Source organism: Adelges cooleyi, unplaced genomic scaffold, assembly GCF_023614345.1.
Source record: "Adelges cooleyi isolate 19-005CV unplaced genomic scaffold, UGA_ACOO_1.1 ACOO_flye_CR_arks_rails_tigmint_CR_PRNA_24, whole genome shotgun sequence".
NCBI classification, from domain to species: domain Eukaryota; kingdom Metazoa; phylum Arthropoda; class Insecta; order Hemiptera; family Adelgidae; genus Adelges; species Adelges cooleyi.
Genome location: NW_026095904.1, coordinates 290220 through 434398, shown reverse-complemented (window position 1 = coordinate 434398; position 144179 = coordinate 290220). Strand labels below are relative to the sequence as shown.

The following is a 144179-nucleotide window of genomic DNA, read 5'->3' as shown; positions in this document are numbered from 1 at the left end:
ATTTTAATTAAACATTACAATACTTACACGTCTTATTTCAACGATCAAAGTGAATAATATGCATATCTTAAAAAGACTAGCCCAGTTTGTTTAAGAGATATTTTCGTCGGTTCGGTAACAAATAACTTTTTCGTTGTAAAGAAAAATTCGAAAACATGGATCTTAATTTATCAATTTGTTGTCTAAAAAACTATATCCCCGCATGTTTATATGTGGGTGTTCGTTATTGAGATTGCATGTGGTCTGTTTTTAAGAAGTTTTGTATAGGCAATATTTAAGCAAAAAAATATATTTTAACCAATTTAGACCATATCAATTAATTTACCGGTTTATTATTCGCAAATAAATTATTCTAAAAATCATAAGAATATTACCTAAAAAGTACTGTATTATTTTTCTGCAGTGAATAACCAAAAAAATTGATTCGTGCGATTCTATTCATACACGTTTTAACAGATGGCGAACAATACAAAGTAGTAGTACCTATAGTGTAAAAACACTTAACACCGATAAAAAAAAAACTATGTTTTTGTACATTTTTTAGGACTAATCTAAACAACATTTTACTGATTGTAAGGAGAAACAAATGCAAAACAATATATTTGTCGATTATGATGACACATTTAATAATGCATAGTGGCATACCAGGGTGAAATACCTTTTTAAATTAAGATTTTTTTCCTCAATGCACTACGAAAAACAAATCACGTTTATTATAAAATTACAACTGAGAAAATTGGCAGAGTAAAAATGTATTATTTCATTATTTACCATACATTTTAGCAAATAATTCTAAGTTTTTTCTAGACAGAGTATCATAAAATATCACAAAACATAATCAGAGGCTTCATTGCGAATCTGACTGTCTTAAATGAAAAAAAAAAAATATGAAATAAATAAATTTTTTATTTTTTTTGAAGGAGTAAATAATGTTGCAAAAATATTAGGCTAAGTAGACACTTTAGATAATTACTTCGCCGTTTATTTTTATTGTTTTGATTTATGAAGGGCTTTCCGTGTCCCTTAAACACTATAGAAAGATTTGTACTTTGTTTATTCATTATACCAGCAGCGCGCGACAAATAATGCATAAAAACGACCGACCATAATATTCGAGTTCCAAAGACGCTATAAAATTTGATGATGGTTAGTTCGTTTCCAGAGAGATACTTTTTAGTTGGTCGGATGTCAGCATATTTTATGGATTTTAATAATACATTGTTACAATAAGTATAATTTGTTTGAATCCTAAAATTAATGATATTTAGTTTTAATTTTGTGATCCAAAAACAAAAAAACAACAGCTACGAAGCTAATCCGTCACTGACCTATACATTTTTTTTACTATAAAATAAGTGAAAGATGTGGTAGCTATCGAGGCAATCATACACTCTTTGACTAATAGACTCAGATTATTTACTTTTTTAGTACTTAGCAAAAATTAGTTTGGTTTCGTTCTTTTGTAACTGAAAAATATGTTTTTAAATAATTACTTTGTTGCTTTAAATACCTTAATTTAAATACTTTCGATACGACCAAAGTCAAGAAAAATAGAGCTATCAAAATATACGAAATGACACTGGACCAGTTTTATGTAGCAAATCTACATATTTGAAATGTCGCAGACAAAAGTTACTATAATTTTATCGTTCTTTTGAAAAAATCCAATTCACACTTCATAATTAATAAAATATATATCCTAAAATAATCATATTTCTACTACAAAATACGGACAACGTAGTTTTCTAAATAATATTCTCCAAAATTTCAAATAGTTTGTCCAAGATGTTGCTTAGATAATAAAGTTATACAACTATTAAAAATTATTGTTTTTTTTTTGTAATTATAATTTCTTGTTGTTATGTTTTTTCTCAAAACATATATTTTGATACCCTATTACATTTTCGATATTAAAGCGGATTATTTGTTTAGTTTGTTTTTTACATGTAATAATGTTGTGTTTGATATTTTAAGAAAATTATTATTTTTATTTCTCCGCTATTTTAGACATGCTAATTGCTTAAAAGTATGTCGTCGGGGGTTAACCGGGATATTATTTGCCTAGTAATAATATATCAGCCAATCTGGACAAACGCAGAGACAAAAGCCGTACAAATAAAATATAAGAACTCAACACTAACCAACCGGAAATAAATATATACCACTAAAACGCTGATGACATTCGCGTAATAACAAAAACATTTAAAATTCAAACAACCGATCCGGACGAATGAAATAAAGGTTAGCTACTCCTCTCTCTTAAACTACCCATTTGACCAACATTCGAAATTCAAAGATATGTGTTATTTAGTGTGATACAAATGTTGGTCTCCTGACCAACGGCAAAATAAATCAATAAAATATTGAACTTTGCGGTTAAAATGCGGAACTAGGCGGCAATATCGGCAACGATAGATCTGCGGCAATTTAAACATGCGGCGATCTATGGCAATCGGCAAATAAAAACAGATAAAATCAAATTCAAATCGATTATCGTAAAAGCGGCAACGTGCGGCCGAATATGAAACAAACGGCAAATAACGGCTAAAACGCTGATGTAAATAAAATTTGCAAATATTGTAATAGTATGGTAAACAAATATACGGCACTCCAGTATAATGAGGGGTTAATGTAAATAAAAAAAAAACTTGACCTAGTTTCTTATTGTATTCTAGGTAGCAATATGTGCGTTGTTGTCAGAATTAGGTCACGCTTGCAGAAAACAAATCGTTTCAAATCAAGGATAAATATAATTTTTTCGGCGTTGGCGATTCTGACGTTGATTTTCCGGCATATCAATTCCTCAAATATCACGGTTGCTCCAAAGACAGGTGTAATTCGGTCCCGACTCATTCCTATTGCCGGGACTGTCAACCACTTAAAATTATTTACTAACAGGTACTCCGCTAACTGGCGCACTGCCTTTCTATAACTGTTTTGCATTTGGCTTTCCGTTAAAACTTTCTTTTGTTAACATAGTGACGACCAGAACAGTGCCCTTGAAGAATAGATCTACACTGCCCATCGCTGCAATATTGATAAGACCTAAGATATAAACCTAAGATTACCCCTACTTTAAGTTACTTAAATTAGTTTTAACATATGAATTATAATTGTTGTAGTAGGGTTTAACTACTATAGTGGGGCTACATTTTTAAGGTGTTTTATAATGGGCTGTCTGCATAATTAACTACCCGCCTATTCAATCGCTGCTCTCTAAACCCCTCCCTTTAAGCAAAATTCCAAACATTTTCGTCGGATGTATTGTGTTGTACAATGTATTACAATATAAGCTATTATTGCCCCCAGAAAGTAGAACGCGTACTTTTGCTCCGTAATGGTGGTATGAAAATTATCAAAATTCTCTGTTGCATCTATTTGTGGTATTAAGTCGTCTAGCGATTTTGAGGTCTTGGTTAAGTCATTTAGATTGTCCGCGATAGGAATTAGAGATACCGGTTTTCTTACTGTGTTGTTTTTTATACGGTTCAGCTTCTCTGAAACTTCTAATGTATTATTTAGCGCGTTTAGGGTAGGAAGAAAATCGGTGAGTATATATCTCTCCCCGTGAATCATAGTGGCCCTTAAAATGTCATGCGGTGTATGTACTTCACAGTTGTCCTTTATTTTCAATAATCCGGACCCTATTAGTTCTGTGGTATATGTGTACGGGTTACATATGATCGTGACTTCAATTGGGTTAGGGGCTAAGTACAGCCAAGCGTCCCTACTCTGTAGGTACTCTGTAGTTTAAATAAGTTATTTAGAGATTATTATGCAAATTTGTAATTATATTTTTATTATTACTGTCACGGGTATGGGCATCGAAAGACCACGTCGTGTGCACGCTCCACGGCCGTCAAATTATGAACATAATATTCATTATGATTCCTACACACGATTGCCATCGGTAGCAGCTTAGTTGTTATACTTGGACACGGGTAAAAGAGATGGCAGCCGGCAGTCTGGGCAAACTGTTAAGCTAAGACCCACGTGTACGATACACATAATTAATCATATTTGCTATTTGTGTGTGCTACGGCCGGTACCAGTTCTGGTCCAATGGTGCGTGATCGATTATTTTATATTGGCTATTCAAAGCAAAGCCCAGTAGGTGTGTGTATGTGTAACCACTTGTTGGATATATACAATTTTTTTATGTCAGTAAGTATTACTTCGGCACATACTTTAGAAGTTCCCAAGTGGCCAGTGTCATCGAATAACATATCCTGATTATAATTTAGTACCTATATCTTTTATTTCCACCTATTATTGAAATTGATACCAGCAAATGTTAACTCTACCACTTTCCCTGGGTTATGATTTTACAATAATGGTGATTTGTTTTTCAGTATGTGTTATTGAAGAAAAAATTTCAATTTTAAAATATTTCAAATGTTAAATCCTGATGGAACCATTACCCCCTATCGGTAAAAACTTCATCAAAATCGAAAAATATGTTGTTTTTCAATCGTTTCATCATATACACAGTAAAATTATATTTAAATTATTCCTAACAATTTCACAACAACATATTTTTTTTAACGATGCTAAGTGTTACAGAAGAGGTACTACTATTTTTTTTTTGCCATCTGTTAAAATATTCATAAAACAATTCGTACTATTCGATGACCATTAGTTGTTCACTGTAGAAAAAGAACACGGTACTTTTAAGGTAATATTTTTAAAATGGAGTAGCATCTGGTGATTCATGCTACTTTTTTTATCATATTCTTGGCAAATAAATTACTGTAAGAGATTGTACGTTTCTTCAATTTTTATCATAGTGCGTAGGAGTATTGTAATGCTAAAAATATCCTTATTGGTTTCTGTGGGTTCTAAATCTACAAAAAAAGCAGTTATGGTAGTTTTGTTATTTTATGGACGAAATTGGTGATTTAGGGTTTACTTAAAACCGATTTCTTCAATTGCTGTCCCAATTTCGGTTGTTGTTGGTTGATGACTATAATTATATCTTATTTCATTTGGTAGATGTGGTATTACGCTTTATTTTTTATGAGATAACGAATAGTAACCCTGAGGAGTCAAGATACTTGTTCGTATTTTTAGATTATTTGTGGGGGATTCAAAGATGAAGTTTTCCGAGTAGATGAGTTTTACTAAGTTAGAATGCCGCAGGGACGATTACACACAATAACTTCATGTATTAACTATTAAGTACAACTAAGACAAATATTCATAAAGCCAAAAGCCAGTACGATGAGCTCGGGACTTGTTTTAAGTTTACGAGTGTTGCTAAAATGTTGTTTTATATCCAGGTTATTACCAGTATACCTAGTAGGATTTATACTATTCGCGTCAAAGCATGTTTGTGTAATAATATTGTCAATCTTTGATTTATTAAGAAATTTCAATTTTAATACTAGTGTATCAATTTGTATTAACAAGTGCTTACACAAGCGTGAAAATAAGTACAATTCGATGGTATCTATTTTATACTTTAAATGTATAGAATCATTGTCATCGCATTTTATTTTGCACACTAATTTTTTTTAAAAAATTGAACTGGTTATAAATATAACATATGACATTCAATACAATGTTAACATAAAAATCAATCCTTTATTCCAAAATCAGGAAACCCCAAAACAAAATTTGATAATTATTCAATATTAACTTTAAGTCCTGTAACATTGATGAAAACCCCTTTCCCACAATGACTTCACATCTAAATTTCACCAAACCTCTAAATATACCATGTTAACGTGAATTTTTAACAGTTATTAAAAACGAAACGTTTAGAGAAATCAACAAAACCGGCGTTTAACCAACTCCAATAAATTCACACGTGCATATTAATATATTAATAAAATAATAATAATAAACCAATTGAGGCGTCTGGTTTTAATCCCAGCTAAAATATTTTTGGAATATTTTTTTTATAAGTAGCCACACTGTCTTACATAGTACGTAAAACTATTATTGAATATCAAATAAAAGTTATAACTAACTCGAACTCTGTTGGAAAAATCATGGGTGGTTTTAAAATCGACTATCCGGAGTAATTATTTGTTTTTTTGAAAAAATTAAACAATGCTTTTTCTATATTTTTAAGATTTTAAAAGAATTTCGTATAATCATATTTGTGGTAGCTATAAATTTAAAAGTACTTATCAAATTTAGCTATTTTTTACGCCTAAAGTTATACTAAAAAAAATAATGGGGGTTGCTTTTTAAAAAACTAAAGTTGATATGGTTTTAACGCATAAGAAATGGTGTTAAAATTTTTCAAAAATACGTCAAATTAGTCCCAACTAATAACTATGAAAGTATATAAAAAAGTTGAAAAAGTTTACTTCTTCACAGTTAAAATTTGAAAAAAAAAACCATACAAGTTTTTAAGTTAGAACTTTTACTGGCTATAATTTTAAGAAAAGGAGTCGGAACTAGTTGAAATGTATGTAAAAATAACTTTTGGTATGCCGTACACGCCATTTGTATCAAATTTAAATTGTACCCATTTCCCATCTTACTAGGGGTGCAAGTTTTTTGTTTTTGAATTTTCAGCCGTAATTTTAAAACCTTTATGTTGAAAATTTGTAAGCAGTTAGAACTCATATGTATCCATAACATATTAAACGGGAAAAAAATTCGGCATTGCAGTTTTTCTTTGATTGCCTGTTTTTCGCAGATTTCGTATATTCTAACAAAAACACCTAAAATCTTTAAAAAAATGTATCATATCAATACAACAATTTTATGTAGATCTATGCAGAATGATACTATTAAGTTTTGATACTCAAGTACCACTTTAAGGTTTTAATTTATATTTTTTGGGCTGAGTAAAATTGAAAATTGATATTAAATTCGCAATCACCGACCCCAAAAACTTTTGAAGTCTTTTAACATAAAAATTCAAAAAAAATGTTTTAGCTTCGATGCAAAGCAGAGATTGTTTTATAACATGATATCGCAGAAGACTAAATCTTGTACCTATCGTCGTTTATCGTGGGAAAACAGCCGACCCGTCTACTTATAATAAGACACTTTATCGTTTTGACTTGGAAAAACCACCGCCGTCCTTTTTCGTTATCTCGATGTTATCTCCACTTTAACCACTTAGGAAAAATGCGGCATCATCTATACTCGAAAAAGTTAAAAACAAAACGGACCTCCTACCATTCATAATGATGTTTTTCTCCACCCAGATAAAAGGTTTAAATCAAGGCACCCAATATGGAGTGACGCTATAGGTTAAGAAACCCCACAGGAGCTATGGAAAAAACAATGGAAAGAGTCCGGGGTTAAAAGTAGCTCCCTGGTTTTGAGCTGCTTCGACCGATTTGGACAACATTAAACAGGATTCGATCTGACCAGAGAAAATGAAATTACCTCTTATACAAATGGGGTTTTTCAGAAACACCTGCTTGCACATGTGGGGCGGAACAAACAGTAAAGCACATAGTACAGGAATGCCCTCAAACAGAATTTGAAGGAGGAATTGAAAACATTCATAGATGCAATGCCGAAGCAATAGACTGGATACGCGAGCTGAATGTACGTCTATAGTACCCTTTTCCATCTACAACGTCTCACTGCCTACCCCCTTTTTCCATCTCAAGATAATGTTTATTGAACATTTGTAGTTTTATATTTTGTTGTTGTCTGATTTCTATTTAAATTTATATTTATTGTTATTTAAATTGTATTTCTTAAAATTTACGCCAAAGTCATATGCAAAAAACTAAAAGTTCAATCAAATTCTATTTTACCAAAAAAAAAAAAAAATTAGCTTAGCATTAATATACAGGCTGCTATTAGAGATTCCAAAATCACCCTTCCCCAATTTCTCTTACTGAAGGTAGAAAAAATTAAAATGACCTTAAAATATCATTGTACGATAAAACCTAAAAATGATCAACACAAGTCAGGTGGGCCGTGAAAACCCCTATAATTGTCGACAATAGGAGCACATTATTATAACTCAAGCTCAATAAGGGTATCTAAATAATGGTTGCAGTCTTTAAAACGTGTCAAAAAATTGTATAGAAACGATTACTATATTATTATTTTAATTTTTGTAGATAGTGGATATGGAAACGCACATCGAAATATCACACAAGTGTTTTTCTAAAGTAAAGAAATTGTGTTTTCGAGTTTAACGCGAAAAAAAAAAAATTAAAATTCGATGAACAATACTTTAATATACAATTATATTTAAATTTTTGTTTACTTTTGTACTCGGTGTTAATGTTTGAATAGTGTTTGAAATTTGAATCATACGTCGATGAGCGGAATTTTACAAAAACCTCACTTTCTAATAATTAAAATAATTTATACGTGATCTTATGACTAATGAATAAATACAAGCCTGATGACCAGTGTAATTGTTGGTTCGAATTGATCTATAAAATGAGACCTATTTTTTTTGTTGGTCCAAATGTTTTTATCAAAGTTCTAAAATAGGATAAGTACCTACATTTTTTTTTTCAATATTTTCCGATCTTCTTCATCATTCCGAAGATTTTTTCTAGAATGGGGCTATAACGACGTATAATATTTTATTAGAAATCTGTAATAAACTTTTTTTTTTTGGGTAACAAGAACAAAAAAATTATTGCAGAAAAAAAATCGGTCCTAATCGTAGCCACCCAGAGGGTAGACCACAAGTAAATAATTTTTACACCATTTTGTACATTTCAGATATTCCAAATTTCTTAAAATTTCTACACTGTAGAAATTATTAGTAATCGTTCGCGCAAGGGTTTTGTTTATTATATATATATATATAATTTAGCTTACGTGGTATAACATTTTCTTAGTAATCAGTAGTGAACTTTTAGAAAATTACACTTTAACGGTTGTAAGCTTGCAACGAGTGAGAGCGTATCAACAGTCAACGGGTATCTGAAATATATTCGCATTATATTATTTACAACATATGGGTAACAATGGCAAACAAATAATTGCAGAAAAAATGTCAGCCCTAATCGTAGCCACCCAGTAGCTACCCAGTGGGTAGACCGCTAATAATAACTTGTACACCAGATTTTAGATTTCCAAGATTTTCAAAGATATCTTAAGATTTCTAAAGATTTCTAGAGATTTGTACAATCATTCCCAAAAGTGGATTACCCAGTAAAAATACCATATTAAGTGCATTAATCATTTTTGTCATTACAAGACTAATATCGATGGTCGTATTTCTACGAAAAAAATATTTTATCATATTCAGTCCGCTTGGTCTAACTCAAGTCCCAACCCCTTTCTAATGGTATAATGCTTTATGAATATCCATCGATAGCTATACATAGTACACGTAGATATTGTCAGTTATCGCACAACGGGTTTTTTTTTATTTTTATTAAAACTTTCTTTTTGTTTTACGGATTCGTCAAGGCAGTAGTCGTTAAATATAAAAAGCCACACGATCGTTGAAAAAAATGTTGTGTACATAATATGGTCTCTTTGTATAGCCCGTGAAATATTATTTAAACTAGTGCTAAATTACATAAAAGAGCAGTACACCGTAAGTAAACTCTACCACGTCGAAAAACAAATATTAATTTGCGTTGGGTTTTGCCAGAGAAATAAAATACAAAACACAACTCAGTACTACAAAAACCACGACTGCCTAGTGATATCCCTGTACCTAACTAGTTTTGTCATATTATACCGGAAATACAAAATTATATTTCAAGTTTAAACAAAGTCATGTCTTTTTCTTGGCCATTAGTGTTGCTGATTGTTGTAACAGCGGGATTTTGGCAATACGGCGATTCGTGTAAACGTCAAAAATATGCCGAGACTAACACAGACGGGCACTATAGAAAATTACTCAAAGTAGAAACGGGATACTATCACGAACTCTTAGTACAAGGATATACAGAACTGAAGGAAACGTCAACACAGGCGGCGATTGATGAGATTTATAAACATCTCCTGTGCAGCTATTTGTACAATTGTAGACATTACATGAATTTGATCAGACCTCTATTGACCGACCACGGTGTGAATATATTAAGAAGTCTTATTGACAGCGATGAAAAATCCGTGTGGAATTTCGAACACCATGTGGTCAACATGATAAACGTCCTGTATAATTTCGGTAAAATCGATTCAGTTGATCATTTATGGCTCGTATACATGTACACGAGCAATTTGAAGTCATTGGACAAAAACCGTCTACTAAACGATGAGGAAAAACGATTCCGTTTGTTGCGCGACCATGATACCGTTTACGGCAGACTTGGAACATTCATTCAGGGACATTGCATTATTCCAAATAATGATAACGTGTATGACGATCGTTACGTTGATTCTTGTTATCGTAGATCTCCGGAAATCAAAGACTCCGTGGCCAAACTCAATGGCATAATCCACGACAGAATATCTAAAATAACTGAAACTATGACCATCGACAATTGTAAATTGTACTTTACGTTTTATCATTTGCTTTTGAGACCGCTATATTACGATCACAATATCTTGAATCAATTACTAAAAGACTTTGCAGAAATCGCCATCGAATCGGAACGACAATATACATTCCATCTAATAAGTCATACCTGCTCCAGAACTTTTTACGTCGAATCTGTTGAATCACTGACCAATGACATTGCTAAATGTCACGATATTTTCACGAACGTTATAAAATACGTTATGTTCTATATCTCGTGGAAATACGTACGTGAAGTTGGTTATTACTTACCGGAATCTGTAAGCCAATTGAATGTGGAAGGCGAAAAATGGGACAAGCCAGAAACTGCCATCCGTTGGATAAAGAGGAACAACTCCAAGATATTAGGCTATTTCAATGAAATTATAGGGTTTTTTAATTTGAAACAAGACCAGGAGCTAGAATTTATTGCTATACTCTTTGATACATCATCAGAACCCTTGTTAGCCGATGTAGAAAAGAACAAAGAGCTTGAAAATACCGTTCTGGAACATCTAAACGAAATAAATTCGAGTAATTTTAAATTCGACCAAAATAACTTTTCTGCTGGTAAATTCAACAACACGTATTTTTCAAAGAGGTTTTCTATGTTAGAACATAAAATTTCTTTTTGGGAAAAAGATTATTTTAGATTAAAACAGTCTCAGGAGCTTGAGAGTCAACTTAGTTTTTCTGTATTTATAAAACAAGTAAAACAGTCATTTAAAGATTTTGATTTTAAAGTAATTGCTTCATTTAAACGGTTTTCTCAACATAAATGTCTTATTTAAAGATAATGTTATTATTAAATTTAAATTTCTCATAATTATATGAAAATTTTAAATTATGTTTCAAATAGTGTAAGCGATTCCTTTGGTATATAATGCTTTGTAAGTTTCGGTTCACATTTTTCAAAACAGTTTTCTTTTATTATTGTGATGTAATTATTTTAATTTGTGACCTTGTATATTTTATAGTCCCTTCTTTATTTTTGTGAAAAATGATCGTAGTTTACCCAATAACTTAACAATATTGTCATAATGTTATCAAAACAATGAATGATGTCAAATAAATAAAGTGCTACAATTTTAACTGGTTATCGTTTCTAATAACTATTTATTCATCATATCATTTTTACTAAATCAGCTATTAATATTATTATGAAATTATCCTCGATCAAATAAAAAAATGTAAGAAAAACACAAATCGCAACAAAACATGTGATTATGATTTTGGATACTTTATGATATTTTGTCAAAAAAAGAACTTGCGGTTTGAAATTGCGCGTAGATTTAAATAATACTACACTCCACTTCCCGTCCCATCCTAACTTGTAAACTCTTATAACATCAAAAATAGTTTTCCGAAACTTGTTATCGACCGGTCAAAATTTGTAATACGTTATGATCTATTTAAAAAGGTAATAAAATATATACATTACCATAAAATATATACATAAAAAAAAAAAAAAGTGTGAATAATTTTAAAAAGTCACCCCTTCCCCATCAAAGTCGAGAAAAACACCAAAAAAATTTACAAATTTTTCAACTTAAAATTATGATGCTCTATAACTTTTTTAAAAATAATCGAAAAATTTTCAAATTTATATGAATTGGTCTTCAAACATAGTACTATCGATAAACATTAACAAACCAAATAAATACAATAAACCCTGTCTCCTAGAAGGGACAGAATTTTTTTATTTTTTTCACTTTTCAAAGCAAAGTTTTAAGGATTTAGATCTGATAACTAGACCGAAGGTAGAACTAAAATAGAACTATAACATATACAATTTTCTCTAAAACCTGTAGTCAGTGTTTTTTTATTAAGGAAAACCCCCAAAAATAAGGTAAATTTATATTTTAAAATATTTTCATTGCATTGTTTATTACGATATATAGGTAACTATAACAGTACATTTTTATAGACAGACGATCAACCCTTATCGTATCCACACTGCACAAGACTAAATATTGAATTTGATGTACATTATTCATGATGGTCCCACGATATCTTCTAAACCGCTATAACTGGTTTGAACATACTATCCACTGATTCGCATTGAAGCGTTTATTTAAAAGTGATTTTATCACTTTCAGTTATAATAAAAGCTGTAGACCAGTGACTTCTCCGCCCCCACTCCACTGTACTGGCTTTTTATTATTATATTTGTCATTGTTACATGGTAAAATGTAGTACTCTACATTTGTAAATATTTTAATATTTTTTTATTATAATGACAACTGTATAGCTTTCTTCCTCAAATATTTCTCAAAATGCCAGTAACTCTAAGAATATTTGCTTAAAATTTGTTATCGATGAGTCTATTTTTGTTAACCGGATATTCGTGATATAATAAATGTATAAAAACATATAATACTACATATATTTTTTGTACCTAGAACAATTTGAATGTGTAAAACGATTATTTCCTAACGTGTACTGTCTCTTTAACCAGTGGCCCAAATTTGGGATTCCAAATGATAATGTATTAGGTTTTATTTTGCACACTGAATTTTCGTTGTACGGAAAGCGTTGAAATGCGCTTAAAGTATGTAAACAACGCACAGTTGGCAATTTTTTTTTTTTTGTGTCTTATTTACCCTAATTTCGTATCGATATGAAATAACATAACATGAGCTATAATAATACAAAAAAAAATACCAAAAAACGGTCTATGTACTATTAAATGCGAAGCATGTATAAAAACTCAATTGTTGTCCATCGTTTTTAGTGTCTTATTTGTTTAGTGTCGTGTCGATTTGAATAAAATATAGCCTACAGAAAACACTTCTCTAAATCAATATAAAATCGCATAAACAATTTTAAACATTTGAACTTAGTTGCTGAGTATGCTCAATTAACTAATTCAAAATAGTTTAGTATTCATTTTTGTACATTGATAATTGTTTTTATATAAATTGTATTTAAACAACTCCAATAACAGTGTGGTTGACCAGCCAGGATATTTATTACTACGACTCTCGCTATATATATTCTATACTCTTTTATTTAGTCACTCAACATTAAAACTGCATTTAGGTTATGTTACCTCTAACACTAAATCTCTACATAATAATTATTAAGATGAATTAAGATTTATATATATATGTATACATATATATTTGAAATATTAACCATGAACCTGTCTTTCACATATACATAGACATTTAATAAGTGTGTACAAATAAGGAGGCAAATCATAAGTAGAAATATATAGTTGGATTCGACTAGAAAATAATACTACTTTACTTATTCAGTAATTAGTTATTTTATTTTTACACGTTACTAGACATTTAATATTACGTATGTTTTAACTTCCTACCTAGTTTATTTTATCTTTACTAACTGTAGGCGATTGGACCGAAAAATAATTATAAACACCCTTTGGGTAAACTATGATGATTATTCACAATAATAATTAAAAAAGACAATTTTGTAAGGTCACGAAATAAAAAAAATATATGATAACAAAAAACTAAATAGAAAAATGTACACCAAAATTTACATAACCTAAAAACCTTTTATATCGCTTACATTACGTGTAACACAATTTAACATTTTGATAAATTTAATAGAAATTAAAAAAAAACACTATGTAAATTAATAGAAACCATTTCTCTTATAAAAACGATTAAATGAACCTACTACTTGAAAAACCAATATTTTTGAATGACCGTTTGACAAAATTCCTAAATGCAAAAAAACTTAATTGACTTTCTAATATATCACTATTAACTGCATCCCATAGGAAGCAATATCTTCTAACATACTAAACCTATCATTAAAATACGTGGCTGTGAACTTTTTAGCAGAAAAGTTATTTTTGTCAAGTTGAAAATAATTCGAATTTTTTTTTTTAGTTGATGTTCTTCTTCTTGCCGATCAGTTTCAGATGTTGGCAATCATCATTGTCACACGAGTCCTGTCAGTGGACTTTGAAATAATTCTACCGAGCTTTTGTTCTGAAGTTAGCTAGCCTCGTTGCTCTTCTTCTTCTTCCAAGAGATCTACAATATTTGTATTTTTTTTAGACTACTTACTAATGGCATTAGTATGGTTAGAGTGATAACTATAATGCATAAGCCATTAATGATCATTAGCAAAAACCGTAACGTATAAGTGCAGTTTACGGGGCACAGTTTTTTTATTTTTTTGCCGTTATACCTTTGTCTGATAACGATTATATAAAATCAAAAAATAAAGTGTAGATATGCACCGGCGTGGCGGGCGCCCGCGTGTGCGATATCTTCGATGTTTTTAATATCTATTATAGGTTCTTTCGGCAAAAATTTCTTACAAATTCGTAATTAGCATTAAAAGTACTATCGGTTAACGGTCGACAGATATACTTTTTTTAAAAAAAAAACCTTACCACGCAGTTTTACAAAAAGAAACGGAATAAAAAAGAACAAAACGGATTTCTGTAATTTATTACTGCACGAAGAGAAAATAACTTCATTATTCTTTTAAAAAAGGCAGAACTGCCAATGAAAATCGGTTTTTCCTCGTCGCTATTTGTTTTAACGTATAGCCGTTAAAAAAAATAAAAACTTAAAACTTACTAAAATCACTCTAAATTGTTGTTCATATAAATATAAGTTAGTTGTGGTAGGTACCACTTGCGCTATAGTCTTTTAATAGAGGTTTTGTAGCATACTAAGTAACGCTAGGTTCCTAGTTAAAATATTATGTAGGTTGGATATAGAATTATGGTTATTAGTGTACATCCGGGGGACCCCCAAATAAGCCCCCCGTTTTCGCTTTATCGACAATTTAGTGAAAAAATAATGACTAAAAAAAAAAAATTATTCCCTGTTATTCACTGCAAAAAGCTCACCTAAAAAGAGCGGTCACATCATTTTCGGTCCCTTTCGGCCCCTAACTAAAAAAATGATAAGAGAAAAATGATTAGAGACAAGAAATAAGAAGTAAATGATAAATGATAAAAGATAAATGCTAAGAGATAAACGATGAGAAATGGATGATAAATGATAAGAGACTAGAGGTAAGAAATAAATGATAAGAGAAGAGTTAGGGACTGAAAATGATGTGACCCCTCTTTTGAGGTAAGCTTTTGCACTGAAAAACAGGGAATAATTTTTTTCATTTTCAAGTCATTATTTGTTTACTTAATTGTCGAAACCTTTAATTTTTTAGTTATCGAAAAAATGAAAAAGGGGGGCTCATTTGGGCATCTCCCAGATGTCGAATCACCTATTACTTACCTTTCATGCTGGAACACCTTGTATAGCTTAGTAACGCATTTAGGTACTGTTTTAATGTGAAAATCGTTATGCAAGATTTTGTTGGTTATATAGAAAGAAACGTTACTCTGATGTAATTTAAATTTGAGACTATCTGACCTTTTTTCCACAAAAATATCCATAAAAGTTGAAGCTTTAAAGTCGTATGGTTTTTTTTTGGTTTTTAAAATCTTGTTATTTTATATTTGACTATATAATAAATAAAAATGAATGCGCAAATGTTTCTTCAGTTCCTTCTAGACAAAGTACCATAGAGTATCTTAAATCACCATTACATACTCGTTGCGAATTGGAATGTCTTGTATTTTCAGATTCGATCTAGGATAGTAGGATGAATAAATAGTTATTAGAAATGACAACTAGTTAAAATTTTAGCTGAAATAACATTTTATAATCGACACCATTTATTGTTTTGATAATATTAAGATAACACTATTTGATTAATAAGTAAATAGATGATTTCTTAAAATGATTAAAAATGGGGTATGTTGTAAGGTCAAAACAAAAAAAATTACATGGTTATGGAAACAAAAATCTATATAGAAAATATAGACCAGAAATTATATAGCTTAATAAACCTTATATATCGCTTACATTATTTGTAACACAATTCAATATTTTCATAAAATTAACAGAAATTTATATTTAAAAAAAACACTGTAATTAAACCATTTATTGTAAACAATTATTTTTAGAAAAACTGTTAAATGAACTAATTACATTAAAATCAATACTATTAAATGACCCTTTGACAAAATTCTTAAATGCATAAAAACTTAACTGACTTTCTAATATATCACTATCAACTGCATCCCAGAAGGGAGCTATCTTTTCTAACATACTAAATCTTTCTTTGAAATACGTGGCGTCGAACTTTTTAGTAGAAAAGTTATTTTCGTCAAGTTGAAAATAATTCGAATTTATTTTTTTTAGTTGTTCAAAAACGATATTTTCAAGCTTTTTACATTCTAATTTATCGACTAACTTGGATGTAGATGATTCGCCAAAGAGTTGAGTTATAATTTCTAATTTACTATCGGCTTCCATATCTAAAATTGTTAAAGTTTCATTAAAACAGTTCGATATCTTCTGGCCAATTATCTTTATCTCACTGATAGCATCCACAGACGCCAACCAATATTTTGATTTAAAGCGATCAGCAATTTGAAGTACATTTTTCCAAGAGTTGATTAACAAAACATATTTTATAACGTTTATGAAAATACCTTGACATTGAGCAATGTCATTGGTCAGTGTCCCAAAAGATTTGATGTTAAGACTTCTGGAGCAGTTATCAATTATTAGCCGGTATGTACGTTCTTGATCTGACAAATTGGTGATTTCAGCAAAATCTTTCAATAATTTTTCCAAAACGTTCTCATTCATTGAAGGTATTAACCGCAAATGTTGCAATCTGAAGTACGATCTACAATCATCCATGGTCATATCTTGAGTTATTTTAGAAATTCTAAAGTTAATTGTTTTCTTGAGAGTGGCTACAGAGTCTTTAATTACTCTGGGCGATACAATTGGATTATTGCGGATTTCTTCCGGAGATTTATAAAATTCAGATTTATCGTATTGATCGTTATACACGTTATCTGTAATATTGCAATGTCGCCTAGTGAATTTAGCAAGTCGGGCGTAAATGTCGTCATGATCGATCAACAAATTGGTTCGCGTATCTTCTTTTTTTATTGTTAGGTTGTTGACTTGCCACTTCAGACTGTACGAATACATATAAACGAGCCAAAAGTAATCCACGAAAGAGATCATACCGAAATTGTATAGAACGTTTAGAATATCGATCAGTTCGTCTTCGAATTCAAACACGGTAAAGTTTTCATTCATTAGTACATTTAACGCATCACTACCTTCTATGGTTAAAAGAGGTCTGATCAAATTCAAGTAATGACTACAATTAAACAAATAACTACACATGAGATCTCCGTAAATCTCATCAATCGCATATTCTGTCGAAGTTTTCTTTAGCTCATCATACCTTTTTAATAATTGTTCCTGAGGGTATCCCGTATCGATGTTGCGTAATTTGTTATAGTGACCATTTGTATAGTTTTTTGCATATTTTTGACGGACACACGAATGGCCGTATTGCCAAAAACCCGCTGTAAATGGAATCAACAATACTAATGACCAAGAAAATGACATTACCTCGTTTTTACTTTAAATAATTTGTATTGCCGGTGTTATACTATAAAACTAGTAAACTAGGAGTCACACAGGAGTTGTAGTTTTGGCATCACTAAAAGTATTATATTATATTTTTCTAGTTTTTCGGTAAAAACAAATGTACAATAACATATTTTTTTCGATTTTTTTATTGGTTTTTGGTGAGCATACTTACTGAACACTGCTTTTTGATGTATTTTAGGACTGGCCTAAATAATATCTTACGGGTTATGCAAAGATAGTAATGTACAATAACATATTTTTCAATAATCGTGTGGCTTTTTATTTTACGTCGATCTAACGACAAAATATTATAGCGAGATCATTTTATCGTGAACCACTCAATATCTCTTTGGGCTTAATTAAAAATAAAATTTTAGCTTCGATGCAGAGCAGAGATGCTATTGGTTTTACCATAATGTATGTTTTTTTTTGTCTGAATACACTGTAACTTTTTTAATTAATTTCGAGGGAAATAGTAGGATTAGAGTTGAAATTTATAAGAAATATTTATTTAGTATGCCCGCACACGTCATAAACATGAGTTACGAAATCATATGTATCCATAACATATGAAATGTAAAAAAATTTGGCCCTACAGTTTTTAAATAAGCGTCAAAGCGTTGATTTAAAAGTGATTTTTCCGAGAGAATTAATAAAGTAAAGTATAGGCATAATGGAATCAAAGCATAAAGGCGGCGGAGAGGTCATAGGTCTATAGGAATTGTTATCAATAAAAGTGAATAAAACCATTTTCTAATAACACCTTTGATGCTTGATTGTAAATACAGCACCTAAATTTAATACTTTCTAACTTTGCTGGTTTATACTGTGCTTGGTTTGGACTGTACTGGCCTAAATATACTAACTACTGATTTGCATCGAAGCGTTGATTCGAAAGTGATTTTATTATTTTCAGATTTAAAAATTCCTGTAAACCTGTGACCTCTCCGTCACCACTACGCCCCGAAACACTATGACCCAACCTTATTCTACTAATTTTTTTTTTTTTGCAAAACATTGTGGACCAAATAACACATAATATCTTGTTAAATTTGTTGGAATGGTCGACGATTTATGTTTCAATCGTTTGTGCTCCATAGTTTAAATTATTATCGCATATTTTTATTAAAATTAATATTTATGTAATGTATACTTCCATTAGAGCAATCTCACACTAACTAGTTATACTTCATAGATTATATTCTTTTAAAGCTCTATTCTACTTCTATTTTATTAGATTGACAATGCACAAAACAAAATGCAACTAAAAAACTCTTTTCTTCCAAACACTAAATTTTACTTAAACATATTACTTATTAGTTAAATATTACTAACATTTATAGCCACTAGCTGTGGCCTGTTACATTTACATATTAAACAATAACTTTTTACGGAGATTATAAAAATTTTGTTTTTTTTTTATAGTATTATAGGAGCATTACCAATAGCCCGACCCCAATGCGCTATCTTTTTTTTCTTACTCCCAAAATTTAAAATTTAATTCCTTATGTTTTTCCAGAAATGCACAGAAAATAATTCACTAATCAATTTCACATTAGTTAGACTACTCCACTAAAAGATGGGTACACCTCGGACAAATAAAGTGTCTAGTAAAAGGGAAATTCCCGATTTATTTTGGCTAGTCGCAAAAGTATGCCCCGGTCCCACTGTACTGGTTTTTTTTTTTAAATATCTTATTTAGTATAATGTGTGTTTTTAATTTTCTATACTTTGGTTTAGTTTTTAGCCCCTTTACAACTTGGTTTTTTTCATAGCAACTTTTGATTTTCAAATAGCAATAAATATTTTTTCTGTTAAAATTATAAAAAGTTTTAATTTAATAAAAAATACACACTTGAATTTTTAATTTTTAATGTGTAGTTACCTAATAGAGAATCGGTGACCACGTTTCAACGTTCCGGCGCGTTATAGAAATTTAGCCCATAATACCATTACAGCTCTTAAATAACAAAATTGGAATTACGAAAAAAATAATAATAACGGAATCACAGCCACCCTAAGAGGGATGGAATAAAAATCAGTTGTCAATAAACGAACTATTAATTTTATAGTTCCATATTCTTGGAATTCAGTTAATGTAGACATTTCACAATGTCTACACCTAATCTTAAGTCATTTAGGGTAGGTCGCGCTCTCTCGGGAAAATCACGTCCACTTAAAGGCGTTTTCCCCAATAAAGGACTAGCTCTAAAATTCATTAGTGATTTTAACAGCAATTTGCGTTCTAATGAGTCTGGTAATACCCGAAGTCCAATTCAAATATCTTGTGACCGCACTTTCATCGACCATCAAGAAATTCGCCGTGTCTACGCTGAACTCGACAACCGAAGAAAATAAGGTGAACATAACATCTCTATCCGGTATAAGAATGGGACTCCTCGCATTATTCAAGACAGTCACAATACTGTGGTAACAACTAATCCTCGCTCGTCCGCTGCACCGGCAAAAAACTAAATTGTCACGAATGCTCTTTCATTTCTCTTAAATACCAAAATAAATTTATTTCAACAGATTCTTCATGCTTTTTTTGTATTCGTTCCTCCACATCTATTAGTTGCTTTTTTTATTTCATTAATGTCCATACTTCAACCTCTTATAAGTGTTCTTCTCTTTTTAAACCAACGAAGGGCGGTCCCAAACTAAAAATACTATCAAAATGTACATGGCCTAAGGACTAATTATTGAATTTGAGATGTTCTGTGCCCATGTTCCTTTCTTATGACATCATTATTCTCACTGAAACCTGGTTAACTCATGACATTACTGACGCTGAACTTGGCCTTGACACCTATAAAATACTTAGACTTGACAGAAACCCTGCTAATAGTCCTCATTCCCGGGGCGGTGGGTGAATCAAATATTCGTTGAATACACGATCTGTAATTCTAAATGTTTCTGATGTTGTGCAAGTTTTCGGTATTCTGTCCCTTAACTCTACTACACTCATAATTGACTATATATACCTGCTTCTTCTAGCTCTCTTTCCGTTTTCGAATCTCACATTTCTACAATAGATTATCTCTTTACAACGAATGAACCAAATTCAGTTATTATTTAGGGTGATTTTAACTTATGATATGTATCATGGTCTTTTGATGAATTAGGTCTCTCCGCCACTGGTAACTTATCCCCGCCCTCCTTAGTCATTATTGATTATTTTTCTTTTCTTAATTTCTTCCAGCTTAATCATATTTGCAATAGTTCAGGAAACATCCTAGATTTAATAATTGCTAACTCGAACATTAAATGTATCTTCAAGGCACCTACACCTTTAATTCATCCTGATTCTTATCATCCTCTATTGCTTGTAAAATTTCATGATCCTAATGAAATAAAGGTTGATATTAAACGGTGTTATTATGATTTTAAAATGGGGACTACAATTTCATCTCGAATTTCCTTAATTACTATAACTGGGAGGCCACCTTCTCTAATTACTCCATGAACGACGCTACCGTAGTATTAAATGATGCCTTTCTAAATTCAATTGAAAATTTTGTCCCAAAAATAATTTTCAAAACCCCCAAATACCCTCGCTGGGTGTCTCTTTCCCTAAAAATTTGAATAAAAAGAAAAAATATGATCATAAAGTTTATAAAGTTTGTTTATAGGGCCTCTAATTACAACTTTTTTTTAAACCTTCGAGCTAAATGTAAGCGTTTATTCATCACAGACTATCGTACATACATAAGTGACACTGAAAACTACCTTTCTTCTAACCCATCTTGCTTTTGAAAATACACCTGAGATCTCAGACAACACTATTTAATCCCTTGCTCTGTACACCTTTCTGATGAAGTAGCAGATAACCCATTAAGCACCGTTAATCTTTTTTCTATATTATTTTCCTCAGTTTTTAAGTCTCCTTTGTCCTCTCATACTAATATCAATCCTGACAAAAATTACTTCTATGATCTTTCCCGTTCTTTTTCTGCTCTTGAATCCCTTAAAAATAACCTTTCCGATGACCCTGATAATATTTCTGCCCACTTACCCTATAACTGCCGTAATTTCCTGGCCTATCCAGTGTACCTTCCCATTTAAACGCTCTCTTAGTAAAGGAATATTTCCTGCTGTGTGGAAATCTTGCTCGATCACCCCTATCCTGAAATGCGGTAGCCCTTCAGATGTCTCTAATCATAGACCTATTTCCATTCTTCCTCATCTAGCAAAACTATTCCCTCATATCATCTGCTCTTGGAATTTCACCTCTAGCCAACCGTCGCACCGATGTTGACCTACACTTCATAAACTCTTACACTTCATAACTCTTTTCTCGATGGCTCTCTGGATTGTCCCGATTTACTCTCTTCTATCTCCTTCCGTGTTTCGTCTTATTTTTCAAGACATCACTCCCTTTTTCAAGGTTCCGCTCCATCGCACATCCTATGGTTATAATCACTCACTTTGCAGAATGCTATGTCTCCTCAATTCTAATTGGACTGTGTAACTTTTTCAAGAATTAATTATGTCTTACCGCTGTTATTTTATATTTCTAGTTTTAAGCACTTTTTACTGTTTTATATTTAGTTTTAAGCAAATCTATATTATATCTAAATTAATGCTTGAAGGCGTAAATTGATAAAATAAATAAATAAATACATATTTCGCAATGTCACTCAACAAACGAGTTGGTATAAATTTTGTGTACTCGTATAAGAAAAATGTTTTTTTTAACGTATTACGTTTGGTTGTTTGTGTCTTTATGTGCTTGAACTGTTTCCTTGTACAGTAATATTTTATACTTACATATTGAGCTATAGCGAATATCTATTTTGTACATTCATATTTTACATTGGTTGAAGGGTTTGGATTTTTTTTTTTTTTTGTAATTTCATCCTTAAGGATATATATATATTTATATACGTTTAACGCATAATTATATTACCATGGGTAAGACTAGAATTTTTAATTCTAGTTAAAATCCCTTTTATTGCACAGAATTCAACGATAATAGGTGTTATTTTCTTACACTGTATACATTATTATGTAGTACTTTTTTCACAATGACTGATCGGATGTCGCATTGCTAACCAAAAATATGAAAAACGCCTGTTGGTTACACGCGACCTTAAAAGTTATGACGTTATAAGAACAGTCGTATTTTACAAATACAATATTTTATAGTTTTACCTAGGTTATATTATTTTCATGATTTAAATCGCTGTAGCACAATACACAAATAATACAATACGATATACAGAAATGTTAAACAATTTGAAGCCATTAACGACCGCATTTGCTATTTACACATTAAGGGTAGGTTATTCGATGTAATAATATTAAACTGTAATGCACCTACCGAAGACGATGATAATGACATTAAAGCACTTTTTACGATAGGGTAGAAGAAGTTTATGATAAATTGCCTTCCTATACAATTAAAATCATTTTAGGTGACTTCAATGCCAAGGTTGGGAAGGAGGTGGTTTACAGACCGATTATCGGAAAAGAAAGTCTACATGAGGTGAGTAATGACAACGGGCTCCGGATTATAAATTTTGCCAATGCTAAGAACCTAATCATACCAAGTACATATTTTCAACGGAAAAATATACATAAACAAACCTGGATATCGCCAGATGGAAATACAAAAAATCAAATTGATCACATATTAATAGGAAAAAACACAATATCAAAATCATAAGCGTAGTCATGATCAAACTCAGAATTAGACTATTGACAAAATGGAAAAAGATAAATAAAATTACGGTACAACACAGAAACCTTGGCTGAGGAGGGAAAAAGAAATCAATATCAAGATTTAGTCTATCGAGCATTAGAATTCAAACTTACAGAAAACGAAGTACCGGGCGAGACAATAAACGTAGAAGAGAGATGGAAGAAAATAAAAACGCAATACAAGAAGCAGGAGATATGACAATGGGGCCGATAAAAAATACAATAAGGAAGGCATGGTTTGACAGTGAATGCAAGAATGCGATAGAAAGTCAAAATAAAGCCAGACTCACGATTATACAAGACCCGTCAATAGAAAATATAGAAAATTACACGACTGCTAAAAAGCAAGTTAGCAAAATACTACGCCGACGTAAATGATTGCACGAAAAAGAAAAAGTTAAAGAAATAGAAGCAAATAAGCACACACAAAGCAGTTTTTCAGGAATTACAATCAAATTGAACAAGGATTTAAGCCTCAAACAAAGTTATAAGGAAGAAAGACGGTACTATGGCAATCTAAGATAAAGAAATTGCAAAGGAATTCTCCAATTATTTTGAAAGATTGTTAAATAAATCTCATTAAACTCCAGGTAGTGATCCTGAGACGGTCTTGACGACTGTCACTGGAAGAAGTACAAAGCACTAATATAGCACTACAGGATGTATTTTATAAAACCCTCGCTAACGTTATACATAGCAGGCTAGAAGGCTACATCGAAAATTTACTAGGAGATCACCAATGTTGGTTCCGTAAAGCGAAATCAACAATAGACAAATTTTCATTCTTAGACAAATCCTGAATAAACACTATGAATATAACAATGAAATTCATATAGTTTTCGTAGATTTTAAAAAATCTTACGACAGTGTTATCAGGGAAGAACTATGGAATTCCCTAAGAAGGTTTAAAAAATATATTAATTTATTAAGAATGTGTAGCAATAATATGGTTTGCAAAGTGTGAATTGCGAAGGAGGTAACACAACTTAAGTTACGACAAGGTGATACATTGTCACCTGGATTATTGAACTTAGTGTCAGAACGTGTAACGGAAATAATGAAAGAAACTAGAACCATGGGATTAAATAGAAGACCTATCTCGCTTTCACAAATGATATAGCGATCCATGGAGATACTCCAAAAGAAGTGATTGAGACTTCTACGAAATTAATACAAGCTCGGGAGAAGATGGGATTAATCGTCAGTGAGAAAAAAACTAAATACATGAGAGTCTCTAGAGAGGAAAACAGTCTAGGTGGTATTGTAAATAATAATAATATTAAAATTGGTCAATATACATTTGAACGAGTAGATAGCTTCAAATATCTTGGACACTAATTAACAGCAAAAATAATATGCACCAAGATATACAACAAAGAATCAATAACGCCAATCGGGCAACATCAATAGTAATTTAGTCTATTTAAATGAAAACTACTCTCTAGTGAATGAAAAGTAAGATTGTACATAGCATATTTAAGATCCACCTTAACTTATGGGTGCGAGGCATGGGTTACGATCAAAAGGGACGACAACAAACTTATAACGTTCGAAAGAAAAATATTAGAAGAATATATAGCCCATACTACACACTTCTACACAACACTACGAAATTAGACATAACGAAGATTTAAGGAATCTATTCAGATATCCCAAATGTTGTTGCCTTTGTCAAAAGTAAGCAGATACAGTGGCTTGGACATGTCTGGAAGCAGAGCGTAGTGACTTGAAGGAAGTAGTATATAAAAAATAAAATAGAAAAAGAGTACGAGGAAGGCCAAGGCAAAGATGGCTGAATACAGTACTGAAGGATCTACGAACCATAGATGACACGAAACGAGTGGAAGTTGAAAGAGATAGGGAACGATGGAGAGGTGTGTTAAAGTTTCAAGTTTAGAGCAGGAGGAAAGGTGCAGTGTAGTATTATTTTTATCTGCGCGCATTTCCCAACCACACTTCTTCTCCCGTCCTAACTTTTAAACTCTTAAAACTTTAAAAATAATTATTCAAAAATGGTTATCAACCAGTCAACATTATTAGTGAAATATCCTTAATTTAAAAAGTGTAAAAATATATACGTTACCATTTAAGTTTCAAAAGTTGCTGTCAAAAAAACTAGTTTGGGAGGGGGGAAGAAACGTAATAAATTGTGGAAAATATCTCAATTTTCCATATTATATAAAAACACTATGAAAATAAATAATTCAATAATTATAAAAACTCAAGTGAAATATTGACTGGCTCATGTTAAAAAAAACACCCTGTATAAGGTCTCTTTGCATAGCCCGTGAAATGTTATTTAAACTAGCGCTTAAGTACATAAAAAATAGAACGTCGTAAGTAAACTCTACCACGGAAAACGAAAATATCGAGAAAAATATGTTATTGTGCGTTGGTTTTTCCGTAAAGAAATAAAATACAGAACATAACTCAGTACTACAAAAACCATAACTGCCTAGTGATATCCCTGTAACTAGTTTTGCGATATTATACCGGTAATACAAAATTATATTTCAAGTTTAAACGAGGTCATGTCTTTTTCTCGGCCATTAGTATTGCTAATTGTAGTAACAGCGGGATTTTGGCAATACGGCGATTCGTGTAAAGGTCAAAAATATGCCGAGACATACACGGACGGGCACTATAGAAAATTACTCAAAGTAGAAACGGGATACTATCACGAACTCTTAGTACAAGGATATGAAGAACTGAAGAAAACGTCAACACAGGCGGCGATTGATGAGATTTATAAACATCTCCTGTGCAGCTATGTGCACAATTGTAGGCATTACATGAATTTGATCAGACCTCTATGGACCGACATCGGTGTAAATGCATTGAGAGGTGTTTTGATCAACTATGATGAATCCGTGTGGATTTTCGAAGACCATGTGGTCGACATGTTAAACGTCCTGTACAATTTCGGTAAAATCGATTTAGTTGATCATTTATGGCTCGTATACATGTACGCGAGCAATTTGAAGTCACTGTACAAATCCAGTATACTAAACAATGAAGAAAAACGATACCGTTTGTTGCGCGACCATGATACCGTTTACGGCAGACTTGGAACATTCATTCAGGGACATTGCATTATTCCAAATAATGATAACGTGTATGACGATCGTTACGTTGAATCTTGTTATCGTAGATCTCCGGACATCAAAGACTCCGTGGCCAAACTCAATGGCATAATCCACGACAGAATCTCTAAGATAACTGAAACTATGACCATCGACGATTGTAAATTGCACTTTGCGTTTTATCGTTTGTTTTTGAAACCGGCAATTTACGATCTTCGTAAATTGAATCAATTATTGAAAGACTTTGCAGAAATCACTGACGACTCGGAACGACAAAGTACAACCCGTCTAATAGATGATACCTGCTCCAGAACTTTTTACGTCGAATCTGTTGAATCACTGACCAATGACATTGCTAAATGTCACGATATTTTCACGAACGTTATAAAATACGTTATGTTCTATATCTCGTGGAAATACGTACGTGAAGTTGGTTATTACTTACCGGAATCTGTAAGTCAATTGAATGTGGAAGGCAAAAAATGGGACAATCCAGAAACTGCCATCCGTTGGATAAAGAGGAACAACTCCAAGATATTAGGCTATTTCAATGAAATTATAGGGTTTTTTAATTTGAAACAAGACCAGGAGCTAGAATTTATTGCTAGACTCTTTGATACATCATCAGAACCCATGTTAGCCGATGTAGGAAAAAACAAAGAGCTTGAAAATACCGTTTTGGAACATCTAAACAAAATAAATTCGAGTAATTTTAAATTTGACCAAAATAATTTGTCTACTGGTAAGTTCAACAACACTTATTTTTCAAAGAGGTTTTCTGTGTTAGAACATAAAATTTCCTTTTGGGAAAAAGATTATTTTAGATTAAAACAGTCTCAGGAGCTTGAGAGTCAACTTAGTTTTGCTGTATTTATAAAAATGGTAAAACAGTCATTTAACGATTTTGATTTTCAAGTCATAGCTTCATTTAAACGTTTTTCTCAAGACCAACGTTTTATTTCAAGATAAAGTTATTAAATTTAAATTTATCTTAATTATATCAAAATTTTAAATTGTTTTTCAAATAGTGTAAGCGTTTTATACGGTTTATAATGCTATGTAATTTTGGTTTACATTTTTCAAAACAGTTTTCTTTTATCATAATGATGTAATTATTTTAATTTGTGACCTTGCATGTTTTATAGTCCCTTCTTTATTTTTGTGAAAAATGATCATAGTTTACCTAATAACTTAACAATATTATAATAATCTTATCAAAACAATAAATGATGTCAAATAAATAAAGTGCTACAATTTCAACTGGTTATCGTTTCTAATACCTATTTATTCATCCTACCATTTTTACTAGTCACCTCTTAATATTATCAAGAAATTGTCCTCGATCAAATAAAAAAAATAAAAACACAAATCGCAACAAAGCATGTGATTGTGATTTTGGATACTTTATGATACTTTGTATAAAAAAAACTTTGTGGTAATGTATAGTAAAAAATAAACTAACAGTATAATTTATTTTTAATAAAAAAACCTTAACCACAAAAAAAAATTGGTTTAACAACTACTTTTTACCAACAATTTTTATTTACTCCGTTTCTTTCTCTCGGTTGTAATTTTACAATATAGGTAACTTGTTTTTCGTTGAGACATTGAGGAAATAAAATCTCAATTTTAAAAGATACTTTAAATATTAAATCCTGGTAAGACGTACTTTATCGATAAAAGTGTCATCACAATCAAAAAATATTTTGGTTCGCATTCGTTTCTCCGTAAAATTAGTAGAAGTTTATTTAAATTGTTCCTAACGAATTTAGAACAATATATTGTTTTTAGCTCCAATGCGGAGGTGAGAAGATACTGTATTCGTTGTAATCCATATGACGTAGTTAACAACACAAAGACAATATTTTTATTACCTGTTGAGACTGGAATCACATGTTAAATTGAAATAAAAAAGTACCTTAAAACTCAACGCGATATAAAACTTACAGATTTTCTTATTACTTTTGGCTCTTTTTAAAACAATCTCAAAACTGACAAGTACCACATTTATATATAATTATAATAATATAATTTAATATTTAATTACGTTTATATACATTTGACATGATTGTTTTTTACCTAAATTCAAATTTTTTGGATTAAAATATATAAAATACAAGTACCTAATTATGAGGGCGTCGCGTCGCACAGGTGATTTTCAGTGGTAAAAACATGTGTACGCCAACTGAAAATAACTCGCTTAATTTTGATTATAGAGAAAAGCGCCCATTATAAAATTAAAAGAAAACAATAATTCAGAGGGCAAGACGGTGCGTTTTTTTCATTATTCTAAGTATAACGCTCAATATGTAGTCTTGAAATAACGACTATTTTAACATTTTTAAATGACTGTAACATTTCAAAAATGATTTTTTTTAAAAAACTCGCCGTATCCCCGGAATATTGCTTTCTTTTAATTTTATAACGGGTGCTTTTACTCTAAAATCAAAATTTCACAAAAGCTCAAAAATTCTAATTTCACAGTTATATTAGCACATTCAGTAAAACATTGGATGATGAATAAATAGGTGTTAGAAATGACAACTAGTTAAAATTGTAGGTAAATGCATATTATTTATTTGACATGATTTATTGTTTTGATAATATTATAATAAGAATGTTAGGCGTTTGGGAAAACTATAATGATTTTTCACAATTATTAAAAAAGTAGGTATTAACATGTTAGATCACAAAATAAAAATAATGGTATCGTTATGATAAAAAAATTTGGATTGAAAAATGTGAAACAGAATTTACTTAGCATGGTAACCCGTATTTATCGATTACATTATAATACAATTTAACATTTTAATATAATAAACGGAAATTAAATATTTAGACCTTGGTTTTTAGAATAACGATGGAATGAATCTATTACTTGAAAATCAATATCCTTAAAAAACCGTCTTACAAATCTCCTGAATGTAAAAAAACTTAATTGACTTTCAAATATCTCAACTGACATAACTAAACTAATATTATCTGTATCCCAATAGGTACCCTTATATTTTAACATACCAAACCTTTCTTTAAAATACTTTTCGGTGAACTTGCTAATAGAAAAGTTATCATTGCCGAGTTTTAAATAATTCGAATTTATTTTTAACAATTGTTCCAAAATGGTATTTTCAAAAACTTTGTTTTTTTCTACATCGGCTAATTTGCGTGCTGACGATGAACTAAACAGTTCAGAAATCACTTTTAATTCATCATCTTTCTTCAAATTTAAAAACCATATAGTTTCAATAAAATAGCTATATATTATCCTATTGTACATCTTTATCCAAAAGATGGCGGAACCTTGCGTCGACCATTTTTGGTAGTTTTTAGCTTTCAGTATCGGCGGTTTATCTGTACTTGCAGATGGTAAGTAAATAGCAATTTGAAGTACGTGTTTCCATGAGTTGTATAACAAAACATATTTGATAACGTTTATGACAATATCGTAACATTTAGTAATGTCATTGGTCAGTGTCAAAAAAGATTCGACGTTATGACTTTTGGAGCAGGTATCTTTTATTAGACGGATTATACGTTTTTGTTCCAATTTGCTGGTGATTTCCGCAAAGTCTGTCAATAATGCATTCAATGCCGAGTCACGCATTGCAGATTTCAAATACAGGTGATCAAATGAGAAATACGATATACAATCGTCGATTTTCATGCTATAAGTTAGTCGAGAGATTCTATTTTTAATTGTGGTCTTGAGTTTGCCCACAAAGTCTTTGATTACATTGTGGGATAATATTGGAATAGCACGAATTACTTCCATAGACTGAAAAAAATCAGAATCAATACATCGGTCGTTATACTTGTTATTATTACGACTGCAATTTAGTTCAGTGAATTGTACAAGTCTGGTGGAAACTGTTTCGTGATCGCGCAACAAACGTTTTCGTGTATCTTCGTTGTTTAATATACTACGCTCTATGTCTAATGATTTCAAATTGCTTGAATACATGTACACAAGCCACAATTGATCCACGGAATCGATCTTCCCGAAATTGTATAAAACGTTTAACATATCTACCACTTTATCTTCGAATGAAAACACGGAATCATTGTTGTCGTTAATAAGTTCGGTTAATGCATGCTTACCTTCTTCTGTCAACAGTGGTTCGATCAAATTCATATAATGAATACAATTGAACACATAACTGCACAGGAGATTCTTATAAACATCATCAATCGCTACCGCCACTGACCATGTTGAACTTTTCTTCATTATATGATAGCTGTTTCTCAATTGTTCGTGAGAGTATCCCGTGTCTATCAGGAGCAACTTTTTATAGTGACCATCCGTTTTTTTCTTTGCATACTTTTGACGTACACACGAATCGCCGTGTTTCAAAAAACCCACGATCAATACAAACAGCAACACCAAAAGCCAATACAACGACATGGCCTCGTTTAATCTGCGAAAAATTCAGTATTACCGGTATAATGTGTCAAAACTAATTAAGTGGAAGACACACAGCATTAGTGGTTTTTGCAGTATTAAATTCTATACGTTCGGCAAAAATTTTATTTTATTTTTTTAGCTCTACGAAAAAAACATACTCACAAAAATATACTGTTTTTCAATATTTGTTTGTTGTTGTTGAGTTTTCTTACAGTATAATGCTTTAATGTGGTTCAGATAAAATATTTTATAGGCTGTGCAAAGAAACTAATGTACAACAGTCAACAACATGTTTTTCCGATGATCGTTTCGCTTTTAGCAACACAGGATTTAATAATACCTTCTTTAATTTGAATTGAGAACATTTTAGCCTACAATATCATGCACAAAATATATTTTACTAAACATATGTCTTATGGTGTTCATTTTTTACAATAGGAACAATAATTGAACCCAGTATTATTTATATTGAAAGATAAGAGCAGATCAGCAGAACGATCTATAAAAAAAGTTTTCCAGCCGAGTCTGCAACCACGAAAGAGCATTTTCATGTCTCGTTGAAGTACCAAATAAATTTAGAGTAGTGGTGGAATTATAGATGATGATATAGTATATTATATTAAGAAACAGTAACGAGCTAGTATATTAAAACAGCTGCACTTTTCTTAGACACTTGCTTATACATTCAACACTATTAAACACAAAAAAATCTATAGTAGGTCTTTCTTCATAGTTGGTAATTTATTAGTTAACCGTTTTAGAAAAATACAATCAATAAGTTAATCGTATTTAATAGATTACGAATACTATAACAATTATGGATAAACTGTGCAGGTTATTTTAAACCTTATTTACACGTAAAATCACGTATTAGGTTTCAACTTTAAAATCAATAACAACTTTTATTATTAACAATCACAACCATTTAATGAGCTACAATTAGAGAAAATGTTAAAAAAAAAACGATCACAGTATGTAAGCATGGATATACTCGACGACTTCTTCTTCCATGGCTTAATAAATACAATTTAGGCCCTTTGACGCAACTACGGCGCCTCACTAAGCTTCTCTGTCGTTAGCTAGTTCTTCGCCGTTTATTATTCCTATAATTTGCAGGTTCTTTATTACTATATCCACCCTTCTTTGTCTTGGACGTCCTAGTGGCCTCTTTCTATTCAGGATCCATTTTATTTTAGCTCTCCAAATAATATGCCCTACCATGCTAATACGCTTAAGTTTCCAAAAGCTCCAGATTGGTTCGTCGTTCTGAAGAGCAAGTTGATGGTTTCTTTTTGGTTGGCCAAATATCTTTCGAAAAACATTCCTCACAAATATAGCTATTATTTTGTAATCTGCTTTTGTGGTTTCACTATATATGTTTTGTTTTTAGCGATATTAATATTGAATAGAAATCAGGTTTTAGGGCGAAGTAATATCGGTTGGCTGTATTATTTTTATTGAATTTATATAAAACTCTATAGAACTTTCTTTACTCGCTTTCTAAACCTCTTAACAGCCTTAACACTTTCAAGTTAAATATTAAATCTTATAATAATATCCGATGTTGTCATCAGACTTAACGAAACAGAACTAAACGAAACTATAAAATGTTTTTTTTTTATATTTTTTGTTTTGATTTTCGGGAAAAACAATGTGATATCAGCTTTAACAACACAACGTATAGGTCAGTTTCCAAATAATAATGGAAAATTGTTTTTTTTTCATATATAGCGCCGGTTTACAACAATTCATAAGAACACCATACCGAAATGTATACTCTCAAGGGTATTCTTAAAAAGTGTTCAAAATAGTCCACCATTGGGACCAGACTGTAATTAATTTATAAATGGTCAAAGGATTAAAAATCCAACCGTTTTTGTATAAATTGTTTTTCCATACCTAATTTCAGTTGGACGACCCACCACCGCCATCATCGAATACCAAAAAAGCTAAATAACGACACTGCTACATCTTTCGAAATGGCTTTATCACAAAAAAAAATTCGGCTTATCGTTTCACAAGAACGAGAAAAAAGACGAACAAAAGGATAAAAAAATAGACAAGCAAGAAGATAACCAGGCAGACGCCTAAGATGACCAACCAAGATGATCCGAAAATACCACAGGTACTAACAAAATAATTACAGACTACTGTCTAGACACACGTATTTTATTTAAAAATATAATGAAACATGCACGTATTTAGAAATATATCTAGGAAAAAACTCGAGTCCTAATATATGTATATATTTATCACGGACGACTACGCCAAGAGTATATATATTTTTTTTCAAACGGTATTAAATCGTACTGATAAAAATCTCTCAAAAACGTAACGAAAATGTGTTATATTATGCTATAGGGGGGGTTCGTAAGTCTCATATAACAATATGATCAATTTGTATAAATATAAATTTGTTATTATCCAGTTTGTGTATATAAAGAAATGTCATATATTTGATGGTATCAGAGATCTTCTCTGCTAGCATAAATTTTAAGTGACAGAATGCTAATTATAGTTGATAAACTTAAATCATAATGTTACCGACAATATAAATTAACTATACAGTTTTTTTTATAAAATATGTAAAATTATGATAAATTAACTAGAATGTATATATTTTTTTGATATTATGTTTATTATTGGCACAAATGGTCATTAGCAAAAACCGTAATCGTAGAGACCGGTTAAGGACTAAATAAAAAAAATTACTTCTTGATTTTATAGTTTAGTTTTGTTATGAAAAAAAAAATAGAATACAAAGAATATATTATAATCAAATATTGTGAGAAAAAATCTTAAATATATAATTATCATAAAAAAAATTACATTATACATATTTACTAACATAATTAAGGTTTTAGGGGTCAGCATCAATGGAGGGGGCGAGTGGTTTAGATTGAGAGTTTGGTTAGGTATTTTTAAAACTATTAGGTATTTTGGTTACAAATACAATTTAAATGTTTTGCCTTGTAAGAATATGATTTTTTCCGCTGGACCCGTTTTTCCCGTGTATTTATTTTGGTTTTCGTGGCTGATTCTTTGCCAATAATAACTTTATCTTAGTTGGCTTAATCCTATTATTGCCATTAGTATAAAATGGTTCAAAAATCGGTTATAACACGCCATTTTTCAGTTAAAATAAATAAATAACTTTATAATTTCTTACTAAGTGAAAGATATGGAAGCCATCGAGGTAATCATACACTCTTTGACTAATAGACTCAAATTATTTACTTTTTAAATACTTAGCGAAAATTAGTTTGGTTTCGTTCTTTTGTTACTGAAATATATGTTTTATGTTGAATACATGTCGAAAATTATTACTTTTTTGCTTTAAATACCGTAATTTAAAAACTTTCGATACGACCAAAGTCAAGAATTATCGAGTTCTCAAAATATACGAAATGACACTGGACCAGTTTTATGTAGCAAGTCTACATATTTGAAATGACGCGGACAAAAGTTATTGTAGTATTGTTGTTCTTTTGAAAAAATTCACACCACCCTTACACTTTATAATGTTAAAAAAATGTATCCTAAAATAATCATGTCTCTACTACAAAAAACCGGACAACGTAGTTTTCCAAATAATAGTCTCAACAATTTCAAATAGTTTGTCTAAGATGTTGTTAGGTAATATACTTATACAACAATTATTGTTTTTTTGTAATTATAATTTCTTGTTGCTATGTTTTTGCTCAATACATATAGTTTGTTACCTAAGTACATATTCGTTATAAAAGCGAATTGTTTATTTAGTTTGCTTCCTTACTTATATTAATGTTGTGTTTGATATTTTAGGAAAATTGTTATTTTTATTTCTCCGTTATTTTAGACATGCTATTTGCTTAAAAACGCGATCAATGTTATGCACTGGACTCTTGAAATAAACTAATTGAAACGGGATGTATTTGTTGAGCTAGCAATCTACCTCTACGAAGTGCAGATACAACCTGGGTTAAAACGATTGTGAGGTCAGATTTTTGATTTACTTTATATTGGGTTGTAGTTTAATGAAATCCTGATAGAGTGAATATAAAATAAATGGCCGTATTATATCGTTATTAAATGACTTTAATGTACAAGTCCCCATTGGTAACATCCAGTTACTAAATACTAACGAACATAGTTTACACGCATATGTAACTCAACAGCATAACTCTAAAAACAATACCCAAAAATCACGTGATGACCAACACAGACACTAATGACCTCACTAAACAAATCTCCTTATTCCTAACAGATCTTAAATCCGTAATCAATCCTTTAATATCACTATTAACAACTGTAATAACAAAAATAAAACACACACTGATGTGCAATTTGTGAAAAGGGGTCGCAACAAGTCATGGTGACACCATCGGTCAGGCCAATTGGGGAGTCACTCACTCACTGTGTCCAAATTTCTTGCATTTCTTGCAAGAATATTGACTTTCCTGAAAATTAACAAACATTTTTTTCTTATCAACTTTCCAAGGTGTAATCAACTCTTGAAACTTAGGTGGTAACTTAAAAATATTTTATAAACTTTTGCTCAAAAGCTTGTTTGTTAAATACTTATTAAATTATAAATACAAAATAAAACAGCAAATAAAAGCTGGCAGTACTAGGTCAGGCACGTTTAAAAGACATACCATCCGATGCGCGCTTATTAATTTACTTGAATTATGTTTTCACCTAAAAAAACAAGCGTTGTACACATCGGGTCGTTGCATGTGGCAAAACATGCGACCGTTGTACGCAAAAAAGCTAAAAATTCAACGTTAAGCACAATTGACTTTGACTCCTATTTCATATAGAAGTCAATGTGGATTTGAAGCTTCGCCACCCGATGCTATACTTACAACTATGGTCTACGGTCGTAAGTACCAGAAAAGCGTCAAGTTAGTCAATAGACATTGTATTATTATTATTAGATTGTTACAATTAGATAAATATAAAATACAAATATAGTGTTTTTTCAAACAACAGCTAAAAATTGTTTGAACAAGTACGTTATTGTCTAATTTACTTTAAAAGTTGAATTCATATTACTTTAAATAAACGAAAATAATAATTTAACTTTTAACAATTATTTTTTTGCTGTACTTATTTTCGATTACTTCAAACTTATCTCTAAACATTAAGATTATTCATATTGTATGCACGTCATTTATACATTTCCTTTTAAATATGTTTTTGATAGCACAGACAACTGGAACGTTTGGTTGAACATTTATTTTAAATTTAGTGTCAAACCCAATTGGAGTATTTAAGTTAATAGGTTAGTAGTAATAGGTTTTTACAATGCTCTTAAAAAGTTAAGTTTCATAGGTGGACTGCGTTTCCACAGTTGGTTCTATATCTGAATTTTCACATTTGTTCATTATATAATTATCTATAACTTGAGACGCAAATGAACCATACATAGATATGATCCTCTCTTGTTTTCTGCATCCCATTTATAACCTTGTAGATTTTTTTTGGCACAATATGAATACCTACAAATTATTTTAGATTAATGTTGAAATATCAATAAATAATTTATATTTATTATATTTTTCTTAAACTGTAAGTATACATTAATATTGTTTAGATAAACTTGTTTTCTTAATAAGCAAAATATTATGGCGTAATTATGAATTTACCCAATCAGTTGTTTTTTAAATAATGCGCGTGTTAATTGACGTCAATAACAATATTACAATGTATATAGTTTTTGTTTTAGAATATTCTTTTGGTCTTACATAAAAGAGATATCGGAGGATATCTTACTCACTCACTTTTTCACATAATGTTCGTGTAAGCTAACTGTGTTTAACAAGTCTTTATTTATTACTGTACTGTATAGTCGTAGTGTAATACTACTTTATTATTATTACTATGGAACTTGTGTTAATTCTTATTTTGTCTAAATCCACTCAACACTCCAACAATTAATAAATAAAAAATATTAAAACAAATAACTTAAGCATAATAAAAAAGTAAATAATATTATAATGTAACATCCTTTGAGATATCTATTTTGCTTACCTGAAGGCAATACGATCGTACTAGATGGTATTGAAGTGAAATATAGTCCAAATATAACTACAAAGAATACTACAAAGAGTAAAATGATACATTGTGAATTCCTTGTATAACTATTTCCTTGAGGCCTTTGATGAGTTGTCTGAAAATTGTTCAGATCTAGGTTTCGCTAGATAGAAGATAAGCACACTGGAGTTCTCTGGAATAAAAAAAGTATTTGTGGTTAAATTTCAATTTTGTCTATTTAAAATTTTTTTATCTTTTTAAATACATAGTACATACCATATTGATCATATGGTATCCTAGAATGATTGTGCCTTCAATCGCGATCATATTGTTACATATCGTTAACGTTATTGTTTCAACAGAATGTAAAATTCAAAACTGAAACTATTAGAAGTTCGTTAAATACATTATCCAAGGTTATATTAGACGACATTGCAATAATTTTAATAACATTATACTCAATACTCTCCTCAGACATAGTTACAATTAAAGTAAAGATCTTAGGTAGAGAAGGTGAAAGATTTGGGAACCGAATAGTAAAAATACGAAAAACCTAACGTATTATAATATTTTGTCAATTTATTAATAAATTTAAAATGCATTATAAAACCGCAAAAAAGCTGGTAGAACTTGGACAGGTATGTTGAAAGACATACCGTCCGTTGTGCGCTTACTAATTTGCTTGATTTATGTTTTCAACTATAAAAAACAAGCGTTGTACACATCCGGTCGTTTATGTTGAAAAACATACAACCGTTGTAAAAACGCAACAAAAGCTACCAAATCGACATTAAGTAAAATTTTAAGAAAAAAGGTCGGATCAAGTTGAAATTTGTAAGAAATAATTTGTTGGTGTATTCTTATATGGCAATAGTCTCAATTTTAAACTATAGGTACCTATCCTATAATATGCTGGCAGTAAAAATATTTTGACAATAGCGTCTCCTATAGTTATAATGTTAATTGCTACTGTTATTATTTTTTGTCTCGCCACGTCTTTCGCGAGTTTCATCTATTGGTTTCTCGAGTTTCTCTCGATCTGTACGACCGATTCTAGAAAGTGAATTGTGATGTTCGGCTGTTTAAGTTTTTGGTTAAGATTTTCCATGTGGTTTTAAAGTTGACAAATTTTCTCTTCCACTCTCTGATTTTTACTTTATAGTTCTTTAAGGCGGTTTTTCATATCAACCGCCTGTAAATTTCCCATGACTAAATACAAAATCAAAGACACTTCATTTAAAATATGTATTCGATTATTATTATTATTATATCGATAATTATTGATTCCGTATAGTGCCAAAAACGTTTTGGATTTTTAATGGGTGCGGACGATATAAGAACTATAACACAATCTACATAAAATACATCGAATTAGTAATATTGGGAAAAATACTGCATAATAATATTATAACGTGTAAGAAAATAACAACTATACGCCGTTGTCTTCTGTACATCAAGTGGATTTTAACAAAAATTAAAAATACAAGTGGTGCCTATACTTATAAATATGCGAAAAACGCAAATTGCATGTAATTATGTCATCTTCTTAGGGGTGAAATTACAAAAATAAAAAATCATTCTAAACACTCCAACGATAGTAAAATACGAATTTAAAAAATAGGTATTTGTTGTAACTCAATATGTAAAATCTACAGAACTACTATGCAAGAAAAATAGGTCGAACATATAAAGACACAAACAACCAAACGAAATACGTTAAACAAAATCTGTTTTTCTTTACTAGTACAAAAAGTGTACACCTACTCGTTTGTAAAGTGACGGTGCGCCGAAAAATACAAAAAAAAATTTTTTATATATGATTCGTAGATTATTTTAAAAACATGCCACTGTAGCGGTCACGATGACGCGTGAGCGCTAACGCGAATAAATGAGCTCAATTAATATAAAAAGAGTAGATAATAACAAAAAGATTTATTTTGATTAACAAAAAAATGTAGTAAGCAGAAAAGCGCAGAAAGTTCTCGGACGTCTATACTCGGTGGCGTCGTTGAGAGAAGAGGTCGATGGCCGGAGGACGGTCCCGTTGCACGCTGTCGATGGTAGTGGGCGCTTGAGCGGTGTGACCAACCGTCTTCACGGGGCCTGCCGCCACCGGGGAGAAATTATGTGGTGGTGCGCCGCCACATTACTCCCCCCCGGCAAAGAAGAAAAAACAGACCCGTTTGTTTTTGATGTCGGAAGGTGATTGATCGATCGCATCGCATAAGAGTGGTCGGTGAGTGGATCGTCGCGTAAGATGAAAGCCGGCTTAAGTCAGTCCACGGAGATCCAGGACGTCCGGTGGCCGAGCTGCAGCTTGAAATCCTTGGGACGACGTTCGAGCACGGCGTACGGCCCTTCGTAACGGGGTTGAAGTGGCGCGCGGTGTGCGTCGACCCGGACAAAAACGTGGCTGACGTTGTCGAGCTGAGTGGGCACGAAGATGCGCTTGCCCGAGTCATGATCTGTCCCCTGTATAAGTCGAAGTCGGGCCATTGAATCTCTTAGCGCGGCGACGAGGTCATGCGCCGTCGGTTCGGGCGGCGCCGAGTGAAACAGTTCACCGGGCAGCCGGAGGGATGTCCCGTAAACCAATTCCGCCGGAGCCGCGCCGATGTCCTGCTTGACGGTGTTCCGCAGCGCGAGGAGAACGATCGGCAGGTGTCGTGTCCAATGCGGTGACTCGTATGCGGTGAGTGCCGCCTTGAGCGTCCGGTGTAGACGTTCCACCAAGCCGTTGGCTTGCGGGTGGTATGGGGACGTGCGGACGTGCTGAATGCCGAACGTGGTGTTGAGTGTTCTCATAAGCTCGGACTCGAACTGCCGTCCCTGATCTGTCGTGACGACATCCGGGACCCCGAAGCGAGCGATCCAGTTTGACACGAGAGTGGAGGCGACGGTTTGTGCGCACATACTATCGACGGGCCACGCCTCCGGCCAGCGCGTGTAACGATCGATACAGGTGAGCAGATATTTGGCGTTATTTGACGTGGGCAGTGGACCTACAAGGTCGAGATGTATATGCCCGAACCGGCGGTCTGGGGCCGCAAACGGTGCTAGCGGTGATGTAGTGTGCTTGTGAACTTTGGCCCTCTGACATTGTTCACACGTTCGGACCCATCGGCGTATTTCCCGATCCATACCGGACCAGACGAAACGTGCCTTAACGATTCGGCTGGTGGCTGCGCGACCGCCATGAGCCTGCCCGTGGAGCGTTGTGAAAACTGCGCGTCGGTGGCACTGCGGGACGAGCAGTCTCGTCCGGTTATACGCTACGTCGAAGTAGACGGGCCCGTTCGCTGTCTGGCGCGCTTCGAGGTCTAGTGAGGTTTTTGTGACGCCGGAAATGATGTCCCTGAGTTCTCTGTCGTTCGCTTGGTCGACTGCCCACTGATTGAGGTCCGGCAGGCCGTCTTCGAGAGTGGCCAACTCGAGGCGTGAAAGGGCGTCGGGCACCACGTTACTCTCGCCGCTGACGTGTTCGATGTCGTGGATAAACTGAGACAGGAAAGCGACATGTCGCGCCTGACGGTCGATAAGTTTTTCCGCTTTTTGTGTGAACATAAACAGTAACGGTCGGTGATCAGTCCTGAGAGTAGTGAACCTGCTCTCGATCGAGTGAACAAAATGTCGAACCGCTAGGTAGGCAGCGAGGAGTTCGCGATCATAGGTGCTGTACCGTGTCTGCGCGCCGGTGAGTTTGCGCGAGAAAAACCCGAGTGGTTGCCAGTCGTCTCCGGAGCGCTGTTCGAGTGTTGCACCCACAGCGATGTTCGACGCGTCGGTACACAGGCGCAACGGTGCTTCGTGATGTGGATGCACGAGTCGTGCTGTAGCGGCGAGAGCTTCCTTGCAAGCTTGAAACGCTTCGCGCGCTGTGTTTGTCCACGAGAGTGGGCCGTCGCGTTTCGGAACCAGAGCGGTGATGTCATAGAGCGGTGCTTGAAGTCTAGCCGCGTTCGGGATGAACCGATGGTAAAAATTCAGCGACCCGAGAAAACGCTGCAGCTCCTTTTTGGTGTTCGGCTGCGGCCACTGACGGATGGCACTGACGCTATCCGGGTTCGGGCGTAAGCCCTGCGCATCGACGACGTGTCCGAGAAACGTGAGCGTACGGGCGGCGAAAACGCACTTGGCCGGATTAATTGCAATGCCGAACTTCTCGAACCGACCGAGGACGGTGCGAACGTGTTCGACGTGCTGCTCCGCACTTGCAGACGCGATGAGGACGTCGTCGACATAGGCGAAAACGTAATCGAGCCCGGCGAGAATTGAATTTACTAACCTCTGAAACGTTTGTGCGGCGTTGTGGAGTCCAAAACACATTACCGGAAACTCGAAGAGGCCAAACGGTGTTGTGACGGCGGTCTTGTGGACGTCGCTGGCAGCGATGGGCACCTGGTGGTAGGCACGGACCAGGTCGAGTTTGGAAAAAACTGTTTTGTCTGCCAAGTTCGCCGTGAAATCGTGGAGGTACGGCAGCGGGTACCGGTCCGGAATGGTGACGTGGTTAAGCCGACGGTAGTCTCCACAGGGTCGGTATGATCCGTCTTTCTTTGGAACCAAGAGAAGCGGGCTCGCCCAGGAACTGGCCGAAGGGCGGCAGATACCCTGCTTCTGCATGAGTTCAAAATCGCGTCGTGCGATGATGAGTCGGTCCGGCGGTAATCGTCGCGGGCGGGCGAAAAGCGGCGGACCTGTCGTTTGGAGCACGTGCTCGACTCCGTGAAGAAATGTTTCCGGGACGGGCGACTCGCGTGTTACACTCGGAAACTCTCGGAGTAATTCGTCCCAATCGTGGGTGCGCGTGACGGCGAACAGCGGGGCGCTCGAGGAAACCGCGGAAGTCACTGCACAGGTGACTGTTCGTTTGTCGGTCGGGTCGACAAGGCGATGTCGCCGCACGTCGACAAGGAGGCCGAAATAATGAAGAAAATCGGCCCCGATGATGGCGCGCGAAACGTCGGCCATCTCGAACGTCCAGGTGAACGTTCGTGAGAGGCCGAGGTCGAGGTTGAGCGTCTTGGGCCCAAAGGTTTTTATATGCGTTCCGTTGGCAGCTGTGAGGCGGACGTCGGATGGTTGTCGTGAGCTGTGGTCGTGGGGCATGACCGAAATCTCGGCGCCCGTGTCAATAAGAAACAACCTACCGGAGCGGAGGTCGTTCACGTGTACCCGCGTATTTTTACTCACGGCATGCAGGGCGGGAGTCCTGTCCGTGACGCCTAGTTTTCCGCCGGCGCGGAGGTAACATGGTCCTGCGCCTTTGGCTTGAAATTACACGGCGGGCGGCAATTGCGAGCGCCGTTGCCGTATTTCTCGTGGTAGTAGCACGCCTGTGTTGGTTGCTGTGCGGCCCACTGCGTCGATGAGTGTTGTCGCTGCCGCGGGGCGTCCTTCGACGAGTTGACAATCTTTGTCAGCGACTGGACTTGCTGAGACAGCGCTGACACCGCACTAGCCAAATCTGCCATTTGGTCCTTGGAGAGGGCGTCGACGGACTGGGGGCTCGACGCTTCCATTACTCTGTCCGCGCGAGAAGCTAAGGAGTCCAGAGGGGCGTCGAGGCTGGCGATGATGGCCATGACGTTGGACGGCAGCTTCTGTAACCAGAACTCTTTCAGGGCTTCCTCGCCGATACCGGCGGGCATGACGCTGCGCATGTCGCGGAGCAGTTGTGACGGCCTACGGTCGCCCATGCCCCCGGGTTTGACGATCTCTCGGAAGCGAACGGACTTGGGTAGACTGTAAGCGTCGATCAAACGTGAGCGAATTGCATCATACGACGCGGTTGGCCCGAGGAGATCACCGATGGTGCGGACGCCATCTTCGTCCAAAGCACCGATGACGAAATTCACGCGAGTACTGTCGGCGGTCAAGCGGTGGTTCGCGAACACGGATTCCGCGTGTATAAACCAAAAATCAGGCGATTGTTTCCAAAACGACGGGAGGCGTACGTTGGCGATCGCGTTGACGAAACATCGTTTTGTTTTTGCTCCTCGATCATGGCGGCAAAACGGAACGAGCGGGTGCCGGGCGAAATCAACTAACAACGGACGATGCGTATTTCGAAACTCGAGGTCACCAATGTAGCGGTCACGATGACGCGTGAGCGCTAACGCGAATAAATGAGCTCAATTAATATAAAAAGAGTAGATAATAACAAAAAGATTTATTTTGATTAACAAAAAAATGTAGTAAGCAGAAAAGCGCAGAAAGTTCTCGGACGTCTATACTCGGTGGCGTCGTTGAGAGAAGAGGTCGATGGCCGGAGGACGGTCCCGTTGCACGCTGTCGATGGTAGTGGGCGCTTGAGCGGTGTGACCAACCGTCTTCACGGGGCCTGCCGCCACCGGGGAGAAATTATGTGGTGGTGCGCCGCCACACCACCGACTTAAAAAAAAAAGTTGTTATCCGACCGCGAATGTTTATTATCGACTATGACCAAATCAAAACGTTTATAATATATGTAAGCAATCAAAAACTTAAGGGGAACGGAAAATGGCTATTTATTAAGGGTCAAATGATAGGTGATTTTTGACAAAAATTGATCTAGTTGCTGTTTTAAATATGCCAACTAATTTTATGGAGAAAAAAAATTAAGTTTTTCTTACAAGTATATATTATTGTACCTGTTTTATTTTATCAATAGTAGTTATCAATATCCATTGAAGATTGGAATAAAATAAATAAAATAAAAAATCGAGATATAGTGAGTACCTTATGATTGTATTGGTGGGTTACTATTTTATTGCATATTTATAGTCATAGGTAAAATATATTTGATAGCTAAATACATTTTTTTGGATATTTTATTAGACAATTTCGTTTGTTAAATCACAACGATAGACAAAGATAAACATTTTATTAACTGTAATAATTAGTAAGTCTATTTATTTTCAGAATGTGACACGGATCTGGGATATTTCAGCTTTATCGGGCCGTGTAAAACCAATTAACTATTACATTATTGTGAACAATCTATCGCTTATTTAAAATTAGTTTACACATCAATATCCTAATTGACCCCCCCCCCCCGCGGGGGATGCAAGAATTTTGGTTTTTTGTGTTTTTAGCTATGTGAAGATTACAGTCTTACGATTTTTGTATAATACATTATGTTTATATTTGTTTGTCGGTGTAGTTGAGTGGTTTATTTTACTGTATACTACTATGAAGTGTAACCAATGCCTTAAAAATATGTTATCGATTGTACGAATAAACAAACGTACAGCAGCATATTTTTCGATCATGAGGCCGCTTTTAACGATACAGGGTATCCCATCAGTATTTACTAACTGAAATATCATATTTACATGTTTACTATAATTTTATGATTACTATTATTTATTTTGTATATCGTCCAGCAAAGCAGTAGTATCAATACGAACAGAACACAAATCTGTTTGATTATGTAAAAAGGTCATTTGTGTAGAAGTTTAGATGACTTAGCCGTTCCATATTTCTAGACGAAATTTTGGGACTAAACAAATATTAATAATAATTTAAAGTCCGGCATTATCTTTTCATCGAGAAAAATCAATATCATTAAAGTACAATTGAAATAATAATAAGCGAAATAATCGATTAACACTTTTTTATTGTTTTTCTTTAAGATTTTAACAGATAAAAAACCAATTATGAATATTTATCTTTAAATTGTTTTTAAAAGACTGAAACGTGTAGGCTAGAATTCAGGAAAAGTGCAGCAAGTGTTTTCATTTGTCGATTCGATCTGCTGATCCGCTCTTGACATTCAATATAAATAATATTCAGTTTTTTTCTGTGTGTAGGCGATTCATTAAGCAGAAATTATGTTAAAATACAAGAAATTGGTAAAATTATTGTAACCGAGGTAATTCATGCAATTAATGATATACAAATACATTTTTAAAATAATAGAGAAAATTAATTCAAGAAAAAAACTGAAGATGATGAAGTACTAAAACAAATAATGGAATATTGTAAAAAAGGGTGGCCAAAACTTAAGTGTGAGGAAGAGCTTAAGTACTACTGGAAATGAAGAAACGATTTGTACTTGAAAATGGCTTGATTTATTTTGGTACGATACTAGTTATGCCTAAGGTTATGAGGCAGTATGTAATTAAAAAGTTTCACAAACCTCATTTTGGCATCAGTAAAACAAAAGCCCGAGCAAAACAACTATTTTATTTTCCTGGTATTGATAGTGAAATTGAAAATTGTATTGGTTCATGTCCTGTTTCTTAAAATTTTAGATCTAGTAAAATAAAACAACCATTTGCAATTTAAAATCGCACCTTATACCAGATGTACCATTTTTTTTAATTGCACTTGATATTGCTGAATTCAATAAAATAAAGTATAAACTATTTAGTTATTGAAGGTTATTATTCTAGATGGTTAGAGGTTTTAAAATTAAATTCTAAGACAAGTGAGTTAGTAATAATAATATTAAAAGAAGTTTTCAGTAGGTTTGGCATACCTAAAGAAGTTGTTGCTGATAACATGCCATTTGGAAGTTACACTTTATAAAAGTTTGCTAGTGAGTGGAATTTTGTAATTACTAAGGTCCGTTTCACACATACACGGTTCCTGTGACGGTTTACTTATGTAATGTATGTGTTATCAGTGACGTTTTTACACTAAGGGCACGTGGGGCACAAGCCCAGCCTGATGGGGGCTCCGAAATATAATTTACATCTTTACATTACAACGTATTGACGCGAGATTTTTCAACTAAATATTTGATAGTCAGCCTTAAATGTTAAGTTATAATTTTTAAATATAGTACATTATAGTTCCGTTTACTCAAAATTTAAATGTTTCAAAAACGGCGATCAGTCCTTATACAAGCAATGAACACGTTGATCGCTGTACAGACTACAGCAGCATCACTTTTTTGGAAGAGCTATCAGAAACTGTACAGTTGAATGGCAAACAAAAATTTGTTATAGAACCATTACTTCCCACAATACATTGGATGCTCATTTAAAGCAACGATCGAAATCATACAAAGAAGTTAACAAACGTTTTAGTTTTCTTTCTCAATTAAAAACAATCATGATCAGTTGAAAAAAAAATGCAAAGAATTTTCAGAATTTTATCAGTGTAAATTTGGAATACTTAAAACAATATCTTATCAATTGTACGATAGAACTGACGCGGTTGTTCTGTGGACGCAACAGAAGGATTGGGGTTAAATAAATAAGTTCAACACGGGGTTGCGGTGGAAACACAATATATTATTCGACCGCGCCATATATAATATAAGTTATATTAATTAGGTAAAATTAAGATTTACAATACGCGGACGGATCCGGAATGATCGAGCTAGCAATGTTTTGACACAATTTCGGGACGCAACATAACAAAACAAAAGTACATAATTTGAAGCCCAATTTGCCCCATTTGATAATAAAATAATCAAATGTATTTTATCATTAAATTGATATAATACATTTTGTATACAATATTGTAGGCTTAAAGGTTTTCGGTCTAAATTCAAGAAATGTTATTAAAGTCTGGCGGTACACCTGTATCGAAATAAGTGGAACAATCTTCGAAAAAAATATTGTTGTACATTTGTCACCACACAAACAGTAAAATATGTTTTAAACTAGTGCTAAAATACATTAAATAGCAGTATACTGTATTAAAACTCAACAGATACAAACAAGTATCGAAAATCGATATGTTGTGTTGTGGGTTCATTTTTTCGTACAACTAGAAACAAATTTTTCCTAAAAACAACAATTTTGAGCTGCAAACACCATAACTGCTACGTGATAGCCATTTTTGAGAGTTTTGTCATATTGCACGTGCAATGATAATTGTTTTGAAGCAATAAAGAGGTTATGTTTTTTAAGCCATTGGTATTGCTGATTGTATTAACAGCGGATTTATGGCAATACGGCGATTTACAGTGTGTCCGTCAAAAATATGCAAAAGAAAAAACGGATGTTTACTATAAAAAACTGCTCAAGATAGACACGGGATACTCTCAGAAACAATTACTAATAAAACGGTATGATGAACTGAAGATAATTTCAACACGGATAGCGATTGATGAGGTTTGCGGACATCTCATGTGTAGTTATGTGTTCAATTGTAGTCATTACATGAACCTGATCAGACCGTTATTGACCGCAGAAGGTAATGACGGATTAAAGGAACTTATGAACGACAAGAAAGTGTTTCGTTTCGATCACCAAGTGGTCAGTATGTTAAACGTTCTATATAATTTCGGTAAGATCGATTGTGTGGATCACTTGTGGCTCGTGTACATGTATTCGAGTAATTTATATTCAGTAACTAAAAACCATAATAATATACCAAATTAAGAAGATAAACGAATCCGTTTATTGCTCGAACACGATACCGTTTACGTCCGTCTGACACAATTCACTGAACGAAATTGCATTAAAGATAGTAATAACGTTTATAACGACCAATACAGTAACTCTGATTTTTCAAAATCTCTGAAAGAAATCGGTGACAATCCAATAATATCACAGGAGGCAATCGCATAGTCTGTGGTCATGCTCAACACCACAATATACAGTAGAATCTCTAAATTAACTCAAGATATGATCATCGACGATTGTAGATCGTACTTCACATTTGATCATCTGCGTTGGAAACCTGCAATGGACGACCTTGTTTTGAGTACATTATTAATAGACTTTGCAGAAATCACCGACAAATCGGAACAAACTAGTACGCGCCGTCTCATAAAAGATACCTGCTCTAGAAGTCTTAACGTCGAATCGTTTGTGACACTGACCAATGACATTGCTGAGTGTCACGGTGTTTTCATGAACGTTATCAAATATGTTTTGTTATACAACTCGTGGAAACACGTACTTGAAGTTGCTATACATTTACCATCTGCGAGTACAGATAAACAACCGATACTGAAAGCTAAAGTACACGAAAAATGGCGCCCGTGTCTTACCATCAAACGAATTAAGAAGTATAACATGAAGATGTATAACTATTTTAATCAAACTATACGGTTTTTTGGTTTGAAAGAAGACGATGATTTAAAATGTATTGCTAAACTTTTTCAACCATCATTCGCCTACGAGTTGGCCGATGTAGATAAAAACAAAGAACTTGAAGATACCGTTAAGGCACCACTAATAAAGCTAAATTCGAATTATTTTAAACTCGACAAAAATAACTATTCTAGTAGCAAGTTCACCGAAAAGTATTTTGACGAAAAGTCTAGTATGCTGCATCAGATAAAATACAAGCGTTTCTTATGGGATAAAAATGATATTAGTTTAATTACGTCTGTTGCGGTATTAGGGAGTCAATTAGGCTTTTTTTCATTTATTAGATTTGTAGAACGGTCATTAAAAGATATTGATTTTCAAGTATTAGGTTCGTTTAATCAATTTGCTGAAAAAAAGGTCTATATTTAATTGCATAGTATATTTTTAACTTTAATATTTTTTAAAGTAGATCAAAATGTTTAATTGTGTTGCAAATAATTTAAGCGATACCTATCTACAGTTTATCATTATATTTTAATTCTAGTTAACATTTTACTATAAAGCGGTTTTAACATAATGATGTAATTGTTTTGGTATTGTTCTAAATTATTGTAAAAAATCATCGAAGTTTACCAATTAACTGTCTTATCTTAATATTTTCACAAAAATAAATTATTTCAAATAAATAATGTGCTGTTTGCTATTTTTTTACTTGGTTTTTATTTCTAACGACTATACTAGAAAATAACAACTCTACCACTTTTATTTGGCTATGATTTTATAATAAAGGTGATTTGTTTTTCAATATATGTTATTAAATAGAAAATCTCAATTTTAAAAGATTTAAAATGTTAAATCCTGATGGAACCAATACCTTCTATCTATAAAATCATCATCAAAATCGAAAAATATGTTGTTTTGCAATCGTTTCTTTATACACTCAGTAAAACATTATTTGAGTTATTTCTAACAATTGTATAACAACATATTTTTTTTATGTTGCTAAGTGTTTTTACTTTCTAGGTACTACTGTTTCTTTTGCCATCTATTAAAATATTCATAAATAGATTCGTACGATTCGATGACTATTAGCTATTCACTGTAGAAAAAGAAGTAGAATAGAGTCGCATCTGGTATCCTTGCTACTTTTCTAAACATATTCGTGGCAATTGAAACACTGTCAAAGGTCGTGTCACGACACCTGTACGTTACTTCAATTTTTACTATAGTGTGTAAGAGTAATGTAATACTAAAAATTATTACTGTGGGTTCTAAATCTACAAAAAAATTAGTTCTAGTCGATCCGATAAGACTCACAATTCCCATTTGGATAACCCTTAGGAAAATTACACACAATTCATAATTGAAGTTAAACACTTTGTCACGAATTTTCGTTATTTTTTTAAAAATGTATAAAACAATTAATAATTGGTTGCTATAAATGACAAAAGTCCAAATAGTAAATAACAATATATTATAATTTTAACAACTTTTATTGATTTGACCTAGTCACATTATTTAGTAACTAAACACACAATTTACAATTTAAATACATGAAGCAAAAATGTAATAGTAAAATGATTAAAGTATTACTATTTTGTAATAATATCCAAATTAAAGAGCCATTTGTGTTCCGCAAAGCGATCAAATGATCTGATTACATCAAAGTCGATACCACTAAAAACTTTTTTTACTTCCCTATTAAATAAAAAGAGACTTAATTGACTCTCCAATATAAAAAAAGTCTTCCAATGGTCGATATCTCCCAATCCACCAAACGTCGATAACTTCTTCCATAGCATTTTAAACCTTTTCTTGAAATATTTTCTGGTCAATTTAGCGGTAGAAAAGTTACTTTCGTCAAATTGAAAATTAATTGCATTAAAATCTTTCAGTGTAGCCAAAGTCTTAGTTTGAACTTCTTGGGTTTTTTCTACATCGGCTAACTTAGATGCAGATGATGACAATAGGAACAGTTCAGCAATGAATTTTAACTCACTATCTATATTTAAATTAAAAAAACTGGCAATTTGTGTTAAATACTTGTATATCAGTCCGTTATACTTCTTTATCCATCTGATGGCAGAACATCGCGTCAACCATTTTTCGTATACTCTAGCTTTAATTATCGGTGGTATTTTTGGGTTAGTATATGGTAAGAATATAGCAGTTATAAGTATGTGCTTCCACGAGGTGTATATCATTATATATTTAATAATATTCATTAAAACGCCGTGACATTTAGCAACGGCATTAGTTAGATTCTCAACAGATGCGACGATAGGATTTCTGGAACAGGCATTTTTGATTAGATGATATGTCCGATATTCTTCCGATTCATTGGTGATTCCTCCATAATCACTCATTAATTGACTTACAACACGGCGGTCATAGTAAGCCGGTTTCAAACGCAAATGGTCAAGTCTAAAGTATGATTTACAATCGTCAATGCTCATAAAATTAGTTATTCCAGAGATTCGTTTGTCGATTATGTTCATCAATTTGACCACAGAGTCTTTGATTACTGAATGCGATTTAAATTGGACAGCACGGATTTCTTCCAGAGAAGTAAAATAATAAGAATCAACGTATTGGTCGTTATACAAATTATTATTATCTTTAATATAGCAATTTAGTTCAGTGTGTTGTACAAGTCGTTCAGAAACTGATTTGTGATCCATCAATAAACGTATTCGAATAAACGGATGTATCATGCGTTTTATGCCCAGGGAGCTCAAACTCCTCAAATACATGTACACGAGCCATAAGTGATCCACGTATTTTATCTGACCAAAATTGTATAAAACGTTTAACATATCGACCACTTTTTCTTCGAAAAAAAACACGGTTCCTGCCGGTTTATAGGTAAATATTGTTAGTCTCTCTAATGCATTCTTACCTTTTGCGGTCATCAGAGATTTAATCAAATTCATGTAATGACTACAATTGAATAAATAACTACACAGAAGTTTTCCGTAAACATCATCAATCGCTTTCACCACTGACCATGTTGAACCACTCTCTCGTTCAGCAAAACTTTTTGACAATTGTTCATGAGAGTATCCCGTATCTATTTTTAGCAATTTTTGAAAGTGATCTTCCGTTTTGTCATTGGCATATTTTTGTCGGGCGCACGAATCGCCGTTTTTCCAAAAACCCGCTGTTAGTATAATAAGCAGCAACAAAGGCCGAAAATTTAACATGGCCTCGATACAAAAGTAAATAATTGAAGTATAGTGTGATAAAACTTACTGGAAGTCACACAGCAGTTATAGTTTTAGCAGTACTGAACTGTGTAAATTATGAAAAAATGTAATTGAATTTTTCTAGTTGTACGACAAAACCAACACACAAAAACATATTTTTTCGATATTTGTTTGCGAATGTTGAGTTTTCATACAGGGAACTGCTTTAATGTGTTTTAGCACTAGTTTTAATAATACTTTATGGGATGTTGTGCAAAGAAACCAATGTACAACACCATGTTTTTTGAAGATCGTGTCACTTCAATCGATACAGGGTGTCCCGCCAGGATTTAATAATATCTTCTTGAATTTAGATTGAAAATATTGAAGCCTACAATATTATATACAAACTTTATTTTATCAAACAAAATGTTCAGTTTAAGAATAGGAACAATTACACTTAATATTATTTATATTGAATGTCAAGAGCGAATCAGCAGATCGCATCGACAAATGAAAACACTTGCTGCACTTTTTGTGTACTCTGAGCTACACATTTAACACTATCAAAAACAATTTAAAGATATCTATTCATAATTGTTTTTTTTATTTGATAAAATCTTAAAAAAAAACAATAAATAAGTTAAACAATTTGAATCGATTATTTCGCTTATTGTTATTTTATTAGTACCTTAATGATATTGATTTTTCTCAATAAAAAGATAATGCTAGACTTTAAATTATTATCACTATTATTATTTGTTGTGCTTTAAAATTCGGTCTAGAAACATGGAACGGCTACGTCATTTTAACTCTGATACGAATGACCTTTCCTAAACAAACAAATATCTGTTCTGTTTGTATTGAAGTAACTGATTTTCTGGGCTCTATACAAGACGAATAAGTAATCATCAAATTATAATAAATAATATGTTAATAAGATATTTCAGTTATTGAAAACTGATGGGATACCCTGTATCGTTCAAAGCGGCATCATGATCGACAAATATGCTACTGTGCATTTTTTTATTCGTACAATCGATAACATATTATTAAAAGTATTCCAAAAGTATACTGTACAGTGGTATACAGTAAAAAAAACACTTAACTACACCGACAGAGAAATATAAAAAAAATGTGTTGCTAATATTTTAGGATTTTTTTATAATTTCCACACAAAGTTTTTTTAAAGTTCAAATAAAAAATAAGAATTGAGTTCCGTTAGGTTAGTAAAATATAATAAAAAATAAAATATATTCGCCAAAAATTACTTCCGCGAAAATAATTTTTGTCAAACTTTTGCCTTAACTCGGAGAAAATTAGCTTTAAAAGTTTACTAACTAGATTAACCTAATTTTTTTCTCCTTAAAATTAGTCCGCATATTTCAAATAGCAACTAGATCAATTTTTGTCAAAAATCGCCTATTATATGCCCCTTAATAAAGAGCCATTTCCCTACATAGATTATAAACGTTTTGAATTATTTGGTCATAGTCGATAATAACTATTCGAGTTCGAATATCGACCAATTTTTTTTTTTTAATTAGGTAACATATTTTCATAACGATGTGGGAATCATAATTAATTTTTTTTTTTGTGTTTTTTTGGCACAATGTCACTACAACGAGTAGGTATATATTTTTGTACTAGTAAAGAAAAACAGTTTTTTTTAAAGTATTTTATTTGGTTGTTTGTGGTGAGTTTATATGTGTGAACTATTTTTTTGTGCGGATGTACTGTATACTTACATATTGAGTTACAGCGAATATCTATTTTGTACACTCGTATTTTACTATCGTTGAAGTGTTTAGAATGGTTCTATTTGTTATCTCATCCCTAAGAACATGACATAACTACATGCAATTAGCGTTTTACGCATAATTATAAGGATAGGCACCACTTGTATTGTTAGTTTTAGTTAAAATCCACTTGATGTACAGAAGCCAACGGTGTATAATTGTTATTTTCTTACACGTTATAATATTATTGTGCAGTATTTTTTACAATAATACTAACTCGATGTCGCATTGCAAAAAAAATATGAACCTAACCTAACCTTACACGACCTTATAAGTTATAGTTTTACCTACGTCATAATTATTTTTTTAATTTAATTCGCTGTGGCGCATATTTATCTACACAAATGACACAACAAGATATTAAATTATGGTTTTTTTCATCGAAAATTATCTAGCAAGTTTTAAGACTTGAGCACTGAAAATTAGACTAGATCTTGCGTGAATTTATAACATTTAAAATGTTCTCAAAAATCTGTAGTCGAATATTTTTTGAAAGAAAAACCCCCCCAAAAAAAAGGGGAAAATTACACATTGACCAAAATTTATTTCTAGTTTGCTTTGATTAAATGGGATAGACAGACAACTCATTTCTGAAAAATATAAATTTTGGATGAAACATGCTTTAGCCTTGGCCTCCTAGCCCGAACACGACACTAAATAGCGACACTAAATTGCGATACTAAAGTAGTGCGCCTACTTTACACGTATAATAACATATAAGATGTCATCGAAGTAATACCGGGTCATCGTCGTCATGCATAACTACAAAAAAACGACTACAAAAGACTATACTAGCGCCATAAATCTTAAGGAGATTATGATGAGAAAAAAATAACCATTCAGGAGCCGGCAGATTAAAGCATGTTCCATATTTATAATTTTAGCCATTATAAGTAGACTGTAACTTTTTATTTTTTCATTAACCTAAGTTATTTAGTAAATCGCCGTTTTTATACTTTATATTAATAATAATAGAATAATTTTTTATTTAACTAATAAGGCTTCGACTTCAAAGGTTACTAGCCGAAAATGGAAGGGGGGGGGGTTATGAGTTAGATTTCGGATATAACCTTAAAGAAAGTTTAGAATACAGTAAGTACAATTAATATTAGGTTTTTTCATACTTTACTATATGTTGCTTACAAAAGGGCACTGAAGAGTGATGGCTAATTATTATGTAAAAGTAACTGTTTTACCCACAACTTTTAAATTCGAAACCAAACAAATTTTTTTCCAGTGGAACGAATTGCTCGTGTTGTACATCAATAGATCCGAAATTGTCTACGGATGATACTTTAATGGGTCAAAGGTAGAAAAGAGCCTTCATTCTAAGACCAAAAAAAAAAAATTTTTATTGGAATTTAAATTGTCAATTTTTTCGGTCAGATCGAGTGCAAATTTATGGAACATTAATATGGCATGTCTCTGTCCACACGTTACCTTAAACCCTAAATTTCGACTACCCTCTACCCCCCAGAGGAAAGGGATGGAAATTTTGTGTTTTTTTATTGAAATACGCATACGGTGTACAAGATTAATGGAATAAATAGCCAAAAAAAAGATCGCCACTGATGGTTTTCATTGGACGTCTTTCCACTAATCCACTAACATACCGCCACCTTACCCACTCGGCCACTCCTCCTCCTCCGGTAACATGCCATCCGTTAATACAAATTATTTGGTGACCCACAAAATAAACTTCAAATCGAATTATAACATCTCAGTTATCTACAAGTTTTGCTCCATCGTGATGTCGATGGCAATTAGAGAGTAAGTAAAGGGAGGGTTTGACGAAATTTGGATCTTTTCTATGTGCAATTATGTTGATACAACATTTATATTAAAAATGCTACAGTTTTAATAATTCAAAAACATATTCGAAACACGTACTACTTACGTACTCACGTACTATTTTGGCACATTTGCACATAAATGTTTCAGTACATTTTTTTTAACTGCTATCGCAGATAAATATTCATAAATTAAGTATTACATTTTACTTAGAAATACGTCGGTCTAACGACAAAAAATATATCGAATCAGATAAACTATTTACATAAGATTTGCGCGCATAGATATTTAATTATTTTGCATCTACTGCCTTAAATAATCATTAAGAATAATAGTAAATTTTAATAATAATAAAAAAAAAACTCGCGCGAACGATTACAGACAATGACTACGTGTATTAACTATTATGTATAGCTAAGACGAATATTCATAAAGCCAAAAGCCAGTACGATGAGCTCAGGACTTGAGTTAGATCGAGCTGGCTGAATGTGTTTACATCACTTTCAAATATACGTTTTGATGCGAATCTGTAGAAATACAACTATAGATAATAGTATTGTAAAGACAATAAAGATTAATCTATTTAGTATTGTATTTTTACTGTTAGGGATGGTTTTTTTCTGAAAGAATTCGTTGATGGTAACCAGCGATATAATGCAAATATATTTAAAATACCTGTTGATGGTTTACTCTCGCACATTGCAACCTACAACAAACTTACTACCAAGAAACTGAAATTTTCCCCTTTAATTTAGTTTTTCCTTAATAAAAAAATTTCACTAGAGATTTTTGATTAGGTTTTGAAACAACATTGGTTTGGACTATGCTTGATTTAGACTGCGATGGTTTATACCGTGTAGGATTCGTACTGTTTACATATTTGCATCAAATCGTTTGGTTGTTATGAAATCACATTTAGATTTAATAATTGCTCCGATCCAACTTTGCTAACTTCTTCGGTACTGATTTATTCTGTAATTGGTTTGGATTGTATTAGTTTAGACTATGCTATTTTTATGATGTATCAATTTTCTGTTTTCCTATACAGTACCTACTGATGATGTTCACCATGATCCGATATTCATCATTGATTTTTTGGTGGGTCATAGTCAACAAATTCGAATTAATTGACTCACAAAAATGAAAAACGACATGTTTTTATTTTTTTCATATGTTTTACACTGATTTTAGAAAAACATGTTCTTAAAACAAATTTTTCCCTCTAATACAATAATCAAACCTGTCATCAATAGTTTATAGTTGCAAAAAAAAAACTTAACTTACGTTTATAGATTTTAAAACATTTAATGATTTTTGTATGCAATTTTAATAAATGCTGTTAGTCTACCATTTATTTTTTAATCAGAGCATACTAAGGTCATTGCATTTTAAAACGTTATAGACGGTAGGACACTTGTATACACGAAATATAATACACCATGGTTTTTGAATTCGAGACAATTTTCCGATAAATTTACATATTTATCAACGTGTAAAAATTCTAATAGACCGGTGTCCCACCTCCCTCACCCAATATACCTCGTTTGCACTATGCCTCGTCCAAACTATACTGGCTTTTATAATTTTGCTTTTGTTTTAAAACGTTTTAAACACGCCTTTTGCTATCAAGTGAATACAATATTGTATTTATGTCTAGTCACAAACGTTTTCAGTTTTAATTCGCGCATATTACAGTCATAAAACAAATATTTTACTAAAAGACCATACAACGTAAATTTGATGGAAAACCCTATCCCACAACAACTTCAAATCTAAATTTCACCAAACCTCCAAATATACCGCAGCATTTTTTTACTGTAGAAAAACAGTGTATTCTAGAAAGTTTATATTGAATAGTTATTTTGCATCGACAGTTTTACAACGAACCGTCTAGTTCGCATCGAAGCATTTGATTGTGATGAAATCACATTCAGATTTAATAGCTGCTTTGACCCAACTTTGCCAACTTCATCTGTACCGATTTAAACTGTACATATTTTGGCCTGTACTGATTTAGACTCAACTGGTTTATACTTAGCTGGATTCGTACACTTTGCAGAATCACATCGAAAATTTTAATTGTGATGAAACCACTTTCAGATTTTTTGTCTTTGGATATATTTTGTAATTAGTACATTGGTGAATGACTAATATGTAGGTAATTGTTTGAACAAGCACAGAAAACATTGCATTAAAATAGGTCTTCTTCTTATTTCAATAAATAACACTAAACGTGTTTCTTAAACGTTTCCAAGTAAGAGAGTAAATATAGATACAATTATTTAGATAAGCAAGGCGAATGATAAAACCATATACGAAGGGTAACCATCCAAAACGTTGCATTTCCAAAATTTAATAAATTGAGTTAGACATTAATTCGTATTGTAATCTAAACGAAGAATTCATTTTTGGCACTTTTATTATTCTGTTCAAATTTTATAGCGTAGAATCAAAGGATTTAAAAGTTGACGCTAATTCAAAACGTGGTATCGCCTATTTTTAATTTTTTCAAAATGTAATATTTCCATTTCGCGTCAAAACGTATTAATTCCTATGTTAGAAGTATACAAAAATCTTTTTAATGATGGTATTTCCAATTGTTTTTCACACAACGGGTAATTTTTGCTGTTGGTTCAAAATGTGCATTTTCTTTAGTATCAATATAAAATAATGTTATCTTCTACTACAAAACCTGCTATTTCCTTATTGTCTCCTTTTGTTTGGCAACCTTTAATATTAAAGCAAATTATTAATTTAGTTGACTGAAATCTGTACATTTTTCAATGAGGTTCTATAAAATACACTTGCTGGTTATTTGTTAAAAAAAGCGTGTTCAAATTCAACTAACAGGTTGGTTACCTACTTGGTTATTCGTGATAACATTTTGAGCTGTATGATATCAACGTATACGATGTGTGATATTACAGTCAATATTTTCGTTTAAATTGTAAATATTTACATAAAAAAATATTACTTTATTACATATTATTAAAGTTCGTTTTTAATTAATTCTGCTTATCAATATTAAACTGTGCTATTTCCAATCTGTTTTTCAAAGCGTACTATTACCGGAAATAGTACGTTTTGCGTCAAACTTAATGAAACCAAGTGTAAAAAATCAACCAAGTAAGTGTAAATAAAGAAATGTTATTTAAAAAGTTGAATCCTTTTGCTATTTTACATTGTGGTTAAAACAGAAAACTCGATTTTTTTGAAAATTGTCATTTTTGGAAATACAACGTTTTGGATTGTTACCCTTCATACAAATTTTAAAAAGGTTTTAAATAATTATATAAAATGAAATAATAAAATTTTTCATGACTTGATGTCGACATTTTTAGGTGCTTTAAAATTGCAGCAATATGGATAAACACAATTAGGTAGAGCTCGTGAAGGCAAAAAGAGGACGGGGAGGTCACAAGTTTTAGAAATATTATTACAACTAAAAGTGATTTTATCACTTTCAAGGAAGCGCTTCGATGTGGATGGTACAAGTAATTAATATCGATACAAATAGTTTTAAAGGCAAAAATTCGTTTAAAACTGAACTAAAAGTGGTCTTGAAAAAGTTTGAATTTTATTTTGATTTAGGAGTAAAACGATAAAGACAATTCTCGATTAGGTGTAGTACTTTGAAGTGAGTAGCTGCTATTTCGGAAATCTAAAAAACCCAGGTGTTTGACCAATTCCATAAAAAAGTGTTTCAACAGTTTTATAATTGTCCACGGACAAATATTTAAGACGGTAGTGACTTTTAAATTGGTGGGAAAATAACTAAATTAAGATTACTTTAGATCAATAATTTTTTTTTATGTATTTTGATTTATCGAAAATATTAGAATAACAGGTTTTAGAAATACATTTGATAGTACACGTGTAATTTAATAAAGTGTTTTTTTACAACGATTTATTATTTTGTTTTCTCCATCGATGAACAAAAATTAGTGTAAGAAAACGAATATAGCCAAATAATGACTGAAAACGCATAATAATTTTCTTAGGGGTATAAATAGAACCTTGATGGTAGACTTTTTAAACTTAAACGGTAACATAATATATACATATGAATGTGTTGAAACTTTCGTGGATTGAAATATCATGCGGATGAGTTTCAGATATATCAATGTCACTATTTTTAAGTCGACGTTTTGGACTCTTTACAGAGTTCATCTTCAGGGCGATGATAGTCACGACTATTTATGCGTACCGACTAATTGATACCGTGTTATCTCGACCAATGGGGATCGCCATATTGGCATTTGTGCCTGCCTTTTCCCAAAATAAAGAGATGTCGACTATAAAATGAAAGACAAATCTGCAGTAAACTCCGGACATACTATCCAGTTTGACAAAGCAAAAATACTAGGCAAAGAGACTAAATTCGGGAAATGAATGTTTTAAAATTGGCAATAGAAATTGAAAAGCCCCCCTAACATTTTAATGGAGAAGACGATTGGAAAATTAGTAACCCGTGGAAACCTATTATCCATCTAGAAAAAATAAAAATGCAATTTTCTCGATAATACACAACTTGGTACTCCAAACTCTTGTGTGACTTCCTGTTAGCTAAGTTTGTCATATTATACCAGTAACACTAAATTATTTAAAGTTTAAACGAGGTCATGTCGCTTTCTTGGCCATTGGAGTTTCTAATTGCATTAACAGTAGGGTTTTGGCAAAAAGGCGATTCGTGCGCCGACTACAATGCATTTTTTTTAATACAATACATTTTGTATATTTAGGCGTGTGTCGCTCACATGATCATCAAAAGCAGTATGTTATTTTCCATTATTTGCTAAAATATCTTTGATTGAAGTATACTGTACGACAACAAGTTTGGTACGTTGCTTTTTTTGGTACGACTAGAAAAATAAAATGCACAACTCAATACTGTAAAAAAAACGACTACCGAGTGATTATAGAAAGTACATTATTGCTGGTTCCACGATATCTTCTAAATCGCTATTCCTGGTTTGAACATACTGTCCTCAGATTCGCATCGAAGCGTTTATTTATAAGTGATTTTATCACTTTCAGTTATAATAAAATCTGTAGACCTGTGACCTCTTTGTCCCCACTATGCCCCGACCCCACTGTACTGGCTTTTTAATATTTGCATTTAACAAAAAACAACTACCTTTAATTCTCTCAGACTTCTAGCACATGTCCATAGTCGCACTTTTTACCAATGTGTATAGAACGAACGATGGTTTTGAACGATGCGAGCAAATAAATCGCCACATTATAAAAAGTAATTTAGAACATTCTAAACACCGAACAGTAAAAATAAAATAGAGAAAGGGATATTATAGCTTTGTTAAATCAATGCTTAGATCAATATAATACACTCATTTTATTTAATTCCGTCAGCAAAAACAAATAAAAGTTTTAGATAAGCGTAGTACGATTTATGTAATAGGTATGTGGAAAAATAACGTTTACAAAATCATTCGTAAATCAACTAAAATTTAATTATTTTATAATTTTAATTATAATAATTATTTATATATTTTTTAAAACTTTTGGTTTTTCGAGCCGGTGAAATTAATTTCCACCGCGTCGATTTTAATTATTATCCTCAGTTCCTTCGAGTTTATCAAAAATAAGTAAAAGTCCTGACTCGGGCACTCCTTGGTTTTCAGAAGGGGCCAAGAATACTGCTTGTGTTTTTGGAATACGTCTATATGTATAGGTTCTTAAAACACTTCGTTCAAATCTAGTTATAGCTGAAGCTAATTCAGGAGGCCAGTTAATTTGTTTACTGCTCTCAAGAAGATCTCCCAAGATAGTAGATGGACATCTACTATAAGCTAATCCGGCCCTTGCATTTTCCTTCAAAAATAATAACGGTTAAACACGTTTTTGAATGATGTATTTTGTACAAAAATTACTATTTGATTATTCCTAGGTGTTTTCGCCAATTTAGTCCAATCTATATAGCCCTGTTCTTTTAAGACTTCTAGCCATTGTGCAATTGTTTCATACGGTTGCGGTACTTCGGTCTAAAAATTATTATACGGTAATGAATTTAAAAAAACAAATACTGACTAAGTGCGGACAGATAAAAAATATTTTACAGTCTGCATAATCTCTTAACGAGAATAAATTTATAAGTACTTATTCATAACAGAATTTATTTATTATACAAATAGTTTTGCATTTAATCGTTTAAAGTAAAGTATGTATCAATTTTAAAATAATATACAGGGTGTCCCACAAAAGATAAGACAAGTAAAATAACTTTTCTCCTAGTGAATATTTAAAAAAAAATTGTGTCCCACAAAAGACAAGACAAATAAAATAACTTTTCTCCTAGTGAATATTTAAAAAAAAATTGTTTCGAAAATTAATTTTTATTCATTTGGGCTATAAGCACCACGTTTTTTATTGCAATAAAGGGGATTGCATGCGGTCGACTTTTTCAGTCAATACACATCATTTTTATTCTATTACACAGACCGAACCAGTGATCATAAGTACTGGTAAAGTAAACTTCATGACGAATTCAAATCTGCTTTCAGATAAGATTACTTTTTGAATCACTGGTTCAGCTTGTGCGATGGAACAAAACATGTTTGTTATATTAACTAAAATGTTTTTTACTCACAGGCAAAATAATTTAAATTAAAAATAATACCATGAAGCTTATTCAAATTAATCGGTAAATTAATTGACATGATCGAAATTTATTAAAACCACTTTTATCTTAACTATTGCCTATTCAAAACTCCTTAAAAACCAACCGTATGTAATCCCCTTAATTAATTTACTTTTTTAAAAAATCCAAGATAGTATTAATTTAAAAATTTAGTAAAGTTAGGTATGTATTAATTTAAAACAATTACATTATTATCCACATCGCTAACCTCGTCCGTCTGTAACAAAAAAGAAGCAATTACAACAGCGGGGTTGGTGCATGAGGGAACGGATCATATATGGGTCAGAGGTTAACATGAATTATTACAACTGAAAGTGATATAATGCTGATGATTGTAGACACTATGAGAATAATTTCAATTAAAGTGTAATTTTCTACTTTTATTGTTCTTCCTTGATAAATGAATAGTTTGAATACGAACTGCGTGATATGTTATAGCCTCATTCTAAAATTACCTTCAGTCTATTTTTTAGATCTAAGCCCTAAAACTTTATCTACAACGTAGGTGTAGTGATTTTAGTTTTTCGATAAGTTAATCTATGTGCCAACAAAAATGTTTTTTCTGTTTTTTACATAAGGCAATCAAACACATAAGGCCCTTATAGCACGCAGATATGTTTAACTCTAACCATCGCGCATAGGAAACACCGCCACTTCAGCCCACCTCATTACACACCACACGAACCGTTGCCGCAACTTAGGCCAAACGCACACGGTACGCCGTTGACCTAGAAACCGGCAGATGTTACCGGCTACACAATAACCGTCGATAACTGAACAGCGACAAACAAACATTGCCACGGTACCGGAATAATCGTAAAATTTTTACACGTAAGAATCAAAGTCTAGTAGAGTTGGCGATCCCTTCGATATTGCGGTTAAGAACCAATTGTCCTCCCCCAGTCTAAATCAAAATAACTCTAGCATACAGCCCCAAACATGTCCGTTTTAGTACTGATTTCGGAACTTTGCCATCGGAATTCCAAAATATATACATAACGTAACCCCAGACATTGCATTTTATGTCGGACCTGCCAAAACAGCACCTCCCCTCTAACTACCCCACCTCCCTAACACTTTGAAAAATTACCGGAGATTATGCTGCACGACTAGCAGTTCCGTCATTTTTACCGCTAAGATAGCTGACTCGGAGACGCGTTTCCATGCCACTATCTTATAGTTAGATACCGAATTACTCTGATGGAAATACGCCGCAGGTACAACTAACTACTTGCTGGAAGACGTAACCGACCCAGGACACCGAGCATAACCGAATAACCCCATCCCAGATACTGAGAATAATTTTCCCTATATTTCGTTTTTAGATGAACAGTATCGATGAACGGACGCAGACGCGGCCGCAGTTAGAACTTTCATTGGCTGTAATTTCGAGAAAAATTGTCGGATCTAGTTGAAATTTACAAGGAATATTTATTTCGTATGCCCTCATACGTCATTAGTCTCAAATTTAAATTATACCCATTTTCCTTTCCCATAGAGGGGTGGAAGTTTTTTTGTTTTTGGGGATTTTTAGCCGTAATTTTAGGACCTTTAAGTTGTATAATTTGAAAGTATTAAATTTAATTTATTATTATTATTATTATTTAATTTAAAAGTAATATAATTTGACCACTTTTGAAGTTTTTTACACAAAAATCCAGAAAAATGTTTTAACTCCGATGCAGAACTATGTGCAGTATTCTATAGGCTTTGTGGAGTTATCATTTTTGAAGACTAAAATATATTGTTATGAGTATAGACTATTCATTTAGGTAGCAAAAAAAAATCTACCACGATAGGCGGGGTGCGGGATGACATAATATAAAATGCCACGCAGACTTACTATCTTTAGTGCGCGCGATCATTCATTTTTGCATTCCCGAAATCAGTATGAAAAGTACTATCTATTTAAAAATGTTGTACAATAAAGTATATTTACATCCGCAATTTAATTATATTTTTTAATTGCTGAGAAAATATGTATACTATGATAAAATTACTTTAATTTTTTATTCCAAGAATGCAAAACATTTTGTGGAGTTATGAAAAACATAAATTATACTTTGTACCTACTAAAAAAAAAAAATTAAGAGACAATAATCGATTATATTTACCAATGTACCACCTGGTTCACAACATCCACCAGCGTCCACTAAAACGTTAAAACACATCAACAAAAATACAATTTTCCAAATCATTTTTCGTTTATCTATTGTGAAATACCTGAACACTAAGAAACAACTAGACAATTAAAAATCAGGAACAGCACTGAACATTTGTTAGCATTAAGTATATATAACAGCTTGCATGTTTTTTTACTGTAGCCAACCATTCTAATAACATCTGTTCTGTTCTGTTAACATTGTGTTTCAGAAGTACGTGTATACAAACATGAATTATGAATTGCTACACAAAGGAATTGGTCCAGTATCAAAAAATGTACAGTGTATACAAATACAAATAAAGCCCACATCGTTGTAAAACCAATAGCATCGCTGCTCCGCTTCGAAGCTAAAATATATTTTGCTCATTTTGAATTATTATTGCGTATAAAAATCATTTATGGCTTGTGCTTTATGTTTCAGTACACAACATGTAAATACATGCTTTCCTGTTTTTTTTACTGTAGCCAATCATTCTAATAACATCTGTTCTTACGATTCATTTTTAATGTAGCTAGAAAAATAACACTGTACAACATTGTATTTCAGATGTATACAAACATGATCTATGTATGAATAAATGAATAATATGTGTCGGGGGTTAAAGTTAAATCGAAGCGAAGCTGATAGGCTATTAGATTTACTATAATGCAGGTTTGTTTTTGTGTCTGTGTGCACTAACTTTTTTAACACATGACCAATTTCTTTAAGTAGTAACTATTTAAATCAAACATTTTATCCAGTTGGTACTTGAGGGGGAGGTGGGTATAAGTTAAATAAGTTCAAACTCGCCTTAACTAACCTTACCTCTACCCGTAAAATTTGGAAAAACCATACGAAATTTAAATTTTAAATTTTCACAAAGTGATTTTATCACTTTCAGTTGTAATAATTACTCTAAACATGTGCCATTCCCGTCCCCATTATGCCCCTACCCCACTATGCTCCAACCACAGAATACCCCAACTTTACTGTACTGGCGATTTATTATTATTATTATACATCATGGTTTGTACTACTATTAACGGTTTTCATTTTTTTAATTATTTTTAAAAAAAATTCAAGATGAGAATAATTTACTGAGAATTTTGACTGGTCGATAACCAGTTTTGGATAATTTCCTGTTAAAAATTAAAACACCTTCTGTCCTACACTTCAAACTTAAATAACTTTAAAAGTAAAGAAATTGATATTTTAAACCCTTTACCATAAAATAATACACTCCCTACTATATTTACTTTAATAGCAAAACTAGTTGTCGACCAGCCAACGTGTGCAGCAAATTATTCTTAATAAAACGACTTAAAATCTTAAATTCAATAAAATTATAGCAACAAAAAAAATAAAACATATTTTAAAAAGGTAAAACCGTTAAGAGTAATACAAAATGTAGTGATTATTGCTCAAATGAGTATAAATTAATTTAAAAAAAAACTCAATATAAAATAACTTAAAGTTATTTCATTGGTCAGGTCCTTGTGGGACACACTGTATATTGGCCTTTTCCATTGTGTCTTACTTTAGGACTTGATAAAAAATGAAATAATTAGGTATATTTGATCAATTATAACATGATCTTATTTAATTTTATGTTGTTGAACATAAAATAATAATATTTAAAAAAATAAAATTATTATTTACTTCCATAATGTTATACAGTAGTATGAAGAAAAAAATAAATGACAAAAATATTTGTACCGATTAGTACCTACTAAGTTTCCTTTTCTCCGTTTAATGATAAACTGTACTCTATGAACAAAATTAAATTATGAACTCATAGTCAGTGTAGTATAGTTTTAACATTTTTAACTAGAGTAGTTACCATCAGACTTTTGTTAACAATAATTTTTCAATCATGCCCCAACTTCTATTATGAAATGTATGTGTCACACACTAAAATTAAACTCAATTTAAATTTCCAAAAACTTAAAAAATAAAAAAATATCTGGTAAATTTATTAGGGACTTTGTTGAATAGGGCCCACGCTTTTCTTTTTAGACAAAAAATAAAGATCTTTAACATTTTAAATAAATTCTAGTTAACTTTCGGTTGTTTTCAAATTAATTGACGTTTTAAAAAAAATTTGCTACTATTAATTGATAAATTGTTCCTGTGGTAAAATTATTTTTTCCTTTTTAGTTCACTTTTTTATTATTTTTTAGAAAAGCATGTTTTTAAAAAAGTTTTATATTCATTTATTTATTTAATTTTAAATTTTTATCTAATTTGTGCGTACAAACGATAATTGTGTTTCTTGTCTTCATTAAATTTATAGCAGTATGAAATTTGACGTTTTAATTAAAACAACTGTCTTAGGCAAACAAGTGTGCGTGTCTGTTATTTCGCGGATTAAACTTACACGCTACGTGGCACAAATCTATATAATATCGACATTTTGGTTTTTGTTCTATAACAAGCAGATCATATTCATTTTGTTAAGTAAAAATTTTGATGTCTACACTATTGAACATGGAAGAACATTTTGTCGTTAAGTTTTTAATTACATTAATCTTTATATGCATGAAACACGAGACGAGGAGTAATGGCGCACTCTCTGATGAACTAGCGAATCATGTCAACTATATTTGCAGTGAGGAACATTGGAATGAAATGCGGTTCGTGTCGCTCCGCTACGAACTGGGCTGGATAAGTAAGAATGTTATTACTAGCAAAACTAACACTTTCAGTCCAATCGGTAAATTGAAATTGTTTCCTTACATAATGGGATGCGGTTATGGAAATATATTGTATCACTTCCTCTGGTTAACACTTCATACAGGCGATGAGTGTGAAAGTATAAAACAAAAGTTCGTCGCCGACGATTGTTGGAGTATACTCAAAGCTAGTCTTAAAAATGCCGATCTAACAATATTAAAACTGTTGCGCACACTTGAGCTAATACATTCTTCTGATGAAAGTATAGTCCCAAGTCCTTATTACGCGATTCTTTCATCGATTCACCGTTTTCTCGTGACATATGGCCCTAGTAGCAATTGCAGTGGCGGGGAACCAAATGACACAAGACAATCCACGGGTCTTCCTATTTCCTTAGGGAACTTTTTGGACTTGAACTGTTCGCCAAAACTCCGTTCCTACGGCGATGTAATAGACAAATTAAAGGCTGAATACCCAGAGAGAAACACTATATGTAACCGATATGATTTCTATGTAAAAAGATTGGATGTGTACATAACATACATAAACAATCACTTCCTCCAGCTTGGTTTTCATTATAACGCGGAAACAAACAAAATGACTTATACTACTCCTTCTCCAAGTGACTCAGATCAGTAAGTTCTGTTACGAGAAAACTCAAATAAAATAACAATTAATATATAATTACATTTTTTTTTTAATATAATCATTGTAATAAAATACATTAAATATGTTAACGTGTTATGCTATTATAACTCGTGAGGAATAATTCGGTCTAAACATATTTTTTTTTTTTTTTGCAATAGGTAAAATATATTATAACAATTTTTTCTTTATTTACTAGTTTAAATGTATTAAACAAATGTAATAACAAGTGTGTTTATTGAAACTGTGTTTTTATTGATTTATAATCTCTATTTTAAGTGTAGTAATTAGATTTTAAGTATGCAAATCAAACTGATTTATAGTGGGACACCTACTCCTATTTTATACCGTACAACAAAATCATTGTTCCTCAGCGTTATAATAACTGTCAAATGCAAATAATGTGTGCGTGTCTGTTGGTTTTTTGCGCGAAATATTATCTACAACGAAGCACAAATTAAATAAATTCAGACATATTAATTTTTGTTTAAACTGGATAGGTAATATTCGTTTTGTAAATGAAAAAAATTGAGTCCACACGCAGACAATCAATTCTAGAAGCATCCACCTTAATATCAACAATACAAATTAATCCCGTTATTACATACTATTTTAATGCTTTTATCAATTCAATAAGTTACAATCTACAGATTCACATTGAAACGTTTATTTGATGTAATTTTTGTCCTACTTAGATATGTAAAATATGAAATATGCAAATTTTAATAATAAAAAAAATAACAATGTGTTTGTATTACTAAATAAATAGGTTTGTTTATTGAATAGTAACGACGGTAGCTAAAAAAAAAATGGTGCTTATGGCGATGGTGCTATGTAGGCTACGATAAAGCGCACAGTGTTCGGAATATGAAATTAGCTTGCCTTAAATAATACCTCTTAAAATTTAGTCTGTAAGACAGTACAATACAACGTTTCTAGTACTTAATATTTAAGTTATAAACAATATTAATTTTTCAGGATTAACACATGATGTGGATAGGCCATGCATCATAAAGAAAATAACAGTGGGGGTATGTCACATACGTGTGATGTGTGTCATAATTGAATTATTCTAATTTAAGCTGTTAAAATCACTTTCAAGTAAACGCTTCGACGCTAAACTGTAATGATAGGAAAACAAATGTCGATAATACCGTTGTAATCAATGTTCACAATGTGCATAAAAATGAGTTTTTATTATTAGGGTGGATACGATTTTTGTGTTTGGATATTATTGTACAGAAAAAAAACAAAAAATGTTTTAAGTCAGTCACAACATGTTGTTACGAATTGCAAAATAAAACACCATTAATACAATCAGCAAAACTAATGGACACATACAATATAAATGGTATAACTTACTAACTGGGTGTCACACATCAGTTGTGGTTATTGCAGTACTACATTGTAAATTGAATAATTAGGAAAAATATTGTATTTTATTTTTCTAGTTGTACGAAAAAACGAATACATGATAGTAGCCTAAGAATAGGAATACTTGAACTTAAATTGTTAATATTAAAGGGTAATAGTGGATCAGCAGATGGAGTCGACACATGAAACCCCATTTGACGCCCTTAGGACACATTTCACAATTTACAAAAAGACGTTCTAAAAAACTAGTTGAAAAGTCTCAAAAATGAATTAAATAAATATTTTCTGTAGGATTAGGTACCAATTTACGGGTTTTTTTTTTATGAATTAGTGGTTGGTGTTGAATTTTTTATTTACTATAAACCGTTTTGTAGTGTACACTTAGAATACTTTAAACAATATCTTATCGATTGTATGAATAAACAAATGTAAAACCACATTTTTTTTATCATGATGGCGCTTTTATCGATACGGGGTATCCCATCAGGAATTAATAACTGAAATATCATATTCACATATTTGTTCTACTTGTATGGATTCTTTTAATTGCCTTATTGTAAGACCCAGCAGCTTAATTACTTGTTTATGGATAGAACAGACGTCTGATAATGGTTGGATAAAAAGGTCATTCGTGTAACAAACAGAAAATTATAATTTGAGGCCCATCTTATAAATTTTTTTTTTTTTGACAAAATGAGTAAAATTTAGGTACTTTTAAAATAATAACAATATATATATATATAAATATTGATCAATTTGTGAGCATTCGACAAAACGTGTAAAATATTGTCAGTGCAATTTTAGGAAACGTATTTATTAAATATTCAGAAAAATCGAGTTTTTCCATTATATGACCCAACAGATCAGTTACAGAAATCTGTTTGGTAAGGTAAAACGGTCTTTCGCGTAGGAGTTCGTATGCAGTCGTTATATGTTTTTAGAAGTAATTCGGGGACGCCATATAACAAAAGAAAAAATAAAAATAATTTGAAACCCAGCATTATTGTTGTGGGCTAAGCATTAAAATTTAAGTACTAATAAAATATATCAACCATAGATTTAACAGATCAAAAATGATTTTCCAATTTATTGTTTTTCTCTGAATCGGTAACGGATAAAAATAAACCAATTATGAATAAATGTCTTTCACGTGCTTATTGTTTGATAGTGATAAATGTGTGTGCGAGGGCTCAGAAGAAGTGCAGCGAGTGTTTACAAATATAGATTCTATCTGCTGATTCTATTCGCTCTTACCATGTCATATAAATTATATAAAGTTCAGTTGTTCCTACTCTTAAACTAATTATAATGACTTAGTTTGATAAAATACATTTGTACAAAAATATTATAAAATGTTTTTAATCTAAATTCAAAAGGTTATATTAATTTCAGTCTTCAGATTAAACATCCTCTATTTGATAAAAGCGACCAGATCGTCGAAAAACATGTGGTTGTACATTGGTTTCTTTGCGTACAATTGTATTTAAACTAGTGCAAAAACACATTGAATAGCAGTATTACTTATGCAAATACTTATGAACAAACAAATATTTAAAAACAATATGTTTTTGTGTGTCCGTTTTTTTGTACAGATAGCCAAATAAAATAAAATTGTATCCCCAATATACACAATTTAGTAAGTACTGCAAAAACCACAACTGTTGTGTGACTTCCAGTTTGCAAGTCTTATCATATTATACGTGAATTATTTGCTTGTAATTTGAGGCCATGTCAAATTTTCGGCCATTAGTTTTGCTATATGTGTTAACGGTATGCTTTTGGCATTATGTTTTTGGCGGTTCATGTATCCGTCAAAAATTTGCCGGGAAAAAAACAGAAAATCACTATATGAAATTACTTGACATAGACACGGGATATTCTCATGACGGTTTGGGAAACAGCTATAATAAAATCAAGAGTAATTCAACACGGAACGTGGCGGTAGCGATTGATGATGTTTATGGAAAACTCCTGTGCAGTTACGTGTTCAACTGTGGTCATTATATGAATTTAATCAAACCTCTGTTAACCGCAGAAGGTAAGGATGCATTAGAGGAACTTAATACTGAGGAGGAACACGCCGTGTTTTTATTCGAAGACAATGTTGTAGATATGTTAAACGTTCTATACAATTTCGGTAAGATCGATTCTGTGGATTGCTTATGGCTCGTGTACATGTATTCGAGCAGTTTTAACGCGCTAGACAAAAACACTATTGTAAAGGTAGAAAGTGAACGAAACCGTTGGTTGTACGAGCACGAAACAGTTTACAGCCGACTTACACAATTCACTAAACGTCATTGCACTTTTAAAGATAATAATAACGACTATAACGATCAATACGTTGGTACTGTTTATTTTAAATATCTGGAAAAAATGCGCGCTGATCCAATAATATCGCAAAATGTTATCAAAGACTCTGTAGTCAAGTTCAGGACTACAATTGACAATAGAATCTCTAAATTATCTAATTACATGAAAATCGATGATTGTAAATTTTATTTTAGATTTAACCATTTGCGATTGAAACCTGAAATTGATCAATCAGTTGTTTTCAGAAATTTATTGATAGACTATGGTGAAATCACCAACGCGTCAGAACGACAACGTACATTCCGTCGAATAAGGGGACCTTGTTCTACAAATTTTGACATGAAATCTTATGACACACTGACGAACGACGTCGCTAATTGTCACGGGATTTTCTTGAATTTTATGAAATATATGATCATTTACACCACGTGGAAATACGTATTTGAAATTGCTATGTACTTACCTTCTAAAAACCAAAAAAACAACGAAAAATTTTTGACTAAAGATTCTACCATCGCTGCGATGACAAGGTACAGCGGTGTAATTTATGACAATTTTAGTAAAGTTGTCAAGTTTTTAAACTTAAAAATAGACGAAGAATTGAAATTCATTGCTGAACTGTTCAAAACTCCGTCATATGCATCTAAATTGGCCGATGTAGAAAAAAACAAAGAAGTTGGAAATGATATTTTGACTATACTGAAAAATGTCAATTCAGTAAGTTTAAAATTTGACGAAAGTAACTTTTCTACCGCTGAATTTAACAAAAAATACTTTAAGAAAAGGTCTCGAATGTTATGGCGGAAGTTGTGGACGATTGGTGGAATGGGAGATAACGACTTTTGGAAAACGTTTTTTGTATTTGAGAATCAATTAAGTCTCTTTGTATTTAATTGGGAGGTAAAAAAAGTATTTAGTGGTATAGACTTTGAAGTAATCAGTTCATTTGATCGCTTTGCGGAACACAAGTGTCTCTATTAATTTACATACTATTACAAAATGATACATTTTAATAATTTTACTGTTATAATTTTGCTTTATATATTTAAATTGTAAAATTTAATGCTAATTTCAAATGTGTGTGCATCTACTGAATAATGTGACTAAATCAAATCAATAAAAGTTGTTAATATTATAATACATTGTTATTTACTATTTGGACTGATTGTCATTTATAGCAACCAATTATTGATTGTTTTTATGATTTTTTTTTTAAACTGACGATAATTCGCGAAAAAGTGAATCAGTTTCATTAGAGAAGTCTAATCAATAGTTGTGAATATTGTTGTGACATTAATAGTAATAGTTGTGACAAGCGTTATCATTTATCCATTCGATCTACTAATCCGCTCTTATTCTTCAATATAAACTATATTAAGTTCAATTGTTTCTATTCTAAAACTGGATAAAATTGTTCGATAAAACATATCTTGTGCATAATATATTAGGCTAAAGTTTCTCAATCTAAATTCAAGAATGTATTGTTAAATCCTGGCGGGACACCCTGTTTCGATTGAAACTAAACGACCATCGAAAAACATGTTGTTTGTATTTTAGTTTCTTTGCACAGCCCATAAAATATTATTTAAACTATTGCTGAAACACATTAAAGCAGTATACTGTTAGAAAACTCAACAACAAACAAATATCGTTTCTTCGTAGAACTAAAAAAAAAAAAAATTATTTTTACCGAACATAATATACAATTTAGTACTGCAAAAACCTTTATATAAGTGTAATGGGGAGATGCCATAACCGCTGATAGACAATATTTTGTAGAACCGATTTTTCATCCACAGTTTGTACTCGTTATGTCATACTTATTCCCACATAATAAGTTACCATAGATAACAATAAAATAATATAGTATAAGTAATATTTTCGGTTAACTATTTTGAGAATATCCATGTTTAATAGCGAACATTAATAGATTTCTAATAATATACTTAAGTTTTTTGACAATTATTAGCATTTTCTTGGTCGTTTTAAGAGGGGATATTTAATTTAGTTTAATATGTGTTGGCCTTACCCGATAGTTTTGAACAAGTTATATATTGTTTTTTAATCAGTTTTAGACAGTGTTGAAATTGTTTTAAAATAATAGAAGTACTTTGAGTAATTACTCCGTTTAACAAGGAAATCTCAAACAAAATTTCTGTAAAAAAAAATGTACTTGTAAAATCAGTTTGTATTATATAATGTATTAGTACTAATTACTAATATACGCTTCGATGTTATTTATACGACTTTTATCAACTTTACATTTATTTTTATTGGGTATAAAATTGTTTTAAAAAAATGTTAACTGAAACTTATTTCGTTGAATTGTATACATAACTACTGTAGTAAGTACAGATAAGTATTAACTATTTATTTGGAATTATTTTAAAAATAAAATTCACAAACTATGAAATAAAGGTTTTAGAAAGTGTATACTGGTAATTGAACCTGTTCCATTATAACAAACATTTTTTTTATTGAGTACAAGCTGTACCAACCCGGCGTTGCCCGACTAGGTAACCTAACTGAGAACTAATAAACTATACGACAGTATACTTTTTTGAAGGACAGAACTCTTTTTTGATGCATGTCCTAGTGTCTTTAACCAAACTTTAAGTACATGAAACTGTACTCTTTTTTTTGAAAATATTAAGGACTTATACATATTGTTTTGATTTTTTAAAACTTCATAATTAATTTATATTTTTTGGTTCGACTTAATGCATATCAACACAACATAAATATATAATATTTTGCCACTTTAGTATCAACCGCAACTAAGTATAATATAATTAGGTAATAGCTATTAACGTTTTTTTTTTATATTAATTAAATGTTTACATCAGAATTTGAACAACCAACATGAGTAAAATTTTTACAGTTTACTTTATCAATGTGTACAAAAAATAAATAAAAAGAGACAATAAAATTGTTTTTTTAAAATTCTGAATCAAAAACAAATATTGAATTTTCACCTATTATAGCAACAGAGATGTTTAAAGTTGAATCTTAGTCATATTAACAATTGCCTCATTATTGTGTTATATACAAAAAGAAACTGTCAATTGGTAAACGCTATGGTTACACATGGTTACTCAAGTATTCTTGAGAATCCTTTAACTGACAATTATAGAGCTATTATTTATATTATTTAAATTTTAAAAGTAGGATGCCAAGTTGCATTAAAAGTTAATTATTTTAATGGTTTATTAAATATTAATAGACCAATCACAGGCAACTAAATTGTGTTTTAATGCCACTGAATATATATTGGTTCATTAAATCTTTACTGAACGTTTATGCATTCGCAGCCCGCCATAAATGTTTCATATGTTATCAATGATACATTTCTAAACAATAATTGGAGCAGAAATCTTACCTACTATAATATAAAGTGTACAATATACTCCAACATTGAGAAGACTTTTAAGAAATAAAAAAGAAATACCGTCATTATTAATTTGAAACGAATTTCTTTAATTTTAGGGTCCTTTAAATACTCATGTTTTATTAGATTAGAGATTTTTATGCAACTTAACCGGTGAACAAAATTGTCAGATGTATAAAAAAAAATAATCATTAGTTGAACCTTTTTAGTTCTGATCATTTATAATAATTATAAGTATGCATTATGGACAAATCAATCCCTGTTTTTAGGCTACCTCAACACTTATTGAATAGTAAACGTATCATTATAATTATTGTTAGTGATCCAATATAATATACTTATACATTATCATACAGAGAATAAATATCATCGAGTGATATCGTAATTTTTAATTTACAGTTACTTGTAATATTAAAATACTGAGAATAGTGAACAACAAAATTAATCATAACATTTCCATTTCCATCAGGGGTATAAAAATCACAGAAAAAAGTGGAAAAATAATTAAAAAATAATATTTTTCTTATACGAATGAAACAACGGAAACGGTTGTCAGTATATACAAAACGAATAGCGTACTATCACCATGGAAGAGGCGAAGAGCCGACTATTACGAAATTATTCTATGCGACATAAAATTTCAAATTTTTTTCCTAAAAACAATCAAGACAATTTTTTTAAACATATTTTTCGCTATAAAAACAGCCAGCACGATACGATCAGCAATTAAGATGTATAAATATTAAATCGTTAGCTTTTGTACGAATAGCAAACAGTCATTCATATATCAACATACTTCTTATTTTTAGCTTTTTAATAAGACATTTAGTTTTTGAGATGATATGTTGTATTAATTTCTTAATATGCATAAAGCAATAAGTCAGTACAATAAGGGTGGGGACTTGTTTTTCTGTTTTAATGTTTCATGTACCCGTCCATCTCACTTCTTGAATCGCTGTTATTGCCAGCTCATATCGGTCAACATCCGATAGGGCTGTTGCCAAAGCTCCGGTCCTGTAGAGATATCACTCACTCCATTAATACTACCTACTTGATAGTAACCTACTTCATACCAACACATTTTCACTGTGTCTCTTTCCCTTGGTTGTAATTTTACAATAATGCTATGTTTTTCATAGTGGCATTGACGAAAACAAAATTATTTGCACAAATTTTAAAATATATACGATAGCAATATATTGTACGAAAATCATTTGATACGGGGCTATTTTTCGTACGGCTAAAAAACAAAAATACAGAACTCAATACTGCAAAAACCACGATTGCCGATTGACTTGCAATTAAACAGTTATTTTTTTCATATTTTGCGTGTAATACTAAATTATTTAAAAACTAAACAAAGTCATGTTGTTCTCTTGGCCATTAGTGTTGCTGATTGTAGTAACAGCGGGGTTTTGGCCATACAGCGATTCGTGTGTCCGTCAAAAATATGCCGAGACCAAATCGGATAGTCACTATAAAAAGTTAATAAACTTAAATACGGGATACTCTTACAATCTATTAATGAAAAGACATAAAGATCTGAAGAAAATTTCAACACGGATAGATGATGTTTACGAAAATCTCCTGTGTAGTTTTGTGTTCCATTGCAGTCATTATATGAATTTGATCAGGCCTTTGCTGAACACAGAAGGTAAGGATGCGTTAAATGTACTTGTCAACGAGGAGAACGAACCTGTATCGTTTTTCGAACGCCAAGTGGTCAATATGTTAAACGTTCTATACAATTTCGGTAAGATAGATTCTATGGATCAATTATGGCGTATGTACATGTATTCGAGCAATTTAAACTCACTCATTAAAAACCATAATTTACTAAACGATGACGATAAACGATCCCGTTTATTGCTCGATCACGATATCGTTTACGTACGACTTACACAATTCACTGAACGACACTGCACTATTAAAGATAACAACGATGACAAAGGTAATAACGAGTTTAACGACCAATGCGCTGGTTCTTTTTATTCTGAATCGCTGAAAGCAATCCATGCTCATCCAATTTTATCGCACGAGGTAATCAAAAACGCTTTGGTCGATCTTAAGACCATAACCTACAGTCAAATAACTCAAATACATAACAATGTGACCATCGATAATTGTAGATCATATTTCACGTTTAATCATTTGCGTTTGAATCGTGAACTTCATGACTACCGTGTCTTACACCAATTATTAACGGACTTCGCAGAAATCACTGACAAAACGGAACAAGAAGGTACAATTCGTCTAATAACAGATACCTGCTCCGGAAGTGGTAAAATCGAATCTTTTGATGCACTGACCAATGACATTGCTGAGTGTCACGGTATTTTCATGAAGGTTATCAAATATGTTTTGTTCGTTAACTCGTGGAAATACGTACGTGAGGTTGCTTTATACTTGCCATCTACAACATCACCACTAAAACTGAGAATTAAGGCACAATGGAAGACGCAAGATTCGGCCATCCGTTGGATAAAGGCGTGCAGCACGAAAATATATGACCATTTTAAAGAAATTATTAGGTTTTTTAATATGAAAGAAGATGAAGAACTAAGATTTATTGATAAATTCTTCAATCCATCATCCGAATTCATGTTAGCCGATTTAGCCGATGTAGAAAAAAATAAAGAGCTCGAAAATACTGTTTTGGAAAAACTAATAAAAATAAATTCGAAGTATTTTAAACTTGGCGACGACAACATTTCTACTGACAAGTTCACCCAAAAGTATTTTGACGATAGGTATACGATGTTAGAATCTAAGAATTCCTTTTGGGATACAGGTGATGTTAATTTAAATAAATCTTATGAGGTACTTGAGAGTCAATTAAGTTTTTTCACATTTAGTAGATTTGTACAACGTACATTTATTGCTACTGATTTTCAAGTAATAGGTTCTTTTAATCGTTTTTCTAAAAACAAAGGTCTATTCGTATAATTAATTGTATAATGTTATTTTTAAATTTATATTTCTGTTAATTTTATCAAAATGTTAAATTGTATAAGAAATAATGTAAGTGATATGTACGTTTTATCACGTTATGTAGTTATAATTTTGTGACCTCTCATGTTAACACAACCCATTTTTAATTATTGTGAAAAATTATCATTGTTTACCCAAAAACTGTTTTATTTTAATATCATCAAAACAAAAAATTATGTCAAATAAATAAAGTGCTTTTAGCTATTGTTTTAACTGGTTGTCATTTCTAATAACTATTTATTTATCGTCCTATTTTTACTAAATCAGCTATTAATATTGTCATGAAATTATCATGGATCCAAATCAAAAAACAATCGGACAATATGACAATCGGAATCGCAACGAGCTAGTGTTTGTGATTTGGAACCCTCAATGATATTTTGTCTAGAAACAACTTAAAGAAATATTAGCGGAAAGGTATAGTAAAAAACAAAATTATAAAGAATTAAGAAGTATTAAGAATTGAAAAAACACTTAACTATATAAATAACCGCTTTAACCCCTACTCAATACCAACAAATTTCCAATCTGTCACTTTCCCTAGTTTGTAATTTTACACTAAAGGTGTTTTGTTTTTTGTAGCGGTATTGAAAAAAAAATCTCAATTTTAAAACATATAAAAATATGAAATTCTTGTGAGACACTGTATTACTAAAAACGTCATATGATATGTTGTATTAATTTCTTAATATGCATAAAGCAATAAGTCAGTACAATAAGGGTGGGGACTTGTTTTTCTGTTTTAATGTTTCATGTACCCGTCCATCTCACTTCTTGAATCGCTGTTATTGCCAGCTTATATCGGTCAACATCCGATAGGACTGTTACCAAAGCTCCGGTCCTGTAGAGATATCACTCACTCCATTAATACTACCTACTTGATAGTAACCTACTTCATACCAACACATTTTCACTGTGTCTCTTTCCCTTGGTTGTAATTTTACAATAATGCTATGTTTTTCATAGTGGTATTGACGAAAACAAATTCTATTTTATAAGATATTTCATGTATTAAATTCTGGTAGAATACCCTGTATTAATGAAAGCGTCATCATAATAGAAGAATATGTTGTTATACATTAGATTTCTTTGCGTAGCACATACAATATTATGTTAGCTTATGCAAAAATACATTAAAGCAGTACACTGGTTTCCATAGAATTAGAAAAATAAAATACATTTTTTTCGAAAATTCACAACTCAGTCTTCAAAAACCATAACTGCTATTTGACTTCTGTTAACTAGTTTTATCCTGGATCCAAATCAAAAAATACATGACTTTCGGAATCGCAACGAGCTAGTGTTTGTGATTTGGAACCCTCAATGATATTTTGTCTAGAAACAACTTAAAGAAATATTAGCGGAATTGTGTAGTGATTTATAAAATAAAAGGATTTCGGCCGAGTCTGCAACCACGAAAGAGCATTTTCATGTCTCGTTGAAAAAAACTTAAAAAATATTTGCGGTAAGGTATATTAAAAAACAAAATTATAAAGAATTAAGAAGTATTAAGAATTAAAAAAACACTTAACTATATAAATAACCGCTTAAACCCCTACTCAATACCAACAAATTTCCAATCTGTCACTTTTCCTAGTTTGTAATTTTACACTAAAGGTGTTTTGTTTTTTGTAGTGGTATTGAAAAAAAAAAATCTCAATTTTTAAACATATAAAAATATGAAATTCTTGTGAGACACTTTGTATTACTAAAAACGTCATCATAATCGAAAAGTTTGTTGTTTTCATTCGTTTAAAATTAGTTAGAATGCACAATAGTATAATGTTTTTTTATTATTCTTCTTATCATTTTTAAGACGTGTCTTTACAGTATTGGTTCTATTATGAGTATTATTTTAAAATTCATAAACTGATACGCACGGTTCGATATCTATTAGTAGTTCACAGTAAAGAAATAACAAAGTAATTTTAAGGTAATATTCTTATATTGGAGTCGCATTTGGTATTTTTTCTCCTATTGGCATATACCGTCAAAATATGTTTTGATAAATTTAATGTTAGAAAAGTTACTATCGTTTTATTGGAAATTAATAGCATTCAACTTTTTTTTCTTTTTCTACATCGACCAATTTTGATGCAGATGACGGCGTTTTGAACAGTTCAGTAGTATTAAACAATTCTTCAACTTCTTTTAAATTATAAAAACTGACAATTTTACTGAAATCTTCATATTTTACCCTGTTGTACTTCTCTGTCCCACAGATGACAGAATCTTGCATAATATTCATGAAAATCCTGTGACATTTAGCAACGTCATTAGTCAGTCTCTAAAAATAATCGAAATTAATTCCTCTCGATCAGGTTTAATTTTTTAGACTGTACGTTAGGAAGGCACAAAAAAAAAGGTTTTTTTTTGTCCACCAATAAAAAATATTCTTTACAGTAAATAAATAAGTGTATTAAAATTTTGGGTCATTCGGTAAAGTTTAACAGGTCGCACAACGTGTTTTAATATAATTATTTTATCAATATTTGATCAATAACAATAATCGTGACCAATAGTCTATTTAAAGATAAAAGTTGAAACATTTTTTTAAGTTTGTCGGTAGCTTGAACTCGTATGTAACCATAATAAATAAAACGAAGACAAAATACGGCACTATAGTTTTTCTTTAATTGCCGGAAAACTGTGTTTTTCGCAGATTTCATATATATATATATATATTAACATATACACCTTTAACAACTTAAAATAGCATTATAGTGGGGGAAATCTTTTAATAATTGTCTCAAAACAATGATGTCATACATTACAGGTATCAAACGGAAAATATGGAGGATGGTTTGCTCTGGCACATAATCGAAAAAATTGTTACATAAAAAGCGTTACACTGTTATCTGATAAGAGATATGTTGTATTCACAACGATCAAACTATAACTGAAAAAAAAAACAATGTAATTTAACATGTCATATTTTCTATGAATTGATTAAGGCCAGATATTATGAAAACACTATCTAAAATATACGCCAGAAACTTGATATGCTTGCTAGCCACTATTTCTTTATCTATAATTCCACCACTACTCTAAATTTTTCCGGTACTTCAACGAGACATGAAAATGCTCTTTCGTGGTTGCAGACTCGGCCGAAATACTTTTATTTTATAAATCACTACACAATTCCGCAAATATTTCTTCAAGTTGTTTCTAGACAAACTATCATTGAGGATTCCAAATCACAAACACTAACTCGTTGCGATTCCGATTGTCATGTATTTTTTAAATTGATCCAGGATAATTTCATGACACTGTTAATAGCTGATTTAGTAAAAGTAGGATGATGAATATCTAACAGCACTTTATTTATTTAACATAATTTTTTGTTTTGAGAGTATTAATATAACACTGTTTAGTTAATTGATAAACAATGATGATTTTCGCCATAATTAAGAATGGACGGTTAAACATGTAAGGTTTAACGAAATTAAAACAATCACATCATTATGATGACAAATACATTTCCTTTAACACTATTGACATTTAAACTGATGTTCAAAAGTACACATTACTGATTTGACATTATTTATTGTTTTGATAAACGATTAGGTTATCATATTGTATATATATATATATATTAAGATAAGAGTGTTAAGTTTTTGGGTAAACTAAGATGATTATTCATCATAATTAAAAAGGAGTGTAGTTAATGTGTAAAGTCACAAATCTAAAATTATTACATCTTTATGAATAAAAAAAAACTGTATTTAAAATATAATTCAGAATTAAAATAACGTGATATAACGTATATATCAATTACATTATTTGTTTCAAAATTTAACAATTTGATAAAATTGAAACATTTAAAATTTGCATTCAGTTATACAGTTAAAATATGCATGCAAAAACTTACAAATTGAAAATAATAAAATAACACCACAATGTAATAATATAGAAATGATTAGTGACCCTTGTTTTTAGAAAAGTTATTAAATGAACCTATTACTTGAAAATCAAAAGCATCAAATAAGTGTTTTACACTGTTCACATATATAAAAAAACGCATATGACTATTATAACTTTTGTCAAAATACTTTTTGGCAAACGTTTCTTTAGAAAAATTACCTTGGTTGAGTTTCAAATGATTCGAATATATTTTTATTAGTTTTTCCAAAACGGTATTTTCAAGCTCTTTGTTTTTATCTACATCGGCTAACATAGATGTGGAAGAGGAATCAAAAAGTTCAGCAATGTGCGAGTGTCCGGTGCTTTTTCGATAGCTACCGAGATCTCTTCTTATTTTGAACATAGTATGGGTTTTTGCATTTAGAAGCGGATAGGTCAAGTTAAATTCATGTTTTTGAGGCTTCAACTGTTTCTAAACGTTGAAATATAAATAACAATTTTAAAAAAATGTAAAAATAATTGAATTGCACGTTTGATCGAACCCGAAACCTTCGGCCGTATTTATTAGACAGTGATAATATAGTTGACTCCGACTAGTTATACACCGAATCAATCATGCCGAAATTATAAAGAACGTTTAGCATAACGACAACATGGAGTTCGATTACAAATGCGGAAAAGACTTCGGCATTAAGTACATTTAACCAACATATGACCAATTGAAGACCTTGGGGCAACAACAAGACATGTCCTTTTTTCAAAACGTTTTAAATTGCAAAAAAAAATTCTTCAAAGTATTCTAAAAAAAATTGTTTTGGATTTAAAAACATTTTGAAAAAAAAATTTATAAAGGACATGTCTTGTTGTTGCCCTGAGGTCTTCAATTCATGTAAATATGACTACAATGAAACACATCTCCCTTAGCATATTTTTGACGGACACATGAATCGCTGTACGGCCAAAACCCGCCGTTACTACAATCAGCAACACTAATGGCCAAGACCATGACCTCGTTTAATTTTCAAACAATTTAGTAATACCGGTATAGTATGACCATACTAGTAAACAAGGAGCCAAAAAGCATTTGTGGTTTATGTAGTACTGGGTTGTGTGTTGGCGATGGAATTGTCTTTTATTTTTCTAGTTCTACGGAAAATCAAACGCACGGCCGCAAGTATACTGCATTTCAGCACTAGTTCAGATAAAATTTTTTTGGTTATGCAAAGAAATCTAATGTAAAACTCACGTTTTACGATGATCGTGTCGCTTTTTATATTTTACAACAAATGTCTTTAATAATCCGTAGAAAAACAGTAAAATTTATTTTACTTATTTTATTTATATATTTTATAAGACACTGATTTTTGTTTTATACTTGTGAATGAGCTCGGTCAACGTTTTAATGACTACAATAATGTTATTGTCTTACCTTCTTCCGTTTTTCTTTCTTTTAAATCTTATTATTTTTATCACAACTGTTGCCATTTAAATCATTTTCTTCAACACTATCAACATTAAAATTAATGTTCAACAATACACATTATTTATTGATTTGATAAGAGATTAGGTTATCATATTATATTTCAAGATAGGTTAGGTTAGGTTAGATTAGTCACAAAATTAACAAAAATACATCTTTATGATAACAAAAACTGTAATTAAAATGTAAAGCAGAATTAACATAACGTGATATAATGTGTACATCACTTACATTATTTATTCCAAAATATTACAGCAATTTGATAAAATTAACAAAAATTGAAACATTTGAAATTTGCATTCAGTTATACAGTTAAAATATGCATGCTAAAATTTACAAATTGAAAATAATAAAATATCACCACAATGTAATAATACACAAATTATAAGTGACCATGGTTTTTAAAAAAATTATTAAATGAACCTATTACTTGAAAATCAAAAGCTTTAAATAAGTGTTTTACATTGATCTCATATATAAAAAAACGCAAATGACTACTAAATCTTCTGTTAAAATACATTTGGGTAAACCTCTCCTTAGAAAAATTACCTTGGCTGAGTTTAAAATGATTAGAATATATTTTTATTAGTTTTTCCAAAACGGTATTTTCAAGCTCTTTGTTATTTTCTACATCGGCTAACATGGATGCGGATGATGAATCAAAGACTTTCGCAATAACTCGTAACTCATCATCATTTTTCAAATTTAGAAACCTTGAAATTTCATTAAAATAGTCATACATTATCCTGTTAATCTTCTTTATTCGATTGATGCCAAAATCTTGCGTCCAAACCATTTTGTAAAATTTTGTTGAGCTTGCAGATGGTAAGTCTTCAGTAATTTCACGTATGTGTAACCACGAAATGTATAACATAATATATTTCATAACGTTCATGAAAATATTGTGACATTCACCAACGCCATTGGTCAATGCCACAAAAGATTCGACGTTATGACTTCCGGAGCAGGTATCAGTTATTAAACTGGTTATATGCTTTTGTTTCGCTTTGTCGGTAATCCCTGCAAATTTCCTCAATAATTCACTAAAAACAGAGAAATCAATTGAATGAAGCAAATGCAAATGATGAAATTTGAAGTATGATTTACAACTGTCGATTCTCATTCTTTCAGTTATATTATAGATTCTATCGTTGATTGTAGCCTTGATTGTGCCCACAGAGAGTGTGATTACCTCGTGCGATATTATTGGAATTGCACAGTCTTCCGGAGATTTAGAATAATCTGAATTTTTGTATTGATCGTTATACACGTTATTATTATCTGCAATATTACAATGTCGATCGGTGAATTGTGCAAGTCGTACGTGAACGGTATCGTGCTCAAGCAATAAACGGAATCGTTTATCTTCTTCGTATAATATACCGTTTTTGTCTAATGCGTACAAACTGTACGAATACATGTACACGAGCCATAAGGGATCCACGGAATCGATCTTTCCAAAATTGTATAAAACGTTTAACATTTCGACCACCTTGTGTGAGAATAAAAACACGGATTCTGTCCCGCTCTGTTCTGTTAGTTTCTTTAACGCATCCTTACCTTCTGCGGTCAATAGTCGTCTGATCAAATTCATGTAATGACAACAGTTGAACACATAACTACACAGAAGATCTCCGTAAATCTCGTCAATCGCTCTCCGTGTTGAATATGTCTTCAGTGCTTCATACCTTGTTAATGATTGTTCCTGTGTGTATCCCGTATCGATGTTTTGTAATTTTTTATAATGACCATTTGAATTGTCTTCTGCATATTTTTGACGGACACACTTCACATCACCGTATTGCCAAAAAAAATCCCATGTTACTACAGTCAGCAACACTAATGACCAAGAAAACGACATGCCCTCGTTTAGTTTTTAAATAATATAATATTACACGTAAAATAATATGAAAAAACTCTTTAACCGCAATTTTCTCAGCAGATTTTCAGTACTGAGTTGTGTATTATAATTTTCTAGTTGTATGAAAAAAAGCAACGCACAAAAACATATTCTTTTCGACTTTTTTGGTTGATGTTGTTGAGGTTTCGTACAGTATAATATTGCTGACGACTATATTTTATCACTTGTTCAAATAATACTTTTAGGGTCTTGCGAAGAAAATAATGTACAATAACATTTTATTCTGACGACTACGTAAGCGACATGCATCGAGCTACAAAATAAATTTTATCAAAAAAAAAAGGGAGATGACAATAACGTATAACAACAACATGGTCAGTTTAAGAATAGAAACAATCGAACTTAACACTCTTTATATAAAGCGGTAATTGCGGATTAGCAGATCGAATCGATAAATAAAAGTATTTGCTGTTGTTTTCGTAGACACCCGCCTACACTTTTAACACTAATAACTCTAAAGACATTTAATCATAATTAGTTTTGATTTCCTATCAACATTTTCAACAAAATAAACATTAATTACAATTTTAATCGGTTGATCCGCTTATTATTGTATCATTTGTACCTAAATTTTACTGAAAATAATACTGGATTTTAAATTTACATTATTTTAGCTTTAATGAGAAGCTGAAAAGTTATTGATTTTATAAAATTATGTGTTTTTATTATTTTCATCAGAAATCGGTTCAGTGATTTCTTCGTGTGGCAAGTCTATAGATCAGAAATCGTAGATGTAAGGTATTTTATTGGACCAAACAAATTCCTTTCCTTTAAATATCGAGAAAATTGCCTAAATAATATACATATTTCCAATTATGTTCAAAATTTAAAAAAAATGCCTTCAATTTTAGGGCAGGAGGAAAGGTGGAATGAAGTAATCGTTTTTTGAATAACCTAAACCTTTACTAAGAAGACGGATTAAATTATGTAAATGTCAATCAAAAGAAAATTAATTAACACAACCGTAGATTTTTTAATTAAATAATAATTTTTACTGTATATCTGAAATCAAACAATATTATACATAATACACTACTGTAACAACTTAAAAATATGTAAAATTATTACTGAATGGAGAAACTGATTAAAGCGGAATTGATTGGCTCTTATTTTTTATGACTGCGGCTATATTTTCATTCGTAAAATTAACACAGTCATTGTCACTTATGTATGCTTGCAATTTCTTTTCAATATCCGACCACGGACATTCTGTACACTGCGAACCGACTCCTAAAGTTATGCTTGTGATATTTTCGTTGAAATAAAATGCTACTATATAATCTTTATTAGCGTTTTCGAAAAGCACGGCCATAAAATTTGCAGCCCACGGACTGAACATGGCACTTCTCCATTTGCGATTTCTCATATCGTCAAAATTTGATGACGTGAGTGGACTATCGTTTTTGCCCAACCCCAACATGACGTGTAAGCTCATAACGTTAGTCCTGTGGCCAAAGTGAAACGAACCAGTGGGTCCTTTTTTTTTATTTATTTTTTCGCTGAAATCATAAAAATATATTTACAATAGCTATGTACGAAACAAGGAAACATTCATTAAAAGCAATCAATACAATATTATGGTTATATCATATTATCCAGAGTAGACCATTACTAGAATATTTTTGGTATAAAAAATTTGAAACAATTGGTAGGCTGTATTACGATATTACATATTAATATTATTAGCAAACCACTGGAAAAAGTATTACGTAGTGTCCAAGATAATAAATTAGTATTGTAATAACTTAGTTTTGGGACTAGTATTGGTGCCACACGAATTGATGAACTGGGCTTTGCCGACGATTTAACCCTGATAGAGGACAGCAAAGCAACAGTAGTACAAAATACAACCACACTCATAAAGAAGGCTGGATTGATTAGCTTGAAAATACACTAAGAAAAAACAAAAGTTAAGAAACTACCACCAAATGAGGAGGAAAATATAGAAATTCACACTTCATAAATATTTTAAGTCAACCTTGTTCTCTAGAAGTACTAAAATAAAGTTAAATTAATTAAAATAGAAATTAAAAAGGTTTACTCTATCAGGTATGAATTTAGAATATAATTTTTTTTTAAATAAATAAAAATAATGTACATTAAGTAAAACCAAAATAGTAGACGTTTCGTATAACTATGAAGGAGCTCATACATTAAAGATTATGTTGCCTAAAATATATTACTAGGCCATTACTAGAATATTTTTGGTATAAAACATTTGATACAATTGGTAGACCGTTTTACGATATTACATAATAATATTATTAGTAAACCACTGGAAAGAGTAATACGTAGTGTCAAAGATAATAACTTAGTATTGGTGCCACACGAATTAATGAACTGTGATTTGCAGACGATTAAAACCTGATAGGGGACAGCAAAGCATTAGTAGCATTTTTTTTTAAATACTAGAAAACAATTAAAAATTGCATTAATAAATTAGCACAGTTATATCAAGCATAGGAAATTTGTTTATAGAAGTATAAATAATAGAATATAAAAGTAAAATTTAGCACAGGCTAGCTTTAAATTAGTACAGACGAAACCAGCGTGGTTTGATCCATGTATACTTTAAACAATTATTAAACTGTCTAAAACGTATACAGAAAAAGCCAGTGTAGTGATATCATCGCAGAGTGAGGACGGGAAGGGGTCACAGCCCTCAGGTCTTCAAGAATAAAGAAATAATAAGCTAATGAATTCATAATACTCGAAAGTCTTCAGGAGTCTTATGGCCATTGGACATGCGAGTTTTATGTTGAACGGCGTTGAGTATCCAATAGAATAGGACCAAAGCAATTCATCAAGATACTCCAAAACCTATGATCATTTAAAAATTTTCAAAAAATGCCAAAACTATTAAAATTAAACCCTACACAAATATGCTTACTTCTAAGTCTTCTTGACAGAATACACTACACCAAGGGGGGATCGATTCATCATAAAAAGACCTTTCGTAGCGACATGCTTCAAACATAATGCTTACTTCATCTAATAGATAGACAAGTTAGTCACAGCTCCATATTGTACATTAACATATTTTTTTTTACTTACAATAATTAATATCATCAGACCCCATTTTAACATTAACTCTTTTAACAACTTTTTTCATAGAATCAGAGTTTTTGAATTTTTGATTTTCAGACTCTCCCTCGTACTCTGGTTTTTTAATGTTCTCAATCTAAATCAACATTAGTTTATAGTTAAAAATAATGTAAATGTCTATATTTCAATATAGTTACCATTAAAAATAAGTCAACATCATTACATATGGGAACGTCAGTAATACCCTTAGTATTACCGTAAACAGTTTGTAGAAATATTATTCCAGTATCCTTACAACGTGGTTCTGCCACTGACAATGCCTAAAATTGTAATTCCATAAAATGTTTTTGTGTTCAATTCTATTGTAAATAATTTTTTTAGTGGTGTAAAATGTACCTCGTAGTTGTTTGACCGTTCAAATAAAGCCGGGAATGCGGTTCTAACTCTCAGTGCCAATTGCTTTATTTCTTCACGACCTTTTTGGACCAAATCTTTATCGTTTAGCTTGTATTCACTACTTTGGCGCCACTCCTTTATAGCTTGGATATCCAATTGGGTCATTTTAGCTTTTTTGGTGATTTTTTCTTTCAAATTCTCAAGCAAAGGTAACATTTTAGTAGTAAAATAACGCGTTGACGATGTCGTACCATGTCTGTTTAAAGTAACTATCTGAATGGGTTTATAATCTACTAAAAAACAACAACATATTTTATATTTAACAGAGACTCATTAAGTTATTAACATAGTAAGTTAGGTTTAATAAGCTATTAAAGTGTAATTTAAGGAAATGATAAATGAAACATATACATGTTAAAAACTCTTGTATAATAATACCCATTTGTAGGTATGGATGATTAATTAACATTTTTATAATGAAACAGCGTTTTTACCTTATCTTGTATCGTCAAAGTAAATATATAAGAATTAATTAATAAGAATAGTACTATTACTTACGATGTGGTACAATGATTTCTTTGGCGGAAACCAATTTGTACGTGGTTTTCGTGCTTGAATACCAGTATGGATTTGTATCTTTATAGTTTTTTACGGTATTTGTAGCTACAAAGTTGACACAGTCATTGTCGCTTATAAACGCCAATAAATTATGTTGAATATCCAACCATGGACATTCTGTACACGACGAACCATCATGTAACGTTATAGGAGTAAGTTTTTCGTTGAAATAAAATGATACTTTATAATATTTCTGAGGGCCCTCCAAAAACACAACCATAAAATTTGCAGCCCATGGACCGTACCTCGAACTTCTCCAATTAGGGTCCTTCATATATTTGTAATTGGAGAACGTAAGAGGAACGTCACCGTCACCTAGGCCTAACATGATGCACAAACTCAATATATTAGTGTTGTGTGCAAAGTAGAATACACCATCTGGTCCTTCTCCGTTGATTTTTTTCCTGAAATCATATTATACATATTACACCTTCGCCATCGACAAATTTCAATATTATGTATTACGGTGGTCTTTATTTTTTCATTTTACCTTGAATTCTTATAGTATACATTACATCTATTTTACTGGAGATATTTATAATCGTACGAATAAACCTTCCCCGTTCATAATTATCGAGTATAACTAAATTCTAAAAAAAATTCTAAACGAAATCACCACCCTTCTTAACTTTAGAAAAGATGTATAGATGAAATTAATGGGAATAACCACTTAAGGTCATAATTGCAATAAGGCCAAAATGCTCTTCAAAACTTAGAATACATCTATTTTGCTAATTTTAAATATTCCAACACGAAATTTATTCTCCTAGAAAAAAAACTATAAAAGCACCACCGTAACATACATAAGTGTATTGAAATTCATAATACTTGAAGCTTTCTTCTAAACGTATGGCCATCGGACAAGCGAGTTTTGCGTTAAAAGGGTTTCCATAACCAGTTAAATAGTACCAAAAAATGTCATCGGCGTTCTCCAAAATCTACAACCATTTCAAAAAACTATCAAATACAAGCAGTTCTTGAAAATCACTGTTCCGCTATATTTGCTTACTTCAAGGTCTTCTTGAGAGAATACACTGTACCAAGGCGAAATCGCACTTTTGTCAATAGACGATTCGTAGACACTCACCTCGTACATGATGGTTATGATCTCTAGAAAAAAAAAACCTAGTTATTTTCTCCGCTCTACAGAAGAACATTTAATCACGGATGGTTATCTCTTATATATCTAATCTCTAATTGAAAGTGAATGTGTAACACGAAAAAGGCGACATGAAATTTCTTGTACCCAGTCCTAATAACATATCCATGTTAAAAACATAATAATATAGAAAAACATCAAAACGATGTTGCTTTTGGTTATTAGTCAGCTTACCGGGGTCAAGTTCTGTAGAATCTATGCCCATTTTAACAGCAACCCTTTGCATGACATCAGCCATATTGTTGCCTGCCCAAAATTTGATTATTTGATTCTTATCATACGTGCCTGTCTCTTCACAATTCGTATCGGTCTGCTTCAGATCTTCAATCTGTATACAATTTACAAAAGATTTACCAACATATTTTATAGTAAAGGAAATCGCGCACATTTTCAACCGTACCATTAGAAGAATATCCGTAGGGTCACATATAGGAATATTGGTGATAGTTTCATCTTGAAAAACGTTTTGTATAAATGTTTGACCCGTAAGTACACACCGCGTTTCCGGCGTGGTCAAAACCTAAGACGGTTAAAAAAACAAAAATTCAAATATTTGTACAATTATATTACAAGGTTATTTCAATTTCATGTTACAGTAATTTTTTCTGTGAATTGAAAAGTTTGGGTTTCATAATAAGTTCTTAGTAGTTCATAATAAGTAATTCAAATAAGTTTCAAACAAAATCCTTCGTTTGTTTAACGATTAAAATTTTAATTTAATAACCAAGTTGAAAAATATATATTATTTCAAAAGCTAATATAAGGAGATTAATTGTTCAACCTAAAAGACTGGTCGACAACTAGTTTTAGATAAATACTTGCTGCTATTCTTAATATTACATTTTACAAAATATTAATTATAATGTTTTGTTATTAAGCTCGATCAGGGTTTTATCAAACGTTTTTTTTTTTTAGCTTGCATAGTTATTTTACCGTAACACGAAACTTGGACAACTCTTTATGTTATATGTGTTTGTTAATCATGGAACGGTGCGACATACATCATAACTGTCGGAGTCGTACTGCCGTTTGAATAGATTTGGAAGAGCTTGACGAATTCGTATTGCCAGTTTTTTTATTTCATTGCGGCCTTTTCGTATTAAACTACTGTCACCAGTCTTGTCAATGGCTGGTACCCAATTTTCGATGGCTTGGATATCATTCTCATGCAATTTAGTACGATCGGTAATTTTTGTTTTATATTTTATCAGTTTCGCTACAGAATCGTCGAAAAAGGCTGTACTCGGAGTTCTCGTGCCTTGCCTCGTCAACATAAAAATTTGACGTGGCGTATAATCTACAAAACAGGATTAGCGTTATTTGTATTTGTCTTCTGTCCAAAATGAAAAATGACCTCTCTACACCGCAATACCTATTATTTAAATATTTTAAATCTGAACGCCACTAATTCTCAGTTAAAATCGGATCGACTCTTTCCAGCCTAAATACACAAATGCTAACGCCTCACAAGAGCTACATCCTCGCCACTTTTATTTAATTTATCTATACAGCCGATCCAGTTTGAAGGTGGAATTCTGGCAAGTGACGGATGAGTAAGTGCAAGGCATACCGGCCAAAAAGGCAATTGTAATCGGTGGTGACATAAATGGAAATTTAAGGAGTGATATGACAGGGTATAAAAAAGTACACGAAGGTTATGGATTTGGAGAAAAAAATTATATGTGAGAGAGAGAGTAATTGATTTTACGCAGGCGTATGAGTTGGCAGTTATGAATTTTTTTAATATGTTAATAACATATTTTGTTTAAATCTTTTTACACTTCTTAGGTTTAGTAGGCGTAACTTAAAGTTAAATTTATATGATACAGAAATAATCACTGACTTGTTTGGGCCATCTGGATCTTAAGGTCCGCTGTAAAGAAAGTTAAGTATTGTATTTTTTTTTTAGATTTTTAATTCCCTCGAGTAGGTTAATGTAAACATAAAATACATAATAATTACTTGTGTTAACTGCTAAAACAGTAACAACGGCGAATGATATTAAAAAACAAAAATGTTTCATTTTCGTCTGCAAAAAATAATAAACATAAAGCTTTTTGTACTAGACAAAGTCGTTAAGTAATTATGGATTTTTTTTTTGAACTGAGAAGGGTTTCGTTTAAAATAATACCTTCTTCACGACTGAACCGATATGTTTATGTAGCTAAAAAAAATATATTTGCTTTTTTCACAATAATATATATTGCATAATTATAAAGTTGAAAAGTATGCACTTTTTTATTAGTTGTTTTTGCTGATATTAAATGTAAACTTTTTAAAAAGTAGGTCAAATAAGGCACATTTTCGGTTCCATTTGTAATCAATAGACACGTTACACGAATAAAACGGTGATCAAATTCTGTACTATATTAGCAATGAAATTAATCAAGTGGTCAAGAGTTTATCGCATATCTAAACACAAAATTAAAAAACATAGACAATTAGAAATACTTAATAAAAATGCATTAAATTCTCACTAGAAATCATTGAAGTCATAATAGAACTCTTGTGAACTTGTATGTTAAAACAAATGTTTAAAAATGATTCTCTTGTAACTTGGTAACCAAAACAGTAAAATCTGGACAAGTTTTTCAGTATGCGAATATACTTTAGTACGTTTACTTGTTTGTACAAATGTGCAGCAAACTTTAAACTATTGTTTTTGTAGGTATTTATTTAACAATTGTTGATAAACAGCGATGGGCATTATACAGTACTTATTTTTTTCGACTATGTACAAAATACAAGATACGGGTTATCCTGATATTGCAAGAATTATAGCAAATAACTATTTTTTACATAGAGATTAGATATTATTCAAAAATTTGATTGTGTAGAAATTGCATTCTAATAGTATTGTCTCAACGTATCATTCTACGGATAAGCAAGAAAACAAGTCCAAACCGATAAAATTTCATATGGTATTGTCTGTACGTTTTGGGTGTAACGAAATTTTCCTAAAATAACATCTGCTATGACTATATTACTGTATTAAGTACTTCAGAAATCTTAAGCAATTCATTGAGCAGCTATAGACTAATAATCATAAATCACCAATCAAGGAAGTAGATCAAGGGTAGGTCTATAACATATACAATTTTCTAAGAAATCAGCATTGAAAAAAGTTTCAAACAATAAATTGAATATGATACAATTTTTCATTGGTACAGAGGTCTCTTGAAAATTTAAAGGTGTAGTAAATAAGTACAATTATAACGTGCACGTATGTTGTGAGAATTATAAAAAAAAACATGTTTTTATGCCAACTACAAAATATATAAAGTTTACTCGTGTACACAATATACAGTTTGAAAAAACGACAAAATATATATTATAATGCTTAAACATTTTATAAAAGCTATACGAATTTCGGCAAAGTTGTTTTTATGCACAGCTGTAATAACTGAAATTTTGAGTGTATGTGTATCCTGGTATACATTGTTAACTACGTTGCGCTATAACAACACCATAAGTAGAACAGTAATATAATTTTAGTAGGAAAATCCAAAAGAAAAGAGGATTTTTATAGATCTAAAGCTGAAATAATTAAAAAAAAGAAAAAACTGTGAAATAATTTTTCTAGGGACAGAGAATCATTCTATGATTTTTGCAAATAATAGTGAAAATTCCAAACCATTGATTTTTTCAAACACCTTTTTGATAAAACATATACTTTGATAAAATTTGAAGCTTTTGATGATAACTTGAAATTCCATACAAAAGTATAATAATATAATAATAATTAATATATAAAAATATATAGTTGTTTATTTTCAATACATATTAATAGACATTTTTTGATGTATAAAATGAGTTTGATTTTAAATTTATATTCAACCTAATTGATCGGAATAATATTCGATCACTAATGTTTTTTTTTCATAATACAACTTTACCACAGTATAACATATCGCCATTTGTTAAGAATAGTGAATCCAAAACTACACAGATACCTGCCAGAAATTAATCGATTTAACAACTAAAATTTTGAGTGTATCCGGGTATACATAGTTAATTATATAAGGCTATAACAACACCACACGCAGAGTAATAATAACATTTTAGTTGGAAAATCCAAAGGGATAGAGGACATTTATAGATCTAAAGCTATAGTACACAAACGGAACAATACTGTGTATGTGTATTGTCCACAAACAAATTTTGTTACTCGTTTACATTCATATCGGTTATGATAGGACAAATATGTCGAGAAAAACAGCTATTAGGCAAGCCATAAAGGGTAACATTTTGGCCGTAAATATTCCCAAACAAAATGGTTTTTTTCAAATGCATAATTGATATAATGTGTAGCTTCGAATGATAAACATTTTGATTTTTTCTCAATAACGAAAACCCTAATTTAATATTTTATGAGAAATTAAAAGTCATTACGTATTCACTCGTTTTTTTTTCTTTTTTATATGGCATAAATTTATGACTTCCTTTGCAATTATTGATGTATTCAACTAGAGAACAAAAAATATATATAATATATTAATGGTTTCTGAGTTCAAAATTTTTTTCTATAATGGTAATCTTCTTTTCTTTGGAACTAAACAAAATCGTTACTGGTGGAATCCTTTGCGTTCTATAAAGTTTTACAATGTATACGGTAAAATTGAAAATTCAATTTTCCTAAAGAAAACAGTTTTTGTATAACATCATTATAGAGTTTTTTTTTTCTGAATAATGCATTAGTTTGTTTGGGTCGTCAGTTGCTATGAAGAAATAACAAAACATTCAATAATATGAAATAGCTCAAAATATTTAACATTCCGGAGGTTATTAAAAAGAATTTCCCGACATATTTGTCCTAACATAATTGATATGAATGTAAACGAGTAACGAAATTTGTTTGTGGACAATAGACGTGCCCACTATCTGTTATTTTGTTTGTGTACTATAGCTTTAGATCTATAAATGTCCTCTATCCCTTTGGATTTTCCAACTAAAATGTTATTATTACTCTGCGTGTGGTGTTGTTATAGCCTTATATAATTAACTATGTATACCCGGATACACTCAAAATTTTAGTTGTTAAATCGATTAATTTCTGGCAGGTATCTGTGTAGTTTTGGATTCACTATTCTTAACAAATGGCGATATGTCATACTGTGGTAAAGTTGTATTATGAAAAAAAAACATTAGTGATCGAATATTATTCCGATCAATTAGGTTGAATACAAATTTAAAATCAAACTCATTTTATACATAAAAAAATGTCTATTAATATGTATTGAAAATAAACAACTATATGTTATATATTAATTATTATTATATAATTATACTTTTATATGGTAAGAATATAGCAGTTATAAGTATGTGCTTCCACGAGGTGTATATCATTATATATTTAATCATATTCATTAAAACGCTGTGACATTTAGCAACGGCATTAGTTAGATTCTCAACAGATGCGACGATAGGATTTCTGGAACAGACATTTTTGATTAGATGGTATGTCCGGTATTGTTCCGATTCATTGGTGATTCCTCCATAATCACTCATTAATTAAACTTACTGAAAGTCACACAGCAGTTGTAGTTTTTGCAGTACTGAACTGTGTAAATTATGTAGTTGAATTTTTCTAGTTGTACGACAAAACCAACACACAAAAACATATTTTTTCGATATTTGTTTGCTAATGTTGAGTTTTCATACAGGGAACTGCTTTAATGTGTTTTAGCACTAGTTTTAATAATACTTTATGGGATATTGTGCAAAGAAACCAATGTACAACAACATGTTTATATCGAAGATCGTGTCGCTTCAATCGATACAGGGTATCCCGCCAGGATTTAATAATACCTTTAATTAAACGTAATATTATTTATATTGAATGTCAAGAGCGGATCAGCAGATCGAATCGACAAATGAAAACACTTGCTGCACTTTTCCTGAATTCTAGCCTACACGTTTCAGTCTTTTAAAAACAATTTAAAGATAAATATTCATAATTGGTTTTTTATCTGTTAAAATCTTAAAGAAAAACAATAAAAAAGTGTTAATCGATTATTTCGCTTATTATTATTTCAATTGTACTTTAATGATATTGATTTTTCTCGATGAAAAGATAATGCCGGACTTTAAATTATTATTAATATTTGTTTAGTCCCGAAATTTCGTCTAGAAATATGGAACGGCTAAGTCATTTAAACTTCTACACAAATGACCTTTTTACATAATCAAACAGATTTGTGTTCTGTTCGTATTGATACTACTGCTTTGCTGGACGATATACAAAATGAATAATAGTAATCATAAAATTATAGTAAACATGTAAATATGATATTTCAGTTAGTAAATACTGATGGGATACCCTGTATCGTTAAAAGCGGCCTCATGATCGAAAAATATGCTGCTGTACGTTTGTTTATTCGTACAATCGATAACATATTTTTAAGGCATTGGTTACACTTCATAGTAGTATACAGTAAAATAAACCACTCAACTACACCGACAAACAAATATAAACATAATGTATTATACAAAAATCGTAAGACTGTAATCTTCACATAGCTAAAAACACAAAAAACCAAAATTCTTGCATCCCCCGCGGGGGGGGGGGGGGGTCAATTAGGATATTGATGTGTAAACTAATTTTAAATAAGCGATAGATTGTTCACAATAATATAATAGTTAATTGGTTTTACACGGCCCGATAAACCTGAAATATCCCAGATCCGTGTCACATTCTGAAAATAAATAGACTTACTAATTATTACAGTTAATAAAATGTTTATCTTTGTCTATCGTTGTGATTTAACAAACGAATTTGTCTAATAAAATATTCCAAAAAATGTATTTAGCTATCAAATATATTTTACCTATGACTATAGATATGCAATAAAATAATAACCCACCAATACAAACATAAGGTACTCACTATATCTCGATTTTTCATTTTATTTATTTTATTCCAATCTTCAATGGATATTGATAACTACTATTGATAAAATAAAACAGGTACAATAAGATATACTTGTAAAAAAAACTTAATTTTTTTTCTTTGTGTAGGCGATTCATTAAGCAGAAATTATGTTAAAATACAAGAAACTGGTAAAATTATTGTAACCGAGGTAATTCATGCAATTAATGATATACAAATACATTTTTAAAATAATAGAGAAAATTAATTCAAGAAAAAAACTGAAGATGATGAAGTACTAAAACAAATAATGGAATATTGTAAAAAAGGGTGGCCAAAACTTAAGTGTGAGGAAGAGCTTAAGTACTACTGGAAATGAAGAAACGATTTGTACTTGAAAATGGCTTGATTTATTTTGGTACGATACTAGTTATGCCTAAGGTTATGAGGCAGTATGTAATTAAAAAGTTTCACAAACCTCATTTTGGCATCAGTAAAACAAAAGCCCGAGCAAAACAACTATTTTATTTTCCTGGTATTGATAGTGAAATTGAAAATTGTATTGGTTCATGTCCTGTTTCTTAAAATTTTAGATCTAGTAAAATAAAACAACCATTTGCAATTTAAAATCGCACCTTATACCAGATGTACCATTTTTTTTAATTGCACTTGATATTGCTGAATTCAATAAAATAAAATATAAACTATTTAGTTATTGAAGGTTATTATTCTAGATGGTTAGAGGTTTTAAAATTAAATTCTAAGACAAGTGAGTTAGTAATAATAATATTAAAAGAAGTTTTCAGTAGGTTTGGCATACCTAAAGAAGTTGTTGCTGATAACATGCCATTTGGAAGTTACACTTTATAAAAGTTTGCTAGTGAGTGGAATTTTGTAATTACTAAGGTCCGTTTCACACATACACGGTTCCTGTGACGGTTTACTTATGTAATGTATGTGTTATCAGTGACGTTTTTACACTAAGGGCACGTGGGGCACAAGCCCAGCCTGATGGGGGCTCCGAAATATAATTTACATCTTTACATTACAACGTATTGACGCGAGATTTTTCAACTAAATATTTGATAGTCAGCCTTAAATGTTAAGTTATAATTTTTAAATATAGTACATTATAGTTCCGTTTACTCAAAATTTAAATGTTTCAAAAACGGCGATCAGTCCTTATACAAGCAATGAACACGTTGATCGCTGTACAGACTACAGCAGCATCACTTTTTTGGAAGAGCTATCAGAAACTGCACAGTTGAATGGCAAACAAAAATTTGTTATAGAACCATTACTTCCCACAATACATTGGATGCTCATTTAAAGCAACGATCGAAATCATACAAAGAAGTTAACAAACGTTTTAGTTTTCTTTCTCAATTAAAAACAATCATGATCAGTTGAAAAAAAAATGCAAAGAATTTTCAGAATTTTATCAGTGTAAATTTGGAATACTTAAAACAATATCTTATCTATGCCGGCGTCCGAACTAGACTTTGCACCCTAGGTAGAGAGTGGTGGTCAGCCGGTCAGTGCGCGGCGTCCTATTAGTCACATGTATCACGGGCCGTGTCAGAACAAATACACAACAACATATGTTTTGATTATGATGGCTCTTTTATCGATATAGGGTATCCCATAAGGTTTAATGACCGAAATGTAATATTCACAAACTCACTTTTTTATTATAATTTTAGGTTCGCTTATTCATCTTTTTATAAGACCAGTAACTCAGTTACTTGAATACAGACAGAACAGACATTTGATTAAGATTGGGTTAAACGTCATTCATTTAAAGGAGTTTACATGCATTCGTTGTATGTTTTGACACAATTTTGGGACGCAACATAACAAAACAAAAGTACATAATTTGAAGCCCAATATGCCCCATTTGATAATAAAATCATCAAATGTATTTTATCATTAAATTGATATAATACATTTTCTATACAATATTGTAGGCTTAAAGGTTTTCGGTCTAAATTCAAGAAATGTTATTAAATTCTGGCGGTACACCTGTATCGAAATAAGTGGAACAATCTTCGAAAAAAATATTGTTGTACATTTGTCACCACACTAACAGTAAAATATGTTTTAAACTAGTGCTAAAATACATTTAATAGCAGTATACTGTATTAAAACTCAACAGATACAAACAAGTATCGAAAATCGATATGTTGTGTTGTGGGTTCATTTTTTCGTACAACTAGAAACAAATTTTTCCTAAAAACAACAATTTTGAGCTGCAAACACCATAACTGCTACGTGATAGCCATTTTTGAGAGTTTTGTCATATTGCACGTGCAATGATAATTGTTTTGAAGCAATAAAGAGGTTATGTCGCTTTTTAAGCCATTGGTATTGCTGATTGTATTAACAGCGGATTTATGGCAATACGGCGGTTTACAGTGTGTCCGTCAAAAATATGCAAAAGAAAAAACGGATGTTTACTATAAAAAACTGCTCAAGATAGACACGGGATACTCTCAGAAACAATTACTAATAAAACGGTATGATGAACTGAAGAGAATTTCAACACGGATAGCGATTGATGAGGTTTGCGGACATTTCATGTGTAGTTATGTGTTCAATTGTAGTCATTACATGAACCTGATCAGACCGTTATTGACCGCAGAAGGTAATGACGGATTAAAGGAACTTATGAACGACAAGAAAGTGTTTCGTTTCGATCACCAAGTGGTCAGTATGTTAAACGTTATATAGATTCGGTAAGATCGATTCTGTAGATCACTTTTGGCTTGTGTACATGTATTCGAGTAATTTATATTCAGTAACTAAAAACCATAATAATATACCAAACGAAGAAGATAAACGAATCCGTTTATTGCTCGAACACGATACCGTTTACGTCCGTCTGACACAATTCACTGAACGACATTGCATTAAAGATAGTAATAACGTTTATAACGACCAATACAGTAACTCTGATTTTTCAAAATCTCTGAAAGAAATCGGTGACAATCCAATAATATCACACGAGGCAATCGCATACTCTGTGGTCATGCTCAACACCACAATCTACAGTAGAATCTCTAAATTAACTCAAGATATGACCATCGACGATTGTAGATCGTACTTCACATATGATTATCTGCGTTGGAAACCTGCAATGGACGACCTTGTTTTGAGTACATTATTAATAGACTTTGCAGAAATCACCGACAAATCGGAACAAACTAGTACGCGCCGTCTCATAAAAGATACCTGCTCTAGAAGTCTTAACGTCGAATCGTTTGTTACACTGACCAATGACATTGCTGAGTGTCACGGTGTTTTCATGAACGTTATCAAATATGTTTTGTTATACAACTCGTGGAAACACGTACTTGAAGTTGCTATACATTTACCATCTGCGAGTACAGATAAACAACCGATACTGAAAGCTAAAGTACACGAAAAATGGCGCCCGTGTCTTACCATCAAACGAATTAAGAAGTATAACATGAAGATGTATAACTATTTTAATCAAACTATACGGTTTTTTGGTTTGAAAGAAGACGATGATTTAAAATGTATTGCTAAACTTTTTCAACCATCATTCGCCCACGAGTTGGCCGATGTAGATAACGTTAAGGCACCACTAATAAAGCTAAATTCGAATTATTTTAAACTCGACAAAAATAACTATTCTAGTAGCAAGTTCACCGAAAAGTATTTTGACGAAAAGTCTAGTATGCTGCATCAGATAAAATACAAGCGTTTCTTATGGGATAAAAATTATATTAGTTTAATTACGTCTGTTGCGGTATTAGGGAGTCAATTAGGCTTTTTTTCATTTATTAGATTTGTAGAACGGTCATTAAAAGATATTGATTTTCAAGTATTAGGTTCGTTTAATCAATTTGCTGAAAAAAAGGTCTATATTTAATTGCATAGTATATTTTTAACTTTAATATTTTTTAAAGTAGATCAAAATGTTTAATTGTGTTGCAAATAATTTAAGCGATACCTATCTACAGTTTATCATTATATTTTAATTCTAGTTAACATTTTACTATAAAGCGGTTTTAACATAATGATGTAATTGTTTTGGTATTGTTCTAAATTATTGTAAAAAATCATCGAAGTTTACCAATTAACTGTCTTATCTTAATATTATCACAAAAATAAATTATTTCAAATAAATAATGTGCTGTTTGCTATTATTTTACTTGGTTTTTATTTCTAACGACTATTGATACTAGAAAATAACAGCTCTACCACTTTTACTTGACTATGATTTTACAATAAAGGTGATTTGTTTTTCAATATATGTTATTAAATAGAAAATCTCAATTTTAAAAGATTTAAAATGTTAAATCCTGATGGAACCAATACCTTCTATCTATAAAATCATCATCAAAATCGAAAAATATGTTGTTTTGCAATCGTTTCTTTATACACTCAGTAAAACATTATTTGAGTTATTTCTAACAATTGTATAACAACATATTTTTTTTATGTTGCTAAGTGTTTTTACTTTCTAGGTACTACTGTTTCTTTTGCCATCTATTAAAATATTCATAAATAGATTCGTACGATTCGATGACTATTAGCTATTCACTGTAGAAAAAGAACACAGACTATTAAGATAATGTTTTTATAATAGAGTCGCATCTGGTATCCTTGCTACTTTTCTAAACATATTCGTGACAATTGAAACACTGTCAAAGGTCGTGTCACGACACCTGTACGTTACTTCAATTTTTACTATAGTGTGTAAGAGTAATGTAATACTAAAAATTATTACTGTGGGTTCTAAATCTACAAAAAAATTAGTTCTAGTCGATCCGATAAGACTCACAATTCCCATTTGGATAACCCTTAGGAAAATTACACACAATTCATAATTGAAGTTAAACACTTTGTCACGAATTTTCGTTATTTTTCTAAAAATGTATAAAACAATTAATAATTGGTTGCTATAAATGACAAAAGTCCAAATAGTAAATAACAATATATTATAATTTTAACAACTTTTATTGTTTTGACCTAGTCACATTATTTAGTAACTAAACACACAATTTACAATTTAAATAAATGAGGCAAAATTGTAACAGTAAAATGATTAAAGTATTACTATTTTATAACAATATCCAAATTAAAGAGCCATTTGTGTTCCGCAAAGCGATCAAATGATCTGATTACATCAAAGTCGATACCACTAAAAACATTTTTTACTTCCCTATTAAATAAAAAGAGACTTAATTGACTCTCCAATATAAAAAAAGTCTTCCAATGGTCGATATCTCCTAATCCACCAAACTTTGATAACTTCCTCCATAGCATTTTAAACCTTTTCTTGAAATATTTTCTGGTCAATTTAGCGGTAGAAAAGTTACTTTCGTCAAATTGAAAATTAATTGCATTAAAATCTTTCAATGTAGCCAAAATCTTAGTTTGAACTTCTTGGTTTTTTTCAACATCGGCTAACTTAGATGCAGATGATGACAATAGGAACAGTTCAGCAATGAATTTTAACTCTCTATCTATATTTAAATTAAAAAAACTGGCAATTTGTGTTAAATACTTGTATATCAGTCCGTTATACTTCTTTATCCATCTGATGGCAGAACATCGCGTCAACCATTTTTCGTATACTCTAGCTTTAATTATCGGTGGTATTTTTGGGTTAGTATATGGTAAGAGTGTAGCAGTTATAAGTATGTGCTTCCACGAGGTGTATATCATTATATATTTAATCATATTCATTAAAACGCCGTGACATTTAGCAACGGCATTAGTTAGATTTTCAACAGATGCGACGATAGGATTTCTGGAACAGGCATTTTTGATTAGATGATATGTCCGATATTGTTCCGATTCATTGGTGATTCCTCCATAATCACTCATTAATTGACTTACAACACGGCGGTCATAGTAAGCCGGTTTCAAACGCAAATGGTCAAGTCTAAAGTATGATTTACAATCGTCAATGCTCATAAAATTAGTTATTCCAGAGATTCGTTTGTCGATTATGTTCATCAATTTGACCACAGAGTCTTTGATTACTGAATGCGATTTAAATTGGACAGCACGGATTTCTTCCAGAGAAGTAAAATAATAAGAATCAACGTATTGGTCGTTATACAAATTATTATTATCTTTAATATAGCAATTTAGTTCAGTGTGTTGTACAAGTCGTTCAGAAACTGATTTGTAATCCATCAATAAACGTATTCGAATAAACGGATGTATCATGCGTTTTATGCCCAGGGAGCTCAAACTCCTTAAATACATGTACACGAGCCATAAGTGATCCACGTATTTGATCTGACCAAAATTGTATAAAACGTTTAACATATCGACCACTTTTTCTTCGAAAAAAAACACGGTTCCTGCCGGTTTATAGGTAAATATTGTTAGTCTCTCTAATGCATTCTTACCTTTTGCGGTCATCAGAGATTTAATCAAATTCATGTAATGACTACAGTTGAATAAATAACTACACAGAAGTTTTCCGTAAACATCATCAATCGCTTTCACCACTGACCATGTTGAACCACTCTCTCGTTCAGCAAAACTTTTTGACAGTTGTTCATGAGAGTATCCCGTATCTATTTCGAGCAATTTTTTAAAGTGATCTTCCGTTTTGTCATTGGCATATTTTTGTCGGGCGCACGAATCGCCGTTTTTCCAAAAACCCGCTGTTAGTATAATAAGCAGCAACAAAGGCCGAAAATTTAACATGGTCTCGATACAAAAGTAAATAATTGAAGTATAGTGTGATAAAACTTACTGGAAGTCACACAGCAGTTATAGTTTTTGCAGTACTAAACTATGTAAATTAGGAAAAAATTGAATTGAATTTTTCTAGTTGTACGACAAAACGAACACACAAAAACATACTTTCTCGATATTTCTTTGTTGCTGTTGAGTTTTCTTACAGGGAACTGCTTTAATGTGTTTTAGCACTAGTTTAAATAATACTTTATAGGTACAACACCATGTTTTTATCGAAGATCGTGTCGCTTCAATCGATACAGGGTATCCCGCCAGGATTTAATAATACCTTCTTGAATTTAGATCGAGAACATTTAAGCCTACAATATTATATACAAAATGTATTTTATCAAACAAAATTATAGTTTTCAGTTTAAGAATAGGATTAATTAAACTTAATATTATTTATATTGAATGTCAAGAGCGGATCAGCAGATCGAATCGACAAATGAAAACACTTTTATTAGTACCTTAATGATATTGATTTTTCTCAATAAAAAGATAATGCTAGACTTTAAATTATTATCACTATTATTATTTGTTGTGCTTTAAAATTCGGTCTAGAAACATGGAACGGCTACGTCATTTTAACTCTGATACGAATGACCTTTCCTAAACAAACAAATATCTGTTCTGTTTGTATTGAAGTAACTGATTTTCTGGGCTCTATACAAGACGAATAAGTAATCATCAAATTATAATAAATAATATGTTAATAAGATATTTCAGTTATTGAAAACTGATGGGATACCCTGTATCGTTCAAAGCGGCATCATGATCGACAAATATGCTACTGTGCATTTTTTTATTCGTACAATCGATGACATATTATTAAAAGTATTCCAAAAGTATACTGTACAGTGGTATACAGTAAAAAAAACACTTAACTACACCGACAGACAAATATAAAAAAAATGTATTGCTAATATTTTAGGATTTTTTTATAATCTCCACACAAAGTTTTTTTAAGTTCAAATAAAAAATAAGAATTGAGTTCCGTTAGGTTAGTAAAATATAATAAAAAATAAAATATATTCGCCAAAAAATTACTTCCGCGAAAATAATTTTTGTCAAACTTTTGCCTTAACTCGGAGAAAATTAGCTTTAAAAGTTTACTAACTAGATTAAACTAATTTTTTTCTCCTTAAAATTAGTCCGCATATTTCAAATAGCAACTAGATCAATTTTTGTCAAAAATCGCCTATTATATGCCTCTTAATAAAAAGCCATTTCCTTACATAGATTATAAACGTTTCGAATTATTTGGTCATAGTCGATAATAACTATTCGAGTTCGAATATCGATCAATTGTTTTTTTAATTAGGTAACATATTTTCATAACGATGTGGGAATCATAATTCATTTTTTTTTTTTGTGTTTTTTTGGCACAATGTCACTACAACGAGTAGGTATATATTTTTGTACTAGTAAAGAAAAACAGTTTTTTTTAAAGTATTTTATTTGGTTGTTTGTGGTGAGTTTATATGTGTGAACTATTTTTTTGTGCGGATGTACTGTATACTTACATATTGAGTTACAGCGAATATCTATTTTGTACACTCGTATTTTACTATCGTTGAAGTGTTTAGAATGGTTCTATTTGTTATCTCATCCCTAAGAACATGACATAACTACATGCAATTAGCGTTTTACGCATAATTATAAGGATAGGCACAACTTGTATTGTTAGTTTTAGTTAAAATCCACTTGATGTACAGAAGCCAACGGTGTATAATTGTTATTTTCTTACACGTTATAATATTATTGTGCAGTATTTTTTACAATAATACTAACTCGATGTCGCATTGCAAAAAAAATATGAACCTAACCTAACCTTACACGACCTTATAAGTTATAGTTTTACCTACGTCATAATTATTTTTTTAATTTAATTCGCTGTGGCGCATATTTATCTACACAAATGACACAACACGATATTAAATTATGGTTTTTTTCATCGAAAATTATCTAGCAAGTTTTAAGACTTGAGCACTGAAAATTAGACTAGATCTTGCGTGAATTTATAACATTTAAAATGTTCTCAAAAATCTGTAGTCGAATATTTTTTGAAAGAAAAACCCCCCCAAAAAAAAGGGGAAAATTACACATTGACCAAAATTTATTTCTAGTTTGCTTTGATTAAATGGGATAGACAGTCAACTCATTTCTGAAAAATATAAATTTTGGATGAAACATGCTTTAGCCTTGGCCTCCTAGCCCGAACACGACACTAAATAGCGACACTAAATTGCGATACTAAAGTAGTGCGCCTACTTTACACGTATAATAACATATAAGATGTCATCGAAGTAATACCGGGTCATCGTCGTCATGCATAACTACAAAAAAACGACTACAAATGACTATACTAGCGCCATAAATCTTAAGGAGATTATGATTAGAAAAAAATAACCATTTAGGAGCCGGCAGACTAAGGCATGTTCCATATTTATAATTTTAGCCATTATAAGTAGACTGTAACTTTTTATTTTTTCATTAAACTAAGTTATTTAGTAAATCGCCGTTTTTATACTTTATATTAATAATAATAGAATAATTTTTTATTTACCTAATAAGGCTTCGACTTCAAAGGTTACTAGCCGAAAATGAAAGGGGGGGGGGGTTATGAGTTAGATTTCGGATATAACCTTAAAGAAAGTTTAGAATACAGTAAGTACAATTAATATTAGGTTTTTTTCATACTTTACTATATGTTGCTTACAAAAGAGCACTAAAGAGTGATGGCTAATTATTATGTAAAAGTAACTATTTTACCCACAACTTTTAAACTCGAAACCAAACAAATTTGTTTCCAGTGAACAAATTGCTCATGTTGCACATCTATAATAGATCCGAAATTGTATATGGATGATACTTTAATGGGTCAAAGATAGAAAAGAGCCTTCATTCTAAGACCAAAAAAAACAAAAATTTTATTGGAATTTAAATTGTCAATATTTTCGGTCAGATCGAGTGCAAATTTATGGAACATTAATATGGCATGTCTCTGTCACACATTACCTTAAACCCTAAATTTCGACATCCCTCTGCCCCCCACAGGAAAGGAATGGAAATTTTGTGGTTTTTTTTTTATTGAAATACGCATACGGTGTAAGAGATTAATGGAACAAAAAGCCAAAAAAAAGATAGGTACTGATGGTTTTCATTGGACGTCTTTCCACTAATCCACTAACATACTGCCACCTTACCCACTCGGCCACTCCTCCTCCTCCGGTAACATGCCATCCGTTAATACAAATTATTTGGTGACCCACAAAATAAACTTCAAATCGGATTATGACGTCTCAGTTATCTACAAGTTTTGTGCCATCGTGATGTCGATGACAATTAGAGAGTAAGTAGAGGGAGGGTTTGGATCTTTTCTATGTGCAATTATGTTGATACACCATTTATATTAAAAATGCTACAGTTTTAATAATTCAAAAACATATTCGAAACACGTACAATTTTGGCACATTTGCACATAAATGTTTCAGTACATTTTTTTTAACTGCTATCGGCAGATAAATATTTATAAATTAAATATAACATTTTACTCAGAAATACGTCGGTCTAACGACAAAAAATGTATAAAATTATGCATGTTCAAATGTCTTCTTTTTTTTTGGCACTTTTTAGTAATACTTTTTCGAAGGTTATGACTTCTAACAAATCATGAAAAGTTGAGAATTGTATCGAATCAGATAAACTATTTACATAAGATTTGCGCGCATAGATATTTAATTATTTTGCATCTACTGCCTTAAATAATCATTAAGAATAATAGTAAATTTTAATAATAATAAAAAAAAACTCGCGCGAACGATTACAGACAATGACTACGTGTATTAACTATTATGTATAGCTAAGACGAATATTCATAAAGCCAAAAGCCAGTACGATGAGCTCAGGACTTGAGTTAGATCGAGCTGGCTGAATGTGCTTACATCACTTTCAAATATACGTTTTGATGCGAATCTGTAGAAATACAACTGTAGATAATAGTATTGTAAAGACAATAAAGATTAATCTATTTAGTATTGTATTTTTACTGTTAGGGATGGTTTTTTTCTGAAAGAATTCGTTGATGGTAACCAGCGATATAATGCAAATATATTTAAAATACCTGTTGATGGTTTACTCTCGCACATTGCAACCTACAACAAACTTACTACCGCGAAACTGAAATTTTCCTCTTTAATTTAGTTTTTCCTTAATAAAAAAATTTCACTAGAGATTTTTGATTAGGTTTTGAAACAACATTGGTTTGGACTATGCTTGATTTAGACTGCGATGGTTTATACCGTGTAGGATTCGTACTGTTTACATATTTGCATCAAATCGTTTGGTTGTTATGAAATCACATTTAGATTTAATAATTGCTCCGATCCAACTTTGCTAACTTCTTCGGTACTGATTTATTCTGTAATTGGTTTGGACTGTATTAGTTTAGACTATGCTATTTTTATGATGTATCAATTTTCTGTTTTCCTATACAGTACCTACTGATGATGTTCACCATGATCCGATATTCATCATTGATTTTTTGGTGGGTCATAGTCAACAAATTCGAATTAATTGACTCACAAAAATGAAAAACGACATGTTTTTATTTCTTTCATATGTTTTACACTGATTTTAGAAAAACATGTTCTTAAAACAAATTTTTCCCTCTAATACAATAATCAAACCTGTCATCAATAGTTTATAGTTGCAAAAAAAAAACTTAACTTACGTTTATAGATTTTAAAACATTTAATGATTTTTGTATGCAATTTTAATAAATGCTGTTAGTCTACCATTTATTTTTTAATCAGAGCATACTAAGGTCATTGCATTTTAAAACGTTATAGACGGTAGGACACTTGTATACACGAAATATAATACACCATGGTTTTTGAATTCGAGACAATTTTCCGATAAATTTACATATTTATCAACGTGTAAAAATTCTAATAGACCGGTGTCCCACCTCCCTCACCCAATATACCTCGTTTGCACTATGCCTCGTCCAAACTATACTGGCTTTTATAATTTTGCTTTTGTTTTAAAACGTTTTAAACACGCCTTTTGCTATCAAGTGAATACAATATTGTATTTATGTCTAGTCACAAACGTTTTCAGTTTTAATTCGCGCATATTACAGTCACAAAACAAATATTTTACTAAAAGACCATACAACGTAAATTTGATGGAAAACCCTATCCCACAACAACTTCAAATCTAAATTTCACCAAACCTCCAAATATACCGCAGCATTTTTTTACTGTAGAAAAACAGTGTATTCTAGAAAGTTTATATTGAATAGTTATTTTGCATCGACAGTTTTACAACGAACCGTCTAGTTCGCATCGAAGCATTTGATAGTGATGAAATCACATTCAGATTTAATAGCTGCTTTGACCCAACTTTGCCAACTTCATCTGTACCGATTTAAACTGTACATATTTTGGCCTGTACTGATTTAGACTCAACTGGTTTATACTTAGCTGGATTCGTACACTTTGCAGAATCACATCGAAAATTTTAATTGTGATGAAACCACTTTCAGATTTTTTGTCTTTGGATATATTTTGTAATTAGTACATTGGTGAATGACTAATATGTAGGTAATTGTTTGAACAAGCACAGAAAACATTGCATTAAAATAGGTCTTCTTCTTATTTCAATAAATAACACTAAACGTGTTTCTTAAACGTTTCCAAGTAAGAGAGTAAATATAGATACAATTATTTAGATAAGCAAGGCGAATGATAAAACCATATACGAAGGGTAACCATCCAAAACGTTGCATTTCCAAAATTTAATAAATTAAGTTAGACATTAATTCGTATTGTAATCTAAACGAGGAATTCATTTTTGGCACTTTTATTATTCTGTTCAAATTTTATAGCGTAGAATCAAAGGATTTAAAAGTTGACGCTAATTCAAAACGTGGTATCGCCTATTTTTAATTTTTTCAAAATGTAATATTTCCATTTCGCGTCAAAACGTATTAATTCCTATGTTAGAAGTATACAAAAATCTTTTTAATGATGGTGTTTCCAATTATTTTTCACACAACGTGTAATTTTTGCTGTTGGTTCAAAATGTGCTATTTTCTTTAGTATCAATATAAAATAATGTTATCTTCTAATACAAAACCTGCTACTTCCTTATTGTCTCCTTTTGTTTGGTAACCTTTAATATTAAAGCAAATTATTAAATTAGTTGACTGAAATCTGTACATTTTTTAATGAGGTTCTATAAAATACACTTGCTGGTTATTTGTTAAAAAAAGCGTGTTCAAATTCAATTAACAGGTTGTGTTACCTACTTGGTTATTCGTGATAACATTTTGAATTGTATGATATCAACGTATACGATGTGTGATATTACAGTCAATATTTTCGTTTAAATTGTAAATATTTACATAAAAAAATATTACCTTATTACATATTATTAAATAGAATAAGTTAGTTTTTAATTAATTCTGCTTATCAATATTAAACTGCGCTATTTCCAATCTGTTTTTCAAAACGTACTATTACCGGAAATAGTACGTTTTGCGTAAAACTAAATGAAACCAAGTTTAAAAAATCAACCAGGTAAGTGTAAATAATGAAATGTTATTTAAAAAGTTGAATCCTTTCGCTATTTTACTTATTCTACTATTCTACTTATTTATATTGTGGTTGATACAGAAAACTCGATTTTTTGAAAATTGTCATTTTTGGAAATACAACGTTTTGGATTGTTACCCTTCATACAAATTTTAAAAAGGTTTTAAATAATTATATAAAATGAAATAATAAAATTTTTCATGACTTGATGTCGACATTTTTAGGTGCTTTAAAATTGCAGCAATATGGATAAACACAATTAGGTAGAGCTCGTGAAGGCAAAAAGAGGACGGGGAGGTCACAAGTTTTTAGAAATATTATAACAACTAAAAGTGATTTTATCACTTTCAAAGAAGCGCTTCGATGTGGATGGTACAAGTAATTAATATCGATACAAATAATTTTAAAGACAAAAATTCGTTTAAAACTGAACTAAAAGTGGTCTTGAAAAAGTTTGAATTTTATTTTGATTTAGGAGTAAAACGATACAGACAATTCTCGATTAGGTGTAGTACTTTGAAGTGAGTAGCTACTATTTCGGAAATCTAAAAAACCCAGGTGTTTGACCAATTCCATAAAAAAGTGTTTCAACAGTTTTATAATTGTCCACGGACAAATATTTAAGACGGTAGTGACTTTTAAATTGATGGAAAAATAACTAAATTAAGATTACTTTAGATCAATAATTTTTTTTTATGTATTTTGATTTATCGAAAATATTAGAATAACAGGTTTTAGAAATACATTTGATAGTACACGTGTATTTTAATAAAGTGTTTGTTTAACAACGATTTATTATTTTGTTTTCTTCATCGATGAACAAAAATTAGTGTAAGAAAACGAATATAGCCAAATAATGACTGAAAACGCATAATAATTTTCTTAGGGGTATCAATAGAACCTTGATGGTAGACTTTTTAAACTTAAACGGTAACATAATATATACATATGAATGTGTTGAAACTTTCGTGGATTGAAATATCATGCGGATGAGTTTCAGATATATCAATGTCACTATTTTTAAGCCGACGTTTAGGACTCTTTGCAGAGTTCATCTTCAGGGCGATGATAGTCACGACTATTTATGCGTACCGACTAATTGATACCGTGTTATCTCGACCAATAGGGATCACCATATTGGCATTTGTGCCTGCGTTTTCCCAAAATAAACAGATGTCGACTATAAAATGAAAGACAAATCTGCAGTAAACTCCGGACATACTATCCAGTTTGACAAAGCAAAAATACTAGACAAAGAGACTAAATTCGGGAAAAGAATGTTCAAAAAGGCAATAGAAATTGAAAAGCCCCACTAAAATTTTAATGGAAAAGACGATTGGAAAATTAGTAACCCGTGGAAACCCATTATCCATCTAGAAAAAATAAAAATGCAATTTTCTCGATAATACACAACTTGGTACTCCAAACACCACAACTTTTGTGTGACTTCCTGTTAGCTAAGTTTGTCATATTGTACCAGTAACACTAAATTATTTAAAGTTTAAACGAGGTCATGTCGCTTTCTTGGCCATTGGGGTTTCTAATTGCATTAACAGTAGGGTTTTGGCAAAAAGGCGATTCGTGCGCCGACTACAATGAATTTTTTTTAATACAATACATTTTGTATATTTAAGCGTGTGTAGCTCACATGATCATCAAAAGCAGTATGTTATTTTCCATTATTTGCTAAAATATCTTTGATTGAAGTATACTGTACGACAACAAGTTTGGTACGTTGCTTTTTTTGGTACGACTAGAAAAATAAAATGCACAACTCAATACTGTAAAAAAATCGACTACCGAGTGATTATAGAAAGTACATTATTGCTGGTTCCACGATATCTTCTAAATCGCTATTCCTGGTTTGAACATACTGTCCTCAGATTAGCATCGAAGCGTTTATTTATAAGTGATTTTATCACTTTCAGTTATAATAAAATCTGTAGACCTGTGACCTCTTTGTCCCCACTATGCCCCGACCCCACTGTACTGGCTTTTTAATATTTGCATTTAACAAAAAACAACTACCTTTAATTCTCTCAGACTTCTAGCACATGTCCATAGTCGCACTTTTTACCAATGTGTATAGAACGAACGATGGTTTTGAACGATGCGAGCAAATAAATCGCCACATTATAAAAAGTAATTTAGAACATTCTAAACACCGAAGAGTAAAAATAAAATAGAGAAAGGGATATTATAGCTTTGTTAAATCAATGCTTAGATCAATATAATACACTCATTTTATTTAATTCCGTCAGCAAAAACAAATAAAAGTTTTAGATAAGCGTAGTACGATTTATGTAATAGGTATGTGGAAAAATAACGTTTACAAAATCATTCGTAAATCAACTAAAATTTAATTATTTTATAATTTTAGTTATAATAATTATTTATATATTTTTTAAAACTTTTGGTTTTTCGAGCCGGTGAAATTAATTTCCACCGCGTTGATTTTAATTATCATCCTCAGTTCCTTCGAGTTTATCAAAAATAAGTAAAAGTCCTGACTCAGGCACTCCTTGGTTTTCAGAAGGGGCCAAGAATACTGCTTGTGTTTTTGGAATACGTCTATATGTATAGGTTCTTAAAACACTTCGTTCAAATCTAGTTATAGCTGAAGCTAATTCAGGAGGCCAGTTAATTTGTTTACTGCTCTCAAGAAGATTTCCCAAGATAGTAGATGGACATCTACTATAAGCTAATCCGGCCCTTGCATTTTCCTTCAAAAATAATAACGGTTAAACACGTTTTTGAATGATGTATTTTGTACAAAAATTACTATTTGATTATTCCTAGGTGTTTTCGCCAATTTAGTCCAATCTATATAGCCCTGTTCTTTTAAGACTTCTAGCCATTGTGCAATTGTTTCATACGGTTGCGGTACTTCGGTCTAAAAATTATTATACGGTAATGAATTTAAAAAACAAATACTGACTAAGTGCGGACAGATAAAAAATATTTTACAGTCTGCATAATCTCTTAACGAGAATAAATGTATAAGTACTTATTCATAACAGAATTTATTTATTATACAAATAGTTTTGCATTTAATCGTTTAAAGTAAAGTATGTATCAATTTTAAAATAATATACAGGGTGTCCCACAAAAGATAAGACAAGTAAAATAACTTTTCTCCTAGTGAATATTTAAAAAAAAATTGTTTCGAAAATTAATTTTTATTCATTTGGGCTATAAGCACCACGTTTTTTATTGCAATAAAGGGGATTGCATGCGGTCGACTTTTTCAGTCAATACACATCATTTTTATTCTATTACACAGACCGAACCAGTGATCATAAGTACTGGTAAAGTAAACTTCATGACGAATTCAAATCTGCTTTCAGATAAGATTACTTTTTGAATCACTGGTTCAGCTTGTGCGATGGAACAAAACATGTTTGTTATATTAACTAAAATGTTTTTTACTCACAGGCAAAATAATTTAAATTAAAAATAATACCATGAAGCTTATTCAAATTAATCGGTAAATTAATTGACATGATCGAAATTTATTAAAACCACTTTTATCTTAAATATTGCCTATTCAAAACTCCTTAAAAACCAACCGTATGTAATCCCCTTAATTAATTTACTTTTTTAAAAAATCCAAGATAGTATTAAATTAAAAATTTAGTAAAGTTAGGTATGTATTAATTTATAACAATTACATTATTATCCACATCGCTAACCTCGTCCGTCTGTAACAAAAAAGAAGCAATTACAACAACGGGGTTGGTGCATGAGGGAACGGATCATATATGGGTCAGAGGTTAACATGAATTATTACAACTGAAAGTGATATAATGCTGATGATTGTAGACACTATGAGAATAATTTCAATTAAAGTGTAATTTTCTACTTTTATTGTTCTTCCTTGATAAATGAATAGTTTGAATACGAACTGCGTGATATGTTATAGCCTCATTCTAAAATTACCTTCAGTCTATTTTTTAGATCTAAGCCCTAAAACTTTATCTACAACGTAGGTGTAGTGATTTTAGTTTTTCGATAAGTTAATCTATGTGCCAACAAAAATGTTTTTTTCTGTTTTTTACATAAGGCAATCAAACACATAAGGCCCTTATAGCACGCAGATATGTTTAACTCTAACCATCGCGCATAGGAGACACCGCCACTTCAGCCCACCTCATTACACACCACACGAACCGTTGCCGCAACTTAGGCCAAACGCACACGGTACGCCGTTGACCTAGAAACCGGCAGATGTTACCGGCTACACAATAACCGTCGATAACTGAACAGCGACAAACAAACATTGCCACGGTACCGGAATAATCGTAAAATTTTTACACGTAAGAATCAAAGTCTAGTAGAGTTGGCGATCCCTTCGATATTGCGGTTAAGAACCAATTGTCCTCCCCCAGTCTAAATCAAAATAACTCTAGCATACAGCCCCAAACATGTCCGTTTTAGTACTGATTTCGGAACTTTGCCATCGGAATTCCAAAATATATACATAACGTAACCCCAGACATTGCATTTTATGTCGGACCTGCCAAAACAGCACCTCCCCTCTAACTACCCCACCTCCCTAACACTTTGAAAAATTACCGGAGATTATGCTGCACGACTAGCAGTTCCGTCATTTTTACCGCTAAGATAGCTGACTCGGAAACGCGTTTCCATGCCACTATCTTATTGTTAGATACCGAATTACTCTGATGGAAATACGCCGCAGGTACAACTAACTACTTGCTGGAAGACGTAACCGACCCAGGACACCGAGCATAACCGAATAACCACATCCTAGATACTGAGAATAATTTTCCCTATATTTCGTTTTTAGATGAACAGTATCGATGAACGGACGCGGACGCGGCCGCAGTTAGAACTTTCATTGGCTGTAATTTCGAGAAAAATTGTCGGATCTAGTTGAAATTTACAAGGAATATTTATTTCGTATGCCCTCATACGTCATTAGTCTCAAATTTTCCTTTCCCATAGAGGGGTGGAAGTTTTTTTGTTTTTGGGGGTTTTTAGCCGTAATTTTAGGACCTTTAAGTTGAAAAATTGTCAGTAGTTAGAATTGGTATGTATCCATAACACATTAAACGAAGAAAAAATTCAGCATACAGTTTTTCTTTAATTGCCGGAAAATTGTGTTTTTCACAAATTTCATATATTTTAACAAAAACACCTAAAATCTTAAAAAATGTTTATCAAATCATTACAACAACTTTATATAGATCTATGCAGAATGATACTATGAAGTTTTGATACTCAAGTACCTCTTTTAGCTTTTAATTTAATTTTTTTTTTCCAGTTTTTTTGGCTGAGTAAAATTGAAAACTGATGTTAAATTTGTAATCACCGACCCTAAAAAAATATAATTTAACCACTTTTGAAGTTTTTTACACAAAAATCCAGAAAAATGTTTCAACTCCGATGCAGAGCTATGTGCAGTATTCTATAGGCTTTGTAGAGTTATCATTTTTGAAGACTATAAAATATATTGTTATGAGTATAGACTATTCATTTAGGTAGCAAAAAAAAATCTACCACGATAGGCGGAGTGCGGGATGACATAATATAAAATGCCACGCAGACTTACTATCTTTAGTGCGCGCGATCATTCATTTTTGCATTCCCGAAATCAGTATGAAAAGTACTATCTATTTAAAAATGTTGTACAATAAAGTATATTTACATCCGCAATTTAATTATATTTTTTAATTGCTGAGAAAATATGTATACTATGATAAAATTACTTTAATTTTTTATTCCAAGAATGCAAAACATTTTGTGGAGTTATGAAAAACATACATTATACTTTGTACCTACTAAAAAAAAAAAATTAAGAGACAATAATCGATTATATTTACCAATGTACCACCTGGTTCACAACATCCACCAGCGTCCACTAAAACGTTAAAACACGTCAACAAAAATACAATTTTCCAAATCATTTTTCGTTTATCTATTGTGAAATACCTGAACACTAAGAAACAACTAGACAATTAAAAATCAGGAACAGCACTAAACATTTGTTAGCATTAAGTATATATAACAGCTTGCATGTTTTTTTACTGTAGCCAACCATTCTAATAACATCTGTTCTGTTCTGTTAACATTGTGTTTCAGAAGTACGTGTATACAAACATGAATTATGAATTGCTACACAAAGGAATTGGTCCAGTATCAAAAAATGTACAGTGTATACAAATACAAATAAAGCCCACATCGTTGTAAAACCAATAGCATCGCTGCTCCGCTTCGAAGCTAAAATATATTTTGCTCATTTTGAATTATTATTGCGTATAAAAATAATTTATGGCTTGTGCTTTATGTTTCAGTACACAACATGTAAACCCATGCTTTCCTGTTTTTTTTACTGTAGCCAACCATTCTAATAACATGTGTTCTTACGATTCAATTTTAATGTAGCTAGAAAAATAACACTGTACAACATTGTATTTCAGATGTATACAAACATGATCTATGTATGAATAAATGAATATTATGTGTCGGGTGTTAAAGTTAAATCGAAGCGAAGCTGATAGGCTATTAGATTTACTATAATGCAGGTTTGTTTTTGTGTCTGTGTGCACTAACTTTTTTAACACATGACCAATTTCTTTAAGTAGTAACTATTTAAATCAAGCATTTTATCCAGTTGGTACTTGAGGGGGAGGTGGGTATAAGTTAAATAAGTTCAAACTCGCCTTAACTAACCTTACCTCTACCCGTAAAATTTGGAAAAACCATACGAAATTTAAATTTTAAATTTTCACAAAGTGATTTTATCACTTTCAGTTGTAATAATTACTCTAAACATGTGACATTCCCGTCCCCGTTATGCCCCTACCCCACTATGCTCCATCCACAGAATACCCCGACTTTACTGTACTGGCGATTTATTATTATTATGATACATCATGGTTTGTACTACTATTAACGGTTTTAATTTTTTTAATTATTTAAAAAAAAAATTTAATATGAGAATAATTTACTGAGAATTTTGACTGGTCGATAACCAGTTTTGGATAATTTCTTGTTAAAAATTAAAACACCTTCTGTCCTACACTTCAAACTTAAATAACTTTAAAAGTAAAGAAATTGATATTTTAAACCCTTTACCATAAAATAATACACTCCCTACTATAATTACTTTAATAGCAAAACTAGTTGTCGACCAGCCAACGTGTACAGCAAATTATTCTTAATAAAACGACTTAAAATCTTAAATTGAATAAAATTATAGCAACAAAAAAAATAAAACATATTTTAAAAAGGTAAAACCGTTAAGAGTAATACAAAATATGGTGATTATTGCTCAAATGAGTATAAATTAATTTTAAAAAAAACTCAATATGAAATAACTTAAAGTTATTTCATTGGTCAGGTCCTTGTGGGACACACTGTATATTGGCCTTTTCCATTGTGTCTTACTTTAGGACTTGATAAAAAATGAAATAATTAGGTATATTTGATCAATTATAACATGATCTTATTTAATTTTATGTTGTTGAACATAAAATAATAATATTTAAAAAAATAAAATTATTATTTACTTCCATAATGTTATACAGTAGTTTGAAGAAAAAAATAAATGACAAAAATATTTGTACCGATTAGTACCTACTAAGTTTCCTTTTCTCCGTTTAATGATAAACTGTACTCTATGAACAAAATTAAATTATGAACTCATAGTCAGTGTAGTATAGTTTTAACATTTTTAACTAGAGTAGTTACCATCAGACTTTTATTAACAATAATTTTTCAATCATGCCCCAACTTCTATTATGAAATGTATGTGTCACACACTAAAATTAAACTCAATTTAAATTTCCAAAAACTTAAAAAATAAAAAAATATCTGGTAAATTTATTAGGGACTTTGTTGAATAGGGCCCACGCTTTTCTTTTTAGACAAAAAATAAAGATCTTTAACATTATTTTAAATAAATTCTAGTTAACTTTCGGTTGTTTTCAAATTAATTGACGTTTTAAAAAAAATTTGCTACTATTAATTGATAAATTGTTCCTGTGGTAAAATTATTTTTTACTTTTTAGTTCACTTTTTTATTATTTTTTAGAAAAGCATGTTTTTAAAAAAGTTTTATTTTCATTTATTTATTTAATTTTAAATTTTTATCTAATTTGTGCGTACAAACGATAATTGTGTTTCTTGTCTTCATTAAATTTATAGCAGTATGAAATTTGACGTTTTAATTAAAACAACTGCCGTAGGCAAACAACGTGTGCGTGTCTGTTATTTCGCGGATTAAACTTACACGCTACGTGGCACAAATCTATATAATATCGACATTTTGGTTTTTGTTCTATAACAAGCAGATCATATTCATTTTGTTAAGTAAAAATTTTGATGTCTACACTATTGAACATGGAAGAACATTTTGTCGTTAAGTTTTTAATTACATTAATCTTTATATGCATGAAACACGAGACGAGGAGTAATGGCGCGCTCTCTGATGAACTAGCGAATCATGTTAACTATATTTGCAGTGAGGAACATTGGAATGAAATGCGGTTCGTGTCGCTCCGCTACGAACTGGGCTGGATAAGTAAGAATGTTATTACTAGTAAAACTAACACTTTCAGTCCAATCGGTAAATTGAAAATGTTTCCTTACATAATGGGATGCGGTTATGGAAATATATTGTATCACTTCCTCTGGTTAACACTTCATACAGGCGATGAGTGTGAAAGTATAAAACAAAAGTTCGTCGCCGACGATTGTTGGAGTATACTCAAAGCTAGTCTTAAAAATGCCGATCTAACAATATTAAAACTGTTGCGCACACTTGAGCTAATACATTCTTCTGATGAAAGTATAGTCCCAAGTCCTTATTACGCGATTCTTTCATCGATTCACCGTTTTCTCGTGACATATGGCCCTAGTAGCAATTTCAGTGGCGGGGAACCAAATGACACAAGACAATCCACGGGTCTTCCTATTTCCTTAGGGAACTTTTTGGACTTGAACTGTTCGCCAAAACTCCGTTCCTACGGCGATGTAATAGACAAATTAAAGGCTGAATACCCAGAGAGAAACACTATATGTAACCGATATGATTTCTATGTAAAAAGATTGGATGTGTACATAACATACATAAACAATCACTTCCTCCAGCTTGGTTTTCATTACAACGCGGAAACAAACAAAATGACTTATACTACTCCTTCTCCAAGTGACTCAGATCAGTAAGTTCTGTTACGAGAAAACTCAAATAAAATAACAATTAAAATATAAATACATTTTTTTTTAAATATAATCATTGTAATAAAATACATTAAATATGTTAACGTGTTATGCTATTGTAACTCGTGAGGAATAATTCGGTCTAAACATATTTTTTTTTTTTTTTTTTGGCAATAGGTAAAATATATTATAACAATTTTTTCTTTATTTACTAGTTTAAATGTATTAAAAAAATGTAATAAAAATCGTAAGTGTGATTATTGAAACTGTGTTTTTATTGATTTATAATCTCTAGTTTAAGTGTAGTAATTAGATTTTAAGTATGCAAATCAAACTGATTTATAGTGGGACACCTACTCCTATTTTATACCGTACAACAAAATTATTGTTCCTCAGCGTTATAACAACTGTCAAATGCAAATAATGTGTGCGTGTCTGTTGGTTTTTTGCGCGGAATATTATCTACAACGAAGCACAAATTAAATAAATTCAGACATATTAATTTTTGTTTAAACTGGATAGGTAATATTCGTTTTGTAAATGAAAAAAATTGAGTCCACACGTAGACAATCAATTCTAGAAGCATCCACCTTAATATCAACAATACAAATTAATCCCGTTATTACATACTATTTTAATGCTTTTATCAATTCAATAAGTTACAATCTACAGATTCACATTGAAACGTTTATTTGATGTAATTTTTGTCCTACTTAGATATGTAAAATATGAAGTATGCAAATTTTAATAATAAAAAAAAAAACGAATACATGATAGTAGCCTAAGAATAGGAATACTTGAACTTTAATTGTTAATATTAAAGGGTAATAGTGGATCAGCAGATGGAGTCTGCACACATGAAACTACTTGCTGCACTAATAATATTCATTTGACGCCCTTTAGACCCTTAAGATTTACAAAAAGACGTTCTAAAAAACTAGTTGAAAAGTCTCAAAAAATGAATTAAATAAATATTTTCTGTAGGATTAGGTACCAATTTACGGTTTTTTTTTATGAATTAGTGGTCGGTGTTGAATTTTTTATTTACTATAAACCGTTCTGTAGTGTACACTTAGAATACTTTAAACAATATCTTATCGATTGTACGAATAAACAAATGTAAAACCACATTTTTTTTATCATGATGGCGCTTTTATCGATACGGGGTATCCCATCAGGAATTAATAACTGAAATATTATATTCACATATTTGTTCTACTTGTATGGATTCTTTTAATTGTCTTATTGTAAGACCCAGCAGCTTAATTACTTGTTTATGGATAGAAAAGACGTCTGATTATGGTTGGATAAAAAGGTCATTCGTGTAACAAACAGAAAATTATAATTTGAGGCCCATCATATAAATATTTTTTTTTTTGACAAAATGAGTAAAATGTAGGTACTTATAAAATAATAACAATATAATATATAATATATATATATATTGAATATATATATATTTAATTTTATGATCAATTTGTGAGCATTCGACAAAACGTGTAAAATATTGTCAGTGCAATTTTAGGAAACGTATTTATTAAATATTCAGAAAAATCGAGTTTTTCCATTATATGACCCAACAGATCAGTTACAGAAATCTGTTTGGTAAGGTAAAACGGTCTTTCGCGTAGGAGTTCGTATGCAGTCGTTATATGTTTTTAGAAGTAATTCGGGGACGCCATATAACAAAAAAAAAAAAAAAATAAAAATAATTTGAAACCCAGCATTATTATTGTGGGCTAAGCATTAAAATTTAAGTACTAATAAAATATATCAACCATAGATTTAACAGATCAAAAATGATTTTCCAATTTATTGTTTTTCTCTGAATCGGTAACGGATAAAAATAAAACAATTATGAATAAATGTCTTTCAAGTGCTTATTGTTTAATAGTGATAAATGTGTGTGCGAGGGCTCAGAAGAAGTGCAGCGAGTTTTTACAAATATAGTTTCTATCTGCTGATTCTATTCGCTCTTACCATGTCATATAAATTATATAAAGTTCAGTTGTTCCTACTCTTAAACTGATTATAATGACTTAGTTTGATAAAATACATTTTGTTCAAAAAATATTATAAAGTGTTTTCAATCTAAATTCAAAAGGTTATTTTAATTTCAGTCTTCAGATTAAACATCCTGTATTTGATAAAAGCGACCAGATCGTCGAAAAACATGTGTTTGTACATTGGTTTCTTTGCGTACAATTGTATTTAAACTAGTGCAAAAACACATTGAATAGCAGTATATTGTACAAAAACTTATGAACAAACAAATATTTAATAAACAATATGTTTTTGAGTGTCCGTTTTTTTGTACAGATAGCCAAATAAAATAAAATTGTATCCCCAATATACACAATTTAGTAAGTACTGCAAAAACCACAACTGTTGTGTGACTTCCAGTTTGCAAGTCTTATCATATTATACGTGAATTATTTGCTTGTAATTTGAGGCCATGTCAAATTTTCGGCCATTAGTTTTGCTATATGTGTTAACGGTATGTTTTTGGCATTATGTTTTTGGCGGTTCATGTATCCGTCAAAAATTTGCCGGGAAAAAAACAGAAAATCACTATATGAAATTACTTGACATAGACACGGGATATTCTCATGACGGATTGGGAAACAGCTATAATAAAATCAAGAGTAATTCAACACGGAACGTGGCGGTAGCGATTGATGATGTTTATGGAAAACTCCTGTGCAGTTACGTGTTCAACTGTGGTCATTATATGAATTTGATCAAACCTCTGTTAACCGCAGAAGGCAAGGATGCATTAGAGGAACTTAATACTGAGGAGGAACACGCCGTGTTTTTATTCGAAGACAATGTTGTAGATATGTTAAACGTTCTATACAATTTCGGTAAGATCGATTCTGTGGATTGCTTATGGCTCGTGTACATGTATTCGAGCAGTTTTAACGCGCTAGACAAAAACACTATTGTAAAGGTAGAAAGTGAACGAAACCGTTGGTTGTACGAGCACGAAACAGTTTACAACCGACTTACACAATTCACTAAACGTCATTGCTTTTTTAAAGATAATAATAACGTGTATAACGATCAATACGTTGATACTGTTTATTGTAAATCTCTGGAAAAAATGCGCGCTGATCCAATAATATCGCAAAATGTTATCAAAGACTCTGTAGTCAAGTTCAGGACTACAATTGACAATAGAATCTCTAAATTATCTAATTACATGAAAATCGATGATTGTAAATTTTATTTTAGATTTAACCATTTGCGATTGAAACCTGAAATTGATCAATCAGTTGTTTTCAGAAATTTATTGATAGACTATGGTGAAATCACCAACGCGTCAGAACGACAACGTACATTCCGTCGAATAAGGGGACCTTGTTCTACAAATTTTGACATGAAATCTTATGACACACTGACGAACGACGTCGCTAATTGTCACGGGATTTTCTTGAATTTTATGAAATATATGATCATTTACACCACGTGGAAATACGTATTCGAAATTGCTATGTACTTACCTTCTAAAAACCAAAAAAACAACGAAAAATTTTTGACTAAAGATTCTACCATCGCTGCGATGACAAGGTACAACGGTGTAATTTATGACAATTTCAGTAAAGTTGTCAAGTTTTTAAACTTAAAAATAGACGAAGAATTGAAATTTATTGCTGAACTGTTCAAAACTCCGTCATATGCATCTAAATTGGCCGATGTAGAAAAAAACAAAGAAGTTGGAAATGATATTTTGGCTATACTGAAAAATGTCAATTCAGTAAGTATAAAATTTGACGAAAGTAACTTTTCTACCGCTGGATTTAACAAAAAATATTTTAAGAAAAGGTCTCGAATGTTATGGCGGAAGTTGTGGACGATTGGTGGAATGGGAGATAACGACTTTTGGAAAACGTTTTTTGTATTTGAGAATCAATTAAGTCTCTTTGTATTTAATTGGGAGGTAAAAAAAGTATTTAGTGGTATAGACTTTGAAGTAATCAGTTCATTTGATCGCTTTGCGGAACACAAGTGTCTCTATTAATTTACATACTATTACAAAATGGTATCATTTTAATAATTTTACTGTTATAATTTTGCTTTATATATTTAAATTGTAAAATTTAATGCTAATTTCAAATGTGTGTGCATCTACTGAATAATGTGACTAAATCAAATCAATAAAAGTTGTTAATATTATAATACATTGTTATTTACTATTTGGACTGATTGTCATTTATAGCAACCAATTATTGATTGTTTTTATGATTTTTTTTTTGAAACTGACGATAATTCGCGAAAAAGTGAATCAGTTTCATTAGAGAAGTCTAATCAATAGTTGTGAATATTGTTGTGACATTAATAGTAATAGTTGTGACAAGCGTTATCATTTATCCATTCGATCTACTAATCCGCTCTTATCCTTCAATATAAACTATATTAAGTTCAATTGTTTCTATTCTAAAACTGGATAAAATTGTTCGATAAAACATATCTTGTGCATAATATATTAGGCTAAAGTTTCTCAATCTAAATTCAAGAATGTATTGTTAAATCCTGGCGGGACACCCTGTTTCGATTGAAACGAAACGACCATCGAAAAACATGTTGTTTGTATTTTAGTTTCTTTGCACAGCCCATAAAATATTATTTAAACTATTGCTGAAACACATTAAAGCAGTATACTGTAAGAAAACTCAACAACAAACAAATATCGTTTCTTCGTAGAACTAAAAAAAAAAAAAATTATTTTTACCGAACATAATATACAATTTAGTACTGCAAAAACCTTTATATAAGTGTAATTGGGAGATGCCATAACCGCTGATAGACAATATTTTGTAGAACCGATTTTTCATCCACAGTTTGTACTCGTTATGTCATACTTATTCCCACATAATAAGTTACCATAGATAATAATGAAATAATATAGTATAAGTAATATTTTCGGTTGACTATTTTGAGAATATCCGTGTTTAATAGCGAACATTAATAGATTTCTAATAATATACTTAAGTTTTTTGACAATTATTAGCATTTTCTTGGTCGTTTTAAGAGGGGATATTTAATTTAGTTTAATATGTGTTGGCCTTACCCGATAGTATTAGATACCCGATAGTTTTGAACAAGTTAAATATTGTTTTTTAATCAGTTTTAGACAGTGTTGAAATTGTTTTAAAATAATAGAAGTACTTTGAGTAATTACTCCGTTTAACAAGGAAATCTCAAACAAAATTTCTGTAAAAAAAAATGTACTTGTAAAATCAGTTTGTATTATATAATGTATTAGTACTAATTACTAATATACGCTTCGATGTTGTTTATAAGACTTTTATCAACTTAACATTAATTTTTTTGGGTGTACGTTATAAAATTGTTTTAAAAAAATGTTAACTGAAACTTATTGTGTTGAATTGTATACATAACTACTGTAGTAAGTACAGATAAGTATTAACTATTTATTTGGAATTATTTTAAAAATAAAATTCACAAACTATGAAATAAAGGTTTTAGGAAGTGTATACTGGTAATTGAACCTGTTCCATTATAACAAACATTTTTTTTATTGAGTACAAGCTGTACCAACCCGGCGTTGCCCGACTAGGTAACCTAACTGAGAACTAATAAACTATACGATAGTATACTTTTTTGAAGGACAGAACTCTTTTTTGATGCATGTCCTAGTGTCTTTAACCACATGAAACTGTACTCTTTTTTTTGAAAATATTATGGGCTTATACATATTGTTTTGATTTTTTAAAACTTCATAATTAATTTATATTTTATGGTTCGACTTAATGCATATCAACACAACATAAATATATAATATTTTGCCACTTTAGTATCAACCGCAACTAAGTATAATATAATTAGGTAATAGCTATTAACGTTTTTTTTTATATTAATTAAATGTTTACATCAGAATTTGAACAACCAACATGAGTAAAATTTTTACAGTTTACTTTATCAATGTGTACAAAAAATAAATAAAAAGAGACAATAAAATTGTTTTTTTAAAATTCTGAATCAAAAACAAATATTGAATTTTCACCTATTATAGCAACATAGATGTTTAAAGTTGAATCTTAGTCATATTAACAATTGCCTCATTATTGTGTTATGTACAAAAAGAAACTGTCAATTGGTAAACGCTATGGTTACACATGGTTACTCAAGTATTCTTGAGAATCCTTTAACTGACAATTATAGAGCTATTATTTATATTATTTAAATTTTAAAAGTAGGATGCCAAGTTGCATTAAAAGTTTATCATTTTAATGGTTTATTAAATATTAATAGACCAATCACAGGCAACTAAATTGTGTTTAAATGCCACTGAATATATATTGGTTTATTAAATCTTTACTGAACGTTTATGCATTCGCAGCCCGCCATAAATGTTTCATATGTTATCAATGATACATTTCTAAACAATAATTGGAGCAGAAATCTTACTTACTATAATATGAAGTGTACAATATACACCAACATTGAGAAGACTTTTAAGAAATAAAAAAGAAATACCGTCATTATTAATTTGAAACGAATCTCTTAAATTCTAGGGTCCTTTTAAATACTCATGTTTTATTAGATTAGAGATTTTTATGCAACTTAACCGGTGAACAAAATTGTCAGATGTATAAAAAAAAATAATCATTAGTGGAACCTTTTTAGTTCTGATCATTTATAATAATTATAAGTATGCATTATGGACAAATCAATCCCTGTTTTTAGGCTACCTCAACACTTATTGAATAGTAAACGTATCATTATAATTATTGTTAGCGATCCAATATAATATACTTATATATTATCATACAGAGAATAAATATCATCAAGTGATATCGTAATTTTTAGTTTACAGTTACTTGTAATATTAAAATACTGAGAATAGTGAACAACAAAATTAATCATAACCTTTTCATTTCCATCAGGCGTATAAAAAAACACAGAAAAGAGTGAAAAAATAATTAAAAAATAATATTTTTCTTATACGAATGAAACAACGGAAACGGTTGTCAGTATATACAAAACGAATAGCGTACTATCACCATGGAAGAGACGAATAGCCGACTATTACGAAATTATTCTATGCGACTTAAAATTTCAAATTTTTTTTCTAAAAACAATCAAGAAAATTTTTCTTAAACATTTTTTTCGCTATAAAAACAGCCAGCACGATACGATCAGCAATTAAGATGTATAAATATTAAATCGTTAGCTTTTGTACGAATAGCAAACAGTCATTCATATATCAACATACTTCTTATTTTTATCTTTTTAATAAGACATTTAGTTTTTGAGATGATATGTTGTATTAATTTCTTAATATGCATAAAGCAATAAGTCAGTACAATAAGGGTGGGGACTTGTTTTTCTGTTTTAATGTTTCATGTACCCGTCCATCTCACTTCTTGAATCGCTGTTATTGCCAGCTCATATCGGTCAACATCCGATAGGACTGTTGCCAAAGCTCCGGTCCTGTAGAGATATCACTCATTCCATTAATACTACCTACTTGATAGTAACCTACTTCATACCAACACATTTTCACTATGTCTCTTTCCCTTGGTTGTAATTTCACAAGAATGCTATGTTTTTAGTAGTGGTATTGACAAACACAATTTCTATTTTATAAGATATTTCATGTATTAAATTCTGGTAGAATACCCTGTATCAATGAAAGCGTCATCATAATAGAAGAATATGTTGTTATACATTAGATTTCTTTGCGTAGCACATACAATATTATGTTAGCTTATGCAAAAATACATTAAAGCAGTACACTGGTTTCCATAGAATTAGAAAAATAAAATACATTTTTTTCGAAAATTCACAACTCAGTCTTCAAAAACCATAACTGCTATTTGACCACTGTTAACTAGTTTTATCATATTTTACCAAAAATACTAAATTATTTAAAGTTTAAACGAGGTTGTATATTTTCTTGGGTAACAGTTTTGCAGTTTGCATTCACATCGGGTTTTTGACAATAAGGCGATTCGTGTGCTGACAACAATGCGTTTTTTTTAATGCAGTATATTCTGTTTATGAAAGCGTGTTACTCACGTGATCATCGAAAAATAACCTGTTGTTTTACATTTTTTTTCTTCGCACGTGCCGTAAAAAATTATTTGCACAAATTTTAAAATATATACGATAGCAATATATTGTACGAAAATCATTTGATACGGGGCTATTTTTCGTACGGCTAAAAAACAAAAATACAGAACTCAATACTGCAAAAACCACGATTGCCGATTGACTTGCAATTAAACAGTTATTTTTTTCATATTTTGCGTGTAATACTAAATTATTTAAAAATTAAACAAAGTCATGTTGTTCTCTTGGCCATTAGTGTTGCTGATTATAGTAACAGCGGGGTTTTGGCCATACGGCGATTCGTGTGTCCGTCAAAAATATGCCGAGACCAAATCGGATAGTCACTATAAAAAGTTAATATACTTAAATACGGGATACTCTTACAATCAATTAATGAAAAGACATAAAGATCTGAAGAAAATTTCAACACGGATAGATGATGTTTACAAAAATCTCCTGTGTAGTTTTGTGTTCCATTGCAGTCATTATATGAATTTGATCAGGCCTTTGCTGAACACAGAAGGTAAGGATGCGTTAAATGTACTTGTCAACGAGGAGAACGAACCTGTATCGTTTTTCGAACGCCAAGTGGTCAATATGTTAAACGTTCTATACAATTTCGGTAAGATAGATTCTATGGATCAATTATGGCGTATGTACATGTATTCGAGCAATTTAAACTCACTCATTAAAAACCATAATTTACTAAACGATGACGATAAACGAACCCGTTTATTGCTCGATCACGATATCGTTTACGTACGACTTACACAATTCACTGAACGACACTGCACTATTAAAGGTAACAACGATGACAAAGGTAATAACGAGTTTAACGACCAATGCGCTGGTTCTTTTTATTCTGAATCGCTGAAAGCAATCCATGCTCATCCAATTTTATCGCACGAGGTAATCAAAAACGCTTTGGTCGATCTTAAGACCATAACCTACAGTCAAATAACTCAAATACATAACAATGTGACCATCGATAATTGTAGATCATATTTCACGTTTAATCATTTGCGTTTGAATCGTGAACTTCATGACTACCGTGTCTTACACCAATTATTAACGGACTTCGCAGAAATCACTGACAAAACGGAACAAGAAAGTACAATTCGTCTAATAACAGATACCTGCTCCGGAAGTGGTAAAATCGAATCTTTTGATGCACTGACCAATGACATTGCTGAGTGTCACGGTATTTTCATGAAGGTTATCAAATATGTTTTGTTCGTTAACTCGTGGAAATACGTACTTGAGGTTGCTTTATACTTGCCATCTACAACATCACCACTAAAACTGAGAATTAAGGCACAATGGAAGACGCAAGATTCGGCCATCCGTTGGATGAAGGCGTGCAGCACGAAAATATATGACCATTTTAAAGAAATTATTAGGTTTTTTAATATGAAAGAAGATGAAGAACTAAGATTTATTGATAAACTCTTCAATCCATCATCCGAATTCATGTTAGCCGATTTAGCCGATGTAGAAAAAAATAAAGAGCTCGAAAATACTGTTTTGGAAAAACTAATAAAAATAAATTCGAAGTATTTTAAACTTGGCGACGACAACATTTCTACTGACAAGTTCACCCAAAAGTATTTTGACGATAGGTATACGATGTTAGAATCTAAGAATTCCTTTTGGGATACAGGTGATGTTAATTTAAATAAATCTTATGAGGTACTTGAGAGTCAATTAAGTTTTTTCACATTTAGTAGATTTGTACAACGTACATTTATTGCTACTGATTTTCAAGTAATAGGTTCTTTTAATCGTTTTTCTAAAAACAAAGGTCTATTCGTATAATTAATTGTATAATGTTATTTTTAAATTTATATTTCTGTTAATTTTATCAAAATGTTAAATTGTATACGAAATAATGTAAGTGATAGGTACGTTTTATCACGTTATGTAGTTATAATTTTGTGACCTCTCATGTTAACACAACCCATTTTTAATTATTGTGAAAAATAATCATTGTTTACCCAAAAACTATTTTATTTTAATATCATCAAAACAAAAAATTATGTCAAATAAATAAAGTGCTGTTAGCTATTATTTTAACTGGTTGTCATTTCTAATAACTATTTATTTATCGTCCTATTTTTACTAAATCAGCTTTTAATATTGTCATGAAATTATCATGGATCCAAATCAAAAAACAATCGGACAATATGACAATCGGAATCGCAACGAGCTAGTGTTTGTGATTTGGAACCCTCAATGATATTTTGTCTAGAAACAACTTAAAGAAATATTAGCGGAAAGGTATAGTAAAAAACAAAATTATAAAGAATTAAGAAGTATTAAGAATTGAATTGAATCTATTTGACTTCTGTTAACTAGTTTTATCCTGGATCCAAATCAAAAAATACATGACTTTCGGAATCGCAACGAACTAGTGTTTGTGATTTGGAACCCTCAATGATATTTTGTCTAGAAACAACTTAAAGAAATATTAGCGGAATTGTGTAGTGATTTATAAAATAAAAGGATTTCGGCCGAGTCTGCAAGCACGAAAGAGCATTTTCATGTCTCGTTGAAAAAAACTTAAAAAATATTTGCGGTAAGGTATAGTAAAAAACAAAATTATAAAGAATTAAGAAGTATTAAGAATTAAAAAACACTTAACTATATAAATAACCGCTTAAACCCCTACTCAATACCAACAAATTTCCAATCTGTCACTTTTCCTAGTTTGTAATTTTACACTAAAGGTGTTTTGTTTTTTGTAGTGGTATTGAAAAAAAAAATCTCAATTTTTAAACATATAAAAATATGAAATTCTTGTGAGACACTTTGTATTACTAAAAACGTCATCATAATCGAAAAGTATGTTGTTTTCATTCGTTTAAAATTAGTTAGAATGCACAATAGTATAATGTTTTTTTATTATTCTTCTTATCATTTTTAAGACGTGTCTTTACAGTATTGGTTCTATTATGAGTATTATTTTAAAATTCATAAACTGATACGCACGGTTCGATATCTATTAGTAGTTCACAGTAAAGAAATAACAAAGTAATTTTAAGGTAATATTCTTATATTGGAGTCGCATTTGGTATTTTTTCTCCTATTGGCATATACCGTCAAAATATGTTTTGATAAATTTAATGTTAGAAAAGTTACTTTTGTTTTATTGGAAATTAATAGCATTCAACTTTTTTTTCTTTTTCTACATCGACTAATTTTGATGCAGATGACGGCGTGTCGAACAGTTCAGTAGTATTAAACAATTCTTCAACTTCTTTTAAATTATAAAAACTGACAATTTTACTGAAATCTTCATATTTTACCCTGTTGTACTTCTCTGTCCCACAGATGACAGAATCTTGCATAATGTTCATGAAAATCCTGTGACATTTAGCAACGTCATTAGTCAGTCTCTAAAAATAATCGAAATTAATTCCTCTCGATCAGGTTTAATTTTTTAGAGTGTACGTTAGGAAGGCAAAAAAAAAAAGGTTTTTTTTTTGTCCACCAATAAAAAATATTCTTTACAGTAAATAAATAAGTGTATTAAAATTTTGGGTCATTCGGTAAAGTTTAACAGGTCGCACAACGTGTTTTAATATAATTATTTTATCAATATTTGATCAATAACAATAATCGTGACCAATAGTCTATTTAAAGATAAAAGTTGAAAAAATTTTTTAAGTTTGTCGGTAGCTTGAACTCGTATGTATCCATAATAAATAAAACGAAGACAAAATACGGCACTATAGTTTTTCTTTAATTGCCGGAAAACTGTGTTTTTCGCAGATTTCATATATATATATTAACATATACACCTTTAACAACTTAAAATAACATTATAGTGGGGGAAATCTTTTAATAATTGTCTCAAAACAATGATGTCATACATTACAGGTATCAAACGGAAAATATTTAATGTAAAGTACGATGTACAATTGTCGATTCTAATACTACCAATTGTCATTTCAATACATTTCAATGTGTCTTTGAGTTTTGCCACCGGGTCTTTGAATACCTCGTGCGATATTATTGGATTAGTGCGGATTTCTTCCGGAGATTGATAATGATTAGATTTATCGTATTGATAATTATGCATATTATTTTTATTTGAACAATTGCAATGTCGTTTAGCAATTCGTGCAAGTGAAGTCGGCCGTAAACGTTGACATGCTCGTCCAATATCCAGTTTTTGTCTAGCGACTTTAAGCTGATCGAATACATGTACACGAGCCATAAGTGATCCACAGAATCGATCATGCCGAAATTATATAGAACGTTTAACATGTCGACCCCATGATTAACATATCGATTACAGACTATGATTAGCTGTATTGAGTATGGCTATGGACGGATGTTCATAAAGCAAAAAATCAGTACATTTGATCGGGACTTTATTTGGACAGAGCTGATTGCATGTGATAAACGTTTCGACGTGAATCTGTTGAAAAACAACAATAAAAATCACTATAAAAGAAAAATTAATTTCTTATTAAACTCTATAAGATATTGAGTGGTTTCACTATCCAATGATCACTCTGTATATCAACGATTACTATAATATGTTTACTTATGTGGAAATGAAATCGCACATCAAAATAATATCGTACAACTTGTTTTTTAAAACATGTTTTTTCAAGTTAACGCAAGAAAAAAAAAATGCTGTGTTCGGTAAGACACACTTATTTTTATTTTAGACGAGCTGTCCGGACCCGGCGTTGCCCGAGATTTAGTCTGCCAGGGAGAGGATGGTTTGCTCTGGCACATAATCGAAAAAATTGTTACATAAAAAGCGTTACACTGTTATCTGATAAAAGATATGTTGTATTCACAACGATCAAACTATAACTGAAAAAAAAAACAATGTAATTTAACATGTCATATTTTCTATGAATTGATTAAGGCCAGATATTATGAAAACACTATTTAAAATATACACCAGAAACTTGATATGCTTGCTAGCCACTATTTCTTTATCTATAATTCCACCACTACTCTAAATTTTTCCGGTACTTCAACGAGACATGAAAATACTCTTTCGTGGTTGCAGACTCGGCCGAAATACTTTTATTTTATAAATCACTACACAATTCCGCAAATATTTCTTCAAGTTGTTTCTAGACAAACTATCATTGAGGATTCCAAATCACAAACACTAACTCGTTGCGATTCCGATTGTCATGTATTTTTTAAATTGATCCAGGATAATTTCATGACACTGTTAATAGCTGATTTAGTAAAAGTAGGATGATGGATATCTAACAGCACTTTATTTATTTAACATAATTTTTTGTTTTGAGAGTATTAATATAACACTGTTTAGTTAATTGATAAACAATGATGATTTTCGCCATAATTAAGAATGGACGGTTAAACATGTAAGATTTAACGAAATTAAAACAATCACATCATTATGATGACAAATACATTTCCTTTAACACTATTGACATTTAAACTGATGTTCAAAAGTACACATTACTTATTTGACATTATTTATTGTTTTGATAAACGATTAGGTTATCATATTGTATATATATATATATATTAAGATAAGAGTGTTAAGTTTTTAGGTAAACTAAGATGATTATTCATAATAATTAAAAAGGAGTGTAGTTAATGTGTAAAGTCACAAATCTAAAATTATTACATCTTTATGATAAAAAAAAACTGTATTTAAAATATAATTCAGAATTAAAATAACGTGATATAACGTATATATCAATTACATTATTTGTTTCAAAATTTAACAATTTGATAAAATTAAAACATTTAAAATTTGCATTCAGTTATACAGTTAAAATATGCATGCAAAAACTTACAAATTGAAAATAATAAAATAACACCACAATGTAATAATATAGAAATGATTAGTGACCCTTGTTTTTAGAAAAGTTATTAAATGAACCTATTACTTGAAAATCAAAAGCATCAAATAAGTGTTTTACACTGCTCACATATATAAAAAAACGCATATGACTATTATAACTTTTGTCAAAATACTTTTTGGCAAACATTTCTTTAGAAAAATTACCTTGGTTGAGTTTCAAATGATTCGAATATATTTTTATTAGTTTTTCCAAAACGGTATTTTCAAGCTCTTTGTTTTTATCTACATCGGCTAACATGGATGTGGAAGAGGAATCAAAAAGTTCAGCAATGTGCGAGTGTCCGGTGCTTTTTCGATAGCCACCGAGATCTCTTCTTATTTATACACATAGTTTGGGTTTTTGCATTTAGAAGCGGATAGGTCAAGTTAAATTCATGTTTTTGAGGCTTCAACTGTTTCTAAACGTAGAAATATAAATAACAATTTAAAAAAAATGTAAAAATAATTGAATTGCACGTTTGATCGAACCCGAAACCTTCGGCCGTATTTATTAGACAGTGATAATATAGTTGACTCAGTATGGTGGAAACCATAAGTTATCCACCGAATCAATCATGCCGAAATTATAAAGAACGTTTAGCATAACGACAACATGGAGTTCGATTACAAATGCGGAAAAGACTTCGGCATTAAGTACATTTAACGCATCCATACCTTTTGCGGTCAATAGTGATCTGACCAATTGAAGACCTTGGGGCAACAACAAGACATGTCCTTTTTTCAAAACGTTTTAAATTCCAAAAAAAAATTCTTCAAAGTATTCTAAAAAAAATTGTTTTGGATTTAAAGACATTTTGAAAACAAAATTTTAAAAAGGACATGTCTTGTTGTTGCCCCGAGGTCTTCAATTCATGTAAATATGACTACAATAAAACACATCTCCCTTAGCATATTTTTGACGGACACATGAATCGCTGTACGGCCAAAACCCGCCGTTACTACAATCAGCAACACTAATGGCCAAGACCATGACCTCGTTTAATTTTCAAACAATTTAGTAATACCGGTATAGTATGACCATACTAGTAAACAAGGAGCCAAACAGCATTTGTGGTTTATGTAGTACTGGGTTGTGTGTTGGCGATGGAATTGTCTTTTATTTTTCTAGTTCTACGGAAAATCAAACGCACGGCCGCAAGTATACTGCATTTCAGCACTAGTTCAGATAAAATTTTTTTGGTTATGCAAAGAAATCTAATGTAAAACTCACGTTTTACGATGATCGTGTCGCTTTTTATATTTTACAACAAATGTCTTTAATAATCCGTAGAAAAACAGTAAAATTTATTTTACTTATTTTATTTATATATTTTATAAGACACTGATTTTTGTTTTATACTTGTGAATGAGCTCGGTCAACGTTTTAGTGACTACAATAATGTTATTGTCTTACCTTCTTCCGTTTTTCTTTCTTTTAAATCTTATTATTTTTATCACAACTGTTGCCATTTAAATCATTTTCTTCAACACTATCAACATTAAAATTAATGTTCAACAATACACATTATTTATTGATATGATAAGAGATTAGGTTATCATACTATATTTCAAGATAGGTTAGGTTAGGTTAGATTAGTCACAAAATTAACAAAAATACATCTTTATGATAACAAAAACTGTAATTAAAATGTAAAGCAGAATTAACATAACGTGATATAATGTGTATATCACTTACATTATTTATTCCAAAATATAACAGCAATTTGATCAAATTAACAGAAATTGAAACATTTGAAATTTGCATTCAGTTATACAGTTAAAATATGCATGCTAAAATTTACAAATTGAAAATAATAAAATATCACCACAATGTAATAATACACAAATTATAAGTGACCATGGTTTTTAAAAAAATTATTAAATGAACCTATTACTTGAAAATCAAAAGCTTTAAATAAGTGTTTTACATTGATCTCATATATAAAAAAACGCAAATGACTACTAAATCTTCTGTTAAAATACATTTGGGTAAACCTCTCCTTAGAAAAATTACCTTGGCTAAGTTTAAAATGATTAGAATATATTTTTATTAGTTTTTCCAAAACGGTATTTTCAAGCTCTTTGTTATTTTCTACATCGGCTAACATGGATGCGGATGATGAATCAAAGACTTTCGCAATAACTCGTAACTCATCATCATTTTTCAAATTTAGAAACCTTGAAATTTCATTAAAATAGTCATACATTATCCTGTTAATCTTCTTTATTCGATTGATGCCAAAATCTTGCGTCCAAACCATTTTGTAAAATTTTGTTGAGCTTGCAGATGGTATCTCTTCAGTAATTTCACGTATGTGTAACCACGAAATGTATAACATAATATATTTCATAACGTTCATGAAAATATTGTGACATTCACCAACGCCATTGGCCAATGCCACAAAAGATTCGACGTTATGACTTCCGGAGCAGGTATCAGTTATTAAACTGGTTATATGCTTTTGTTTCGCTTTCTCGGTAATCCCTGCAAATTTCCTCAATAATTCACTAAAAACAGAGAAATCAATTGAATGAAGCAAATGCAAATGATGAAATTTGAAGTATGATTTACAATTGTCGATTCTCATTCTTTCAGTTATATTATAGATTCTATCGTTGATTGTAGCCTTGATTTTGCCCACAGAGAGTGTGATTACCTTGTGCGATATTATTGGAATTGCACAGTCTTCCGGAGATTTAGAATAATCTGAATTTTTGTATTGATCGTTATACACGTTATTATTATCTGCAATATTACAATGTCGATCGGTGAATTGTGTAAGTCGTACGTGAACGGTATCGTGCTCAAGCAATAAACGGAATCGTTTATCTTCTTCGTATAATATACCATTTTTGTCTAATGCGTACAAACTGTACGAATACATGTACACGAGCCATAAGGGGTCCACGGAATCGATCTTTCCAAAATTGTATAAAACGTTTAACATTTCGACCACCTTGTGTGAGAATAAAAACACGGATTCTGTCCCGCTCTGTTCTGTTAGTTTCTTTAACGCATCCTTACCTTCTACGGTCAATAGTCGTCTGATCAAATTCATGTAATGACAACAGTTGAACACATAACTACACAGAAGATCTCCGTAAATCTCGTCAATCGCTCTCCGTGTTGAATATGTCTTCAGTGCTTCATACCTTGTTAATGATTGTTCCTGTGTGTATCCCGTATCGATGTTTTGTAATTTTTTATAATGACCATTTGAATTGTCTTCTGCATATTTTTGACGGACACACTTCGCATCACCGTATTGCCAAAAAAAATCCCATGTTACTACAGTCAGCAACACTAATGACCAAGAAAACGACATGCCCTCGTTTAGTTTTTAAATAATATAATATTACACGTAAAATAATATGAAAAAACTCTTTAACCGCAATTTTCTCAGCAGATTTTCAGTACTGAGTTGTGTATTATAATTTTCTAGTTGTATGAAAAAAAGCAACGCACAAAAACATATTCTTTTCGACTTCTTTGGTTGATGTTGTTGAGGTTTCGTACAGTATAATATTGCTGACGACTATATTTTATCACTTGTTCAAATAATACTTTTAGGGTCTTGCGAAGAAAATAATGTACAATAACATTTTATTCTGACGACTACGTAAGCGACATGCATCGAGCTACAAAATAAATTTTATCAAAAAAAAAAGGGAGATGACAATAACGTATAACAACAACATGGTCAGTTTAAGAATAGAAACAATCGAACTTAACACTCTTTATATAAAGCGGTAATTGCGGATTAGCAGATCGAATCGATAAATAAAAGTATTTGCTGTTGTTTTCGTAGACACCCGCCTACACTTTTAACACTAATAACTCTAAAGACATTTAATCATAATTAGTTTTGATTTCCTATCAACATTTTCAACAAAATAAACATTAAATACAATTTTAATCGGTTGATCCGCTTATTATTGTATCATTTGTACCTAAATTTTACTGAAAATAATACTGGATTTTAAATTTACATTATTTTAGCTTTAATGAGAAGCTGAAAAGTTATTGATTTTATAAAATTATGTGTTTTTATTATTTTCATCAGAAATCGGTTCAGTGATTTCTTCGTGTGGCAAGTCTATAGATCAGAAATCGTAGATGTAAGGTATTTTATTGGACCAAACAAATTCCTTTCCTTTAAATATCGAGAAAATTGCCTAAATAATATACATATTTCCAATTATGTTCAAAATTAAAAAAAAATGCCTTCAATTTTAGGGCAGGAGGAAAGGTGGAATGAAGTAATCGTTTTTTAAATAACCTAAACCTTTACTAAGAAGACGGATTAAATTATGTAAATGTCAATCAAAAGAAAATTAATTAACACAACCGTAGATTTTTTAATTAAATAATAATTTTTACTGTATAACTGAAATCAAACAATATTATACATAATACACTACTGTAACAACTTAAAAATATGTAAAATTATTACTGAATGGAGAAACTGATTAAAGTGGAATTGATTGGCTCTTATTTTTTATGACTGCGGCTATATTTTCATTCGTAAAATTAACACAGTCATTGTCACTTATGTATGCTTGCAATTTCTTTTCAATATCCGACCACGGACATTCTGTACACTGCGAACCGACTCCTAAAGTTATGCTTGTGATATTTTCGTTGAAATAAAATGCTACTATATAATCTTTATTAGCGTTTTCGAAAAGCACGGCCATAAAATTTGCAGCCCACGGACTGAACATGGCACTTCTCCATTTGCGATTTCTCATATCGTCAAAATTTGATGACGTGAGTGGACTATCGTCTTTGCCTAACCCCAACATGACGTGTAAGCTCATAACGTTAGTCCTGTGGCCAAAGTGAAACGAACCAGTGGGTCCTTTTTTTTTATTTATTTTTTCGCTGAAATCATAAAAATATATTTACAATAGCTATGTACGAAACAAGGAAACATTCATTAAAAGCAATCAATACAATATTATGGTTATATCATATTATCCAGAGTAGACCATTACTAGAATATTTTTGGTATAAAAAATTTGAAACAATTGGTAGGCTGTATTACGATATTACATATTAATATTATTAGCAACCACTGGAAAAAGTATTACGTAGTGTCCAAGATAATAAATTAGTATTGTAATAACTTAGTTTTGGGACTAGTATTGGTGCCACACGAATTGATGAACTGGGCTTTGCCGACGATTTAACCCTGATAGAGGACAGCAAAGCAATAGTAGTACAAAATACAACCACACTCATAAAGAAGGCTGGATTGATTAGCTTGAAAATACACTAAGAAAAAACCAAAGTTAAGAAACTACCACCAAATGAGGAGGAAAATATAGAAATTCACACTTCATAAATATTTTAAGTCAACCCTGTTCTCTAGAAGTACTAAAATAAAGTTAAATTAATTAAAATAGAAATTAAAAAGGTTTACTCTATCAGGTATGAATTTAGAATATAATTTTTTTTTAAATAAATAAAAATAATGTACATTAAGTAAAACCAAAATAGTAGACGTTTCGTATAACTATGAAGGAGCTCATACATTAAAGATTATGTTGCCTAAAATATATTACTAGGCCATTACTAGAATATTTTTGGTATAAAACATTTGATACAATTGGTAGACCGTTTTACGATATTACATAATAATATTATTAGTAAACCACTGGAAAGAGTAATACGTAGTGTCAAAGATAATAACTTAGTATTGGTGCCACACGAATTAATGAACTGGGCTTTGCAGACGATTAAAACCTGATAGGGGACAGCAAAGCATTAGTAGCATTTTTTTTTAAATACTAGAAAACAATTAAAAATTGCATTAATAAATTAGCACAGTTATATCAAGCATAGGAAATTTGTTTATAGAAGTATAAATAATAGAATATAAAAGTAAAATTTAGCACAGGCTAGCTTTAAATTAGTACAGACGAAACCAGCGTGGTTTGATCCATGTATACTTTAAACAATTATTAAACTGTCTAAAACGTATACAGAAAAAGCCAGTGTAGTGATATCATCGCAGAGTGAGGACGGGAAGGGGTCACAGCCCTCAGGTCTTCAAGAATAAAGAAATAATAAGCTAATGAATTCATAATACTCGAAAGTCTTCAGGAGTCTTATGGCCATTGGACATGCGAGTTTTATGTTGAACGGCGTTGAGTATCCAACAGAATAGGACCAATGCAATTCATCAAGATACTCCAAAACCTACGATCATTTAAAAACTATCAAAAAATGTCAAAACTATTCGAAATATAACCCCACACAAATATGCTTACTTCTAAGTCTTCTTGACAGAATACACTACACCAAGGGGGGATCGAGTCATCATAAAAAGACCTTTCGTAGCGACATGCTTCAAACATAATGCTTACTTCATCTAATAGATAGACAAGTTAGTCACAGCTCCATATTGTACATTAACATATTTTTTTTTACTTACAATAATTAATATCATCAGACCCCATTTTAACATTAACTCTTTTAACAACTTTTTTCATAGAATCAGAGTTTTTGAATTTTTGATTTTCAGACTCTCCCTCGTACTCTGGTTTTTTAATGTTCTCAATCTAAATCAACATTAGGTTTTAGGTAAAAACAGTGTAAATGTCTATGTTTTAATATAGTTACCATTAAAAATAAGTCAACATCATTACATATGGCAACGTCAGTAATATCCTTAGTATTACCGTAAACAGTTTGTAGAAATATTATTCCAGTATCCTTACAACGTGGTTCTGCCACTGACAATGCCTAAAATTGTAATTCCATAAAATGTTTTTGTGTTCAATTCTATTGTAAATAATTTTTTTAGTGGTGTAAAATGTACCTCGTAGTTGTTTGACCGTTCAAATAAAGCCGGGAATGCGTTTCGAACTCTCAGCGCCAATTCCTTTATTTCATCACGACCTTTTTGGACCAAATCTTTATCGTTTGGCTTGTATTCACTACTTTGGCGCCACTCCTTTATAGCTTGGATATTCGATTGGGTCATTTTAGCTTTTTTGGTGATTTTTCCTTTCAAATTCTCAAGCAATGGTAACATTACAGTAGCATAATGAGACGTTGTCGATGTCGTACCATGTCTGAGTACAGTAACTATCTGAATGGGTTTATAATCTACTAAAAAACAACAACATATTTTATATTTAACAGAGACTCATTAAGTTATTAACATAGTAAGTTAGGTTTAATAAGCTATTAAAGTGTAATTTAAGGGAATGATAAATGAAACATATACATGTTAAAAACTCTTGTATAATAATACCCATTTGTAGGTATGGATGATTAATTAACATTTTTATAATGAAACAGCGTTTTTACCTTATCTTGTATCGTCAAAGTAAATATATAAGAATTAATTAATAAGAATAGTACTATTACTTACGATGTGGTACAATGATTTCTTTGGCGGAAACCAATTTGTACGTGGTTTTCGTGCTTGAATACCAGTATGGATTTGTATCTTTATAGTTTTTTACGGTATTTGTAGCTACAAAGTTGACACAGTCATTGTCGCTTATAAACGCCAATAAATTATGTTGAATATCCAACCATGGACATTCTGTACACGACGAACCATCTTGTAACGTTATAGGAGTAAGTTTTTCGTTGAAATAAAATGATACTTTATAATATTTCTGAGGGCCCTCCAAAAACACAACCATAAAATTTGCAGCCCATGGACCGTACCTCGAACTTCTCCAATTAAGGTCCTTCATATATTTGTAATTGGAGAACGTAAGAGGAACGTCACCGTCACCTAGGCCTAACATGATGCACAAACTCAATATATTAGTGTTGTGTGCAAAGTAGAATACACCATCTGGTCCTTCTCCGTTGATTTTTTTCCTGAAATCATATTATACATATTACACCTTTGCCATCGACAAATTTCAATATTATGTATTACGGTGGTCTTTATTTTTTCATTTTACCTTGAATTCTTATATTATACATTACATCTATTTTACTGGAGATATTTATAATCGTACGAATAAACCTTCCCCGTTCATAATTATCGAGTACAACTAAATTCTAAACGAAATCACCACCCTTCTTATCTTTAAAAAAGATGTATAGATGAAATTAATGGGAATAACCACTTAAGGTCATAATTGCAATAAGGCCATAAATGCTCTTCAAAACTTAGAATACATCTATTTTGCTCATTTTAAATATTCCAACACGAAATTTATTCTCCTAGAAAAAAAACTATAAAAGCACCACCGTAACATACATAAGTGTATTGAAATTCATAATACTTGAAGCTTTCTTCTAAACGTATGGCCATCGGACAAGCGAGTTTTGCGTTAAAAGGGTTTCCATAACCAGTTAGATAGTACCAAAAAATGTCATCGGCGTTCTCCAAAATCTACAACCATTTCAAAAAACTATCAAATACAAGCAGTTCTTGAAAATCACTGTTCCGCTATATTTGCTTACTTCAAGGTCTTCTTGAGAGAATACACTGTACCAAGGCGAAATCGCACTTTTGTTAATAGACGATTCGTAGACACTCACCTCGTACATGATGGTTATGATCTCTAGAAAAAAAAAACCTAGTTATTTTCTCCGCTCTACAGAAGAACATTTAATCACGGATGGTTATCTCTTATATATCTAATCTCTAATTGAAAGTGAATGTGTAACACGAAAAAGGCGACATGAAATTTCTTGTACCCAGTCCTAATAACATATCCATGTTAAAAACATAATAATATAGAAAAACATCAAAACGATGTTGCTTTTGGTTATTAGTCAGCTTACCGGGGTCAAGTTCTGTAGAATCTATGCCCATTTTAACAGCAACCCTTTGCATGACATCAGCCATATTGTTGCCTGCCCAAAATTTGATTATTTGATTCTTATCATACGTGCCTGTCTCTTCACAATTCGTATCGGTCTGCTTCAGATCTTCAATCTGTATACAATTTACAAAAGATTTACCAACATATTTTATAGTAAAGGAAATCGCGCACACTTTCAACCGTACCATTAGAAGAATATCCGTAGGGTCACATATAGGAATATTGGTGATAGTTTCATCTTGAAAAACGTTTTGTATAAATGTTTGACCCGTAAGTACACACCGCGTTTCCGGCGTGGTCAAAACCTAAGACGGTTAAAAAAACAAAAATTCAAATATTTGTACAATTATATTACAAGGTTATTTCAATATCATGTTACAGTAATTTTTTCTGTGAATTGAAAAGTTTGGGTTTCATAATAAGTTCTTAGTAGTTCATAATAAGTAATTCAAATAAGTTTCAAATAAAATCCTTCGTTTGTTTAACGATTAAAATTTTAATTTAATAACCAAGTTGAAAAATATATATTATTTCAAAAGCTAATATAAGGAGATTAATTTTTTAACCTAAAAGACTGGTCGACAACCAGTTTTAGATAAATACTTGCTGCTATTTTTAATATTACATTTTACAAAATATTAATTATAATGTTTTGTTAATAAGCTCGATCAGGGTTTTATCAAACGTTTTTTTTTTTTATCTTGCATAGTTATTTTACCGTAACGCGAAACTTGGACAACTCTTTATGTTATATGTGTTTGTTAATCATGGAACGGTGCGACATACATCATAACTGTCGGAGTCGTACTGCCGTTTGAATAGATTTGGAAGAGCTTGACGAATTCGTATTGCCAGTTTTTTTATTTCATTGCGGCCTTTTCGTATTAAACTACTGTCACCAGTCTTGTCAATGGCTGGTACCCAATTTTCGATGGCTTGGATATCATTCTCATGCAATTTAGTACGATCGGTAATTTTTGTTTTATATTTTATCAGTTTCGCTACAGAATCGTCGAAAAGGCTGTACTCGGAGTTCTCGTGCCTGGCCTCGTTAACATAAAAATTTGACGTGGCGTATAATCTACAAAACAGGATTAGCGTTATTTGCATTTTTCTTCTGTCCAAAATGAAAAATTACCTCTCTACACCGCAATACCTATTATTTAAATATTTTTAATCTAAACGCCACTTCTCAGTTAAAAACGGATCGACTCTTTACAGCCTAAATACACAAATGCTAACGCCTCACAAGAGCTACATCCTCGCCACTTTTATTTAATTTATCTATACAGCCGATCCAGTTTGAAGGTGGAATTCTGGCAAGTGACGGATGAGTAAGTGCAAAGAATACCAGCCAAAAAGGCAATTGTAATCGGTGGTGACATAAATGGACATTTAAGGAGTGATATGACAGGGTATGAAAAAGTACACGAAGGTTATGGATTTGGAGAGAAAAATAATATGTGAGAGAAAGAGTAATTGATTTTACGCAGGCGTATGAGTTGGCAGTTATGAATTTTTGTTATATGTTCATAACATATTTTGTTTAAATCTTTTTAAACTTCTTAGATTTAATAGGCGTAACTTAAAGTTAAATTTATATGATACAGAAATAATCACTGACTTGTTTGGGCCATCTGGATCTTAAGGTCCGCTGTAAAGAAAGTTAAGTATTGTATTTTTTTTTTAGATTTTTAATTCCCTCGAGTAGGTTAATGTAAACATAAAATACATAATAATTACTTGTGTTAACTGCTAAAACAGTAACAACGGCGAATGATATTAAAAAACAAAAATGTTTCATTTTCGTCTGCAAAAAATAATAAACATAAAGCTTTTTGTACTAGACAAAGTCGTTAAGTAATTATGGATTTTTTTGTGGAACTGAGAAGGTTTTCGTTTAAAATAATACCTTTTTCACGACTGAACCGATATGCTTATGTAGCTAAAAAAAATATATTTGCTTTTTTCACAATAATATATATTGCATAATTATAAAGTTGAAAAGTATGCACTTTTTTATTAGTTGTTTTTGCTGATATTAAATGTAAACTTTTTAAAAAGTAGGTCAAATAAGGCACATTTTCGGATACATTTGTAATCAATAGACACGTTACACGAATAAAACGGTGATCAAATTCTGTACTATATTAGCAATGAAATTAATCAAGTGGTCAAGAGTTTATCGCATATCTAAACACAAAATTAAAAAACATAGACAATTAGAAATACTTAATAAAAATGCATTAAATTCTCACTAGAAATCATTGAAGTCATAATAGAACTCTTGTGAACTTGTATGTTAAAACAAATGTTTAAAAATGATTCTCTTGTAACTTGGTAACCAAAACAGTAAAATCTGGACAAGTTTTTCAGTATGCGAATATACTTTAGTACGTTTACTTGTTTGTACAAATGTGCAGCAAACTTTAAACTATTGTTTTTGTAGGTATTTATTTAACAATTGTTGATAAACAGCGATGGGCATTATACAGTACTTATTTTTTTCGACTATGTACAAAATACAAGATACGGGTTATCCTGATATTGCAAGAATTATAGCAAATAACT

At 31.2% G+C, this 144179-nt stretch overlaps 4 protein-coding genes across 4 annotated transcripts; all 4 read right to left on the bottom strand.

Moving 5' to 3' along the window:
* Nucleotides 1–42290: 42290 nt before the first annotated feature.
* On the bottom strand, nucleotides 42291–42764 carry LOC126836324 (uncharacterized). The gene has a single exon (XM_050569555.1). It carries the CDS (start codon nucleotides 42762–42764, stop codon nucleotides 42291–42293), a length of 474 nt encoding a protein of 157 aa, XP_050425512.1.
* Nucleotides 42765–60384: 17620 nt separating this feature from the next.
* Nucleotides 60385–63675, bottom strand: LOC126836323 (E3 ubiquitin-protein ligase NRDP1-like). The gene is made up of 4 exons (XM_050569554.1): nucleotides 63592–63675; nucleotides 61665–61694; nucleotides 60711–60821; nucleotides 60385–60651 (listed from the first exon to the last, which is right to left on the bottom strand). Exons 1-4 carry the CDS (start codon nucleotides 63673–63675, stop codon nucleotides 60385–60387), a joined length of 492 nt encoding a protein of 163 aa, XP_050425511.1.
* Nucleotides 63676–78252: 14577 nt separating this feature from the next.
* LOC126836322 (uncharacterized) lies at nucleotides 78253–91344 on the bottom strand. The gene is made up of 13 exons (XM_050569553.1): nucleotides 91332–91344; nucleotides 90490–90785; nucleotides 89889–90008; nucleotides 89663–89816; nucleotides 89339–89439; nucleotides 89158–89267; nucleotides 88270–88733; nucleotides 87760–88004; nucleotides 87325–87451; nucleotides 87161–87261; nucleotides 86981–87090; nucleotides 85435–85769; nucleotides 78253–78350 (listed from the first exon to the last, which is right to left on the bottom strand). Exons 1-13 carry the CDS (start codon nucleotides 91342–91344, stop codon nucleotides 78253–78255), a joined length of 2274 nt encoding a protein of 757 aa, XP_050425510.1.
* Nucleotides 91345–112143: 20799 nt separating this feature from the next.
* LOC126836320 (E3 ubiquitin-protein ligase NRDP1-like) lies at nucleotides 112144–115670 on the bottom strand. The gene is made up of 4 exons (XM_050569552.1): nucleotides 115534–115670; nucleotides 113359–113388; nucleotides 112470–112580; nucleotides 112144–112410 (listed from the first exon to the last, which is right to left on the bottom strand). Exons 1-4 carry the CDS (start codon nucleotides 115615–115617, stop codon nucleotides 112144–112146), a joined length of 492 nt encoding a protein of 163 aa, XP_050425509.1. The 5' UTR covers nucleotides 115618–115670.
* Nucleotides 115671–144179: the final 28509 nt, after the last annotated feature.

Bases quoted from the DNA above. Each gene is read 5' to 3' on its own strand.
- LOC126836324 (XM_050569555.1), bottom strand. From the start codon at position 42,764: ATGGGCGACCGTAGGCCGTCACAACTGCTCCGCGACATGCGCAGCGTC.
- LOC126836323 (XM_050569554.1), bottom strand. From the start codon at position 63,675: ATGATTTGGAAAATTGTATTTTTGTTGATGTGTTTTAACGTTTTAGTG. The intron at 61,695-63,591 runs GTAAATATAATC...TTTTTGTTACAG, and splicing joins GTGAACCAGGTGGTACATTG to ACGGACGAGGTTAGCGATGT. The intron at 60,652-60,710 runs GTAATTTTTGTA...TTATTTTTGAAG, and splicing joins CACCTAGGAATAATCAAATA to GAAAATGCAAGGGCCGGATT.
- LOC126836322 (XM_050569553.1), bottom strand. The intron at 88,005-88,269 runs GTAAGTAATAGT...GTTGTTTTTTAG, and splicing joins AGAAATCATTGTACCACATC to TAGATTATAAACCCATTCAG. The intron at 78,351-85,434 runs GTGACAATGACT...TATTTCTTTAAG, and splicing joins GAAATTGCAAGCATACATAA to TTGTTTCTAGACAAAATATC.
- LOC126836320 (XM_050569552.1), bottom strand. From the start codon at position 115,617: ATGATTTGGAAAATTGTATTTTTGTTGACGTGTTTTAACGTTTTAGTG. The intron at 113,389-115,533 runs GTAAATATAATC...TTTTTGTTACAG, and splicing joins GTGAACCAGGTGGTACATTG to ACGGACGAGGTTAGCGATGT. The intron at 112,411-112,469 runs GTAATTTTTGTA...TTATTTTTGAAG, and splicing joins CACCTAGGAATAATCAAATA to GAAAATGCAAGGGCCGGATT.